This window comes from Echiichthys vipera (genome assembly GCF_963691815.1).
Source record: "Echiichthys vipera genome assembly, chromosome: 21".
Taxonomy (NCBI): domain Eukaryota; kingdom Metazoa; phylum Chordata; class Actinopteri; order Perciformes; family Trachinidae; genus Echiichthys; species Echiichthys vipera.
Window position 1 is genome coordinate 22,304,086 of NC_139846.1, and position 101,022 is coordinate 22,405,107.

General features: G+C 46.4%; 2 protein-coding genes across 7 annotated transcripts in view; both read right to left on the reverse strand.

Annotated features, from left to right (window-relative positions):
• Positions 1–21,775: 21,775 nt before the first annotated feature.
• LOC310963176 (rho GTPase-activating protein 12-like) lies at positions 21,776–82,430 on the reverse strand. Of its 5 annotated transcripts, none has more exons than XM_083935860.1 (19): positions 82,311–82,430; positions 77,906–78,676; positions 35,146–35,418; positions 33,218–33,358; positions 32,996–33,076; positions 32,402–32,524; positions 30,475–30,549; positions 30,016–30,077; positions 29,835–29,916; positions 29,533–29,655; positions 28,645–28,746; positions 28,461–28,559; positions 27,378–27,480; positions 26,786–26,905; positions 26,586–26,684; positions 25,980–26,057; positions 25,691–25,825; positions 25,446–25,551; positions 21,776–23,391 (listed from the first exon to the last, which is right to left on the reverse strand). In XM_083935860.1, exons 2-19 carry the CDS (start codon positions 78,581–78,583, stop codon positions 23,217–23,219), a joined length of 2,655 nt encoding a protein of 884 aa, XP_083791986.1. In that variant the 5' UTR covers positions 78,584–78,676; positions 82,311–82,430; the 3' UTR covers positions 21,776–23,216. The 5 variants fall into 5 exon arrangements, with proteins under 5 accessions (XP_083791986.1, XP_083791987.1, XP_083791988.1 ...); XM_083935861.1 differs by having other exon boundaries at positions 82,315–82,401; XM_083935862.1 differs by lacking the exon at positions 30,475–30,549.
• A 3,895-nt stretch (positions 82,431–86,325) lies between these two features.
• Positions 86,326–101,022, reverse strand: part of LOC310963438 (kinesin-1 heavy chain-like) — a 24,026-nt gene continuing 9,329 nt past the window's right edge. The window contains exons 9-26 of one of the 2 annotated variants that reach the window (XM_083936282.1): positions 100,997–101,022; positions 99,453–99,598; positions 98,359–98,507; positions 97,863–98,062; positions 95,892–95,960; positions 95,350–95,556; positions 95,124–95,267; positions 93,096–93,284; positions 92,742–92,859; positions 92,597–92,652; positions 92,402–92,511; positions 91,617–91,718; positions 91,474–91,534; positions 90,496–90,567; positions 89,766–89,870; positions 89,426–89,633; positions 88,875–88,950; positions 86,326–88,260 (exon numbers count right to left, since the gene is read on the reverse strand). The exon at positions 100,997–101,022 is cut by the window's right edge and continues 79 nt beyond it. In XM_083936282.1, the coding sequence (XP_083792408.1) occupies positions 88,254–88,260; positions 88,875–88,950; positions 89,426–89,633; positions 89,766–89,870; positions 90,496–90,567; positions 91,474–91,534; positions 91,617–91,718; positions 92,402–92,511; positions 92,597–92,652; positions 92,742–92,859; positions 93,096–93,284; positions 95,124–95,267; positions 95,350–95,556; positions 95,892–95,960; positions 97,863–98,062; positions 98,359–98,507; positions 99,453–99,598; positions 100,997–101,022 (2,045 nt within the window). In that variant the 3' untranslated portion in view covers positions 86,326–88,253. Of the gene's footprint in view, positions 88,261–88,874; positions 88,951–89,425; positions 89,634–89,765; positions 89,871–90,495; positions 90,568–91,473; positions 91,535–91,616; positions 91,719–92,401; positions 92,512–92,596; positions 92,668–92,741; positions 92,860–93,095; positions 93,285–95,123; positions 95,268–95,349; positions 95,557–95,891; positions 95,961–97,862; positions 98,063–98,358; positions 98,508–99,452; positions 99,599–100,996 lie in introns of both variants that reach the window. The other variant, XM_083936281.1, reaches the window with a different exon arrangement.

The window sequence follows — 101,022 nt, forward strand, 5'->3', positions numbered from 1 at the left end:
AATTGTATGTAGTAAAAGGTAAATAAAGGGATTCATCTCAACAGTAATTGGACGTCTCATTGATTTGCCTTTCACTAAACTCAGACAATTCATAAAGGACGTGCACCAGAGCCCATTATACGCAAACGTCCACACGACTTTACATAAGAAGGAAACAGAAGCGTAACATACGACTGAGGCAGCGAAACACATGACATCACATTACGGTGTGTGTCCAAGCATGCGTACACATCATGGCTGCATGGCTATATATATGTATATATATATATACATATATATATATACATATGAGGAGCTCTTTTCCAAAAACGCTATAAATCCATTTTCATAGTTTTCAGGAAAATCACATTTTTTACCCAGACCCACACATTTGGTTAATATTCAGTTTATCTTGGCTCAGTCTGAACATGTTGAACGGACGGACGACACAAAAAGCTCTCCCTCTTCAGAGCGCCGCCATGTTGGATCACATAGAACGCTCACTGAGTTCTGATTGGTCGAGAGGGCGTATCGCATTTAGGCTAAAAATAGGTTTGGTGCTGGTCGCGGTTTGGAAAGGAACTGCATCTTGAGACCATTTTAAACAAGGAAATATAGAGATTTGGCAGAAACACTGATGAAGCAGTGAAAAGGTTCTGTAAACAGCAAAGTGGCTCAAACTCATTTTTTTTAAATTTGGCTTTTATCTCGTTTTGGAAAAGAGCTCTTCATATATACTTAATTTTGCCTTATTTCTCTGTTTATTGTCTTGTAGCACTTTGTCACATGTGTTTTGAAAAGTGCTATTTGAGTAAACGTATTATTATTATTATTATTAACCATGTTAAATGATATTTGATGCGTTACGCTGTGCGCTGGCGTATTATGCAACAAAGCATTACATAACATAATGGGTTCGGTTTTATTTCTGTTTGATGTTATTTTGTGTTTTTATATTATGAAACAATATTGATTTATATGATAAAAAGCAAAACAAAGGCACGACTTAACCTAAAATATAACCACACCTGTTAGATTTAACATAATATAAGGGAAGAGAATTAAATACGGTTACTGGTCAGTCCAATAGAGACGTTTTTTTGATTTATCGTTATGAAAAGTGATTGTATATATTTATATATTATATATATTTAAAGGGATTGCATATATTTCCCATCTGGCCAATTCATACTCCACACAGAAATGATAATAATAATAATAATAATAATAATTATGATCAGCTTCTGCTGCTTTGGAACGACGACTCCTCACATGGTGTCACCCTGTTTCCTTTGATTTTAAGAAACACACACACACACACACACACACACACACACACACACACACACACACACACACACACACACACACACACACACACACACACACACACACACACACACACACACACACACACACACACACACACACACACACACACACACACACACAAAACTTAAGTGTGTGTCCAATTGTAGCGGTCAAAGGACTCCAGGGTCAACAGCTGAGGAGGTCAGTGGGAAAATCTTTATACGTGTGTTTGTGTGTGTGTGTGTGTGTGTGTGTGTGTGTGTGTGTGTGTGTGTGTGTGTGTGTGTGTGTGTGTGTGTGTGTGTGCGTGTGTGTGCCGAAGGGTTGATTGGATTGTCATTGTGCCGTATTTAGCTCGTACCATAAACATCTCCCTGGAGAATCACCCTTCAGCTACAGTAATATGAAACCAATCGTTAACCACGTTGAGATCCAGCGAGGTTTCAGGTGTCCTTGTTTAGCAGGGAGTCATTATCCAGAACGCTGGTCACCTTTTACCAATCACCTCAATCACAAATAAAGCTCCACTCTCTCTCTCTCTCTCTCACACACACACACACACACACACCCCCCTGTACACACATCTCCCTCCTCTTGCCTTGCAGCTGAATCCTATTACGGTGTTTCTCAGAGATAAGCCCTGGTGAAATCTATCTATAAATGAAATTTATGCATCGTCGTTTAGCCTTGTAATTGCTCAGAGGCTCTATTCATTTTGTCAGACAGCAAATCTTCTCTGTTGCTGAAGTGAAAGTGCGTTAACCGTGTTATTTTGTCCTCTTTTGTGCACTTTGGGTCGCTTTATAATAAGGACAATGAGTTGATAGCTTCGAATCAACTCGTTCTCAAATCACATGCTCTCACTTTCACTCACACACACACACACACACACACACACACACACACACATACAGTATGTAGGCCTTAATGTTCTGGCAGTTTCATGCTTTCTTTTCAGGGTGAGGTTCAGGGCTGACTTTCACCACTTCCCCTCCTCGTTACCACATCGGGACTCGAGTTGCGCTAGAAAAACACCAGTGCAACCACAATCACCTCACAACCCCTGCCTCCACACACACACACACACACAGACACTCAGACACACACACACACACACACACACAGGTACGGCCGGCCCTCCCACACTGCTGGGACAACATGGAGCAGCTCTCAGTCATGACTAGAATAATAAGGAGCTGTACAGAATTCAATTAAATGGTCTGCTCTTTGAAAAGCTACCACCCACCTGCCAGCACACACACACACACGCACACACACATACACATACACATACACATACACATACACATACACACACACACACACACACAGCTATGTTGTAAGTAACACACCTCCGCCCAACTACCCGCTCTTGTATGCTTTGGTCCTCCCACACATACAGGAAAGCATGCATGAACACACACACACACATAGCCATTTCTCCTATCCCCTGTGTCTCTGCTGTGTGTGTGTGTGTGTGTGTGTGTGTGTGTAATCCCATTGTCCCGTCCTCCTCAGAGAAGCTTGGACCTTCAAGTGTCGTCTCCAAAGCTGCCACCTGATTGGCTGCTGGAGGTCAGTGGATAAGCCCATAAAGAAAGCGTGACATCTCTTTACACCCCTTTAAATGTTCACCTTTCTGTCCTCACAGGCCCGTGTGCTACAGGGACCGCGTCTTACTGCCTTTGTGCCGTACACCTAGTGATGTCTGTGGGAGCACATGAGACAAACGTCCTCTGGGCTGTGACCAGACTGAAGTCTCCTCCGCCTGGTCTCTACAGAGGGGCTGATGAGGCTTCTCGCTGTAGCCGACTCAACTGTGACTTCCTTGTGAATTTCTGTTCTTCTTCACTCCTTTTTTGCACCATTCACACATTTCCTTCCTGCTCGTTATCAGCTGATAAAAAGTGGGCATTCCCTAAAAGCGTGTCAGCCCCAAACCATAATTCTGAGTATGTCTTAATGTGTTCTTGCGGGTTTGTCTGGAAATGAAGAAGTGAGCAACAGGAGCGAAACCCACCGTGACTGAACAGACATCATAGCAACAGCTGACCGGCATCACGAACGTCACCAAAATGAAAACTAATTAAAACTCTTCCATAAAGGGTCTCCTTCAAGTCAAAGATGTATGACTTGCACAGATTACACGGTTCGTGCACACGCCACAGATCCCCGGTCCCCGCTCGCTCATGTTACAGTATCACAGACACACGCCTCAAGCTAGGCACACGCTAAATGACGTTAGCAGTTGCTGTCTAGGAGTACGTTAGCCAGCCTACCTCCGCGTTGCATGTATCCCATGCTGTTTATCGATGAGAGAAGACACGGCGCGTTCAGAGGAATCTGGTGCACGTGCACTGACGAGCACTCGACTGGAGCGAGCGGAGGAGCTCGGTGGTAGAGGGGGAGGGGCGTGAAAGTTGTAAACATACTGAATTTGACTCAACTCAATCTGCCAGACTTGCCGCCTGCAGCTTTAAGTTTAGGCAACCAGAGGTGGTTTGGTTAAGTCACCAAAAATACTTGGTTAGGGTTAAAAAAACAAAAAACAAGTCCATGTATTAGCATGTTACTGACGTAGCTCTGTCCCGGCTGAGGGCAGGTTCACTTAAAAGTGACACGTTTTCACATGGGACACGTGAAAGTCCTGTGTTTGGGTGACCCGTCCACCACCCCAACCTCCCTGCCTCTAAAGAGTTTAGGGTTCTTATAACTCTGTCACCTTAGAGCTAATGTCGTTTGCTCCGGCGGTTATCACTACATCAACGAGACGACGCTACGGAACAACAAATATGAGTCGTTATGAGCCTGTAAGGTAATTTTATGTGTGAGAACGGTTTTTAAATGATTAAAAAACGACCAAAAAGTGAATTAAAGAGGTCCAGGGGTTAGGTTGCTCGGGCTCATGACCTCATCGTTTGGTAAATGGTGAGATGAGAAAAGTCACGGAGCAAACATCCAGATGTGTGTGTGTGTGTGTGTGTGTGTGTGGGGGGGGGGGGGGGGGGGGGGGAGTCACTCAGCACCCAACAGCTGAGCTCTCAGCGCTCTCATGTGCAGGTTTTCTTTCTGCCAGCCTCTTTTCTGCACTCTTTTTTTTGCTGCCCAACCCCCTCATCCACTGCTTCCATTAGGAATGTGTCCAGTGCGTCCACCCCGCTGTGCTCGACCTTTGGATCCTCCCCAGGTGTACACGACTCGGCAGAGACGACCTTCAACCCTGGCCTTTGTCTGACTCCGCTGGGAGACGTGTGTGCATGTTTCCCGTGAATAGAGGGCTGTTCCGTGCTTTTGCAACCTCGGTCATCGCTGCACGAGCCCTACGTTTCCACTTATACCTGAGCTCCTATCCTCCGTTTACCTCTCTGAACTTCCCCTCACTCACACGGATTCACTCTTCCTCCTCCTCCTCACACACATTTCACCCTCCAGATAATCAGGTCGAGAGTCTCGGGCAGCACCTGTTGTTTGGAGTCCAGCGATCGTGGACAGCGTCGGTCGTCCTCCCCTCTGCTAACAGCAGGGCCTCACGGCTCCGGCTGTTGTGTCTAAAGCAACAGCTCCAGAGCTTTTTTTACAGTGTATAAAGTGCAAATTATGAAAGGAGCGTCTGTTGGTTAATTAGAGACTCAGACTAAGCAAAGGGAGTTGTTTGTGATCATGTCATATCATCACTTCTGGGTCAATACCTGTCATCAAAATATGTCATAATGGAAGAGACACGGCGGGTCCTGGTTTGATGTTATTGATGTCCTTTTAAGTGGCTCTTGAAAGCGTTTTAGTGGTCGTGTTATAACACGGCAGGGTTTTCCCACACAATAGAGATAGGGCCACATAGAGAAAAGGTGTGTAGGAGTGTAGCCTGTTGGGGAGTTGAGCCAGACCTCATTCATGATTTTTGTGTTTGAGCAAAAACAGGAACAGAAGAGAGTTCGAGGACGTTGTTAGCATGAGTTCTGCACTGAATCGCTCGATGATGCTATTTAAAAATGTATAAGGCCCGGAGCGACGCACTCCTCTGATGCTGATGATTGTTTTTATGGTTATAGTTTATGGTAGTAGTAATCATAACTGCTGATTGAAATGAGCATTTTGCTTTTTTTTTTATCCCGCAACAGATCTCAGACAGATGCTAACTCACCGGCCCAATCCCATTAAGACGCTCTGCAGGCAAACACCCTGAGACTCCAGTCCTAACGTGTGACTTACGATGAAAATAAAAATAATGAGTCAACGTAATAATAAATGATGTGCTGCGAGACAACAGACGAACACGAAGGAATGGTTTTCCGTCCTAAATGCTGCATCGTGCGTCCAAATATCCAATATTCACCTGGAGTAGCAGAGTGCAATCTACTGCAGACTACAAAGGAGGAGGAGGAGGAGGGTATTGGATAAATATCAGTGTGACATTACGCAAAGTTCACATGAGGAGATGGCTTTAGACTGGTCTCTCCCAGAGTTAGGGTTGGGCTGACAATCAGCAGAGGAAAATGGATAACAATGCTTTCGTATATGAATTAATTTCTCGTTCATGTCTCTCTCTGTCCATCTGTCCGTCTTTTCTGTCTCTCTCTCTCTCCTTCTCTTCCTCTCTCCGGTGCAGACAGATGTGCGTCCTCCACAGAGCTGGGTCTGTCTGACGTTCCTGTCTGTTATAGTGAAGGTTTTCGTTGCCACCGTACTCTACGGGGGAATTGTTGGGTCTCTGTAAATCATAAATAAGTCATAGAGTGTGGTCTTTACCTACTCTGTAAAGTGTCCTGAGATAACTTTAGTTATGATTTGACACTATAAATAAAAATGAATTGAATTGAATTTCTCTAATTAAGATATTAGAAAAGTGATCTTCTTTTGCTACGGTGGTGCGTTCAGCTGTGATGCTGTGTGCTGGGCTGTGCAACTCCCGTTCTCTCTCTTCTCTCAAACCTCGACCTGAAAAACGTCTCCACGTTCTCGAGGTCGAGGGTGATTTCTGTGATTCTGTGATGTATTTTGTAAGATCCCCCAGTTAGAGCTGGTTAATGTGGCCCGGGAAAGGGAAGTTTGGGGTCCCCTGCTAAAGCTGCTGCCCCTGAGACCCGACCCCGGATAAGAGGCTGAAGATGAGATCAGATGAGATGGGTCCGGGGGAAACGACAAATTCCTCTTTTGGGTCCCGAGCTGAAAAAGTTTCAGACACAAAGCTGGTTAAATGGATTTAAAGCGTCGTCAGTGTGTAGTCACTGGGGCGCAGAGCTCTATAACAAGCTAAAATCAAGTTTGACATGTTATGTTAATATTTATAATGTGTGAGAGAGCCGAAGGTGGAGGTAGATGGACAGACCGTCCGTCTCATTGTAGTCAGGACACACTTGACAAGTTCAACAAACAAAAGAAAAAAGTTACCTCCTTCAGATTGAAAGGAGCTGTATTTGGAATAAGAAAGGTGGGCTGAGACTGCCTCCACATGGCTCTCACGGACCCTTCACACACGGAGGGAGAGTGACTTCAGCCTCTGCTCAGGACCCCATGACTCCACCATATCCTTACATAGCAGAGATGTGTTTGCTGTGATATTGATGCTCTGAATGTCGAGTAAGGCTGCTTTATTTTGGGCCTGTTCTCCTTTGTCCAGGTCATCGTCATGAACTGATGAAGCCTCTTGGATGAGAGGTGAAACGTCTTCCTAGACAAATAACCAAGTCCACTTGCTTTTGACTGAAATTGCTTTGAGGATACTTTAATTAGAAGAACTAGTAACTTAAGTTGTCAAATAACTGGTACAATAGTTTAACCTGACTCTGCCAGATGGATTGATTCTCATTTGCTCTGCAGATCTGGGAACTTTCATTTGGAGATTTTCTGGGAAGGGGCGAAAATACTGGTTGCTGATTGGAAAAACCATCTGTCCAACATACGTGTCAAATCAACCAATCAGATCACTGAAGCGTATCACATGCTAACAGCATTGAGGCAAAGCTCAGAAAGTAAACAACATGTTGGTAAGGGATATTATCCGTTTGTGTTTAACGTGAATTTACGGATCAAAGGCACAATTTCAGGAGTCCGGTCCATATTCAACAGAGAAAAGCGTTAGCGGGCGGCTCGCTCGATAGCTACGCTCATGTCATCCGCGGAAGCCGCCGTGTTGTTTAGACTGAACAGTCTCTTCTCGTTGCGTCACACTTCGACTCGCCTCAAAGCCAACGCTGATTGGTTCGGCCGCTTGGCAAACCTCTCTAAATTTTCTCCGCCGCACGTTACCGATCTGCGAGTAATACAATGAAGCTTGCGAGATCAGGATGGTCTCGGGAGGCTAGCAATATTTCCCTGTGAAAGTAGAGAGTGGTATGCAAAGAAAAGATTCAAACATGTACTTGAGTAAATGTAGTTAGTTACATTCCACCACTGTTCACTACGGCCGCGTCACATGACCCAGTGTCCACGAGAACATGTTAAATATCGACCGGTGCAGCTTTAAAGAACTGCCAGCTTCAGAAACGAGAGAGCGAAAGGATTTGGCAGAGTGGTGTATCAGGAGACATTACAAAATCCAATACTCAGTCTGTGTTTCCAGTGCACACGGAGCCGAGGTGTCACTTACATTCCAGCGCCTGTTCTGCAGCTGCACTTCAGTCGGCGTTTTCAAAGCAATACGTGCTTCGGCTGCACTTCCCCCCTCACCGTGGGCAACTTGAGCCAGTTGTGTTTTTTTAGGAATCATCTGAAGGTTTCCAGTGATGCGCGACATCCCGGAGTACACACTCAAATCTCACTTGGAGACATCATCACCTCGCCCCACGGATGCCAACGTGGCTCGTCTCACCCCGCGTTCTTTAAAATGAAGTGAAAAGTGGCAAAATATGAATTACGAGGTTCCCCCCACATCAGCAGGGATACGCTAAACGCGTTAAAATGACAGGAAGGACAGGTAATCCCTACCACGGCTCCGAGGATCGATCACACCGACACACTTCATTTGCTTTTTCTTATCACAACCTTTAAAACGACCCTAGAAAGGCAGCTCGCAGTCAGAGGAAGGGTGATGGAGGGAGATTAAGTGAAGTAGGGGGGGGCAGGGAATAAAGCGAGATGATGAGGAGGGATCCTAATCAGTGGGGGCAGCTTCCATTCTCTCCTTCTGTCTCTGTCTGTCCCCATTTCCTCGAGCTCTCTTCATTAAGACGCCGGAGGCTTGGTCCCTGCGCCGGCGTCCATCACCACCCCTGACCTTTTGATCCCCGCCAGGGCCCCTGTGTGAGGGTTAAGATGCGTTTCCTTTTTAGGTGGGGGCTCACCCCTCCTGCCTCTGTCATGCCTGCTGTCCCTGTCCTCTTTCACTGGGTGTGTACTGGGGAGGGGGTGGGTGGGGGGGCATTGCTGGCCACAGGGGATTGAACCAGTTCACTTGATAGGTGTAAATGATCCAGAAGCAGAAGCAGAGGAAGACACTTTGTCCTCAACCAAGGTGAGTGAAAAAATAAGAGAAAGAGATATCATAAAATCCCAAGGAGTGTGGTTGGTGTGTGTGTGTGTGTGTGCGTGTGTGTGTGTGCGTGCGTGTGTGTAATCTAACCCGTCTCTCCTGATGCCCCCTCCCTCCCACCTCGGGAAGGAGAACAGGTTGGAGCCCCATCTTTCTGTGCCAGATGGCTCCACATTGACAAATCAATTAGGCTCCACCTCATCACCGGGGGGACCGGGGCTGAAAACCTGCCCACCTCCACCCCCACCACCCTGGGGTCCTCGGTCAACCACTCCTCCATCTCTCCTCGCCTTAATCACCCCCTGGTCCCCAGAAAGCTTTGCCTGGGTAAAGAGGGCGAGGAGGCGAGGAAGAAGAAAAAAGATAAAACAAAGAGGTTGGCAGCACATGAATCACCTAGCATCAATATGGATGACTTCCATGCTAATGCAGAGGGGGCCGGAGAGCTTGATTGTGTGTGTGTGTGTGTGTGTGTGTGTGTGTGTGTGTGTGTGTGTGTGTGTGTGTGCGTGCGTGTGTTTACAAGCTCAGTCAGAGCAGATTTGCCATGTGCTGAAGAGCCAAGTGTCTGTAGTTGTTTTTCCTTCACTGTGTGTGTGGAGGTGGGAGAGGAGGAGGAAGACGAGGAGGAGGAGGAGGAGGGTGGACGTTTGGGGAAGTTAATCCGAGGAGAATAAACAGCGCAGCCTGGAGCAGGTACGCATCTGGGTCGCGGAGGAGAGGGGGAATCTGCGTTCTTCACTACACCCTAGTGGGAGAGGAGAGACACAGCAGGGAGGAAGAGGGACAGAGTCAGACCTCCGGACCACACAGCACCCCCTGTACGTTAGAGGCTCGTCCTCATGAAGCACATTCCTGTGGGAGGCTCTGATTGGAGGCCCAAACGTGTGATCCGGGTCTTAAATTACTCCACAAAGATTAAAGAGGATGAATCCAAATCATGTGGATTTATGTTTGCATGGCTGTGGTGGGGCAGGTGCATTATGTGCAGCGGTCAGAAGATTTAGTGTTGATGTTATACATTTCTTAAACACTGTGTAAATATTCCAGTATGCCCCAGGACGATACGCACACACTGGGGAGGGAGACGGCCCAGCTGCTACAGATTGGAGAACTGGCTTAAAGCTGAAGTCCAAGTTCATATTTGCTGAAATCATCAAAAAATAATAATGTATCTCTACCTCCATCTGTCTACTCCTAATGTCATCCGCTAGACCCATGACACCTGAACTACATCCAATCAGAGTGGAGCCGCCTCTGAAGCAGTGTCAATGACTTCTCTGATCACACTGTGAAACTGGACAGTACTGATCAAATATGATCAGTATTGTGTTGCTGTATTGCATATTTCTTGTATAAAGTGATTTCAGAAACATGTTTTAGTGTACTGTTTAGCTGTGAACTAAAGTCTGTCTGTCCGGCTGGTCGGCAGCGCTCGGTTTGGTCTCGACTTGGTCACAAACGTTTGTACTTTACAGCTACAAAGGTCAAACATTTTCCTGAAAACCGTTTATGCAAGTAATATACTGAAAAATACTGATTCATATTTGATCAGTGCTGCAGAGTTTCACAGTTCGAATGGAGTTCAGAGCAGCTGTTGACACTGCGTCAGAGACTGCTCACCTCTGAGTGGTTACTGTCAGTCAGTCAGTCACGGTGGAGTCTTGCAGATGCCATTAGGAGCACACAGAGAGGACCCTGGAACAGAAGGTGGAGGTACAGATACATGACTTTTACTGTGCTGTCAGGATATAGTGACAGTTTCAGCAAATATAGTGTGTGTGTATATATATATATATATATATATATATATATATATATATATAGTGTGTACTGTAGAATATAACAATTTCCATAGAAAGCTACCAACTTCAGCTTAAAGGTAGAATATGTAGAATGAGCATCTAGTGTCTCAAGATCGTAGTCGCTACAACAAATATAATTAAAAGCAGTCGGGTTGCCAGGTTGGTCAGACCCGGCCCAGTAGCCTACAGGAGACCGGAGCCTGTTTGAGTCTGTTTGAACCCGTCCCCTCCGGCAAATCGCACCATAAAAACTAGGATTAGAGGAGTTTGATTGACAGTTAGCGTTAGCCGTTACTGCTAAGTAAACATGAAAGTTAGCTTAGCAACCAAGGAGAAACGTAGCCATGTGGGTGTGCGTTTTAATGTCGTTGAACTCCTTTATCTCAGTCCATGGAGTGAATGCTTTGTCTATATTGACTCTGGTTTTTGCCCGTCCCCGCTCACTCAGCTGCAGGATTGGCAAACTCCATTTCACCCAGTGCCAGCCTACAGTAGCTGCACCCAACAACAGACAACCCTGGCAACCAGCAACGCCCAATGCCATTGGCCACTACAATGTAAACAGAACGTGACAGAAAGTCTTTGTCAAACCCATAAAAAAGTGTTTTAAATATGAATTCAGACTAAATATATTTGTTTTATGGAAAAGCAACACTTTCATTCTGTTCCCTTCAAAACGCCCCGTGGGTGTATTTTTTTTTTTTTTTTAAGAATAAAGCTTTTAATGAAGATTCTTCATATTCAACCTTTAAATCAATATCTGGTCTCAATGGAAGAAGCTGCCTCAACTCCTCCAAACCTGGACTTTACAGTCCTTGGACTTTAACGGGGTCATCTTTCATAGACTGCGTTATATTGGAGGTGCTGTTGATTCTTCATCAGGACAAACTTGATTCTTTCCTATAAAATGGAAAAAGCTCATCTCTTGGTTTTTATACCCAGATAAAAACAAGACGGAGGGGGTTGGGTTCTCTTCATCCAGGTCACTCTCTGAAACAGGTCAAAGGGATGACACAACATGGAAATATTGTTTGTGCTTATATTGATCAATTTCATTTCAACACACAATATTTAAGCGCTGACTGTCAGTGGTTATTGTGATGCACTCTCAGTCGGCCCTGGGGTATTTCCAGGGCTCCTGACCCCGTACGAGGGTCATTCCACTCTTTTTGTTTTGTTGTCTCCTCGCGGTCTTTATCTGTTACGTGTGTGCCGTTGTGCATCTACATGTATAATAAAAATAACTAATAAAAAGTCTCTTATTATGCAAACGCATAAGCAGTCACCCACATGCACCTGCACCTGTGCCGGACCTGTGGGCTGATGAAGAGAGTGAGATGCTGTTCAAAAGCCCCGGAGAAGTGACTCAATTAAGTCATAACAGCAAAAGTCAACTTAACATTCAACACAAAAAGTGTCAATTTACACTGAAAGGACATAAAACGGGATAATATCAAATCATTTCTCTTAAACAATAGCAATATTAAGTACAAGGCCCTCAAAAGTATAAATATACTTAAAGCAGATAGTGCTCATTTTCAGGTTCATACCTGTGTTGTTGGTTTCTACTAGAACATGTTTACATGCTTTAATGTTCAAACAACACACTGTCTGTCTGAATATCCCTGTATTCACCCTCTGTCTGAAACACTGTTTTAGCGCCTGTCTCTTTAAGACCCCCTCCTGAAAAAACACAGTCTGCTCTGATTGGTCAATTTTTCAGGTCTTTTGTATCTGTGTTTCCGCGTCTCTGCACCGTCATTGCAGCCGGGTAATGACTGTAACGTCACTGAATCTGCACTTTCCACCTTATATGTGGTATAGTTGTGACATCACAACCGTACAGAAGTCCTGACGGCTCGTTTAAAGAGACAGTTTCTTAATACAGGCTGTTGCATTTCTCTGTGGACTGGATTGATTTGATACTTTCACAGTATTTATGTATCAGCTCAACCTGCTTTATGATCAAACATGACATGGAAAACTAACTTTTTACAATATGGGACCTTTAATACAGAACGGTCACCATCAGCCTCTGCTGGTGCTCAGTACTTACTGCACAGGGAGGTAGTTTTGGTGAAAGCTGCCTGCAACAGGATTAATGAGAGCAGGGAGACGAACGCTGCAGATGCAACCAAAACAAGGAGCTGAAAGACGCTAAAAAGCTCTGAGTTGGGTGATACTGTGCGACGGTCTCGTCACTACGGGCAATACCACAACATTACATCAGTTAATCCATTGTTTCTAAAAGAAAATTTCATGTGAAGATCAGTGCAGCTTTAAAGTTTGTGAAATCCTCCCTCTGTGCTCAAATGCTCACAGAAGTAGTGGGGGGGGGGGGGGTTTATGTGTGGGGAGGGGCGGTGGGGTGATGGAGAGATGTGTGGGTGCCCTCCTGGCTCGCCTCAATCCCTGCATCCCTTTACTCATCCGATCTGGGGGCAGCACAGAGAGAGAGAGAGAGAGAGAGAGAGAGAGAGAGAGAGAGAGAGAGAGAGAGAGAGAGAGAGAGAGAGAGAGAGAGACGAGGCTGATGCCGGGACCCCTGGGGAGAGATTAGCGCTGACAGCACAACAAAGAAGAATTATGCCGGGGGCTCTCAGCTCTTCGACAAATTCAAATGTAATGTATGGCTTTAACTGCGCCAAGGAGGATCAACATAATATATGATCGACCCACTTTGCGGTGCGCTCCGTTGGCAGTGATGTAAAAGCGATTTATGCCCGTAAAAATGCGCAGGCTAATTAAGTAAGACGTTGGCACCGGAGCGAATCCAATGAGCTTATGGGAGAGCTGGCAGAGGAGCGGGGCCCTCCCTCGGAAAGGTCCACCTGCGGGGAGAGGAGGAAAACTTCAAGTCACAAACGCTCACCGTCGAGAGTTTTCTGATCAGACGTGGACGTCCACGTGTGAGGCTGTTGATCCTTTAATTAAATTCTTGTTTGTGATTTGTTTAGGCCCCCCCCCCCCCCCTCAGCTGTATCAGGGGCCCTCGGCCTCTGTAATTACGCGGGGCCGCTCCTCCAATCAGACAGCTGTGTTGAAAAGCATGTGAAAGAAACGTCCTAATTACAGCCTCAGTGGAGAAAGGCTGCACCGGGGGAATACATGTGCGGTTAGCTAACACATTCTGGAGCCAACAGTGTTAATGAGACGGAGAGAAACAGAAAAAAACAACAGACAGCCCCCCCCCCCCCTTTCACATTAATCAGAGCACCTAGTTCTTTCTGTGTCACTGTCAATTCTCATCATGGCCAAGCTCAACCTCACATCTCCATCCAGGTTGGAGGATCACTCTTACTTCTACCTCTCCCCTGCATCAGTCAGTGTAATCATCACTTAACGGTCCCAGAGCTCCATGCGCGCCACCAGCACTTAATCCCAGGGTTTGTGTTCGTGCAGAGGAAGGAGGGGCAGTCAGCCAGCTCAGCCCGGTTCTCTAAAGGGCTGCTAAGCAGGCCGTGTCACGGACCCACAGAGGCTAACTAGCACCTAAGGCCGGGGTACAGCACTCTGAGGAAAAGGCAGACATGTTGGACTTGCACTTATAAAGCGCCTTTCTAGTCTTCTGACTACTCAAGGCGCTTTCACAGTGTTTGTCACATTCACCCATTCACACTGATGGCAGTGGACATCTACAGACCATCTAATCTAACCATTCACACCACATTTACACACTCATGTGCAGCACGAGGAGCAACTCGGGGTTCAGTGTGTTGCCCAAGGACACTTCAACATGTGTCCACAGGTGGGGATCGAAGCACCGATCTCTCAAATGCAGGACGACCCACTCCGTCACTGAGCCACAGTCGCCCCATGTTAACAATCAAGCCCGGAGGAAGAAGTTACAACCACCGGTTGACTCAGCCAAAAGGTGTGGATTTTTTTAAGAGTGCTCAGTTGATCGAAGCCCCCCCCCCCACACACACACACACATACAACATGGCACTGTTGTCTGTGTCTCCTCCTTCTCTATCTACAGTTAATTTCCCCAGACCCCCATAGCAGCGGCTGCAGCTGCAGGTAGACCTGAGAGGGGTGAAACACGGAGCCTCATCTCAATTCTCCCACACGCCCTTCTTCACTAACAGCCGTCCCTTTTCAATACTCAATCACAGCGGGGAAGTGCATCACGCGGAGGCTGTCAAATCTTCTTTAGTACGTGAAGAAGAAGAAAAGGACGCTAACTCAGACTGTAGAGGTGCAGCGCGTGCGTCTGCTAGAACAGCCGCTGGAACTGTCTGAGGGTAGATAAATAGATATTCTGGAGAGGGGCCATTATCTGTCACGGGGCGCTCATACAGTCTTGCTTTGTATTTATTGCCTACTTAATGGACTTGATTGTATTACTGAAGGTAAAGAGGGGGAAAAAAATCCATCGCCAGCAACAAGGTACTTTCAGCATCCTGCAATTACCTTATGTAAATCCTGGCGTGGAATGTTGATCCACTGCTATTTAAAATGCATTGGATTTCCATGGAAAATGATCCAGTCCTGCCGCCCGAAGCTCGTTAATAACAACGATGAGCCGGGCTGACATTTGGAATACTTACACGCTTACTTAGCATCGCCATGCATGTGAGGACACAGCTCCGTCTGCCATGCGCCGCAGCTATGACAGCACATTTGGAGAAGGGATGGCACCGAATTAAAGCGCGCCGGGAAAATGACTTATTTCTGCAACTGGAACCGGTTCTTCTCCTCCTCGCGTGTGATGTCATGCTTGTAAGCGCTCACTCTATCTTTGATCGTGCAGAGAGAGCAGCAGAGGAAGTGTGCGGCCTTCTACCTGCCTGCAGACACAGCTTCATTACCCTGAACTTTACCATTATACAGCATTAAACTGACTAGGACACTGTACTAGATATGATATTGTTACGGCTAGTTTTAGAGGAGCAGTTCACACTAATGATGAAAAGAACATTTCCTCACCTCTAATGGATGCAGCCATGAAGATACAGGGTTCAACCTTTACCTTCAAAGGCTGGCGGCAGCAACCAGGCGTCAGCTTTTGATTTTAGAGTCAACTTTAGTCGCCTTATATTTAGAGTCATTACGATACTACTGGTGCAGTGCCTGGTCAGATCAGGCCGATGACTTGGCTACTGGTATTGCTGCTTACAGTGTTTTCATTCATTCATTCATCTTCAACCGCTTGTCCCTGTCGGGGTAACGGAGGGCTGGAGCCGATCCCTGCTGACATCGGGCGTGAGGCGGGGTACACCCAGGACAGGACGCCAGTCTATCACAGGACACAGAGACGAACAGAGACAGACAACCATTCACACCTACGGGTGATTTAGACCAACTTAATCAAAGTGCAGTACGACATTGCTGGAGTAGTTGTGTCCCCATATGTGTGGATAATCCACAGAACACAATGTCAACAGTGATCACAGGGACGATTCAAACCTAAACGACCCACACGGTGAGATGAAAATGACCATTTTGATTTGGATGAACTGACCCTTTAAGGCCCTTCTCAGGCTGCTGAACAGCATGCATGGATCATAACAAGACACACACGCGCGCAGACACACACACACACACACATGGACCAACAGTGAGTCACAACAGCTCAGCCGAGCCACGCGGGCCCTCTGTAAATACGCCCCGTGCATGTGTTGCCTAAAGGCGGATGGCACATCAGTCCTGCTAAGCGAATGAGGGGCAACGTCGGGCCAGCTGCCATCAGAGAGCAGCAGAAGGTCAGTCCTGCAGCGGCGGTGCAACAACGGGCCTCATGAGGGTGAGCCAGTGGAGCTTCGGTCAGAGCAATTTAGAGTAGTAGTTGTAGTTGGGCGGAAGCTGTAAAAGCAGTCAATGTGTCAAATTAAATAGCACAGTAGTGTGGGTGGTTAGCACTGTCGCCTCACAGCAAGAGGGTTCCTGGTTTGAATCCCGGCTGGGGCCCTTCTGTGTGGAGTTTGCATGTTGTCCCCGTGTCTGTGTGGGTTTTCTCCGGGTTCTCCGGTTTCCTCCCACAGTCCAAAGACGTGCAGGTGTTCGGTTCATTGAGGACTCTAAATCACCCGTAGGTGTGAATGGTTGTCTGTCTCTGTTCGTCTCTATGTGTCCTGTGATAGACTGGCGTCCTGTCCAGGGTGTACCCCGCCCCCTCACGCCCGATGTCAGCTGGCTTGGGCTCCATCCCCCCAAGACCCCGACAGGGACAAGCGGTTAAAGATGAGCGAGTGAGCCTCTCCCATGTACAAAGTATATTAAAACAAATGACATTAATAAGGAATAACCAGGTCATACTGCCTCTGCTTAAAAATGACGTATAATTTGAAAGGTATCATCAAGGGCACAGATTTCCTTATATGAAGTGGGAGTCAGGGGGTCCCTCCCCCAGAAGGTCCTGAGCATCAAACACTTCATTTCCTGCGTTTGGGTGGATTTTTATGCACCGAGTTCTGGTGGAAACGTCTTTACAGAAGGAAAAGACAGGGGACAATTTAAAATATACATTTCTTTTTCATAATATTATGACTTCATTCTCAAAATCTCAGATTGTCATGATTGATATTTCCTTAATACTCCTTGGAAGCTGACAGATTAGAATTTGACCTTTTAGTCATGAACCTCGCTCTAACGTGTGACTGTATTAGGGGAGCTTTGGCTGTGTTCATACGAGAGGCATTGTTGCGTCTTTGAGCCGCATTCTGGCGCTTCTTCAGAATAGAAGCTCTTTAAAGATGTTTCCATTAGGGGAACATGTCCCCCGCGTCCCCGTGGGGATCTGCACCCATGGGGACCACCTGGATGGCTGAACCCATGGAGAGTTATGCACTTCCCCTTAGCTGTGTGGAGTGTTGCAGCAGCTTTAGCTCATTATTTTGCTTTTACAGCGACTCAACTGTTTTGGTTCAGTTTAAAACTGTTTACAGCTGCGGACAGAAAACACAGACAGGAAGTTAGCCGCTAGCTGCTGAACACGCGTAGCATTAAGCAGCTAAAGAGTCAAATACATCTGAAAACATCTACTGTAGTATCTCGGTAGTGTAGTTAGCCATGATGGCGGCGCAGAAAGTGAAACCACAAGCCGACTCAACAAGGCCAGAAACACCCTACATAGACTCAACGATGTCTGGGAGTCTGCCCGGTACAGCGACAACACCGAGCTGAGACTGCACCAGAGCTGTGTCCTGTCAACCCTGCTATATGGTGCTGAGGGTTGGCGGACGACGGAAACTGATGTCCACAGACCGTCAACCTTTCACACCAGAAGCCTACGGTAAACACAGCAGATGTTCTGGCCCAATACCGTCTCTAATCAACACCTTCTTAGTATCTGCAAACAAGACAACATGGCAGACATCCTTACGAGAAGGCGGTGGAAGTGGATTGGGCGTGTAATCCGTAGAGAGCAGGACAACATCACCCAAACTGCTCTTCACTGGACACCAGAAGGCAAAGGTAAAAGAGGCCGACCCAAGAACAGGCGGAGGACTGTGGAGGGAGAACTGAAGACCCTGCATCGTACCTGGGGCTCCATTAAGACTCTGGACCAGAACGGACAGGAGTGGAGATCCTTTGTTGCTGCCCTACATGCCAGCCGGCATATAAGGCAGTAACTAACATCTACTGTATATACACATACTCAACGCAGGATTCATCAGGTGCACACAAACTCAACTCTAATGTTGCGGAAGACGTGTAAATTGGTCACCAAGACCTAAAGGGCCTTCTAAGATGCTGTTTCTGCACTATAACACTTTTTATAATCACAAACTAACAGCACCATCCCTCAGATAAGCAGCCATTTGCTCACTGAGCTGTGAGTAAACAGCAGTGGATGAAGTACGGGGGTCACAGCGGCACAATCTCCCGACCATTTTGCCCCTCATCCAGCCGCTCTGCAGACAGCCCACCTGCAAATGAGGCAGGGAGAGGCTCTGAAGACCCATGCATCTTTTATGCTCCATAATGGCTTGTTCGCATTACCTGCCCACACCTCAGCTGTAGGCTGCTGCCTACGTCTGACACGTCGGTCGAATCCAAGGTGGTCCGTCCTGTCAAAACAAGAGCCAGAGCCGAGGTACGAGTCAAACCTGTTGCTATAAATTAACACGTACGTGAGAGAGGAGAGGGGGGTTCAGTTTGACTCCTAAGAGGGACGGCTGTGATCTGGGCAGGGAGGAGGGCACATGCGGTGGTAAATACACATGGAACAAACCTGGGGAGTGGATTAAAACATATGGGTCCTCAAATAACCTACGGAAGCCTGTTACTGCCAAGAGAAGGGGAAACAATGGTGAAAAGTTGGGTATGATAAAAGGAAAATGCCAAATACTTACTCAGCATTTGAGTTACTAAGGCAAAATCTTGACTTTTAAGTGTAAAAGTGACAAAAGCAAACCAAAAGTCTCGTGTGTGTGATATCAATGGAAGTGAAGGTTCCTGCACATTTTCCATTTCAAAACTCCAGACATTCCCAACTCTCATTTACAGACTCAATATTCATTCATTCATCTTCAACCACTTGTCCCTATCGGGGTCGCGGGGGGCTGGAACAGATCGCAGCTGACATCGGGCGTGACTCTATCACAGGACACATAGAGACGAACAGAGACAGACAACCATTCACACCTACGGGCGATTTAGAGTCATCAATGAACCGAACACGTGCACGTCTTTGGACAGTGGGAGGAAACCGGAGAACCCGGAGAAAACCCACGCAGACACGGGGACAACATGCAAACTCCACACAGAAGGGCCCCAGCCGGGATTCAAACCAGGAACCCTCTCGCTATGAGGCGACAGTGCTGTTCCAGAGCCCAGGGGCCGCCGCCGCCGCCGCACCTCGGGTTTTCACTCCGCTCCCGGGGACGTCCAGCAGCATTTGATCTGCTGACCTCAGCGCTCTCTGGCTGGAGTGTGACGGTGTAAGACTTGAGATAAGTACGGCAGTGCCGGACCGTTAAACATTAGAGCTTTAAAACCAAATAACAAAAGTTTAAAATCAACCCTGTAGCGGACAGGGGGGCCAGTGTAGCGAGGCCTAAACTGGTGTCATGTGGTGGCGCTTTCTTTTAGCAGTCAGGAGACGAGCTGGTGTGTTTTGCACGAGCTGCAGGCGACGAAGCAACGACCGGTCGACATCGACATCTTTCATCAGCACAGTTTCCACCTGGGATCAAACGTTCATTAAAAATAACGGTGATGCAGCTGAAGGGAGCGGCGTACGGGAGCGCACAGCCTGGGCCTCGAACAAGGTATTAAAACAGTAAATAAAGCAGGAAATGTTGCACAAATCTGGTTTACACAAACAGACAGACCAAATAATAAAACCAGATCCAAAGTGAGGCCCTTTCTGTGCGTCGGTTCAATCACAGACGGAACAATATTAAAAGAATCAATGAGCTTTACAAAATCCTCGACCAGAGGCTTTCACTCACGGCACACGACCATTAAAATCACCAGAAATTAGGAAATGGTCATATTTCACCATAACCTTGGACAACAGGTCAGCAGAGTCGTGGATAAAGTCCTTATTGGATTTTGGAGGAGGATATACAGCCGTGAACAACGCGTGGGCAGATTTAATTCAAATAGCTGCAGCTCAGAGGTGGAGGAAGCGTCGGGTTGGATCCGTCGACGCTGGAAGATGGATTTGTAAACGGAGGCCAAACCTCCACCTTTACCGGAGAGGAGCCGAAGGAAGTAGAGTCAGAGGAGGAGGAGGTTCAGAGGACGGGGGGTACTCACCAGCATGAAGCCAGGTCTCCGTCACCAACAGGAACGGAAGAATCACACACACACACACACAGGTCAGTGTTTCAATCCTAAAATGAGGACGGATGCTATTGAAACCCAGGAGTCAGAAGTCAACGACGCTATTCGTCAGAATTTCTGTTGGTAAGAATCAAATGTTTCAAATGTTGACCGTAATTTTGACTCATCGTCTCATAATAATGAATAAGTCTCTTACATTCCACTGTCAAAGATTTAGCTTCTAACTTTGATCACAGACACACACATGCACGGATACAGACAGACACACAGACAGACAGACAGACACACGCACACACACACATATACACACGCACACAGACAGACACACAGAGAGAGACACACACACACACACACACACACAGACAGACACACACACAGACAGACACACAGAGAGAGAGAGACACACACACACAGAGACACAGACAGAGACACAGACACACACACACAACACACGGATACAACACACGCACGCACATAGACACAGACAGACAAACACATACACACGCAGAGACACAGACAGACAGACACATACACACACACGCAGACAGACAGACACACAGACAGACACACACACACAGACACATACAGAGACAGACACACACACACAGACAGACAGACACGCACACACACACAAACACACACACAGACAGACAGACAGACACGCACACACACACAAACAGACAGACAGACAGACAGAGAGACAGACACACACACGCACGCACAGACACACAGACACACAGACACACACACACACACACACACACACACACACACACACACACACACACACACACACACACACACACACACACACACACACACACACACACACACACACACACACACACACACACACACACACACACACACACACACACACACACACACACACACACACACACACACGGTAAACGGAGGCCTTTTGCTCAGCGCCGCCTGCAGCGAGCAGCTTTGCTCAGCACTTGCTCCGCCTCGTGCTTCTTAATCAAAACTGGCACCGCGGCAATTACCTAATTAGACATCAATTAATCCGCACCCTTCAGGTCCGCGGCCGCGTTCGACCTGAGGAGTAACGACAAAACGCCTTCAAAGAACGGAGGAATCAGATTAATGGAAGGCGAGAGGCAGGGCCTGTGCTGCGTTTGAGAAATCTCCAGAAATGCGGCGCAGTTCATTTCATAATTAACAGGTAGGGATATAATTGATTGAGACGTGAAAGCTTAATCACTCAATTCAATAAGCGGGATATCGGCGTTGAGTAGATTAATTCAATTCAGTAATTAAAGGCGAGGGAAAAGGTGAAGCTTTAGTTGATTGAAGGTTAAAACAGCGGGCTTACCTCTCTCTCTATCGTCTCCGTCCAACATGGCGCGTTGGGACAGAGGACACACACTTTGGACGCCATGTTTAGTTTGTCTTTTTTTTATTAGACATAGCAGTTTCACAAACAGCAGTTAGCCGGAAAAATTACATTCAAAATGCGCAGCGGACCATGCGCAAACACTCCAGATACACCTTCACACTAAAGGAACAGTCGATCGTTGCTGTTGTTGTTGGTTTTTTTTCACAATCCGTGTATTTATTCATGTTTTTAATTCAAATTTACAAAATCAAAATCCTCTTTCGCTAGTTCACCGTCCAAGCAGACACACCTCAGTCACTATAACACATTTCCACAACTACTTCCTGTCACTGTACATATGCTCTGAAAGGATTTTTAAAGGCTCTTCTTTGCATTTCGACGCCCACACGTCGACCTTTGAAATACTCCCGGTACCATTTTCCCTTCTCTGAATACTCTTTAATACCAGCGTGGGTGAAGAGAAGGGTCATAAGGGTCGTCGAGCCGACAGATCATGTAACATCGGTAACATCTCAGTCCCCGGGAATCCACTCCGTCGCTTCCCAGTGACGCCAGGACGTCGGTGGGCGTTTCCGGCCACTGGAGCGACCGACGCTGAGGCTGATGGACGATGATCTCCGGCAGCTTTAACGGAAACTTGACCAAAGCACGTAAGACGACACGACACGCAGTTTGTACAAAGTGGCGAGAAGAGGATGCTTCCGCTCACGTTTGATTCCATTTAGGGGTTAATTCACTCGCACGTGTGTGCGCACAACAAAAGCAGAGGGGGTTTCGTCCTCCGTCGTTCAAAGTCACAGGACGCTCACGTCACAGGGTTAATGGTTAACACTGGCTGAAAGGGGGGCGGGGGGCGGGGGGTAAGGGGAGGGGGGTCGTCGCTAAGGTAAGTTAGGGAACGTGATCCGTAACTCCAGTTCGTCCAAGTGCCAAAAGACAGTCCGTTAACATAACACTGATTATTTTTTTGTTTTTTTTGTTCCACCGGCTCCAAAAGCACACAGGGCTCACACGTCACAGACAAAACTCCACGACACAGAACACCCATCCGAGTTCAGATTCAGCTCACCCCTTCAGCGAGGTGATGAGGTTGCCACGTGCCCCCCCCCTCCCCCTCCCCCAAGATCCGCCAAACTCTGCTCAGCTTCCACCGGGAGGCGGAAGGTGCCGCTGTTACGAAATGACTGGCCGCGGGGATCCAGTGCATGTGAAAACACCTGAATACTCAAATCCACCAAATCACACGGGCGTCCACGCGTCACCACTCTGAAACGCCGTCCGTTGTCCGGCCCCGCAACTCGCGGCGCGGACGGCAACTGAAAAAAAAGCGGGTGAGATCTGTACACCTTTTTTTTTTTTTAAATTCATCTCCAAAACTTCCGTAAGTGCAACACTTTTGTAAACTGTCCCGTCGATGAAGGTCAGTTTATTTGTTTTCTCCCAACTGCTTGGTCCACAGCAATGTTCAGTTCAGTCAAAGAAAAGAGGGGGAACGAAGGAAAAGGAGTCCGTGTTTGAAAAAAACCCAGCATCCTGTCGTGAGCGGGCGCCTCTACCTGCCGAAGATGCTCTCGTACTCGAGCAGTATGAGCTCCACTATCTGATTCTGGTAGACCATGTGGACCGCGATGTTGCCCGTCTCCGTCTCGGGCCGGAGCAGCGTGGGTCCGAACACGATGGCCACGCTCTGGGTGGTCATGCGGTTGGCCTCCCCGTGGTCGATCACCCTGAGGAGTGGGGTGGGGGGGGGGGTGGGGGTGGGGTAGTGGTAGAACATGGGGAGATTTAAAGATGGAGTGTGTCATAAACGGCTTTAGGTGATTGTATATTTGTTTGACGAGTCAGAGCAGCTTCAGGGTTTCATCCAGAAAAACAACATTATGGTGTAAACACACATCTTTAGGGCCTGAGACGGAGCGCTGAGGCAACACACACACACACACACACACACCCTGTAACACTAGTGAACGCTCAAGGCTAGAGCATAATAGCCTTTTTAAATAGAATCTACATCCTTGCATGCAGATGCACAAAACAATAACATATTCATGGAAGGGGAAGGAAAAGAAGATTAAATCCGCCCGCTGATATACGCAGACCTCCATACACTGAATGTCACGCTATAAATTTCCTCAAGAAACACCACTTCATAGGTGTATACTGAATTACAGCGAACACGGTGCCATATAAATGCAAATTGGGAACCCAGGCAAATGTCATTGTGAACATATGATATTGCTGCTGGCTCCAGTGGGCTAAGAAAACACGTTAAACCTGGCTGTAGTGTGTGTGTTTGCCCACAGGCTGATCAGTGTGAGCAAAGGTAAACACGGAGAGTCGGGGGGAGAGAGTGGGTGAGACATCCTCAGTGCATCCTCATTTATGATCCCGGCGCAGGAAACGCTTCAGTTCCGGGGTTCATCTGAACACTCAGACGTGTTGTCGAGGTAGATGGACGAGGTTTTCACGGGTGCTCGGGCACCCATAGGCTCTACAGACTGTGGACCCCCCCCCCCTCCCACCACTACCCATTGGTTTACTTGATTCCTGGATGCCTATGGAGTTATGTTATTCGATCCCATAGACACTCAACAATTGAGCCCAGATCGCCTCAAATAGCTGCAGACTACATCAAAGACATAAAAAATGTCTGCGTTTATGGACTTTTTTAGTTTCTGACTCATTGAATGTGGAAAAACTGTCAAATTTGCCCAAACTACTGTGTCTCTTTGACCAAATCACACACTTGTCGGTTGTTCCACGTGATCTTCTTTTGAAAACGTATGAATGAATGTAGTGAATGTTGTATTCTTCCACCTCACCTCACACTTTAACAACCTCTGGTGCAGAAAAGTGTCCAAAGAGGATCAATAGAAACCTTTGACATGAGGTTGGGATGTGAAGGGTGTGTTCAACTGTGTAAGTTAAACTGTATCCATTTCCAGACGTACAGTAACTCTTGGTGTTGGGTGTCCGACAGTCTCCTTTAGACCACTCGGAGGTTTCATACAGTGATGTAACACGTGTCAACTACAACACGGGACTGGACATTTCAAGACAAGGCTGTGGCAGAGGCAGCTCACCAGCACATGTTCTCTGTGGACAGGTGGTTTATATATATATATATATTACCAACCATAATGTTAACCTCTTGTTATGGACGTCATTTCTTGGTAACTCCAATAGGAGCATTTAATTTGCTGCCTTTTGGTGTCACATGTAATTAGACGTAAGACGTACTGACTCCATTGGTGCCAACCATGACATGCCAGCTTGGGAAGGGTGCTAAATAATGGTCCAAAGTTAGGCTTCACTTGGCGGGGGACCTCATAATACTGGAGTAATAAATAACTGAATTATCCCTAATTGAATCCATAGTTCATTTATGATTTATGCGCATGTGTGTGTGTGTGAACGCCTGTGTTGTAAAGTGCTGTAAGTGGTTGCTGAGAGTAGGAAAGCACTTTATAAACGCAGTGCATTTACAAAACAAGCCTTAGAATCGAACTTTCGGCACCTTTCAAAATTCAATTCAACTCGGTTCAATGCACAGCAGTTTGTAAATGTCAAGTCTGACATATCAATGAACTATCAGTGTCAGTGAAGGGGCTCTCAGGCCTGAACCCCCTCCAGAGACAGTGTGTAATTAACATATGATATTATATGATGGTATAACGGCCTTTACACAGTTTATATGTTATCATTGATGAAAAAGAATATCTTAAAGGCATCAGAGTGTCAAAAGGAGATGGACAGAAGCGCGAGTGAACTGTTTCCATACCTCCGCAGGTGTTTGAAGAGGCCTTGCATTGTGTCGTGGTTGGGTTTTGGCAACTTCTTTATCAAGTCTTTGATTGAATTCACTCGCTGCTTGTAGTCGGAGCACTCTGAAGCACAGAAACACACAGCCGGTCAGTGAACGCACATGTGCGCGGCTCCATCTTGTGGCCACATCAGGGACAAAGCTGTTGCACTGTAAACGCCTCGTCATAGTGGTCCTGTGACACAACGAATCAAGTTACTCACTGATGGCCTCAACAAAGTCCTCAAACGATCCGTATGTGAAGAGCGGCTCGGGGAGCTCCCTGAAGAACATCTTGAGAGCCCCGGTGGTGACGTGGATGTCCTCCCACTTACTGTCATTCAGATCCACCTTCTCATCTGATGGAGAGAGAGAAGCCAAACCAGAGGAAAAAGAGGGTGTTACAAGTCTGTGATTGCTCATGAAATGTCCCACAAATGTCAACTGCATCAGCCTCTATAAAGGAGATAGGGTTTTAGGCATGTCTGCGGTCAGTCGGCACTGGAGTCCTACCGTGATTTACGGCAAAGCGCAGCTTCTGGATCACAGCCAGGTTCCCGCTCACTCTGTACAAGCCGTCAATGCTGAGACCTGCGGGAGAAGAGGGGCAGAGGGGCAGGGGGATAAAATCAGTGAGTGGAAATGAGAACACTGTGGGTGCTGACCCTGAACAACAGAAACAGCACCAACGAGGGGGCGAGTGATCACACAGTTTGCGGTTTTTTGCATCACCTTGTGTCCTCTGTTAAAGGGAAAGTTGTGGGGTTGCAGTTTCTGGTCTTCAGCTGCCTACGTTGGTTAGTTTGTTTGTGTTACTGTGTGACTTTGGTGAGTCTGAACGGACCCTTTTTAAACACCAAAGTCACACAAGGCAGCGGTAGACCAGCAACCCTCCCATGTTGTGTGAGATAAAATGTGTTTAAATGGTGATGTGTCAAATCAAATCCGCTCAGTAGTGTTTTTTTTAAAATTTCCACCTCTAAAAAAGACCTGGAGCTCCGGTCTATGAACCATAATCAAGGCAGGACACATCAAACGTGCTTCATACATCAAATCCACCTTTGTAAAAACATCTTTCTTTTGAATAAACACGTTCTTGGCCTGGGTGTTTGCTCATACCTGTGTTCTCCACGTGGTCGATACACGTTGTGACAAAATTGGGTACTGATGTGTTCTCCCGCTGGCACAGGCTGGTCAGACTGCAGCCAAACACTTGATCTGTGAACCACCACACACACACATCACATGTCTAACTTTCATCCGTGCGCATATCCACGTGTGGGAAATGATCAACGGTGCACTGTAATCTGCCCAGATACCTTTGATGTATCCCTTGTCTCGGACAGCCTGATAGGTGGGCCGACGGGTCAGGAACTTCTTGAGCTTCAACCTGGTTTTCTTCTGGTCTGAGGAGTCCATGCTCACAGAGGTCTTCATCACTGAGGAACACAGGCAGGACATGAGTGGACTTCTTTAAGACACTAAGGTCGCACTCACACTGTCCATCCGTACCCGCCCAAGCACGTGTCACGGCTAAAGTCAAGTTCGTTGGGCCAGTGTGAGTGAAACCGTACCAAGGCGCCTGTGCGCGGTAGGCTTGCCGGCCACGGCCCGTTTGGGAGAGGTGGGCTTTTGTAAAGCACAGTTGCACATGTGCGAGCATGACCGTGCGACGCATCGTGATGACGTCCATCAATGCGTGTGACGTGTTACGGCGTGATGACGTATAGGCAGCAAGAGGCATTCACCGAGGCCCAGGTAGTGTGAGTACAAACAGGCCTAGGCCGCTGGGTGAGAGGGAGGGAGGGGGGGACAAGTACCCTAAAGCACGGGGCACGGGACGGACGGACGTTGTGAGTGCGCCCTAACACATTTAGAGTATTTTGTACGGGCGTTCTCAGTCTGTCTCACCTCTGTTCTTCTTAGAGTCCCGGTGCTCCTTCTCCTTGTCCTGTTTCTCGGCTCCTGGAGACTCTGGCATGTCCTCCTCAATGGCCTCGTCTGACTCCCAGGCCTGAAAATGAGGACACACACACATGTTAACAATTAGTTGGTGGGCGTGAACATAGCGTCATATTGAATGTTAATATCTAATCTGGCATAATCAACATTCAAAAACCCTGGACCCCTGTATTTCTACGGAGAGCACACTTAATGGTCCTAACTGGAGTTACCGGGCATGTAGCCTGCTGCCTATATGTTAGCCTAGGCTAGCTAAGATTGGTTCATGTGATAGCATAATATAGGCACGACTGCATGACACGATGAAACCATGAAAGGAGTCAGAGAAACTGCAACAATGCATGACAGGGGACACGGGGCATTTCTTTGCGTCTCTGTCCCGCGGAGGCATGCCTGTCAAAGAGTAATAGAACTTTGGGTGAAATTATAGTGATTTAACTTCTTCTACTTCTTCTAATTATGCTCTACTCGTGTTTATGCAACCAACAACCAAGCACCCAACAGCAGAAATAAAACTTTGTGTCCCTGTACGTGACAAATGAGGACAGCACCTGTTGGTCCAGTATTAAGCTGGAGCCCTGCTGACAATCTAGTCCTTGTTAATCCTTTGGGGCAAATGTAAACAGTCAATGTACGTCCACTAAAAGTGCTTGTTTTTGCTGCTGACAGACTCAGATTGTTATGGGAAGTGTCATTCTGGAAAGGAGCCTACAGAGGAATAAAACATTATGGTCTTTACTTTTCACTTGATCAGGTCAGTTTGTTATGACCAAGTCACGCTCAAGAAGAAATGACAGTTGGAAATCTTGTGTTGCCTCTTCCACATAATCGAAATCAGCTAAATATTTAAGGTAACACTAAGTCCCAACACCCCTCTCTCCTGCTCTCTCACTCACATTTCCATCAACGTCTTAAGGAAACAAATCACCTCTTGAGAAATTTCAGGCTAATTTTACTTTTAAGGACAATTCACTGCAGCAAGGCAGCACGACACTTCTGTCAAGATCGTGCTAATGAGAGATGCCCACTCACATGTGTGTTGATGGTCTCTGTGAGGGCCCGGTACCAGTCGTTGATGACGCTGTCGATCTCCGACTGGATCAGCAGCTCTGTCCCTTGACGGGTCTTCAGCTGTAAGAGGAAGAGGAGTCCACTTAACTTCTGACCACATTCAACTGTAAAGAGTGCGGCTTGATCCGCGGAGAAACTCACTCACCTCAATGACGTGCTTCTTGCTCGACTTGTCCTTGGAGGCCCAATCCACCGACCCCCCTCGCAGATCGACGGTGAACTCGGGCTTGGACTGGTTGCTCCCGAACTTCTGGAATCAATGAAACGGTGTGAGGGTGCGTGTCTGACACAAAGACGACGCAGCAGGGACACGTTGTTCAGGGAGGAGTTCTGTGTTCGTGTTAGAGACTAATTGGGATGTGAATTACCGTCCAACATCATCACATTCTCAAAAACGGTTAATCTCATTTTAACCCTTCGTGAATACACACACAACTTTAGTATTGTGTTACAGGAAAAGCAAAAACACTGTTAGTGGTTGTTATTTATATCATGTGTTTATGAATGATTAGAGTTTTGGTTAGACTCTTAACAACACGTCCAATTCAAGCCATTTCAGTGACTTTCAAGGTATCACTTTCTGTCCCTAGTGTGTGATTTCTAACCTTCCTTACAGACTCTTGGTCATGATAAAGTCATGATCTGTCAGTTCTGCCTTGAACATGCTGTGTGAAAGAGGCTGAGCTTCACTGAAGACAGTCAATAAGCTAATAGATGCTAACACACTCCATGGAGGTAAAGGGGACTGCAAAGTCAGGTCATAATTCTCTGAGTTCATTATTATTGGGCTTTTCACATTATATATAGTCATTTGATCCATAGGTACACACACACACACAAACACACACATGCGCACACGCAAACACACACACATACACACGCACGCACGCACACACACACACACACACACAAACACACACATGCGCACACGCAAACACACACACATACACACGCACGCACGCACACACAGTAGTAGTGAATGAGAGAATGAAAGAGAGGCAGGAGCAGCGACACATGCAGAGAGGGCACATACAGCGGCAGCCTGCACAGGCCTACAGTTCACATAGGAGACAGCGGGACGCGGCTTCACTGAGCGCTTCCAGTTGCTAAGGAGAGTGAGGAGCAGCTCAGGGATGGAGCCACTGCGGTAGTACGACTTCAGGAAGGAGAGGAGAGGAACAAAAGCGAGAAACACAGGATGACACATTTCACAGCACAGGTGGCAATGGAGACAGGTGACTATGCAGTAATGTGGAAGAGAGAAATAACACGGATGAATGGAATACTAAAAACAGCTAAGACACAAGAGCCTCTTGGGGCTGGTGGGATACGTACCCAGCTGGTGCTGCCACCCTGACCCTTCGCAAAGAGCAGGGAGGAACCCTGCAGGACGGTCCACGAGGAGGTCCAGTTCTTTCTGTACGTAGCGATAAAGCAAAGACATTGAGGCTCTCGGGATTCTCTTTCGAAAGCGCATCAGGATTTAAAGTTTGATGAAGAGCTGTTCGATTCCTACCTGACTTTCTTTCCATTCTCTGTGATTTTGGTGACATTGAGGACTCCACACTTCTCTGAGGGCTGAGGAGACACAGACGCACTTAAGAACCTGCCAGAACACACGCATGGAAATACACAGCAATCCATACACACGCTTGGGAAAGCTAATGGGAGCATGTTGGAGACTGGACGTGGCTGTGCTGCTTGATGTTTTGCACAAATATCACCAGCAGAGGGCGCCCTCACTCTGCTGCTGATGTCAAAATTGCTGCGTATTAGCTGGTAGAAACTCTTTTGAGCATGGCGTCAGATGTGATGCAGTTAGATGTGGCATGCAGCAGATGAGAGGAACCAGATGCAATGCAGGCTTTAAGGGTTTAAAAAATGAGGGGAAAGGCATGTTTGTATTTGGATGCAGGCGAGAATAGGATGAGGATGATGATGATAAGTGTGGTGCGATGCGAGCTGGAATACTAACGGTTGAGGGGTGCTTAGGAGATGAGGGGCAGGAGTCAGAGTCTGGGGAGCTCTGCTTGGGCGCCGGAGCACACTCCTACCAACAAGAGGCACAACATGATGAGTCGCTAACAACTAGCAGCTAACTACGAGACACATGAAGACAGGCGGAGGTTAGTGAGGAGGAGGAGAAAATGGATCAGGAACCTGGAGAGGAGGCAGGAATGTTAATGTGTGTCGTCAAAAAGATCAGGAAGAGAAGGCGAGTTAGGATTTAGGTTAGCGAACAACATGCATTAGAGAGTCATTCCAAGATGCTGCTCCCTTCCTGTTTATCCAAGATGAGAACCATTTAGAATCATCTATGATTGAGTGGCTTTGATTGTCACATTACAGCAGCGATTTAACGAGGCACTCTACAGGACACACTGGCACTGAATCAATACGGATCGTGTGTTGATCAGAGAAGGCGCCGGGGAGGCGGGGCGCTGCGTGGTACCAACTTTATCACGGCAAAGAGAGCGACGGACTCTCCTCTTGTGCGAGTCGGAAGGGAACCGCCAGAGTTTGAAAGAGAACTGCAACGAAACCGCCACAGAGTTAGCCTCCATTACATTGTCCTCGCTCTTGGTGTTTACGGCGCAGAGTTTATTAACATTGACTCCAACCGGAATAAAATACGACACTAACGTTGGTTTGTTTTTAAGGGTTATTTCTTCATGGGAGTGGCAGGTAATCTACAGTGCACGATGTATAAAACACTTTAAATGTGGGTAAATTGAATAATAAAAACTGAATATGACACTATAAATTAAAAGGGGACACAGCGCCACTACTGGATCACTTTGACACCCCTGCTTTAGAGCATTCTTTTTATTATTTGTCACTTATGAGGCGCACAACTTTACGAGTGCAACATTACATCACTGTGACATTCCTTGAACACATCGTGTGTGCACGTCTTGTTCTGTGGAAGTTAGCTTGCAACCTGAACCTGCACAGAAACTAAGGGCGCACTCACACTGTCCTTCTGCACCGCGCCCCGGGCTTTAGGGTACTTGTCCCCCCTCCCTCTCCCCCCGCTGGCCAGCCCGTTTGTACTCACACTACCTGGGCCTCGCGTGAATGCTTCTTGCTGTCCATTCGTCATCACGCCGTAACACGTCACGCATTGATGACGTCATCGCGATGCATCGCTTTATTTACAAATCTTTCTGTAGACCTCGAGTTTTTGTGCGTCTTGTCGACTGTTTTTGAATATTTTCATCGACCAAATCTGCAGTAAACACTCCACCTCCGCATCACACCAACGTGAAACTTTCGCCGCCGTTGTTGTTGTTAAATGTCCGTGCATGGTCCGTCCTTCTATTTTCTATGTCCGAACATGCGCACATAAATGAAGTCAGAACCGCCGTAGGCCTCGTGCTCGTACACGTGCGCACGCTCGTGCTCGTACATGTGTAAACGCGCTCTACAAAAGCCCACCTCTCTCAGACGGGCCGTGGACGGCCAGCTGGCTGCAGTAATGCGCGGAGCGGTTGCACTCACACTGGTCAAACGCACTAGGCTTGACCTGAAAAACCTGTTTTGGCCCGGTGCGGAAGGACAGTGTGAGTGTGTCATTAAAGTGGGTTTTCACTGTCTGATAACAACCCATTTGTTTACAACATGCGTAAGTAAACCTGCTACTCACTCAGTAATAAACCATGTAAAGATTTGAAAATAAAGGAGACAGAATAATCTGTTTTAAACCGGGCCCTCTGCTGAGCTGAAAGTGTCATTAGTACCCTGGATTAAACTCCGCCATTAAGACAGCTGAAGGGAAGAGCAGACAGAAAGTCTGCCAAAAAACCTGCAGGACCCACAGTGTCTGTTTCCACTCCGATCAGACCCAACAGTCTGTGTAATCCCGTTAGATTTCCAGCCCTGCCATGTGCGTTGTGTCTTACCTTGTCATTGAGGTCTAGGACATAGGTGCTGTGTCTCCACTTGGTGAGGACGATGGGGTCCTGCTGCTTCCTCTCCAGACTGCGACTCTTGGGAACCTCGCCGGACTGAGGGGAGATGTTGTACTGTACAGACAGAGAGGAGAGATGCAGTTCAGACGTCACTAAGATCTCCAAACACACCCTTCAGAGTCTCCTCTCCCCTACCTCTCCTTTTACCGTCCACAGCACCATTGGACAAAGGGACTTCTCTTACAGCTTACACTGTCTTCAACGACCCACTGAATGCATCCACGCGCGTACTACTGTCTGCTCACAGTGAGAATGGACTGCTCGATTCTGATCCGCTCTGCAGCTTAGCAGGTAAACAGCCGGTAATAGTCTGTCTGTCGGAGTTCAGCTCAAACTTGGCTCCGGCGTGAGCTCGTCAGACGCTCATCCACTTACATTACACAGGACTGGTCTTAAAAACACCCACCGGGAGGCGTCACACACAAGTCTGTTACTACGTGACGTAAACTGAGAGGATTACTTTAAACGGGGTATGAAATAGGTAAGACAAAAGCTAATGGAAACCTAATGTGAGGATAATCTTACCTTGGGCAGCTCCCATTCTGATCTGGATCCATCGGCGCTGTAGTAGTAGGGCCGGCCTTGTTCATCCACATGCTTTATCCACTGCGAACACAAACACTAGTCAGCATTCAAGATAAAGGGAAAACAAGAACGTCTGATGCAGGGGTGGATGATACATCACATTAAATGGACTGGACAGCTGTGATCAGTCTATAAGCTCGCTGGTTAATCAACAGACTGTACCTTCTCCTGTGTGTATTCAGAGACGTAGAGAGTGTGTCCGTGTTCATCCAGCTCCTCGGACCAGCCTCGAGGGGGCGACCCGTACTGGCTGTCAGACTGACTGGAGTGGGTGCTGTGACAGTTTTCCTCAGAGGACAGCGGCTGCGGAGGACGAAGAAAGAGAGACAGACGCAGGTTTTACGTGGTTTATTAGAAGACAACAAATAGGCCCATGACGACGTTACAGCTCGTCCACTTTATTTGAGTATTGAGGGCCAGCAGTTGATTGGCTAGCTTAGCAGTAATATTAGACTTAGTTAGCTTAGCTTATTTTTTTGGAAGTTTGCCAAGCCTTTATTATAGAGGACAGACTGGAAATGGAGGGAGAGAGAGAGGGGAGACATGCAGCGAAGGGCCAGAGGTCGGAGTCGAACCCCGGCCGCTGCCTCAAGGACCTTCAGCCTCTTTACGTGGGGCGACTGCTCTAACCACTGTTCCACCGCCCCCCAGTCAAATTGCTTTTACACTTATGTGCTAATTAAACAGACAGCACACTGTATAATGTGTTGAAAAGTGAGTCATAGGCCCATTGTTTGCCAGTCTAGTGGTTTCCTGGTCCTGTTTCCAGTTTTGCTAAGCTAAGCTTCGGTAAAACCATAAAGACATGAGCGTGAGATCAATCTTCTCAACTCAAGCAAATAAGAACAATTTGTCAAAATGTCAAATTGTTACCTAATAAATAGCTCAACCTCGGCCAGCTACAGCATTAAAATGTTGCTTACTCAAATGAAACATCTGTAATTTACGGGATCCCAAGAAGCAAGCTTTCTAAATTAATTTCCCTCCTGTGTTTATGACTTAAGAACATTTCAAATGTTTTGACTGCAGTTTTTTCCCCATCAGTGGAAAATAGTCTGGCTTACCAGATGCACAGCGTGGATATAAAGCCTGACACCGACTGGACGTGACTCACGTGTCGAATGTATTTAGGATGTCCCCCTATCTGCTTTGCAAAGGCACCATCACTGCATCCAGGGACTAAGTGTCACCCAAGACGATTGTGATTGGTTTAAAAAAATACAAACAGCCTCAAGCGTTTATTTCCTACTATACCAGAAGAATAGTTTAAGTATTGTGCAGCCAGACCATTCTGCAGCGCTGGAGTGTGGTCTGGCATTGCAAGACTAAGTGTTTGTTGTTGTAATACACACTCCGGCCACATGAGCACATTTTTTTTACCCCATCTGTTCATGAGTCACAGGAGAGAGATGAGACTAAGACAAATTCTCATTCGCCTCTCAGAAGCTTCCATAGTAATAATTAGCATCAATTACTGATTAACTTGCATAATTGATACATTTATGAATCAGTTGGTCTAAAATAATGTCAAAAAATATATATTAATTTGAAGATATTCAGTTGGTTGTGGTAAAAACAGCAACTCGTCCCATTTAAGAGGCTGGAACCAGCTTAAAAGATTAATTTCATGTTGATTAACTCATCATTATTCATCATTATTATTTATTCCATTGGTTATTATTGTTACCACCACACGGGGGCAGTGTGGTATAGAAACCCTGACTTCCCCATGTCAAAGGCACTCTTGTTTCCCTGCCTTCAGTAACCGCAGCAGCATTTTAAAAGCCCTTTGAGGTCCACCACACCTTCACCACAGCCTGTTTATTGGGTTGCCCGCCAGAGAATCCATTTGCAGTCTCTTTATGACCTCCTGGCTGTGGAGGTTAGACGTTTCCGCGCACACACTTAATATCTGAATCCTGGGTTTCATGTGATCACACCTACTGTTGTGTTCCCTGCGGGTCTATAAGGAGTGATTTTGAAGTGACGTTTTTAAAAAGGAAGTCACGTAGTCTTACATTTAAATTGCTTTTTCACGGTGTATAAACCGAGACGGAGAAATTGTATCCACTAGTTTAAGCATCCCTCACCTCACTCTCCGCCGTGCCCTGGCTGTCTCCCCGGATACTGCTGGTGCTCCCGCTGGCGTCCCTGGTGCGCGGTGGCTTCCAGGTGCGCTCTCCGGTGGCGCGGTTGTAGTAGAAGTGCCTGCCGCTCAGGTCTTTGTGGGTCTCCCAGTCGCCCAGGATGTGGAGAGGGGAGCTGGAGGGGACGGGCGGCAGGCTGGACTGGGAGATCTTCAGCTCCTGGAGGTTGGTGTAGACCGGCGAGTCGGACCGGCCCTGACCTGTAGGTGATGTAGTCTGGTGGAGGACAGGAGAATAAGAGAGGAGGTGAGATCGTGTGCAGTTCTTAACTCCTCAGGATTTTATTGAAGATCAAAGCATTCTACTTTTTTTCATATCTTCTCCAGATACTTTTTGAGTGTCCTTTGAAAAAGATATTGTAGGGATTCCCTAACTAGAAGAAGCCCTGAAGCCGCTCCAGAGTCTGCTCGGATCTAAGTATCTGCAGGAATGTTGGTCCTGTCCAGCACAGACAACCAACAGCTCTCATATCCTGTACCGGGACTGTGGAATGTAACACGCTGAGCTGTTGCAGTTAAAATCACAAACATGCACATTTCGCTGCAAAAACAACAGAGCTGCTGCTGCAAAAATAAACCTGACTTCTCTTTCTGGGAGCATGGAGGTGAGGCGGTGAGTTATGAGTCCTCTGACAGTCTGCACGGCAGGATGCAGCTGCTGATCGAATCACACAGCACACGTGGTCCGCAGATACTTGAAAACCACATCGGTCCCATTCAGTTACATAATCATTGAGACAAACGCTATGAACATAAAGGACTGCTGGAAGCTGCGTGATAGCTTTAATTACAGTATATAGAACTTTTAAAGTGGACGTTACAAAGTGATTTGCGGGATGAAGAAAGACTAGAAGACAATATAGGAAAAGAGTCAAACACATACAAAAAAAGTTAGAAAATCCAGAAACAGCCATGTAAAGCAAATTCATTATAAGATGCTTTTAAATACAGCTGCTAATTTGGCTTTGCAGGGGTTTGTTTGTGATAACCCTTCCTTCAGGGTTCAGAAATATAACTTAAAAGGTAGGATATAGAACAGCTTGACTATGTATGCCTTGTACCGGAAGAGTAAAACTTCTTTAGATGACAAGGAACCAATGAAGAGAAGCTAAAACTGGAGCTGTGTGAGGTTTACACCTAGCTCTCTTATAAAAAGTTTTTCTGCAGAGCTCTGGAGCAGCTTAAGTTGAGCCAGAAGATACAGAAGCAGGTGATCGAGGTGTTAGATTGAAAACAGTCCATACGATGCAGGAAGTCAGAGTGACCGGTGTTCATCAGGCTTATCAGACATCAAAACATGGCACAATTCTCACAGACAGGATTTGGCAACTATATTTTATCTTGTGTCATGGTGACCGCAAAGTTAATGAGGTAATCTACCAGAAATGTGCGCTTGCATGTTTCTGATGGGCCAACACGGTGCCTTATTTCAATGTCTGCTTTGATTATAAAGCAGGTGGAGGTGCTATATGAATACCGTAAAAGTATCAAAATGCTCAATCCACAGAGAAATACACAGCCTGTATTCAGGAACTTTCTTTAAAGTCGTCAGGACCTCTGTACATTTGTTATGTCACAAATAACCTATATGTATAGGTAGAAAGTGAGGTGGTTCGGGCATCTAGTAAGGATGAACCCTGGGCGCCTCCCTAGGGAGGTGTTCCAGGCACGTCCAGCTGGGAGGAGGCCTCGGGGAAGACCCAGGACCAGGTGGAGAGATTAGATCTCCACACTGGCCTGGGAACGCCTCAGGATCCCCCAGTTAGAGCTGGTTAATGTGACCCGGGAAAGGGAAGTTTGGGGTCCCCTGCTAAAGCTGCTGCCCTCGAGACCCGACCCCAGATAAGAGGCTGAAGATGAGATGAGATGATGAGATATAGGTAGAAAATGCTGCTACAGTCATTCCCCGGCTGCAATGATGTTGCAGAGATGTGGAAAGCACAGATACACAAGAGCCGGAAACACTGACCAATCAGAAGAGACAGGGATTTTTCAGACATCTTTAAAGAGACAGACGCAAAAACTGAGCGTTTCAGACAGATGGTGAATACAGGTCTATACAGAGACACCGTGTGAGAAAACTAATGTTCTGATAGAAACCTAGCATACCAGTGTGAACCTGAAAATGAGCATAGTATGGGACCTTTAAAATCACATTAAAAAGGTTGTTTAAAGATGATAAAAGTGGAGAAACAAGCAGAATACGCAAAATGCAGAGCACAAACAAGCTAAGAGGAAGTGGAAGGGGAGGTAATATGCAGATAGCTTCTTATCAAAGGGCTGGTGTCATGTGTTGATAAGGATATATCACATTATAACTTCTATTCACTCACTGCAGTTCTCTGTCTAAGTGAAAACAACGCACCACAGTCAACAAAATGGACTTAATCACAATTGGGCCCCGGAGTGTCAGTTTACACACACTTCAAAGACACTTTTGAAAACTTGGCAGCATCCGAAGGTCACTCCGCAAAAGCCAGAAAGCTGTGTTACCATGGCTACAGCTCAGAGCATTTAGCGTTGTTCTAAGTATTTTGGGGTTTTGGAGCAGCGCTGGATCGAGACTGAGGCCAGATCTGTGTCTCTCTTGACGAGGTCCAGCTATAAAACAGAGCAGATAAATGGACCCAGAGAAAAGAGGAGGCTGTGCCAGCGCCACTCCTCTGCCCTCTGTTTGTAACAGGTGAGGAATGTGGGGGGGGAAACGCACTTCAGTCGGACGATTTGAGCGGTTCTCAGGACACAGATGGGACTTCCTGCCGCTCCTGGAATAACAGGAATATTTTTCACAGAATTTATTATTTAATATCCTGCACACACGCAGGAGAGGAGGAAAGGATTCAGTGGTGTCCTGCTGTTCTCGGTTAGATTCGCCCCGCTGTTTCCCAGTTCCAGTCCAACACACAGCAAGTGCTCGAGCGCGGAGGCCGACCACTGAGAGATGACGGTTTGGCTGAACACAGGCTCGGACTCATCAGTCACAACTAGAATGGTGCAGCTTTAATTAGGTTTTTAGGGAATAAGAAGGTAAAGATAAAGTCTATGCAGATGATTGAGTGTGGCCTGAATGTGAGGGGGGTCGAATCCATTTAGAGTTCACTCAGGCCAGAGTAACCAATCTGCGTCTGGTGGAGAAGTAATTAACAAGCTACCACTTTGACACGCGTTAAACCAAACGGGTCGGGCCTCAGTTCAAAGTTAGGGCCTTTAAAATAACACATGACATAAGTTAAAGAGATTTAAAAGGATCTCTCAAACGTGGATATTAAAAGATGCTGTAATAGAAATACTGGAGAAAAAAAACACTTGAATAAGCCAAACAGTCAAGTTGCAACTTCTACCCATGTCCGTCCAGACTTACCTAATATATGTAGTGAAGACTTTGGAGGCGAATACACTCATCAAATAAGTATCCAGACAATCTTTTCGTGTAACCGGTATTAACAGAGATATCCCAGACAATCGCTAACAGTATTTAAGGTAGCGTAATGCGGCTAACACTGAATAGCTCGGGGCAGCCCTTTTTTTTAAGCACTAATGCTGCTCATGATAACACCAAACCTCTGCAGTAGCATGAGAAGAGTCCTTACACATCAACTGAAGCACCAACAACGTAGTTAGTGAACCGGAGTTTATTAAAAGACCAACCGGCCCCCGGTAGCAGATCATTCAAGTCGATTACCAAAGTCAATCCAAAAGGAAGGAGCCCATTGGTGCTTCCATTAATGTGTACGGACTCTTCTCATGCTACTGCAGAGGTTTGGTGTTATCATGAGCAGTGGTAGTGGTTAAAAAGGCTGTTTTAATGCGTCCACCGTGCTGCCCCAAACTCAATGTTAGCCACATTCAGCTGTTAGCGACTGTCCGGGAAATCTCCCTTAATAGTTGTTACATGAAAAAAATGGTCTCAATGTTTTATTTGATGAGGGCATTCGCCGAAAAAGACCCTGGGATGATTTTACGCCGTAATTTCCCTCCAAGTTCATATTTTGGTGAACTGTTGATGCTTCAAACACATTTTCATCCCCTCAGCAGAGGAGATCTCTACCATCAGCACAGTTTTACCCGTTCAGTCTCTGACCAAACGTCTCTCCTCTTCCTGAGTTATGTTGTTAAATTACAGACAGAATCATTGTGATGTCACAGTGAAGTTGACCTTTAGGATAGAAAATGGCGTCACTTTATCATTTTATCTTATTAGACATTTGTGCGACATGATGTCATTATTGAACTCTTGAGTTATGGCCAAAAATGTGATCTGTGAGGTCATGGCGACCTTTGACCTCTGAAAACGAATGGGTTCATCCTTGAGTCCAAGTTAACATTTGTGCCAAATTTGAAGAAAATCCCTTCACGGGTTCCTATGATATCCCTTTGAGAAAGAGCGGGACGGACGGACGGACGCCCAGGAAACAGCATCACTTGTGCTGTAGCCACAATAAGGGAACGCCCCACATATTCCTCTTTTAAAGGTCGACTCAAAAAGTGGCTTAAATCAAATCAAAAGTGCGACCACTGACTCGTCTGTATCATATTGCACAAGACGTTTTATGTCATTGTCTTATCCTGTGTGGGTCTGGTGTCCTCCTGAGTATGTCATGTATTGTGCGGTGTGTCTTGTCTCTTCTATTTGTATTTTATTTATTTATTTAGTAGTATTTGTATTTTTTTAGCAGGGACTACGGCTGCAAATGAGCATCTTTGCTATAATCCGGCACTTTTACAGTGATGTGTTGTTATCGTTGATCATTAATGTGCACTGTCCCTAACAAATAAAGGATTGACTGATTGATTGATGTACCTTTAATACCTTATCATGCTTTTTATGAAGAAAAATCGACGACTAACTGCTCCCTTGAAACCAAGACCCAAACTGAAAACAGAAGTGATTCAAGAGAAATGGGCGCCCTCTGCAAAAATGGACCGTGGTGCATCAGATAGAAACACATGCAATGAGCACCATATGCTGACAGAGAAGTCCAACATGCCTGGAATAGCAAAGATAGCTCAGGCACTTTCCTACAGTACATTTAATTGAACCCAACATCAAGTGTTTCACTGGCAGACTGCAGTCACTTCATATCTGCTGCTTTCAGTCGGGCAAACTTTTGTCCGGACCTAATTAAATGCTACCTGGAATTCAATTTAACAGTTTGAACAGAACAGAGCTGGCGGTGCCTGCCAGCGTCTGATGGAAACTTCTATAAATGGACACTTTGAGGAAAAGGACACGGGGAAATTAATTGTTACGGGACATGAAATCCATCTGTTGGCAAAGCAAACACCCCCCTGTTCTATATTCATCTAAGAGTGGACACAGTGCAAAGCTACCCACATGGTAAAACACAACCTTCTGACAAACCATCCCACATATTTTCACAGCCATAGTGTCTTGTTTCAGGTCGCTCATCTGTCGTGTCACCTTGTCTCCGGGGCTGCACACAAACACATCGTCATCATCCTCCTCGGCTCTCCTGTAGCCTCTGAACGTATTGAATGCGCGACGCATGGCGATGTACGGCGACCATACAAGTGCGACGGGACACGCGCTGACCTCTGTGGCTTCACCTCCCTCCAACACGCACACGCTTCATTTTTCTCTGTCCGTCCTTCTGGCTGAGTAAAGGTCCGGTTGAAGGCAGGAGGGGAATTTGAGACGCACTGTGACGGAGGGGGAACCGGATCCGTCTACCTCACAAACACACCGCACAGCACACAGAGTCATCTGACACGACAGGAAACGGCACTGAAAACACTCAGAGCTTCCTCTATCAGAGTGTGTTTCTGTGCGTTTGAGTCAAAGTGGGCACTGACAGACGTGTTGACAGGTGAAGTGAGGGTAAAGAGGGGCCGGGCTCTATATTTAACCTGGCTACTGTACTTATGAACACACCGCAGCAGAGAGACTCGGTGTGTTGAGGAAACATAAAACCACTGATCACTACTGTGCGATCGCTTCGTTCAGCTCTCATCTTTCACCTAAACAAATGAATGCAGTGTATTTGCAAAGTTGTCGTGTAGCTTATGGGGCAATACGACTCAAACATTAAAATCTTTGCTGCAGCAAGAGACCGCAAGAGGAAGGAAGACAGAAAAGGATGTAGCACAAAAAAGATCCCCCCCCTGCTGTGATGAGGAGATTAGTATAGAGAAGCAGGCTAGGGTCTATTATCAGCTCCAATATTCCCCTTTACATTTTGCAATATGTGTTGTAATGTAACTAAGATCTTTCTTCTCTTTGGACACGTTTCACAGACATCATATGTGATGTGTTTAGCTTTAACTAAACCTAAAATCCATGAGTGATAGACATTACTGTATGTACTAACTCTCTTAAGGGCGCACTCACACTGTCCCTTCCGCAACGCTCCCGGGCTTTAGGGTACTTGTCCCCCCCCCCCCCGGGCTTTAGGGTACTTGTCCCCCCCCCCCCCCCCCCCCTCCAGGCCCGTTTGTACTCACACTACCTGGGCCTCGCGCAAATGCTTCTTGCTGTCCATACTTCATCACGCCGTAACACGTCACACGCATTGATGACGTCATGGCGATGCGTCTCTTTGTTTACAAATCTTTCCGTAGACCTCAGAGTTTTTGTGCGTCTTGTCGACTGTTTTTGAATCTTTTCATCGACCAAATCTGCAGTAAACACTCCACCTCCGCATCACACCAACGTGAACCTTTCACCGCCATTGTTGTTGTTGTTAAATGTCTCTGCATGGTCCGTCTTTTTTTTTTCAATGTCCGAACATGCGCACAGAAATGACGTGAGAGGCTGCACATTGTCAATGCTAATGGCATTTCTGCATTAGTGCCTGGTTGATATCAAATTTTTGAGGCTGACATGGATATCAATATTTAAGAGAGTTGTTGTTTTTTTTTTAAATCTGACGATCGGCCGACATTCATATAACATAAGTGCATTTTTATCCTACAGAAGGAAAGCTGTGTCAAACATTTGAAATGGAAAAACAATGGAAATCCCTTAAACTAAAACTATGAACCTGTCAGACACATCAGAAATATTCTGATTTACACAGCAAACTCAACAAAAATATATTTTTAAAAATCAATACAACCCGTAGAACTGTGACCTCGACTTCCCCCCAGCTCTAAAGTTTCAGCGTCTTTCAGCTCCGTGTTTTGGTTTTTACGGCCTGTAAAATATTTGGACACGACATCATATTAATAGAAAAGTGAATATTAAACTTACATTCGTGAGCCGGCCAGAAGCAAAACTCCAGATGAACGCTTATGTGGCTCCTTTCTGGTGAAAGAGGCTTGTGATGAGCTAAAAACTGCCCGATAGTAGATATTATGAGCTCACGCCCTCTCACAACATCCAGCAACACTGAAAGAACTCACTCTACTTTTACACATCTGTGGTCAGTGGAGATGAATCCTTCCCACAATGCACTGGCAGCCCTCTGTCTGATCGTGAGTCTACCCCTACCTTTATTCTCATAGGCGGATTGAAGTGGATGAGATGTGGCAGAGAGCGAGGGGGCAGGGGATTGAGACCCGGGGTCTCTGACAGGTAATTGAAAAAAGAAAAGGACCTGAGGGGGTGGGTGGTATACGGGGGGCGGGAAGGTGGATATGAGGGAAGGATGGAGTGAGAGATAGAGGGCAGGAAAGAGGGAGAGATGTGCTGTCGAATGCAGAACAGTCTCCACAGCGGCAGCGGCAGCCTGTCTGCACGGCCGTGATAAATGGGTTTCAGACTACAGGCCAGTACAGTATAGGATCACCACAAAGTGCATTAGGATGCATGATGCAGCCTGGGGAGAGTGTAGGCACAGCCAGCGTGAAAACGTGTGATTAATTCAACTCAGGGGTCTAATGGAGTATGGAGGGAGAGGGGAAGAGACGCAAAAGCAACTGATGAGAGCTGGCTTACTAATGGAGCCCTCTAAGATTCTGCTCTGCTGCTTGGGTGAAACTCAGCTTACTGTTGTGTTTATAACCATGTCGGGAACACTACTCTTTGTCTTCCCTTTCCTCCCCTGCCTCCACTCCATCCAGCCGCCTGTCCCGCTGCGCTTGTACAATCACTAGAAAATGCCGGTGTTTCCCCATAAATTATTCTGTGTGTAAGGAAGCGCAGGTCAGGGTGAAGGCAGCAGAGACGTGAGGCTGCAGCTGCACCCCGAGTCCTCTAGGTGTCTCTCTCGGGTTAGGCGGGAGGACGGGGAGCAGGGGCGCTGGTGAGTGGGTGGGAGTCTCCATCGAATGCATCTGGCCATGAGGAGAGCAGCGTGAGGGGGAGGGCTTCCTCTCGGTGCACACATGGCAACCCACTCTGCAGCATCTCCGCGCTGCACTTTGAGACATTGGTAGTGTCTGTGCAACTATGTACTTCGTAGACTCTGCACAGAAGCAGCTCAAATGCGTTTCACACACACACACTGAGTCATCATTCAGAGGATGCCATTTATTCACGCTGCTCCCAGGATCCTGACGGCAGAACACGTTACCTCGGTTCCACAGACGTCACACAGGCTTCTAGTTTGTCACAGAACAGAACATCTTAATGCTTGTGCTGTGTATAAATCACTAATTGGCTCAGCTCCGAGACATATCACTGACCTGCAGGTACAATATGAAACTGCCACGCCTCTGGAGCCTTCAGTAAGTATGCATGAAATGAACTAAGTCGTACAACGCAGAGGTTGCATTAACCAAATATTTGACGTCATTGACAGGACATATTTTTTTGAATGACTGATCTGAAGGCCATCAATTTTTGGATAGATTAGAAGATGGAGGGCGATCTAGAGTAACTTTGGCTCCACCTCCGCATCACACCAACGTGAACCTTTCGCCGCCATTGTTGTAGTTGTTAAATGTCCGTGCATGGTCCGTCCTTCTATTTTCTATGTCCGAACAGGCGCACATAAAGGACGTCAGAACCGCCGTAGGCCTCGTGCTCGTGCTCGTGCATGTGCAAAAGCGCTCTACAAAAGCCCACCTCTCTCAGACGGACCGTGGACGGCCAGCTGGCCGCAGTTATGCGCGGAGCGGTTGCACTCACACTGCTCAAACGCACTAGGCTTTAGCTGAAAAAACGGTTTTGGCCCGGTGCGGAAAGACAGTGTGAGTGCGCCCTTAAATCCACACCCCGACCAGCTCAACTGAAAGCGCTTTTAGTCTGCCCGTGCTCTGTACAGATTAGCAGGTGTAGGGAGAGTTTACCGACAAGACGAGGGCGGAGGATTTGGTATCAAAGCGACAAAGAATAGTCTCTGTTTGGCATTATTTCAGATTTACTACCTTACTGGATGCACACTTTGCTTTAACCGAACTGTGACCTTTTGAAAACCTCAACAACTGGCTTGTTTTCTATTCCAACAGGACGGTGCCAGTGAAATCAAGAGATAGGAGAATGTATATCTGACTCAATATTGGTCTTGTCCTATGATCCAGTATGAAGTCCAGCTATAGTTGACCAGTGATTAGAAGATGTGCCCCAGCGCGGCTTTTTAACTAACTTTAGAAGCACTTATATGAGGCTTTCCTGTCCAGTTTATTAGGTACACCCCACCTCCGTTCATGCAAGGATCAGTTTACGCTGAAACTGTCTAATGGTTGTTTCTGGTATGGTCACCGGAGGCTGCAGTGTGTGGTGCTATAGAGGTTTCTAATATTTTGCCCACTCCGTTTACAATACAGCGATGTGGGTGGATTATTAGGCGTAACTAACAAACCTGCAGCTACAGCGCATTTTCCTTTGCATTCACTTTAATATCCCGTCTCTTACATAACTTGGTATCACACATTTCTTTGACAGCCTTTCTGGTTTTAATTTGACTTGATTATTCTGTTTTTAATTCCTTAGAAAATGCCCGAGTGTGTGTTTTGCTAAATAATTAGCATGTCAGTGGAAGCATGAGTCAGACCTGGACACACTAATCTAAAAAGGTGATTGTATTTGATGTTAGTCACTATTAAGAAGCATGACTCAGTGGTGACATTGCAGTAATGCTAAAATAATGATTCTGTGTTTTAGTTTGAAATAGAGCTGCAAATAACGATTATTTTCATTTTCAAATACAAATTATTCATTTTAATAGAGTTGTTTGGTCTAAAAAATGTGTTAAAACGGTGAGAAATGGTGAGAAACCGTGAAAAGCCCAAAATGATGCCTTCAAATGTCCTGTTTTGGCTGCACCTCAAATATATTCAGTTCACTTTCACAGAGGAGGAAAGAAACCAGAAGATAATCACATTTAAGAAGTTGGAATCCTATTATTAAAATAGGTAATTTAATAGTTGATAACTAATCGATTAATCATCACAAAAACGTCTTTGTATCCTCCGTCACAGATGGAGAGTGACTGCATCGATGTCACACCTCAGCGCGTGTGCGTTCCCCCCTAACTGAGTTACATAATGTGATTGTGTAATTGAATTAGATGAAAGCAGGGTGAAGGAAGTGCGGTGTGGTGGCAGGGATGGGTGGCGTGGCGACTGACGGAGCTGCTTCCGTGACTATGGCGACGCTAGGCCAATCGGGCGGTCACGCAGAGTGGTGTTTGAAGATGGACCGCGGGGTTAGAGGGGAGGGTGGGGAAGCGGAGAACACCACCTCCGAGCCGATTCATCAATCCACTCTGCTCCCTCCGTTCTTTTGTCCTCGGTCCTCTCATCTCCCTCCGCTGACCTCCTCCCACCTCCTTCATCTCTCATCTCTGTTACACACACACACACACACACACACACATACACACGCACAGCAAACACTCCCTGCCCTTTTCCTCTGCTGCATCCTCTGACAATCATGCAGCAAACCTCTTTGGCCATTCTTTCTCTCTACCACCCCCTGGGCTCAGCCAACGCCCCACTGCCCCCCACCAGCCCTCCCTCTGCTCCAGGAAGTGTGATGCTGATCATGTTGGTTGCGTCCGTATGACCAGATTAACCTACATTTCCACCTCGCTGGGTGTCTGACCATATCCGCCGACTCCCCCATCATCACATTTGTGGCATTTCACAAGCCAAACCCCCCCAAACGCTCTTCACAAGCAGAGACTGACACAGAAATGTATCGTTATGAACACAAACACAGATGCTCACGATCACACACACTGCTCCGTACTTCCCTTAGCAACCAGTTCCACGCTTGTACTGTAGGTCAGAGAGGCATGGTGTATAAAAAGAGCTGATATTCAGCTTGGGAGAACAGACTGAATGGTGACTCTGGGTAGAAAAAAATGTTAATTAAATCCGAATATTGACTCACAAATGCAACTCACGCACACACACGGGTCAGCAAAACATGGCTGGGGTTTGTGAGCGAATGCTTAAATCAGAGAACCCCTGAGATGCAAGTGAGTCAGCATATTTCCCCTCGTCAGGATGACGACAGTTACTTTCATTTCACGCATCAGAGGGTTCGGCGAGGCTCGCAACCTGACAGAGGCGCGGGCAATTAACCTTTCGGTCTTGAGCTGATAGCGCTTGGCTAAAATGTCAGTTTGCGTCTGTGTAAATACACCCTGCTCCTGATAAACCTCTAGTAGCTTGGCAGAGAATAACTGGTCTATAAGACAATGCTGCTGCTTGGATACTGCAGACAAAGAAGCGTCAAGGCTGCAGAAAGGGCACTTTACTACATTAGAGCACAGAATGGTTCAATCACATTGGAAACAAGCTGCAGTTGACGGCCGATCTGTGTCAAAACCATCTGTTTTACATCATTTCAGATACATTTTCAAACTTAGAGGATTGTTCAAACATCTCGGCTGCTTTCATGTCGCGTGGGCGAGTAACAGAAGGGGTTTACGGCGCTTGTACTACTGCCTCTCCAATCGCATTTTCCTCTTGAAATGTTAATGAGCACTGGAGAGGGCGGATTTCGAGGACGGGGGAAGCCTGCAGTCTCGTGTGCATATGGGGAGACGCCGTCATTGGCCAAAAACCAGTCTGTGGTACTGGGCCGCAGATTCTGCCGTACGAGTGTGCCAGTAAGTGAGCTTAACTAGAGCGAGGGAATCAAAGAATTCATATCTGGGACAACACGTCCATGGTTATTTTATAGGCACCCAATAGATCACAGGGTTTGGCTTCTATTTGGGGCTAAACTCGAGTCGGAGCGTGAAAGCAAACACAGACGAGCCAGAATCCGCCAGACATCTCCTTTTTAGTCCAGTTCCTCTCTTTAAAGCGTATGGAGACATTCCTGGAGTATTTAAAAATGTCTGTGTGTCTCGGGAGTGAATCTCAAATATCACCAGGTCTGCAGAGCACAGGAGCATACAGCTGCTGGAGTGTGTGTGTGTGTGTGTGTTGATGCACACTTGCAAGGCATAGAATCAGAGACCATGCTTTTGCCTATGCAGCTTACTGTCAGCTTGCTTGATATCATTTGTTTAACAAGCAGCTTGAGGCGGCAGTGGTGCCACCTGTGTCCCTGTAGCACCTGGGTATTCTTTGTCCCGGTGTCACCTGGTGTGTTTCTTTCCTTCTTAAGTACAGTCATCGGATCAGTTCAGCCTGTGCACACAGCTTCTCGTGGCCTGGTCACACCACAAAGTGGGACAGAGAAACTAATCCCTGCGTCTGCCAAATGATTTGGTTCTTGAAGCTTGGCGATGTTGTGACTACACTCGCTATCACCAGGTGGCTAGGCAAGCAAAAGTCAGTGAAAATAGCTCTTTGGGCTCTTCTCTCTATTCTTCTGTGTGCTTCCTCCTGGCATCTCCACCATTGTAGACCATTTGGTTGAATAAAAAGTTGCTGAAGATGCTAACAAGCATACTAATGGTCAGTTAGTGGGGCTGTCCCCTGTCTTTCCCCGCAGTGATTTAGTGATTTGGCTCAAAAGTGCAGGATGTGGTATTATTGCTTATCTACTGTATATGTTGGGTAGATTGATGCATCTGATGCAGAACCAAATTTCATGTGAGTTAGCAACAGATGCTAAAGTTAGCACAACAAGCAGATTGGCGAGTCAGTCACACTTTGACTGGCACTAATGATGCGGTGAACCTGGAAGACCCACGTGAGGGTTCCCAGTCAACTTCAACAGCAAGAGAGAGAGTTGTGTATAAGGCAAGGCGGGCGTGTCACCATTGGTCCACCATTGTAGGAGATGTGAACCATTCCTCGTTAGTGCAGCAGTTTATAGTATATCCCAAAAGAAGAGGTAAAATAAAAGTACATGGTGTCTAATAAACAATAGCTTCCTCCCTGTGGACCTTCCAGCTCTTCATCCCTTCAAAAGTCTGCACTGTGAAACTGCTTGCTTTTGGTCAATGGTGCGAATTCACAAGTCAAACCTCACCAAGTTGATTTTGATGGAGAGCGTTTGTGTGGACAGTGTCCCTGTGAGCGAATGCACTATCCCTGCGGTTCCATTGGAATGAACTGAATTGAAACGCTGGTGTGACCAGACCTTTCTTGGTGTGAGTGTGTGGGTGAAAGGGTGAACTGAGACAAAGAGATTACGTGACCACATGCGCCTGCCACGCTGAGACTCCTACATTTCTCTCCTCAGGGGGGTCAAAAGTCAGAGATCCACACAGTAGGAGTGACTCCCAGGCCCCTAAATGTCTATCCAGTCTGGGTGCAGCACTCCCACCCTTCCACCTCTTGACCAACTCTTTCATCATTGTATGTACAAACCGGGACCCAGATACGGCGCTTCTCCAGACGGACGGCCAGACTTGTAGGACGGGATGACAGAGCAGGACTGCAATCTGTTACCACACAACCATCCAATAAAAGGGGAGAACAGGACGTGATGGATTCTGCGTCCACTCCTCAGAGAGAAGACAGAAGGGGAAGGGGCCCGATAAATGAATTCTGGCTGCAGAAGTCAAACGATGTGCCAGTGCCCTGACAGCATCGATTTGTTCTGTTTAGCCGCGGACAGGTTTGTGGGGGAAAAAATATTGACGATGCGCCGAAGGAAAATTCAATTTCTTTAATGGAACCTGCGATGCCAAATCTCTTTTATTACTCATTTTGAGTGGTCTTTACTGAACAAAGACTCTCTGTGCTCGAACTCTCGGCCATCACGTTTTCTCCTGCTGCGGGGCCAAACACACAGTGCTGACACCACTGAACAACACACATTAGATTCGGACATTAGGGACTATGAAATAAGGGTAGTTTCTGCCAAATGCCAACTCCTCTGACTGTTTTCAGGTCAGTTTTTCTGCAATAACTTCAGCAATATCATGTTCAGGGCATGAAAAGAGCAACACCCAGAGATATTTACAGCTGGTGTCTGATCTATCCACCCATGGCTCTGGCTATTAACAGAACAGCAGACAGTGACACCGTACTGAACTATTTTGCTCCCAGAATTATTATTTCTCTCCATTTCTTGGTGACAGGGAGCGCAGGGCTGAAGCAGAGACTTAGCAGCATTCCTGTGTGGCTGACAGCTGACAGCTAAGCCCCTCGGTTAATGACTAATCCTGCCCTCATGCCTCAAGCGTGATTGGCTCGAGCAAATTACACTCGCTCCCTTCCCTGGGCGCTGAATGGCTGGTCAGAGGGATGGGGCGGAGGTACAGTGGTGGCCCTCAAGGTGCTGCTAAAATGCTAATGACTGATCATCAGAAAATTAATTAGCATTTATATTAATTATAGATATGATTGAAACAGAAAGCCCAAATATTGGATGGTTCCAGTTTCTTAAATGTGAGGATTTGCTGCTTTCCCTTATTTTACATGATAGTAAAGTATGTGTTTTGGGGGTTTGGACTGATTTGAGAAGGGTTTAAACCGGTCTGTTATGGCTTTAAGGCCTTTTGGCTTCATAAATGGAAAACTCTAGGATGGTGAGGTTATTTTTTGGCCTTTTTTAAAACACAACTTCCTCCATTTCCATGACAACAGCTCTAAAGAAACCTGTTAGCTTGTCACCTATTTGAGGCATCGGAGCTGAAGCAGTACAAATGAACAGAGCCACGTCAAGTCGCCGACATGTTTCACGGTGAGGCTATAAAGGCCACTTTTGAATAAACCATGCAAGAACAGGAAGCAACAAAGAGAGAAATGCAACAAAGGCACCAAACCAGACCTGAATCGGGTATGATGCACACACACACACACACACACACACACACACACACACACACACTTGATTTTTGGTGACAGCCATAGTAAGTCAGGTCGGGTCCAAAAGTTGGCTGCTTTAGATAAAGCCGTTCAAAGCAGACATGTTTCATCTTGTTGTAGCATAATCCATTACATCTGATCTGATACGGAAAAGCACAAACGCAACTATTCAGCTTTCACATCGTGCAGGACATGATGGCTTGTTCTTAACTCAGTGGGGAAGTCTCTGTAATCCCCATACCAGTCTCCACTCTCCACGCACACAGAACTAGTCTCAGTCTCGCCAACTGACGCTTGAAATCCATTTGGTTTGTAGCTCAAGACCCTTTAGTATAACAACTTGACACTGGATACATTACTGCGTTTGTGCCTTACTGAATACAATACCAGGCGGGCAACACAAACTACATCATGAAAGAAAAGAATCACGTCGTGACGGCTCATTATACTTGGGAACCAGCTCATAATTGACAAACCTGCAGGAGCTCTCCCTCTCTGTCTTGAGCCGTGGTCTGGGAGGCAGCTGGCTGTGGTTTATAGTAGGTTATTAATATTCCCTCAAATCTCCCTGCTAATCTGCTCTGTTTATGTGAAAACAGATAGAGATACTCAGAGGAGAAAATGAAAGGGGAGCCCTGATTTCCCTCTGCTCCACAACAGAGTCTCCTTTTAAATGGGATGATAACATCTTAAGTAATCATAAAAGTTACATATTCAAAGGAAGGGGGTTTACAGAACATTAAAACCATCTTTGAATACAGCAAACATTGTTCCACCTTTGAAGTTAAATGGTCCAGTTCCTTATCTTTGACTTTGGACATTTGTCACAATATTCTGAACAAAACGATTAATCAAGAAAATAACTGGTGGATTAATTAGTCATGTTAAGACCATTGGCAAAAAGCAACATTGCATGATGTAGCTGGAAGATTTGCCTTCAAGGTGTCCACATACATTTGGCCACATGGTGTGTGTATTTAATATACATTGACTAATAATTTCTGGTTAACCGGTGAATCATATTTAGAGCCATGTGCCTCCGATACTGTCTAAAAATGCTGGTACCAGTACTGCAGAGCACGCAACTCTATGCATCACTCTGATCATTTAGGCCCCAAAGAATCTACCGTATTTTCCACATTATAAGGCGCACCGCATTATAAGGCGCATTGTTACGCTACAGTCGAGGCTGGGGTTACGTTAAGGGCCGCCTCTAAATTCATTGATTGCAGTCGTATATCTCAACATGCACCGCGCGTTACTTCTTCTACGGGGGAAAATAGAGTCGGCGGCTGCTCACTGTAGTTGCGAGACCTGTTGTGGCTCAATATTGGTCCATATATAAGGCGCACCGTCGGCTTTTGAGAAACTTGAAGGTTTTAGGTGCGCCTTTAGAGTTGAAAATACGGTACTTTAAAAATAGTTCATGATCTCTTTCTGGCTGTCAACCTAGACAATGAAAGAAAGCCATATGTGATCATTCTTTGTCTGCGTTTGTTCATGTTTAGAGAGGGTTATTCTGGGCCAGGTCATACACAATGATAACAATCATATCACATACATACAGGTTTAAGCTGATACACATATGCAGGTTCAGGAATTGGTATCAGGAATGAAGAAATGGTCTGGGAACATCCCTAGTTACATCCCACGTAACAGACTTCCATATTGGTCCAACCAGTGCAACTCTTCCTAAATAACTTACTGCTGTCATTACTTCCCATAATCCTTTGAATTGTGGTGATATGAGTGTATCTACATTTTCTTAACTAGCCAACCAGCATGAACAAGAGGCTACTTCCACTCAGCGGCACAACAAACCATTCCCACTCGTGCACGTATTCTCCTCGTGCTGCCCGGAGAACCGAGTCTCTGTCATCTCGAGACATCAATGAGACTTCCGTGAGAAGAAGGGAACTTACGCACGTCCACATGTTCAACACACACACACATTCTCCATGTGTCCAATAAAATCACTAAAAGCATATAAGCCTTACCATGTAAAGGGAAAATATCATTTACACAGGGAACAAAGAGCCCTCAGTGCTTCCTGTTTTAGTGGATGAGGTTTCAGAAGAAGCAGATTAGATGCAGTAGTTCAGTTTCGGTGTTGGACCGACGAAGTTATGACTGCTGTAAGCATGTTGCTAATATCGTTACATCTCTTGAAGCACTGTGTGTGTGTGTGTGTGTGTGTGTGTGTGTGTGTGTGTGTGTGTGTGTGTGTGTGTGTGTGTGTGTGTGCCTCTATCATCTCCAGCATCATATCAGAGACATTTCTGTGAATGCTGTGTAACTGAGAAGAAAATAACAGGATGTGTCACATACACATCCACTGCCAGCATGATTACACAGCCTTCTGCACTAAAACTAATGTTACATTTGGAGCTGGTATCATGCTCGTACATGTTAGGATGGAAAGGTTGATAAACGAATAACGATGAAACCGAAACAAAGGTTGTCCGTCCGCTTGATGCCATGACAGTGTGTGCGTGCTTCCTTCCTCCATCCTCATCCCAGAAACATTCCCCGCTGCAGACACATCATCACATCAAGCTGGGACTGTGACAAAAACAGATCAGGTTACTGTCTTCACAGTGCACACGCCAAATATATCAAGAGTGGACCGCAGCGGAGCCGAGATATCAACATGTTAGATAACGGTGACGTCCCAGTACCCGGTGACATTTCTCCACTGCTGGTAATTATTTCACAGATTGCTGAAGTCGACATAACCGCTGATAAACCACAGATTACACGTGTTCCTGTTACAGAAGCACGCAGACTATTCCAATCAGTTTGGAGACAGTGAGGGATAAATACACTCTTATTGATCCACACTGGAGAAATGTCTTACTACCCACGGCAGAGAGGTCAAGGGTCGGATCCAATCAGAGACACCAGACAGTAACGTCTCCATTGCGTGGCTGCCGGGAAAGAGTACACTATACTGAGTCTTCAGCAGCTGTTGTGAACTACATACCTCCTAATAAATTAACGATCAGGAGTACCACGTTACCCGCACACTGTCCACACGTAAAAAAACTCGACCGATGTGTCTTCTCATGAATGTACCAATCGAAACGTTAGCGCTCTGAGCTACAGCCTAATGAAAATTGTTCATCACAACTGTAAATCAACATGCCTGTATTATTTAAGGCAAATTCAATTTATGAAATAGTTTAGTGGTCGAATATTTTTGCAGTACATTATATATGTGAGCTCCTGCGCTTTAACTCTTCAATACTTTGTCATTGCATGTTGAATACAACGTAATCTGGTTTGGCACTAATACACTCCACTTACATCATATATAAACATTACCGTATTTTACGCACTATATTTCACATTTCTCAAAAGCCGACAGTGCGCCTTATAATCCGGTGCTCCTTATATATGGACCAATATTGAGCCACAACAGGTATCAACTACGGTGAGCAGCCGCCGACTCTATTTTCCCCCGTAGAAAAAGTAACGCGCGGTGCATGTTGAGATATACGACTGCGTGAAGCGTGCCGTTTCATTTCCATGTGTGTGTTTGTGTAAAGAGCCCAAAATGGCTCCTGTTAAGAGACACGCTTACGACGCAGAGTTTACACTCAAGGCCATTAGTCACGCAGTAGAACACGGGAATAGAGCAGCAGCCAGAGAGTTGAACATGAACCAATCAATGGTGCCGAAGTGGAGGAAGCAACAAGACGACCTCCCCTGACTGTTTTGTTGACGTTCCCTTTAGCGCAGCTCCATCTAATGGATGCAGAACGTAACCCCAGCCTCGACTGTAGCTTCTGTTCTATGCGCCTTATATATGAAAAAAAATTCAAAATAAGACATTCATTGAAGGTTGGAATGTGGTGCGGAAAATACGGTAAATTAAACCTCTTAACTGTAATGTCACTCACCATCATATTCAATTATTTTATCCAGCAGTTAAAGTCCCACTCCCGACACGTTTTAGAGTATGTAAAAACTACTCTGCTGTAATTAATATTTTGTTTAATGTGGTTTTCCCTCACAAAAAAATTCAGAGAATCTGCTGGACGCACATCTACTCATTCTCCCTCATTGAGAAAGTCTGCATCTGGCCTCACCCCGCCCACAGCCGCTCTAGCTTTTACGCGAGGTTTAAAAAGAAGCGTGCAAACCGCCCATCAAGATGACTAAACACATCGAAAAGAATCAGCCACATGCCTATATGTGTGAGCCAGCTTGAGACGGGTGGCGTAAGGCAGGTGCGACTCGCTGAGCCCGCAGATGAATGGACGGGCACAAAGTCCAGGCTGCCCGTCAATGTAGCTAACCGTAGCGATCTGGAGCTAATTTATAGTTTGGGCCTCCTGAACCGGGCGCCAGTCAAACCTAGACTCAGATACGGAATATGTTGTCTCTAAAATTGCAGATGTATCAGAATGATAAGTGTAGTTAGCATCTTTTATTAGTTTCTGTTGTTTGTTAGCTAATAAGGAATAATCGGTAGAATACGCAATTACAAATAGATTTAATAGCTGCAGCCCTGATGCGTAAGTAAACACTTTCAGTAACTGGGGCTGCAACTTCCTCAGGTCTAATGAATTCACCCTAATTGCCAGGATTCATTCCAGGTGCTGACTTTGGTCCCTGATGGTCATTATTCACAGGACGTACGGGCCAAAGTAAAACAAACAGAAGGAGGCTCTTGGCACAGCTTTTGTGTGTTAAACAGTACGGTATTGTACAGTACAATGCAGTCATGGTTCGTTGTAGGGGTGGGAATCACTGGGAACCTCATATGACAGCATTATCACCATAGACTCCACACACACACACACACACACTCATTGGGGTGTCGTACACCTGCTGACTTGTCAAACACAAGTGTTTTTGTGACATTCATCATGGGCCGCTGCCAGTTACAGGGTACTGGTGTAGGTCTTCTACAGGCAGAAGACATTTTGACATGTCATGGTAGGTGTGTCCAATAATATAAATGGCTGTACTCTGCTTCTACAGGCTTTCTGCATGTTGGATTACTTAAATAACTTTCTGGGCCACTGAGAAGAACTGAACCGTCCTTAATGTTATTAATTTAACTTGTGATTTTACTCCACTTCACCGTCGATCTTTTCTTTGTCATGTGACATGTTATATATATATATATGTTGAGTTTTGTACTATTATTTAGATAAACAATGAGTAAAGATGACAAATTATACTGGGCCTTTATCATTATTGTAGAACAATTCTATAGAGAAAAACATGAACTAATGAATTAAGAAACTTTTATTTACATTAATGGAGATTGAAAACTAGGCTGGGGTGCAAAAATATATCGCTCTGGATCAACATATGGATCCAATAACATCAATGTAGATTTTAATATATGAATACAGAATTAAGATGTACCTTTACATTGAAATCCCCACTTTAAATTTTATTTTTTTCATTAATATAAGAGTTTGATTTTCATTTAAATGTCTGGAAGAGCTTAGTTGCTGTTTGTGACTTGATTAAACCTGTGATTTACATCCCTAGACGCACGCAGCCCCCCTATGAGTCAGGTAATGTTGCCATATTGAGTAGAAAACATGTGGCAACCATGGCAACAACTGTGGTTTCACATCAACCTCCCTGTTGTCACCTTTGTATGGCTCTCATACATCCATCCATCCACGTGAAGACACACGATTGGCAGGTGAATTCCATAGAAAATAGTTTGCGCGTGATAATTACATAGCAATCCAAATGCGAGGACATGTTTAATTGTACTTTGGATGCAGTGACCCTTTAAATTAGGCCCTGATTTATCAGAATCCTGACAGCCTTACAGATGGGGGAGTTGACGGGCATGGCAGAGCAGTCACAGGGGGCCTGGTGGCAGCAGCCTGGGGTCTATTGATGCTGTGCCACATGAAGTGCAGAGACGGCGCGGGACACAGGGGCTCTTGGTACAGAGGACAACAATGGGCAGTCAGCTCAGTCACTACAGCTGACAATGACAAGACAGAAATGAAGGGGGCGGGGGTGTAAGAGAGGTGTGAGAGTCACACGGGTTATGTGGCTTCTCCGGGAGGAAGGGAGCAGGCAGATACAAGAGAGACACTAAACAGACTAAAGCAATAGAGTAGGTGTACTAGACAGCCGTGGATACAATGCAGAGGGGGAGGTAGAGAGGGTTAAGCCATGTTGGCTTACGTCTGTGTGTGGAGGCTGAGGAGAAAAGAGCCTTTAACCCAGTCTATGTTGAAGACGAGCTTTAATCATGAATACAATCACCTGTGTGCTCACTCAGACGTGAACGCACACACACACACACACACACACACACACACACAACCTCGAGGCACCGTCACATCTCACAACATCAGCTCTGTTCACTGACAGACTCTATCCTCGTCAGCGGGCCATTCGAGTTGAACTGCATTTGCCCTGCAGTTAAGTGAAGGTCAGGTCCTCTTTATACTCTCTCTGTGAGTCAGTTATGGACTCCTTTTGATGCTGAAGAGGACCCTGAATACAACCATCAGCCTCTTCTCTCTTATGTAACCCAAAAACATGAACAATAGACAGCTGAGGTTTGCTAGTACTCCTGAGGGCAATCACCAAAAATACACTACACACACACACACAACAAGCATCAGTTTACACTACTACTATATACTCTACTACTTAATACTTCCTGGAACGTCTGTGTCCCCAGAAGGAAGTGAAACAGCGTTATTTAAATCTGAATAAGCATTTAGATGCTTCCTTTAAGTCAAAGTAGGAAAACCACAATGTCAAATGCATCAGTAAGTAACAGTAGATGTGTGTTGGTGGCAAAATGTACCTGTGGATCAAATCAGAGTAGTGAGTGGAAGACCAGAGAGCTGATGGGAGGATCAACATAAGGAGCTGTTTTGTGCTTTAAACTGCAAAAGAAATGTGCAGAAAATAGGAGGAAAGCTCTCTTTGAGCTCGATTCCTTAGCAGTTTGTATTTACCGTTAATCTATTGGTTGATACCCGTCACAATACAGTTTACGATAATGTAAAAGAAAGAAATGCAGCACATCGAAATAGCTGCAGATCAATTTTCTGTCAATCAACGGATCGTTTCAGCTCTAAAATGCACAGTGTGAGATAACACGCCGTTATTACTTCTGAATGGTGCAAGTGTCACATTCTGCGATGAATCTTTTGGTCTTATTGCCTCTAAAAATCGGATTTCACTTCTTTCCGGAAGGTTGTTTTCTTTCTAAATAACTGAAAATGTCCCTAAATAAAGATAGCATGACTTTGTGACAATGAGCTTAATATTTGAATCTGAAATTCAACTAGTTAGTAAAGAAAATGTGTATTTTTCTGTGAAATGTAGTGAAGTGGAAGTACAAATTAGATTAAAATGGACTTAATACTTCAACATTGCAATTGAAGAACTGTACTTGAATGAATTTCCACCACTGACGATAATAAAATAATGCTATGGAACATTTAAATCAGAACCACAGCTCATCTGTGAAGATCCGCAGTCACCAGAGACCATGACGAGAACCAGGACCCACTAACACCTGCTCTACATTTCCCTCGGCCAAGTAGCCCAAGCCTTGACACCGCCGGTCCCATTCACTAAGCCTGTTGTTGGACCCTGCAGAACGACAGCTACTCACGATGTAGTGTGGGGTCCTCAGGTATGAAAACATGGTCCAAAAACGGAGAGAGGGGTCCAGTCGGGGCTGGGGCGTCCCGCGCAGGTATGTGGATGTGGACGGTGGCGGCTACTGTAACGGTCACTCACTGTATCCAGACTGTCGTCACACAGAAGAGCAGAGGCCTCAGCGGCCGATTAAAGGATCTTAAGATCTATTTAGGGCCCTGGTGCTCGCCTTAAATAGGAGCACTCATTAGCTGAATGACCTGAGCCTCTCAGAGACACAGAGAGAGAGAAGGAGAGAGAGAGAGAGGAAGAGAGGAAGAGTGATAAAGAAAATACAGAGCAGATTAAGGAGAGGAACATCAGAAAGAGACAGAGTGGGTTGCCTGACGGGTGGCCATGCTCAAAGTTCATCCAACGGGCCATAAAAGGTCAGAGTTCAGGATCCCGGGGTCATAAAGTCTGTGGTTCACACGCTCCAGTCCCACCGACAGACGCTGCACTGAAGACTGCTCTGAACGTAACCGAGAAATAAGCCAAAAACAACTCTCGGTGACGTCTGAGCGACACAAAAACAGCTCAACAAAAGCCATTTGAGACCCAGCTTTACAGGGCGAAGAGCCCCCAACACAAGCTGCGATCTTTAAATTGCCCTAAAATCCAGTGTTGTGTTTTCGCTCCTTTCTGATGGAAGGAGATTATCGAGATTAGATTTTTGGAGTTGCGGTTAAGTTCCCACCAGCTGTGTGTGAAAACAAAGCGATCACAGCTGATCCTGACATCCCTTTCGCTGCTTCCTCCCAGTCTGTCGACAGTGAGGTCGGCCCAAATATGTGAGGATGGTGACAGATTAGAGCCATTATCTGCCTTGTTAGTCGCGTGGCAGATTGGTGGGAGGAGTTGTCCCTCGTGAGAACGTCGCCATATTGTTGTCACGAGCCAGGTGAGAGGAAAAAAGTGATTGTGCCGGACACCCAGACGCTATTACAGAAACAGAAACAAACTAGGTAAAGACCACGTTCTATGACTTATTTATGATTTACATAGACCAACAATTCCCCCATAGAGTACGGTGGCGTTGAAAACCTTCCCCCTTCACTATAACAGACAGGAACATCGGACAGACCCAGCTCTGTGGAGTACGCACATCTGTCTGCACCGGAGAGAGGAAGAGAAGGAGAGAGAGAAAAGACACACAGACGGACAGAGAGAGACAAAGACGGACAGATGGACAGAGACAGACACAAAGACAGGGACAGACACACTTCCAGTAACTATAATAATATCTATAGTAATGTGAATATGACTCAGTTAATACAGCAGAACAGTAGAAACAAGCACAGCTAAGGTGATAGATTATAATAGTAGCAGGAAGCGTCATGCAGGACCACGGCAGCAGGCACCACCACGATCGGACATTTTCACACACTTTGCAGGATGAAAGGTAGTGTATAGACCAGCGCTGTGTTGAACGTCAATACTTTGTGTGTACCACTGTAATTATTTATTTTAAAATTGATCAAATACTGGCAACGTGCATCAAATTCCATAAATGCTTTACATACAGTTTATTCTCCCACATATTGATTTAAGTCCTATCCACTGATTAACCTACAAATGTAAATAATTCCTTAGTGTTTTGAGTTAATTTAATGGTTTAAAACTGAGGTTTGACTTCTTACCTTTCTAACAGAATATCGTTTTAACCGCTTACTTTAGATTTTGTCTTTACAAGAGTAATCGCACCAGTGAATCAGGCGTGCGCTACTCGGACACCCTGTTCTCTGGGCACTGCTAAATCAATAATCATGATCATAATTAATGCCGTCAACAAGTATGTATGTCTTTCAGCCGTTCACAACAAAATGACTTGCTTTAAGTCCAAAACATACTGTAGAGGAGAGGAGAGGAGAGGAGAGGAGAGGAGAGGAGAGGAGAGGAGAGGAGAGGAGAGGAGAGGAGAGGAGAGGAGAGGACACTTGTGACCACCATCAAAAAGCAGAGTGAATTGTAATAGTTCAAATCCAACACGATGCTAAACCCTGCTGTAGCTGCTTGGTGCTCCACTTTTGAGCCACTTTGAACTGCTTTTAGAAAAGGGAAACAAAATGCTTTTGTTCAAAGACGACAGCAGCACCAGGCTTCTTTAGTCAAGGGTTGATGTGTTGTCAGAGCAACGGGCTGATTGCTGTCACTGAGTGGAAGAAGTCATCGTCGTGCAGCGCCGATTCTGTTAGTTCTAACGTGTACTAGAACACGGTTACATGCATTCATATGTTGAGGTACCCAGGGGTCCCCGGACACACTGCTCATATGCAAGTAACATATTCCAAATGACATCCGTGGTGGATCCAATATAGGCAGAACAAATCAACGACTGACGCAGGCTCACACGAGTATGCTGATGCATCAGTGCTCCTCAACTTTAAATCAATAATGAATCCCTAATTATAGCATCGGGCAAATAATGAAGAGATACAGTGCGTCAACTATGGATGAGTCACCCTGTAAACTCCTGAGCCCCAAATATATCATTTCTACTGTTAAATTGTGCTGCGCCCACATGACGACACGCTGTAACGTAATCATCATCTCGCCTGGCCGTAGACGATATCATTCAGTACACCAAAACACCAAACCTGAGTGATTATGTTCATTTCTGCGTGTTTGTTTCGGCTCACTTTGGATGCAGAGACAAAGACGAGTGTGTCTGTATGTGCTCAAACAGATGATGAATCATTACTGGTAAGAACAGAGTGGGAGCGCCTTGGAGGCGGCGGTTGTGGCGCAGCAGGGTATTAACCCCGGTGAATCAGGTTAATTGAAAAATCAAACACACTCCGAGGAGTGCTTTTATCTCACGGTGCCATTTCAGTTGTAGGTACAGCGGCAAAAATAAAGAAAAGGATGGCAAGCTCAGTCAGTGTGTCGCTACACTTGTCACTGTGTGTGTGTGTGTGTGTGTGTTTGAAGCATGCATATGCATTAGCGGGTGTTTGCTTCCTTGTAGCTTCTTCAGATTTCTAATGCTCCAAATTTAACGACTCTTCTCTCCAGAATGTGACCCAGATAAGTGCCACACTGCCACCCTGGAGGTTCAAGTGGCATTATTCCACACCTCTCTCCCTCTTTCCTCCTCTGCCGCCACACTCCGACATAAACCTTTAACCCCCTGGAGTGCTATAGAGATATAAGAGCATGCGTGTGCAGGCGTGCACGTTAGCATGTACTGTAAACAGGCTGAAATATTCAGGCCAGTCGTCGGTATCACACTCTCTGCAACAAATCTGTGGTGGAGCTGAAGGGCAGCGCGTACCACTTCAACAGGCGATAGCCACCCACAAGGGAAATGAAAGCTTCCTGCCAGACGAAACCCTCAAACAGCAGGCTGTGGTAAAAACACACACACAGCCGGCAGACGAACACAGACAGACACAGGAAGTGGTGCGCTACAGCTTGAGGTGAGAGACGGGAGTCTTTGAACATGAGCCGGAAGGTGTTGAATTTTTAACAATGATCTGAGCGAGCTTTGCGCTGAAGGTTCAAAACATCAGCAGTATGAGAAGGAGTGGTTGCTATGTGCTTTTTACGGTTTCCAAGTATAGCTGCGCCTTAGACGGGATCTGTCGGATATACCCAGGTCACCATACTACATGAAAAGAAACACCGCAATGGTGGCAAAGTAGAGCAGTAGCAGCGCTAGAAGGGGAGAGATGTAAGGAAAGAGGAAGGCTGAGGAAGGAGGGAATGAAGACAAGACTAGAGAGAGGTTATGGAGGGAGTGGGTCATTTTGATGGCCGCCAGACTGAATGGGGGGTGGGGGACGGGGGTGGGCAGCCACATCCACAACACATCAAAGATAAGGAAATGGAATTACCTGAGCAAAGAGAGAGAGAGAGAGACAAAAGCACAGCGGGTGGTTGGGACAACTGATTCTAGTCCTCCGCCCCAGGCGCAGCAGAGGAGGTGACTTCAAGGAACGACAAAACAATAACAAACTTCTCAATGTGCAATGGAAATATATTCTCCCCTGTGCCTTGGTGCAAACATTTTAAAATATTGTATATATTAGGTTCCTGTTGTGCTTATTTTCTATATTTCCCTGTGTTTATATTGTTCATATTTTTCTATATTATCTTCAATGTATTGTTTCTTAGTGATGCTTCTTCTATGCTTTCTATCCACTTGCTGCTCTATGAAGGAAATTTCCCCTTTGTGGGACTAATAAAGGAATATCTTATCTTATCTTATAGATTTCCTCAGGGGGCCTGCCTGCCGGGCGACTAGAGGGCTCTGCACCTCGGTGCGGAGGCTCCTGTCTGCCCGGGTTGGGGTGGTCTCAGTGGCGGTGCTCCCTGTGACCTTGGACTGGGATCTCTCCCGGTGTGGTTGGCCCCCCAAAGGTAGCTTCCTCTAGACTCCTCTGTACCGCAGGTCTCGCTGCCCAGCCATGTCTCTGTAGTGACAGCTAGTGTTTGTGTAGGTGTGAGTGTGTGTGTCTGTGTGTCAGCGTGGCTGTGTGTGTGTGTGTGAATATGAAACATATGGAGAATTTGCTAATTATTGCTGAATGATGGCAGAACAAATGGTGGACGGATAGAAACGGTTAGAAATACAGTGGTATCAGTCAACGGGGTCAGGGCTGGGGTTTATTGAAGGATCAATGTGTCTGCCTATATTCCAATATAGAAATCGGACGGATTTATTCAGCCCCAGCAACTGCAGATCAATCAGTGTGTTTACAGGCACAACAGAACTAAATACTAGACAAGTGAAAAGTACTATTTTATCAGTTAATTAAGAACTTAAGTACAAAATGAGCAAAACCTGCGACGATCAGAACGCAAAGTCCAAGTTCAGCCACTGGTTTTCGACATTGCGACAGAAATTATAGATACTTTTATAAAATTTGACGATATATATCTGGGCAGTCTACTGGGAGATATAATGATTCGGATTCTGTGACCAAAACCTCAATTTTCAAACGATAGGAGTAAATCTGGTTATGTTGATTTTGACAAAGTAATTGTGTATCACAATATCGTGATGCATGATTTAACCACGATACAATTCCACTGAAATACAATCAGTTATCATATTGAATCATTACCCAGCTCGTGGTCACTTGTGATGGGCATTTGTGATTGTAGATGAATGAATAATAATGACTACAGTGTGTGTTAACAGGGCCAAGAAACACAGGAATGTGGGCTACACGCAATTAAAAGGCCACATCTAAATCTCTAGCCCATCTACCCATTGGCCCACATACCATGAGTCAGGGTGTTTGAGAATGAGTGTGTGTGTGTGTGTGTGTGTGTGTGTGTGTGTGTGTGTGTGTGTGTGTGTGTGTGTGTGTGTGTGTTGGGGGTGGACACGCAGTGACAGAAAGGTACATTGTGTCCCATTAGTACGGGTCATGGGTCACTCAGCCCACTACCCAGAGACTGCCAAGCCGGCCGGCCCTCCCCTCTCCGTGCCTCCGTCCCTCTCTGCATCCATCCAGAGAAAAGTTCCAGTAGCAGACCGGCCACTGTAAAGCCATTGTTGTGCACTGTCCCTGTTAGAGAGAGGGCTGCCTTGTCATCTATACTGCCCAGTCACATGCTTGGGGGTCTTTAGAAAAATGAACTGCATCATCAGCTGGCCACTGGTCTGCGTGTCACACAGAAAACATGACCACATACTGAACTCTCTGTCTGCCGCCTCGATCTACACGTCAACATCTTGGCGATCCCCCACCCACCTGCTGCTGTGTGGATCCTCCTCCTACTTGATCTCGGATCTAACAGAATTATGCTGCCTACACTGGGTCAAGAAATTAGATAAAAATACAATTGCATGCTTTAATTTTTGTGGAAAAACACACAAGACCCAGGTTAATAATGACCAATATGTCCAAGCAAACGGCTTTGTTCCCTTCCGTCCTCTGAGTGACCCGTAAAAGGGTCTTGGTTGGGTAATTGATCGTCACAGAGCTGCTTCTGTGGAAAGCAATTCAATTTCCACTGGGCATGTCTTGCCACATTAGTGAGAATGGTTCTATTGTTTTGTCGAGCCGGTCGTGGCACGCCAAGGCAACTCAGTCCGCCAAATTGTCCGCGGCCCATTGGCAGAATGTGCGCCGGGCAGGACAGGAACTGGGGCACTTGGTAACCTTGAGCCACGAGGTTGTCCTCTCCTGCTGGGTGCTGCTGACGGGGATCTGGAATGATGGTGCTGCGGGGTTGGGTGGGAGCGGCAAACAGGGTCAGCGGGTTTGCTTCAGAGTAACAAGGGGGGTACTGGACCGGGGCCCAAATGGGCACAGAGAGGGTTTAGAGACCTGTTCCCATTTTCTGGTCAGGACAGGAAGATGGAAGAGCAGTCACTTTGAGCTCAGGATGTTAAAATGTAAGTTTGGCAATTGCCAAAACAAGTATAAATCACATCTATGTTCTGCTTAAACAATGTTAATCAATCAAGGTTGTCATAGTATTTACACAGCCGTGTCAAAGTGATGCAAACATTTCTGTAAAACGTTTTTGTCTCAGTACAGAACCTGGTGGACCTCGTAGTGTGCACAGTTAGCATGCAAACATATTCTAACGCAGATATTCCCTGAGTGCTCCTACGTTAATAAGGAATAACTGGTTCCCCTTTTATTCCCTTTTAATTATTCTCACTTATTAAAAGATCTTTGTGTGACGTAGCTGTTTTCCTCTTTCACATCATCTCAAACTGAGCACACTAAACATATCCGATGCACCTGCGACCCAATGGGCACTGGAGTGGCTGCCGTCTGATTTAAATGTGTCACCATGGTTGCAAACACCCACTCGTTCCAGATCAATAGGGAACTCAAGAGCCTGGGGATTGGCTGGCAGAGCAACAACAAACCTCTCTACTGGCCACGGGGAGGGGGTCCTGGCCCCGGCCACAGAGGAGCCACATAACCCCATACACTCTAAGAAAGGCGGATTACTCGCCTTTCAATTAACACCAAGGGCTTCGAGCGAGAGACACAAGGTGAGGTGAATGAATTTGCAAATTAAGCAACAACGAAAGGCATAGAAGTAAACAGCCAATACCCTCTTGATCCCCCCTAACATTCTTAGGGAATCGACCGTATGGCACACTTGGTGCTGGTCAGTGTGGGTTCACGGCGCAAATAAGCACATTGTTCAACGAGATGAGGAACGCTGGAACATGTTGGTGTGGGATGAACAGGAGTTTTGGGGGGGACGGAGGGTGTTTAGCCCAGGAATGTACTGTACACAACCTCTTAATCCAGATATGTAAGAAGATTGCATTCTAGTGTGTGTGTGTGTGTGTGTGTGTGTGTGTGTGTGTGTGTGTGTGTGTGTGTGTAGAGGCGGGGGCTCGGGCTGACCTGTAAGCCCCTCGGTTGCTGGTGCATGAAGCTTACCCAGTGAAGCCTAAAACACTTTTTTAGATGATTATGGCACTGGCCTGCTCTGTAGTTTAATCCGTGAAAAACATGCTAGTAGCAGTCGTTTCACTGGAACATAAACAGCCACACACTAAAGACTACCTTACGTATGCACGGGCTGGTTTGCTGATGCACCCAAACAACAGGTTCTCATACAGAAAGTACAACAGGGAAGTAAGATCTACTGAACTCAGACAGCTGACCTTTGTCTGCACTAGAGTCACAGTCAAGGATAATTTTGGTCAGCGGTTCAATTTGTTCTAGAGAATAAATCTGTGTACGCGCCACATTTCAAGTTCATGTTCCCCTGGACTTTATTAAGCATTTTACCTCAATTATTTATTCTTTTTCTCAGTGTTCATTTCTAAAATTGGTTGACAATGGCACCATGCCTGATTTCTGATTTTTAAATTCATATTTCTAAATTCAATACATTGTATATATTTCCTACTGGACAACTTTTACCGCTCACATATAATTTCTTGCTTTAACCCCTGAACATTGTATGTATACTAATAATAATTTGCATGTTGTCCCCGTGTCTGCGTGGGTTTTCTCCGGGTTCTCCGGTTTCCTCCCACAGTCCAAAGACGTGCAGGTGTTCGGTTCATTGATGACTCTAAATCACCCGTAGGTGTGAATGGTTGTCTGTCTCTGTTCGTCTCTATGTTCCCTGTGATAGACTGGCGTCCTGTCCAGGGTGGACCCCGCCTCACGCCCGATGTCAGCTGGGATCGGCTCCAGTGCCCCGCGACCCCGACAGGGACAAGCGGTTGAAGATGAATGAATGAATAATAATAATAATAATAATAATAATAATAATAGATATTCTTCATTTCACTTATTGGTAATCAGTGACTTTTCCCCTCTGAAATAGATATCAGCCTCAAAAATCCCATATCAGTTGGGCCCTGTTATTTATGCACTTACAATAACAATGAGATGAAGAGCAAAGAAGTAAACAAGCAGTAATGAGGTATGCTTGTCTGAGCAGATGGTTACCAGCACTGGGGTCAAATCAGCTCAACTAGCCGGGGTCCCTTCCCTGTAGAAACATGAGCAGCGTGGATTGAGTCTATGGAGCCTCCACCAGGGGTAAACCCTCACTATCTGCTCCCTGACAGAGACCAAACAGAGAGAAACTGAAACAGGCTTAGGCGATTATATTAGTATCATGGTTTTAATTAATTGCATTTCAATTTTTTCTTTTGTGTTGTTACCATGTGTGTATCTCTGTAAAATTGGCATATCCAAGATTAGGTGCGTTAATCTGAGACCAGCCACGTGCTTAAAAGACACAATTTCAAGGATTTTCTCATTAATGCACCTGTGAAATTGACACAATTCAATTCATGTCGAACCATGAGGCAAGCCTTTGAACTCTATATGATTTGCATGTTTCATAAATTGGTCCCATTTCGGTGGGTTACCACTTCGAAAGTAGTGGAAAAGGAAACTAGTGCATTATGTCAACAACGTCAGCACTAGCACACACACACATACTCCCAAACACATGTTTGTTTTGCTTCTATTCAGGCAAGATAATGCTGACCTGACCAAGGTCCATCACAAATAAGATACCATGCTTTAAAAGGCAATGGTGGAGACAGAAATATGAAACCAAATGGACTCCTGAAGAACAGTTCCCGGAGTCACGGCACATGTTTCAATACTGTAAGGTTTTAGAAGTCCCTCCTTCCTCCTCCACATTAGACACTGGCTGTTTCATACATTCATGACTCAAACTTTGTATTCCCTCCCTGACAGCATAATCAACAAGCTGTCAATCGACCGTACAAAGAGGTGATCAAACCAGCCAATGGTGTTGCGGAGCTAGCAGAGCATGACGGGAACACTGAGACATCCGTTACCGCTGGCACCCATTTCATTAATGGACACTGGGAGTGCCTCTGTGGCAATCAAATACAAGGCCACTGAAAGCCTGCTGGCCTTGGAAGTCTCTCCCGGGCAGTAGAGAGAACGCTCATCATCCACCCGGTGTCTCCGTTTTATCTGTGAGCTATTTCTGGACAGCTTTGAGGAAATGTACAGAGACGTGTACAGTATCCCCGAAAGACAGAGCTTGGTTAGCCGACTCCCTACTGAGCTGAAAGCAGATCTGAGTGCAATTATAGAAAGTGTGTTGATGCTGTGTTAAAATTGGATCGGCTGTTTTGAAATGACTCTTTGGGTACAGAGCTGTAAAGTTGGCAGAAGGATCCAGACTGGTCCACAGTGGTGTAGAGTGCACACTGTGTATCCCCTTTGTTTTCCACTGTAGCATGTCTGTTCAGTGACGGCTGCTCGTGGAAAGTTCTGAGGACAAAACTAGAGAGTTTCTGGAAAATCAATTCAGCGGTAAATATCAGAGGGCTGTTACGGGGGCTGTAGGAGCAGCACATCCTCGACTACGAGCGCACAGACGACCTACAGAACCTGAACGGATGATAAAAGGCAGCGGTAAAACAAACTCCACTGATAGAAAATCAATAAACTGAGCAGCGCAATGTCATCCACAGAATGCAGAGGTTAAACACACACATCACACCGCACCTCGGTAACTCCTCTACACCTTTCCACAAAACCTACAGATGCTAGATGACGGTGATAGACCAATTCCATTCTCACAGAAAATTACCTATGGCAAGACAGCCGCTAGGAGAACTATGTGGCGCCGATCGATTCACAGCTCATCCTTTTGTCTCTTTGGCAAGCAATTAACGATAGCAGTGGCATATGACAAGAGACAATTGTTGCCCCTCGACGCTCAAAGACGCCCTAACCATGCTTCCTCACACACACTTTCAACCCATCAGCAGCTGCATCTCTCCCGAGGACAGCGGCGAGAGCAGAGAAACACCGGATGGCTCACAAACAGTCTCTGATCTGCAGTAATGTGCCGTGTTATTACACTAAATCACTGAGACACAGGCTGATATACAAAACGACCGCAACAAGTCAAAGAGCAGCCAAAACACATGAATGAGGGCCAGAGTGTGACGAGAAGGTGAAAGGATGCGTTAAGAATAGACTTGTTTCATCAACAACAAGCTGCGCGGGATCCCCTCTCACATTACCTCAGATCAGTTCTGTGTTTTGGATGGAAAAGATGTGAAACAAAAGGCAGCAGGCAACGGGCATTTTCATCTTTAAACGTGGGATTTGCTGCAACTTTTTTAGTTTGTCAGGTAGTCCTGACGCAGGGAAAAACACCAGTGTGGGCGAAAACGAGGAGAGGGAACATAAACACAAAGCCAAGCCCTGTGGGGAGGGACGGGACTCCACTTCAGTGCTCTGCTGACTCCGATACCCAAGGTGGTTTCGGAGGTAAGAGGAGGGATGAGGAGCAGGGCACACCACGCACAAAAAAACCCACAAACAACACTTTTTACCTAGAAAGCGATATCTAAATGATTCCACCGGCATCATGCCAATAACAACATACATCTAACGCAGACAGCTTTGTAAGAGACACTAAAGGGAAACAGCTCCCCAGACCGTGATCACTGTCCTCAGAGGGTTGAGTGTTAGCATAGCTTGACCTGTCCGCTCATCCAAAAGCAGGAGACCACTGGGGGGGAAATGACTAGCAGCTGTTTAAAAATCTCTGGGCACAGCCAGCATCAGTTATGTAACCAGGCACTGAGAGCCCTGTGCGTGGAGCATCATCACTTTATGCAAACACAGACCTCCATGGATAACACAGTGGAGGGGCGGTCAAGTTACTTGCTAAAAAAATCCTGCACAAGGACGCCCACACGTGCCCCGACGCCGTATCAAACATAGTAGTGCACACAACAGTTGGTGCTGCCAGTCTGAACGTTTCGAGTCGAAATGTCACATGAGGAAAGGGACCTGGTGGTTAGAGAGGAATCACACTGGAACCAGACATTGGCCCGAACAGCCGGGGCAAGGAAGGATGCAGGGAGGGCGCTGGCCGGGAGATAGAGAGGGAAATAAATCGCTGTGCTATCAAAAGCAGGTCTTACCTTCTCTGGGTACATGCTGTCCCAGTACAGCGAGCTACAGCAGTGAGGCAGGCCCAGAGAGAGGGACAGTGAACGACAGGGGAGGGACTGAATAAACCACGGTGAGCAATGGAGTGAGGAGAAGAAGAGAAGAGCGGTGGGGGGGGGGGGCGAGCAAATTAAATAGGTGATGTATCCCCGTCATCCGCTCTGTGAGTAAGCGTGACGCTGCATCACAGGCTGACAGGCGGAGCGGCTTTATGGACGCTGGAGCGGAGAGAACTACAGAGAGAGAGAGAGGGGAGGGGGGGGAGCCTTGAATCACAAAGTCTCTCTGCTGTCAGCTGAGTTCTTTAGTTACATGAACGCTTCTGCCGTTTGCTTTAATGTAGATCAGTTGGCAAACAATCGTTCTTATAGTTGACACATATCGCACCTTTATGGAGCTGCAGAGAAGCAAAAGAAGTGATGTGTTTGAGACAGTGATTGTGATTGGGGAGTCTAATAGAGTTCATGCACAGACACGCCAGAAAGTGATGCCAGTGCTGGAAGCTTGGTGACGTAGTGACTGCAGGTATCTGGCCTGATACTGGGGCTGCCCCCGACCAAGGATTTGTCATTTAGAGCAATTAGTCAATGCATATATATATATATATATATATACACACACACACACACACACACATACATACATACATATACAATCGACTAATTGCTCTAAATGACAAATCCTTGGTCCACATATATATATATATATATATATATATATATATATATATATATATATATATATATACACAAACATACACAGTATATATACCCTCACTAGCTACTTTATTAGGTACACCTATAACTCCATATAGACATACATCCCAGGAGACTGTCGGAACATGGGCAGGTAGCTAGGCTAGGCTAACGTGACTTACATGTTTAAGGTGGTAGGTCATGTTCGTCGTGGACGAGTGATGGGTGAAGTTCTTCTTGCGAAGTTTGCATGTGACCTTCTTGGGGTCAACCTTGTTCTTTTCAAAGTGATCCCATATTTAAGTCGTCCCGACATGATTGGATATTGTTACCTGACAGTGAGTGAGTGTCACAACTTCCTGTATCTGGCCCTTCAAATTAAAAGCCCTCCAGCCTTCAGTCACATATATGTTCACTTAATTTTGACAAGAGACAGCTCCTTGCTGATTACAGACCTGAACTGCACTTTAGTTTCACTTTCTTCATTGAGCCTGATGTCATGTTCATGTTTAACAAACTGATGGTGTTTTGCCCTGTTAAAGATGTTAAAGACAGTTAGTTGTGGGTTATTATTGTTATTGTTGGGAATCGAGATCCAACTCAGAATCATTAACAAATTGGAATAAGAATCGTGTGCCTCTGAGCTTTTTTTAAGTCCTTTTTTCGATGCCAGCGTGTTTTCCTGACATTTGTGAATTGCAAAATAGTGACATCAATGACATCACTCATGGGTCTATGATGCTGGAAACTTGCATTAAGAAGGAGTCATGGTCGAGAGGAAAAAGCGGTCCAACAGTGCAGCTTGTAATGTCTGTAAATTCAACATTTCACACAAGGGTGGAAACACCAACAATATGCTGAAACATCCTTCTACACAACATAGGCTTGGAGTCCAAAAATGGCATGTATTTGCTCTATTCAGGCGTGGCAGATTGTTTTGTTGACTAAGATAACCTAAAGGAAAACGAATATTCTCTTGTTTCTCCAATAATAAAAGGCCGATGTGGTGACGCTGAGAACCTGCACATCTGATCCAGAATCAATAAAGAATCAGCGCGTTAACCAGAATCGATAATGGCATTGGTTTCAAATTGTTGTGTTATGTTTAAACTGTTATTGAGAGGGTGAGCAGCTTGTCTCAACTGTAGGTCTCTTTGGGGCAAACAATATATATTTTGCTGCCTATTGAAGCAACAGTGATTATTTCAGCTAAGCACCGGTGTGGTGGTATATTAAAGATTAACATACAGGAAATGAAAACGGGTACTGTTCATCAAATATACCACCCAGCAATACTATCAATGGAGTAACACTACGCTGCTGACCAAGAGGTGGCAATGACAGAATAGACTGCAATGCACCAGCAAAATGCAGTGAAGAAGAAGATGGATGTAAACAATGCTGTGATGGAAATGAACTCATGTAGGTCCAGTATTGTCCGTATAAATGCTGGTGTCACTGAGCCCATCCATCGATCTATCTGGCAGATATTAGCCTCATCTCAAGTTAAGACACCCATATGCTTTACATCAGTTTCAACAGTGACTGTGGTGGTGTGCTGGTTCGAATCCCGGCTGGGGCCCTTCTGTGTGGAGTTTGCATGTTCTCCCCGTGTCTGCGTGGGTTTTCTCCGGGTTCTCCGGTTTCCTCCCACAGTCCAAAGACGTGCAGGTGTTCGGTTCATTGATGACTCTAAAATTGCCCGTAGGTGTGAATGGTTGTCTGTCTCTGAACGTCTCTATGTGCCCTGTGATAGACTGACGTCCTATCCAGGGTGGACCCCGCCATACGCCCAATGTCAGCTGAGATCGGCTCCAGCCCCCCGAGACCCCGATAGGGACAAGCGGTTGAAGATGAATGAATGAATGAGTATCTGATGTGACCTGTCCGATGCAGCATTAAGTCGCTGCTACTCTCACAGTTTCATTGCCATGGGAGTATCAAATTATGTGTTCAAAGGGGTTTCCACTGTGTGCCAAGACTAAAATACAGAGCACTGTACCGAATAGTTTATTACATTCTGTTGACATCGCTGTCTGCTCTAATCCACAAGTCTGAGAAATCTACACTTTACACCTGTAGACCAAGTAGAATGAAGTAAGCCATTTTATCCGGCACACCTTCAGCCGGCACTTAACAGAAAGAATTAAGAGGTTAAGTCCTGCACCTTACACAACAGACATGATTCTCAGAAACCCAGATCCTGATTCGTCGACCGCAGCTCTGGTTGTCTTGGAGGTTCAGCCCCTGGGGGCTTGTGGGTTTAATCCGCTTGTTGTGTCACAGAGGCACGGATCAGAATAGATGTGGGGTTGACAACCAAAAAAAAAAAAATCAGTGGTTAGAGGTTGGACCAGGAACTCAGGGTTTCCTCGCTGTTGTCTTACCCTTCATTGAAACCGCATGTGACAACATGATTCAGTGGGAAGGCTGATGGGAGAGACAGGTGACTCCAGGAATGCGAGGACGACAGCAGAAGAGGAAGCGACAGAGACGGAGCGAGTGGTGAAAGTAGAAGAGAAACGAAGAGACCCGCACAGAGGAAAAGAGAAGAGAAGTAGAAAGTTTGCCAACAGGCAGATAAGCAGAGAGGAGCAGACTCTCACAGGAACACGGCGGATGCACAATTTGCTCGAGTTTAATATTAAATTAGCGAGAGGTTCAGTGCTTCGCTTTTCAGGGGAAAGCAGACATCCATTGACTTAGCTTGCCTGTTGCCTCACTGTATGAGAGTGTGTGTGTAGGCACTGAAGCAGGAATGTCAAGTATGCACTGGAAAACAAGCAGGGGCCTCCTTTTCAGCCGGTCCGGGAGTAAGACTCTCGGCACAGCTCCAGATTACGGGGCACAGGCAGGAGATGGTTGCACTTTATAGCACTGCTTGCACTCATATTTGGTGGTATTTACTAGGTAATTGTGAAATAGGAGCAAATACTTATTGTGCTTACTTCTTAAGTTTTCAGCTTATTTGGAAATTGGCTGTAAAGAGTGCCCTGCAGCAAATTTGAGACTCCGCAGGCAAAGAATCCACTTAGCACAACATGTAATTAGCACGTTATTGTGGCGTTGGGATGTTTAGGAACAGGTCGTTTCTGTACAGTAAACTGAAGAGCTTCCCAGGACCCTGAAGTGCGGGAGAAAGGCTCTCTCAACAGCCACCATGCTGTCCTTTATATGAACAATACACACATTCTGCTTCACGTGGGAGAAAACACACGTCACTGGAGAAAAATGATCCATGTCACTGCACCAAAAGGAGCAGCAGTAAATTGATCAAACCTCTCTTGGAGTGAATACATTTTCAAAGTGCCCTTAGGAGTCCCAACCACCCCCGCATAGCAGGCTATTTCAATGCACTGCTAAGCCCCTGGTACACATTCTCAGCCTTTGCTCTGTTGCACAAGTCAGTAAACATACAAGTCGGCAGAAGCCAAAGAGCGCATGTTGAAAGAAACAATGAACAATCCATCTACAATGAAGAACATCTTAACAGGCACTCAAACGTCGATGACATCCAGTTGTAATGCTCTCCTCCATCTTTAATGGTGGCCTTGTAATGTTGTGCTTTCAAGTCATTCATCTCTCCATGGCAGCCGTCCGGAGGTTCACGGCTCACAGGCCACAGCTAAGCTCCGGATTCACCCAAACATGAAAGCGTATCTGTCTGGCCTCGGATCCCCGGGTCTCTGCCATCCCACGGGGGCTAGAGCAGCTCAGTCCCAGGCCCCTGGCACTTTGTCCCTGTCTTGCTACGCCCACAACCCCCTCCCTCCTCCTCCTTTAAGCACCGCCAGCTAGCAAGAAGGCCACACAGTAGGCCGAAGACAGACTCTGGCCTCCCCTCAGCTGTTTCCTATTGTTTTTAAACCCTTTGAGGAGCCCGCCGGGTACATTTACAAGTCAGTTATGTCATTGTGACTGTAGGCATCCTGAAAGTGGACCATCGAGGACATTTCTGTCGAACGAGACGTGTCATACAGGAAGGAAGGCGGCTTATTTTTGGGGAGCGACTGATCCAGCTTGTAATCTCGGGGAATTACTGTTGTATTATTACACGGAGCGTAACTTAACAGATGAATGTGTCAGAACTGTGAAAGAAAAGGGAGGTCCCCTCAGCGGCTGATAACTTTCGGTGCAGGATTGTGTGAAACCGTATAAATGCAGGGGTGCGGGGGCCTCTCCAAGGTCTTTCTAATCAGACAGCTAGTGAGCACAGGGCAGCCCGCTGGCTCCACGGTGCAAAGCCACAGACACAAACACATCCAGGGCCGCCACGTCTCCCCCCACGGTGACACATCTTCAAGAAAGAAAACAACAATCTGGTCTCTCACACAATCCCACAGAGCAGCCTTCATCCACTCATTAAGTCGCAGCGCTCTGGAAAGAAAGGGAGCCGTTTCCCATCAAAGGGACGGGTTTCGACTTTCCCTCTTTCTTAAGAAGATACGAGGAAAAGTGTTCCAAAATAACTTCACTCAAAATAACTTCCTTTGTGGCGATTCTGTGTGGCCATGTCTTTCTGTTGAATTTGAAAATAGGCGTCACGACAGCGTCTTAAAAACAGAATAGCCCCAGACACGATAAAAACAATACGTTTAAGTGGAAAACAGGCTTTTGAATCATATGGTTTGCCGCATTATTTTAAGAAAATAAACACTCTATCCCGTTGCCAAGCTCTTGAGAAGTGAGGAAAAGAGGTTTATTTTGCCAATCCCTTAAGAGCATAGGAGCTGTGCTTTTAGAGGAGAGGGGGAGGGTTTGGTAACTAAAGCCCCCTTTTATGAACTCCGGACAATGTGCGTGGAATCAGGTGCGGACACTGCTCTAAGTTGCCCTTTTTCACATGTAGCACACAACAGGGGATCATCATGTCAGACGCGTTCTCACTAACTGAAAATACCGTTTGGTTTAGGCGCGAGGTGGCGACTGGATAAAGCGTGCAGGAGGCAGGACACCGATGCAGATTACTTTGGACTACTTTTGGTTCAGTACTTACTGACAGAAGCTCCTGAATCTCCTCGTTTCTGTAGCAAGACATTTTGTGGTGTTTTCTTGTTAATCACCCTTTATCACACCAGCTCCGCGATAGAAATGTCATCAACACGCCCCCACGCTCACTGTGTATTCTCCATTCACACATAAGCTCAATTGGAGATTACACAGACTTAGGGTGCTGGCAGGGTAAAGTTTATTTACCGTTCGGTCCAACTGATTCAGATATTTGCCTTGTTACAAACAGGTCCTCTGGGTAATGTCTAGATCATTTCAGGGTTGCAGTGTACGTGAGAAAAGGGGCTTACGGATTCGGGAGGAAGGCTGTGCGACCACAAGCCCGAGCAACCTCTCAAGGTGCCGAGGAGGTTGGGGGAGTGGACCGTGGCGCTCTGCTCCTGCCAGAGCCCCAGAGATAAGCAAATTACATACAGAACGCATAGAGAGACACAGAGGCGTTAATCGTCACCCGGAGATCAAATCTAATCAATTAGAGGTGGCCAGCTGGCACTCGAGCGGAGCCATGTCAGCAACAAATCCTCCGAACACATCCACCCATCTAGCCATGTGCCCATTCATCCAGGAACTCAGTCTCTTCATCACAGAGTGAATTTGTAAGGGAGAGAAGGACATGTGTTTATGAAGGAGAACTATTTTGATGAATGAATAACAGGAAAATGGCAAGTGTGCACCAACGCATCTTTGCTTTATTGCTTAGCCTGTGGTTTCTAATTGCGTTGCAGCCACCCACTCCTCAGTTTGCCTGAGTTACAGTAAGTCTTAGTTTAAAGAAATAAAAAGTGTTTTAATCCTAGTTCAGTAATTGAATCCCTACACGCTGCGGAGCGCCTCTTCTGCATAGTTCCTGCGCTGTGTTAATCAAACTCGGGGAAGTGAGGCAAAGGTCTCGCCTGGGTGGGAATGGCCTGTCAGTGATAACTCTCCAAAATCAAATCATACAACACAGCATTGCCACAAAATGAGCCTCTCTCATCGCTCTCCCTCTTGTGCAGGCCCAGATGTCTACACTCGAGCAATGACAGGAAGCAGTGGAAGTAGGGGAGTTAAAAGAATTGGGGTTTTTTTTCGCAGGTTCATTCACTTGCTTGGCAATACGCCAAACAGGACAAACTAACACAACATCACAAAAGGCACAAAGAGCGAGGGAGTGGGTTCCACCTGCCCCGGAGACCACAGACAGCGCTGAGCTTCACAGGGAGTTTTGGCTGAATCCTGTCTGCTTCTTATCCGCCCCTCCAGCACTTCTGTAGACAAACTGACAAAAAAAAAACACTCCAAAGAGCCGCCCATGCAAATGGAAATGGTCGAGAGTGAATAGCATGTTTATTTTGGCCTGTGTGATTTGACAGGCGTGAAATGAATTCAAAAAAGGTTGGTGAAGTCAGGCGGCAACACAGAAAACAACCCTTTTTATCACCTTGATAGGGGGTTTTTGATGCATGTCAATCCCGACCTACAAACCATTTAGCTGTCCTGCATGTGGGGCTCTGAAGTTGTAAACAGTGTTAGTGGGCTTCCATTCTCACTCTCCTTTCCTTCACATGGCGCATCACACATGGCATTCCCACTTACACAGTAGTCCCCATGGTGGGGCGACTGGGGGCTACAGACTGATCCTCCGCTCATATGACCTAGTTTCTATTCAAGCCTGTCTCTCTTTGTTCACTCCATGGTGGAGGAGGCTGCTGCAGCCTGTGGAACAAAGAACACAAGAAGCACTTGGAGCCTTTAAATAAGCTGACCCTGCCTGGATACAGCCACCCCAAAAAATGGCCCGTGAAGAGCAGTGTCGCTTTGACTCCCACTGTCTGGAAATCTCCTCCTTTTTCTACTTTGATCTACCTCCGCTGTAGACGAGGGAGGATAAGCCCCAGGTCCTGCAGCTTGTCTCCCATTCACCTGGCTCACAGTGATGAGATGTATATATGTCAGTGGAGATGGGATGAGGCCTGAGTTATCAATCTAGGGACTGCAGGAACAGGGGGTGAGAGAAAATGTATTTTATGTTTTCATCAGGGGGCGTCAGGAAGTTTGAATCCCTGCATCAGGAATGGATCCTACATAGGGCTTAGCCACTTGACTGGAATACTGGCTGAGATAATCTTTCTCCAAACATTAGTTTTGGGTGTAATAATACCTATGCACACATTCCTGTAGTACAAGAACATCAGGGAGTTTAAAAAGCAACTGCACTACAACACTACAAAACTTCACGTCCAAGCAGATGATTTGGAGACTCAATTAGAAAAATCCATTTAACAGTGAAGCTGTGAACAGGCTGTTCAGTCTTTAATGACCCACCTGTGACCCCCACCCCACCCAAACAGGCACATCTGTACAAGCCAAACAAATTATGCTTCAAGGGCAACATTAGGATTTTAATAAGGACCTGCAACTGCTAGCGCTTTCATCAAATCTGGCAAATGAGGCACAAAAATGTTTGAGGCAGGGCGTTGTAGGGGCCGATGAATGAATGCAGCCCTGCAAGAGAAGTACAATCTCTGCACACACAATATGACAGAATCTGATGGGGACAAGGGGCGGTTATCTGCAGCCAGCTCAGGGGGAAAAAATAGCACATTGTGGGAAATAAACCAGGGAGAACGGAAGAAAAAGAAAGAAACGGAAGGCACAATTTAGGGTACAAAGAGGGACCAAACCAATGGTACTCAAGAGAGTCACTACTCCAAATGTCCTGCCTGGAAAGCAGGTGTTCAGTGCCCCTATAAACATTGACACAGTGAATGATTTTTGCTTTGCTTTTTGTTCAAACTACCAAAGAAGGCACAAAAGCAAAATTCACAAACGTATCAAATCAAGCAGATGCTGGAAGGACACCATGACTGTAAAGAGTTTAGGAGCATCTTACCTGCATGTGTTCAGTCGAGCTGCTGCTCAGCTCATCCCCAGACTCCGAGTCGTTGTGGAGCTTATTCAGCCGATCTCCCGGCAGGTCGCCTGGTGAGGACGTCTTGTCACTGTCTGGACTTTTGTTGTGGTTGTTCTCCTCTTTGAGCGGAGGCGAGTCTGCCCGTGTCCTTGGCAATGTGGAATTGTTGGCGTGGTGGTGGTTGTTGTTGTTGTGAAGAAGTACCAGTTCGGCTACCACCTTGCAGTGATGGGGACTCCCCAAGTTCTGGTTAGCATCCTTGGACAGAACCGGCGGCGTGACCCGATCAGAGGATGGTGACGGGGTGGAGGACGGCGACGGACGCCCAAAGCTGGACATTTCCGGCTGGGGTCTGTTGAGGTTTTCATTGGACGCCCGGCAGATATCCAAAACCGTGGGCTTGGCTCTCAACGTGGGCTTCTGAGGGGGCATGAGCGCCCGGCGCACCTCCCTGACGTACTGTGCCGGCACATAAAAGGCTTTTGTGCCCTCCTCCTTCTTCACCTGCCACCAGTCCTCATTGGTCTTCTTCACCAGCATGTAGCACTCTCCCTGGCGAATGGTCACCATCTTGTCTTTGGCCTTGTACTCATAGTCGTACTCCACCTCGATGTAGACCTGGCCCGGGGCGATGGGCAGCCCCTCCCTGTCAGCCATGACTGCCGGAACAAGCACTTGAACTCTGACCTCAGCTGCTCAGCGACCCAGGCCTGGAGGGCTCCTCATGTCTGACCAGGGGAAACTGCTGGACTGCGGGAGATAAGATTGAAAAGGGATGTTTGTTTTTTTCTAGTTAAATGTCACAAGCTATATTTTTATGGTATGAGACCTTTAGCAAGCTCAGAGACATGAACATACACCCACCAAAGCACACAAACATGCTCCCATTCCATCGTACAAACTTCCCAGCCTGTCACACCCACACCTTATTACTCACCTGATTACCACAACCACAAAGTGCTACTGCTGTAACACACTCACATCCTGACATGATCTACTACCAGACAGACATACTCTATTGGTGAGCACACCACATGGAAACTCCTCCCTCTGATCATCTAAACCACCAACAGACAGTCAACACTGATTGCTCTGGTAACCGATACCACAGCTAAGGATATCCATCCCGGTAACCTGATCGCCCTCTGCGGCGCTAAAAGGTGATGACAACATGACCCCACACACTGATCCCGCATGCGATCCAATGTCTACAATGACTCCCTGGAGCTTACATTCCCTCAGAGTCTGCATCCAAAAATAAAGTGTGTGTCGTTTTATAGAGTTCGCCTCTGCAGTTTGACATAATTACTTATTAATGCAGCTACAAGACACAGTAAGAGACCTTTAAAAAGCTTTGGGTGATTTCCTCGATATAGATTATACACGGTGTGTGGTTCAGGGGGCAGCTGGGCCCTCGCCATTCCTGCAGGGTTTGTTTTGGGATGAGTCCTGGCACTGATTCGTCTCTCCGTTAGTCGGTAAGCTAAATAAATACCGGGGCGCTCCCATAGCAGAGGTGCTGCTACCAAGCCACGGCTCCCCTCATATCAAATTCTCCCTCTTCTTCCCTGAAATAGCCGCCGCCATGGACTGACATCCTGGAAGTGCAGGCGGTAAAAGCAGGTGCTTTTAGTGAGGCGTGAGAACACGGCGCTGACTCTATAAGGGGCCCAAAGAATATGTACACACACTCTGAAGCTCAGACTGACAGCTACACACCCAGAATAGATTTACGGTGGTGAGAGCCGCCTGGGCCAGAGCGGGAGCCCATGGGAGATGTGTTCATAATGGGCTTAAATAGTTTCTGTTTTATCTGTTTCAACACCACAAAGCACAAACACACACGCAGTGTTGCATCACGTCAAGGCTTTTAGCGTGTGTGCATGACAGCAAAGCCAGTCCGGGCCTGTCCCAATACGAGCTTCAGCCATGATGTCTACACACGCACACACACATGTCCGAGCCTTTTATGAATGACTGTCTCTCAAGGAACAGTCACTGTCTGTTTTATTGTGAGTGCATGTTAGAATGAGGGCTCTGAATCAGTCACAAATCCTCACGCTGCCCCACCTCTAACACCACACACACAATCTATAGTTCACACCATTACCGGAGGTGCCAGAGACGTAGTCAGGAGTCTGCCCGAGCTTCCTGCACATGATAACAGCACTATCACTGTTGCTGCATGACAGCAACATTGAATGTCATGCTGTTCTTTTGTCTAAAGATAACTTTATCTGTCAGATTACCAGAAACTGTCCTCTTCATACCATTAGCATCTGAAGTTGAAGACATTTATCCAAGAGATTAAGGCTCCCAAATATACACCAGTGTGACCAAACCACTTCCCACGCAGTGTCAAAGAGCTGATTGCTGAACGAGAACGGCCAGAAGAAGCAAAGCATACGGAATTAGATGTGAAGTAACTGTGAGCGGAGTCTTGTGAAAAACCCTGAGAAAACTTTGAAAAGCAGGCCGAACAGAAGCTGGCTGGAGATCAAGCATGACATCACTCACCTTTGCAGAGGCCCACAACTGAGTCACTACGACAAAAACCTACTGTTAGCCATGAATTCAAACTGGCTGCTCGGGCACAATACAGCAGCAATTTACGACTCCACTCCCCCCCCCTCTCTCTCTCTCTCTCTCTCACCATCAACTGCTGTGGTGTGTGAGAGTTCGGGCAGAGGACCAGAGAGAGTAAGTTTTACTGCAATGGAAACCCTGTCACCGCATGGTGTCGGGGTAAAGTGAAGTCAAAGAGGGTGGTGTCAGGATAAAGTGAAGTCTCAGAGGGTGGTGTCAGGGTGAAGCCAAGTCTCAGGGGAGTGTGCTAGCTAACCTGTTGCTCTTTGGAGACTCAAGGGATGCCGCTCGTGTTTGGAAGCAGGTCGGCACCGTTCGGCACAGCAGTGACTGAACAACTACCCTCGATCTGTCCCCCGCTGTTTTCTTTTTCACTATTTCAGGATTGATCAGTAGTGTCCAAAGTCACAGTGACACCTTATTTAACTATCACTGAGCAGGTTTCACTGTGTGAACTCACATCATTTGTTCATGCTGCTGTAGCATTAGTTCACCCCCGGACTTAACTATTAAATCACCTTCACAACGTGTTAAAACGTCAATTCTTCACCTGATCTTTCATGACTTTATGTAGATTGTTCCTGCTAATGTTGTTTCCTTATGTGATTCTATTTGATCTGCAGACAAATATGTAACTCTGCAGAAAACCTCAACCAACAACTAAAATCTGATGACAGGTGTTTCCCTGGAATAATCCCAACGGTAGAGAACATTAACACATCATGTCTGCGCCTCTCGCTTACATGGCTATGCACTGGAATGCCCCTGCTGTATGACAGGGACATGTAAATATCAGTGTCATTTTTGGGAATAACACACTTTGCATGAATTGTGCCAAAGCAAATGTAACATAGCACTCAAAACTAGCACTCAATCGGGGGTGTAGCTGGCAGAAAGGGAGGGTATGCATCAGCCCAGAGATCACGACCTGTGCTTTTGTCTGCACACATCTGCAGAGCCGCCACTGTGGCAGCACAACACCCCGACCCTCGGACTGTCTTTGTCCCCGTGCTTCATTCAAAACAGATGTGGCCGAGCGGCATCCACTCCAACGTGTGCTGCTGCTGCTGCTGCTGCTGCTGCAGCTGCATTACCCTCCATCTGTGCGGGTTATTCGCTGCATATGTGCATGAAAACACTGTTGTTTTGTAATGATGCGACGTTTAAGCTCTGAAAACGAGCAGTTCGGTAAACCGTGAGGGCTTGAGCGGCCACAGCGTGCCCGGGGCGGGTGGCGGTGGTGGGGGGGGTGAGGGGGGGGGCATAGGTGGGGGGCAGGGTCCCTTCCAGCCCCGCAGACCGCAGGAAAACAACACAAAGGAGTTTAATCCATTTGCATTCATAACAAAGGACTCTGACGCGACATCACCGAGGATTCCCAGGAGCTAAGGGGAAAGACAGGGACGTGCCTGCCGGAGAAAGACCCCCCCCCCCTCTACCTCCTCTCCTGAACGAGGACAAATAGCCAAACACACCGCGAGGAAATAAGCCCAGCAAACGTGTTGGCGCGTGCCACACTCACTGATGCTATCACGTGGGATTCATAATTGGTACATTTAAATATCTAAAAACAGCCCCGAACTAAAAACAGTGTGTGTGTTAAGGTTGGTTCACCGGTGGGGGACATTTGTGTGACAATTCCCCGGCTCCGTGTCCGGACAAAAGCCCCGCAGGTTCACTCGGAAACGAGCCCCTCCGGTCTGCAACAGCGTGCATAGCAACAAAGTAACTCCGGCACAAGCCAATAGCCTCGCGCTGACCGGCCGACGGAGAAGCCCCGCACAAAACGGAAACATACCGACCTTTGAAGCTCCGGTGGCGGCTCCGTGTGCTCTGCGTGGACCGTGGAGGTAGTCGGGAGCAACTTTTCCCACCTATTTCTGCGTCGGCTGCTCCAACTAGTCCGCCGCAGACCTCCGCTCAGTCGGTGTGTTCGCAATCCCCCGCCTCTCTGCGCGCTGTCACGCTCGTGGAGAAAACACACGGCATATCCGGTCACGACCTCCAAAGTAAAAGGCTCTAGTTCACGGACCTGGCGTGCACGTTTTGTGATTTGGGGCGTGGAACCAAAGTGGAAATTACAAGTGAAATACAAAGGGATATGAATACTAATTCACCTACATGAGTTTAAGTGTGACTAAGGGGAACCTTTTGTTAATACGTGTGGTGGGCAGTGGCGTGCACAGACTTTCTGAAGTGCAGGGGTGAAAGGGGGGGGGGGGGGGGGGGCACAAATAGCAAGTCCTCGCCACTGAAGATGGCACTTAAGCACACCTTTTGGGCTCCTAGAGGACACTTTAGCACACGTTTTGGCTCCTAGATGGCACTTTAGCACGTGTTTTGGCCCCCATGAGAGCACTCTAGCACACGTTTTGGCTTCCTAGGAGGCATTTTAGCACACGTTTTGACTCCTAGAAAGCACTTTAGCACGCATTTTGCCCCCCATGAGGACACTTTAGCACGTGTTTTGGCCCCCATGAGAGCACTTTAGCACACGTTTTGCTTCCTAAAGGCATGTTGACACACATTTTGGCTCCTAGCAAGCACTTTAGCATGCATTTTGCCCCCCATGAGGACACTTTAGCACGTGTTTTGGCCCCCATGAGAGCAATTTAGCACACGTTTTGGCTTCCTAGAGGGCACTTTAGCACACGTTTTGGCTTCCTAGAGGGCACTTTAGCACACATTTTGGCTCCAATGAGGGCACTTTAGCACTCTTTTTTCAACAACAACAAAAAAGAACGTTTATTTCACACATTTAATGGAAAGAAAGACAGAAAATGATTATAAAATTATTTCTAAATGGTATACAGCTTAGGTGAAGGGCTTAGGGGTTACGGGGGAAATGATCAAGGCTCTAACTATTAAAAAATATATATATTATAATATTTGCGTTATACAGAAACGCACTCCTCTAGTATGTGTCATAGAAAGTGTGTGTGTACTGTTGCTATATTGAATGCATATCCACTCACAACCAAGTACATATTAGGCCCTATGTATTTACTATTAGTGTATTGTTATTTCATACACTGAAACCTCCCCAAATGATCCATGTGTGCATGCTTGGTAACTTGCTGAAATGATCAAATTCACCACAATAACTTGTTTATATTTATCATATACATATAAACGGAGTCAAAACAAGTAAATTCACACATGCATTGGGATTTAAAAAGTCTACAACTTTGCTCATAATACAAAGTTGTTATAATACATACACATCAAGCTAAATCAGTGCAGGGACATGTGTTACCTCACTAGTGAGTTCACCCCTAAAGCCTCCTCCATCCAGTATTATGAATTGTGCTATAATATGCCTACATTTTAAAGTTATTGTCTACATGTGTGACTAAATATCGCCACTGTTAATGCACATTATTTAGATCTTATTTTGACAATAGTTTGTTTTATTTTGAAGGCAACTTCTACTAATATCCGGTTCTAGTCGGTGCGTTTCCGTGCGGCTTGACGCAGTTGTGGAGACGCTGGTCCGTCGCTCCCGCCCCGCCCGCCTGTCAGCGCTGATAGACGGCACCCAGAGCCCCGCAGCGGACCTGCCCCCTCCAGGTTCAACACCTCACTGTCCGGTGCTTTCCAACCGAGGGTCCGGGGACACTCGGGGTACTTCCAGGGGACCCCCTGCTAAATCTGCACCAGCTTCGCTTCCCTTAAAAAAAGTCCTTGCATGCAGCCTTTATGAATACATATTTCAAAGAAGATTGCAGAGTTAAAAGTGATTAGTTCCCATAACACAGTTCAAATGTGGAGGATGGACACGTATGGAGTCCTCAGCAGACCTCTGTCTGACAATCACAGCAGGGAGCTCCACCATCCTGCAGGCTCATGAATGATTCAGTGCTCGGATGATCCAGGAACACAGCGAGTCTTTAGACTATATAGGGACTGGGATCAGCCTCGGGCAATGAGACTCCAAGCTTACATCAATTCAGAATAATGTATGAACGCGTGCACTGTATTTTAATCGCATCACTTCTCACTGCAGAGGCTGTTTGTATAAAAGCACACCCTGTTGGTGTGAGGGGGGAAGTGACAGACATGTTGATCTCAGTGGCCTCCAGCACTGTGTTAGGATCTAAGGACTGTTGATGGGAATGTTTTGGGATATGAAAATTGGAAAATCAAACACTACGCACAGCTTATTTATGTTTTATCAAGGTATCTTAGGGGATCAGTTCATTACCATTCAATATCCCCAAAGCAATTTCAGTCAAACGCAACTGGACTTGGTTATTTGTCTAGGACAGGGGTGGGCACGTCCGTTCCTAGAGAGCCACTGTCCTGCATGTTTTAGGTTTGTCCCTACCCTAACACACCTGAGTCTAACAATAATCAAACTGTGACGAGCATCAGCTGCTTGATAACGAGCACATCATTAGAATCAGGTGTGTTGGAGCAGAGAGAAACCTAAAACATGCAGGACAGTGGCTCCAGGACCTGGATTAGGAAGACGTTTCACCTCTCATCCAAGAGGCTTCATCAGTTCATGTACGCATCTGACCAGGCTGGGACGCTTTGTTCGGACCAGTCCCAGTCTGGTCCTGGTCCTGGTCCAGTCCCAGTCTGGTCCTGGTCCTGGTCCTGGTCCAGTAGAAAGCCTGGTCAGATGCGTACATGAACTGATGAAGCCTCTTGGATGAGAGGTGAAACGTCTTCCTGACAAATAACCAAGTCCAGTTGCTTTTGACTGAAATTGCTTTGGGGAGAACGACGACCTGGACGAATGAGAACATTCACAGGCTTATCATTCATTCATTCATTCATTCATCTTCAACCGCTTATCCCGGGGTCGCGGGGGGGCTGGAGCCGATCCCAGCTGACATCGGGCGTGAGGCGGGGTCCACCCTGGACAGGACGCCAGTCTATCACAGGACACAGAGATGAACAGAGACAGACAACCATTCACACCTACGGGTGATTTAGAGTCATCAATGAACCTAACACCTGCACGTCTTTGGACTGTGGGAGGAAACCGGAGAACCCGGAGAAAACCCACGCAGACACGGGGAGAACATGCAAACTCCACACAGAAGGGCCCCAGCCGGGATTCAAACCAGGTGCTAACCACCACACCAGGCTACTAGAAGTCTGATTTTTATTTTTATTCGGCCTCCCGTTTCTCTTTAAAAGCAAATGCGACCCTTCCCTCACCCACGTGTGCTTTCAGAGGACTTCAGATGAAGCAAGGGGGCGAAGGGAAGGTTTAAAAAGGTGTAATGAAGATAGTCCAACCGTCTCATACAGAGCACAGCGGTGTGTTCGCAAACCAGAAGCAGAGAGGAATGGTAAAGTAGCGTGGTCACAGAATCCAGCCTTTTTTAAAGATGACGTATTTGCGTGCATGTGCAAAATATCAGCGTAGTCAATAACAGATAAAAGAAAAATGGCCTGGATGATTTTTCTTCTAGCACTAAAAGAAAAACAACATTTATTTTGATACAAAAAACCCAACTTAGTAAGGCACTCAATATGGTATTTAAGAGACAAAGGAAAAAGCCCAGATATTTAAAGGTTCAGACTTCTCAATCACCTCATTATTGAGAGTAACAATCTGTAAGTTCTTTACATTTGTCTGACAAACAACTGTCTTAAGTCTTGAGAAGCAGTTTGATCAACATTTAATACAAAACTCAATCCACAAAGAGTTTTCTGAACTGCATTAAAGGCAGATTAAAGGTCCTTAACTGCCCTTTCTAAAGATGAGGCAGAGCTATAAGTAATGGTGTCATCTGCATAAAAATGAAATTTTGTATTTGTGACATTTCTACACAAATTATTAATATAAGTAGTAAATCAAATAGGTCCCAAAATGAAAACTATAGGGCGATAATGTCTAATAAATATGTTTTAATGGAAGGGCACCTCTAAAGGAAAGCACGGCTCTCTCTTCAAACAAGTTGGTGACATTGCATCTCAAACCTACATCGCTGGGATAATGTTCTGTGAAAACTTACAACAGAATATAATAATAAGCTTCAGAAACCCCTTACACGTTGTCTACGGCAATAACCAACTTAAAACATTACATCATCGGTACAGTGAAGCATGGGGAAGGGATCGCCACAATGGCATCTGCTGCTAAACTGAAGTTGGGAGATGTAACATGAAAGTGCCCCTAACCACAGTGTAAGTAAGTAAGTAAGTAAGTAAGTAAAGTTTATTTCTGGAGCACATTTAAACACAGCTCACACTGACCAAAGTGCTGTACATAGCATATTAGGTGACAGATAATAAAATAAATAAATACACTTATAAATGAGTGTTTTAAGCTAAGACGCCGTCATGAGACAAACACTTAATCACAGACATGACAGACAGTAAACACACAGAGAAAGCCGGTGTAAACAGGTGTTTGGAGCCTAGTTTTGAATACTGTATTTCTGACGTCACGTGGCCACCAACAGAAAACGCTCTGTCGCCTTTCCGCTTAAGCCGGGACCGTGGGACCCAAAGGAGACCTTGGCTCAGGGACCTGGGGGCTATGTGGGGATGCATGATACCACCTACAGTGTGTAGCTGGGGGCCAAGGCGCGAAGACCTTTAAAGACCATCAGCAATATTTTAAATTATATCCTGGATTCCTGGACAGGTATGATGCGCTGATGCTTTTTGCCGCTGCATTTTGGACCACCTGAAGCCGTGCCACCATTGTCAGAGGGAGACCAAAATAAAGGGAATTACAACAGTGAAACATGAAGAACTCCAAAACGACAGATGTGCGTCCTCCACAGAGCTGGGTCTGTCTGACGTTCCTGTCTGTTATAGTGAAGGTTTTCGTTGCCACCGTACTCTACGGGGGAATTGTTGGGTCTCTGTAAATCATGAATAAGTCATAGAGTGTGGTCTTTACCTGCTCTGTAAAGTGTCCTGAGATAACTTTTGTTATGATTCGACACTATAAATAAAATTGAATTCAATATGTCATTGGAAAAGTAATAATTCACAATGGTTAAGGTCAATCCTGTCCTCACGTGACCTGAAGACAGCCACTCATGAAAGACAATCCTGAAATATCTCTATGATTCAAGCGTTTTGTTCGGGGAGGAAGGTCTGAAATCCCTCCTGTCCAATGAGGAGCTGTGTTTAACATATGCAGGAAACATCTGGTCGAGGGCCCCGCTGTCAAATAATGTTTCATTGAACCAATGGTTCACTTTCCTTTTCCAGTGCTTTCTCCATTTTTGAATTTTCACACGAATAATTCAATAAATCCACCCAAAAAACCCCAATGCAATCATTTTTATGTTATAGTATTTCAGACCTGTCAATCATTGGGATTGTTTGAGAAGGATCAGATGAAACATTATGATCGAACTACGCTGCAGGGATTCACCCACTTTTCTTGGCACTGTACGTATACGGAGCTGTTACAACCTGGACCAACTGCACAGGCACTTCCACATCGTTTCAGTGACTTCTACATACTAAGTCATCGTTAATACGCCCAGTGTGATGGGACATTTGTCTTTGGAAGCTTTAACTTTATATTCTGAACAATAGTAGGAAGACAAACACACTGTTGGGGACACATACTGATGTACAGCCAGAAGAGCGTCTGGTGATTATACAGGCTAGTATCAGGTCCAAAGAGGCAGAGGCCCGACAGGCTGTGCGGTGCTTATATACAGTATGTACACACTTTGATGTCGGATGGGTTGGCGCTGTGGTTCCAGGGAAAAGGGGTCTGGAGTTTAGTCGTCTAGGTGACGATGCTCCGTCCTCAGGAGCTGTAGGGGAAAGCAGAAGAGAAAATGAGAGGAATTTACACGTTATCTCTTTGGATGTTTTACGTGGATGTGGAATGTATAAGGGCTAATGTGGAGTTTGCATGTTGTCCCCGTGTCTGCGTGGGTTTTCTCCGGGTTCTCCGGTTTCCTCCCACAGTCTAAAGACGTGCAGGTGTTCGGTTCATTGATGACTCTAAATCACCCGTAGGTGTGAATGGTTGTCTGTCTCTGTTCGTCTCTATGTGTCCTGTGATAGACTGGCGTCCTGTCCAGGGTGTACCCCGCCTTACGCCCGATGTCAGCTGGGATCGGCTCCAGCCCCCCCGCGACCCCGACCCCGGGATAAGCGGTTGAAGATGAATGAATGATAATGCAGAGCGAGTGGGTCAATATTGCAAATGAAACCCCCTCCAGCATCACCCTGAGAGGGATTAATTTGCAATAATGACCAGCTCAAAGCTGCGTAATAAATAAGAATAAAAACACGTCTCACGTCTCAGAACGTCTTCTTTAGCCAGTCTTTAATCAATAACTAAGTATATTTGTTTTAGTTACTATCAAGCAGCCACTGAACACAACACAGACGCTGAGAACGGCGTGTATTCTCCCCTCACCTGTTGTTGCCTCCTCCCTTGATGCCAGCCTGGCTGTTCTGGATGAGGTGCAGCTGGCCTGGCCTGATGGGCTTGGCTGGGTCGGACACAGAGAGAGAGCAGGTTGAGACATCACATGTTATTCAGAGTACACACGCAGTTCTTATTGTGGTTTGAGTTGAAAAGGAAACATAGAGGTAAGTGAGCTTTAAAGGTGTCGGTGGGTGTCTATTTGACATTTAGACGGAGCCGTGGTCGCTGCTCCTCCCTGCTGGTCTTTATGCTAAGCTAACTGCCTCCTGACTCACCACACAGGCATGAGAGTGGCTCTGATGTTCTCATCTAACTCTCAGCAGGAATTCAAATATAAGCACATTTCCCCTTAATGTCCGACTGTTCCTTCAACTTAGGACGTGATGTTTGTCCTTTGGTCTGTTGGAAAACCTCATAGACTGAATTTATTTGCAGTTTTTCAGGACATTGACTGACACTTTACCGCATTATTAGTCTAGACGTTTTCAGGATTTTTACTCCTATGCAAAATATAGTTCTGTATATGTGTGTGCACCCACCTATCGAGGCTCTCCTGCCCATGTTTTTGGGCTTGGCAGAGTCCTTAATGCGCTCCATCTCCTGCTGGTAACGCTTTCGGTCGTGGGCGGCGTTCTCTTTGGCCTCCCTCAGAGCCGCCTCTAGAGCTTTGACCCGCTCGGCTGTGGCCCGCAGGCGCTTCTCCAGTTTGGGCAGCTCACCGCGGAGGTCAGCGTTGTCCCGTAGCAGCTACAGAGGGGGAACAGACAACACAGAGAGTGAGAGGAGAGGGAGAAGACAGAGAATCTGATATAAGCTACTGCTATGATTAGTTAAGGCAGGGAGCACCGTGGTAGTTGTGTGTTTGTACGTATTTTTCACCTGCTTGTGAGCTTTGGAGAGCTGCTCCAGGTTGTTCTCCAGGAAGCAGATCTTCTGTTTCTGGGCAGTGCTGCCTTCGGAGTCATCGGAGTTCATCTTAGCATTCTAATGAAGCACAACACGCCGCTTTATCGGCACACGGATTTCAATCCACGTTTTACATCTGCGTTCATTTATCCATGTGTCTGTGCACCACTTATTTGTTGCATTCAGTTCTTCCATCCTAGTATGTAAAAAGAATTGTGTAAGCGAAACCCCTGAATCCAAAACATCCCATTTGTGGCTAAATGAGCTGATAGGCAGCAGATTCGTGTCGGGTACAACACCATGACACATTCGCTGTCCTCCTGCTTTGCCTTTGTGTGTCTCATTATGCCTGCGCCCGAGGGCTGGAGATGAGCGCCACGCCGAGAGCCTGCGCCCCTAATTTACAGCTGCTACCTTTGAAGAATCAGATGGCCTACTTATCGCAGACTCTTTCTGTTGTGTTCCCCGGATTCATTAAAATTTCATCACGGCGCAAATGAAATGCAGTGCAGCCGGTGCGTGAGCGAAGTAGGGCTCCGTTCGTTTCGTTCCAGGTGAATGTCGTGGCCGGGGCGACAGGGGCTCATGTGATGTTACACCAGACAGTAGATGAAATCAGAAAAAGCAGATGATTACTGTGATAATGTAGCGTGAGCAGCTGCAAGAGAGCAGGAGGATGTGTGCGTGCTGCCAGGGCTTTTACCTTTCTGATGCGAGTGGACAAGTCTTGGACAAAAAGTCTCCTGAGGTTGTGGAGTGTCTGCAGCTCTCGGGCCTGCGTGATGGCAAGGGAAACCCAGTTCAGAGAAACAAACATGTCTGGAGACATTAAAGGCCTAGTTCACCCAAATTACATCCCTGCAGTGTCTGCATATAAACATATAATCCATATAAATACGTTAAAACAGCATGGTTTCATCATGTCCCAATCCTACACCAAAAGCACACGAATTGCATACGTTTTCTGGTGCAACAGTCCATATTAATGTCCTAAATATCCCACAATGCAATGCAGTAGTAGCAACAGCTTTCATAACAGACAGGCGGACAGCAACCAAGGCAGCTCTGTAACGTCAATGAAGCTTCAATTTACTTTTCTACCTTTAAAGAATCTGTGATTTTGTCATCTGCGTTGAATGTTGGACTGTTTTCTTACCTTTTACAGTCATTTAACGGACAGAGAGAGTGAGATACTCGCTACAGCTGCATTTATAGTTTCAGTCTCGATTACGGCGCTCACTCTCCTTATTCATTGTATTGCTCGATCGACCGATCTCTCTCTCTCCATCTTTTTCTCTCTCTCACACACACACACGCTCGTTGAGCCTCCATCCAAAACGGCCTGTTCAACCAGCTGACAGTTTTTAAGTGTCTTGACCCATAAATGGGTTACTGAAGCTGTTTTACCACCATCCGCAATTCATTACAACTGTACCTTTGTGTATTGCATTGTGGGAAAACAGTTTACATCAACAGCGCTGTTGTTAGTGTACTGAATCATGTCAGTTATCCAGAGTAAACGGGACACTGTGTCCGGATCAAGGTGCTGCTGATGACATTCTTAAACGTCACTTTGTCAAAAGTTGAAAAACAAAAATGAAATTCCATTTAACTCCATTGCATTTTTTAAATCCAATCAAACTCTCTTTTGTCTAAACCAATTGAATAGAGATTTACTAACCACAGTCTCCTCCAGTCCCTTCATGTCCTGTTTGGCCTGCTCCCTCCGGTCCTGTAACACCCTGCACAATGGAGAACGGCTGTCACCTAACGCACATAGTATAATGATAATCAATGCCTGTGAACGATACGTAGAGGCATTACGTGAGCTCTTGCAGCTGGCGGCTCTTCTCCTGGTCTGCAACCTTTAGCTTCTCATGCTCCACCCTCAGCCTCTCCTGCTCCAGCATGATCTTCTGGTTCAGACTACACACACACCCGTCACAGTATCAGTATCAGTATCAGTACAGAACTCTTTTATGTCGCACCTACACTGTCCATCTGTACCGTGCCCAAGCACGTTTCACGGCTAAAGTCTAGTTCGTTTGACCAGTGTGAGTGCAACCATACCGCGTCTAGGCACGGCACGCATGCCGTCCACTACCCGTTTGGGAGAGGTGGGCTTTTGTAAAGCACGTTTGCATATGTACAAGCACGAGCGTGCGCACGTGTACGAGCATGAGGCCTACGTCGGTTCTGACGTCATTTTATGTGCGCCTGTTGGGACATAGAAAAAAGAAGAAGGACCATGCGCGGACATATAAAAAGGTTCACGTTCACGTTGGTGTGATGCGGAGGTGGAGTGTTTACTGCAGATTTGGTCGATGAAAAGATTCAAAAACAGTCGACAAGACGCACAAAAACTCTGAGGTCTACGGAAAGATCTGGAAACAAAGCCACGCATCGCTATGACGTCAATCAATGCGCGTGACGTGTTACAGCGTGATGACGTATAGGCAGCAAGAAGCATTCTCCGAGGCCCAGGTAGAGTGAGTACAAACGGGCCTGGAGGGGGGACAAGTACCCTAAAGCACGGGGCACGGTACGGAGGGACAGTGTGAGTGCGCCCTTATTTAGAGACGGCACTGTTTGGTGATGGTGTGTCTTACTCCTGCAGCTCTGTCATGAGTTTGTCCTTGGTGTCCAGCTCGTCTCTCAGGCTGCTGATCTGCTTCTGATGGGTCTCCCTGTGCGACTGGATCTGCATCTCCACAGCTTCCTGAAGACACACAGGCACAAACAGCTACAGGCAGCATTTCCAGTCACAGACCACAGCTGTGAGGGACGGCTCGGTGATACAGTACCTTGACTTCATTGGCAGACTGGATCTCATTTTCCTTCTCCATGGTGTTGACTTTCTCTGGAAGGAGACAAACTGATAAGGTATCACTATCAATCACGGGCCTGAGTTTGACAAACCTGCTTTAGAGAGTCTTTAGTTATGCTCACCTTGGGCTTTGATCCTGACGATTTCCTCATTGAGGGAGTCCACGGTTTCCTCCAGCTGTCTTTTCTTCTGCTCCGAGTTCTGGAGATTGTCGGTCAGGGACTTGATCTTAGCTTCATGCTGGACGCCAACAGGAAGATGAAAACCATTATAAACCCTCACAAACTCCACAGCAGCTCTTTTTAAAACACCCAACAAAGACGTGCAGAATTATGCTAAAGCCCATCAACTTGTGAAGCCGTTGTCTGATTGCTAACAACACGATCTGCCATTTAAATGGACCACCACCAGTGTCGCTATGGGGACTGTATCCATGATGGCAGAGGCAGCCGGGGTAAGTACAGCGGTGCGGTTACCTGGGAGACGCGGAGCTGACAGTCAATCAGCTCCGTTTCCGTGGCGTCCATCTTCTGGGTGCTCTCGGCCTGGGAGCTCTCCAGCAGTTTGCTGCGCTTCACCAGCGTCTTCACCTCCGACTTCATCTTGCTGATGAAGAGACGGGCCATCGTGAACTCTTCATCGATGAGACCACTGCTCTCTTGTTGCTGAGAGGTCAGAAAACAGTCATTAGGAAGGTGTGCGCCATGTTCTGTCTTTGTTATGTTGTCTGGTTCGGTTTGGTTTGGTTTCATTTATTGTCGACAGTCTGCAACAAGCAGGACATTTAAAACAATGGCGGTGAAAGGTTCACGTTGGTGTGATGCGGAGTGTTTACTGCAGATTTGGTCGATGAAAAGATTCAAAAACAGTCGACAAGACGCACAAAAACTCAGAGGTCTACGGAAAGATTTGTAAACAAAGTGACGCATCGCGATGACGTCATCAATGCGTGTGACGTGTTACGGCGTGATGACGTATAAACGGGCCTAGGCCTGGGGTGAGAGGGAGGGGGGGACAAGTACCCTAAAGCATGGGGCACGGTACGGAGGGACACATGAGTGCGCCCTTATTTAGAAACAGCACTGTTTGGTGAGGATGTGTCTTACGGAGACTTGTGGACTGTGGAATTTTTAAAAATATTACGATTAGCCCTTGGTACCTTGTATCGTCTACCAGAGGGGAGAAGTTCAAACTCCCTATTGAGTGGATGAGAGGGAGCGTTTGCTACTTTGAGAGCTTTTTTCCTCAGCACTTCCTCGTACGTACAACTTAATGGTTACCGTCTCATCCCTGTGATTTTTGAGGCTAGGTTGACTATTCTCTGGGAGAGGGGGGGACAAGTACCCTAAAGCACAGGGCACGGTACGGACGGACAGTGTGAGTGCGCCCAGATAACAAAAACAGGGATTTATACCTCTAATATACAGCCTAACTTTAGTGGGTCATAACATATCGTATATAGAATCAAACTGCAGATGCTCCGGTTGTAAACATCACCAAACTTTTCTATAGATTTTTGACTCACGACAAAGTCCAAAATTTGGCCCGCACAAGACGCCGTAAGGCTTGTTTTGTTTTTTTTAAACTGCCTTTTTCTACGTGATTGGTTGTTGCAGCCCTTCCTGGCGTGTGAAGAGGAGCGGGGAGTCAGCAGCCATCGATGCTATGAAGCAGCCAATAAAACAGCTCTTTAAAAAATGTGAATCACCGCAAACATGAGAGATTAGCTGCAGACAGAGACACACATGCACATGACCAAATGCATGATCCTCTCCAGGCCTACCCATAGCTGAGATAATGAACTTGTGATATAAGAAATCAGATATAGAAATAAGTGCTTGCTGCACAAATCCATCCCTAATTTGAGCAAGTATTGCCTGGGTACTGATTTAAAATGAGCAGACCAAAGGGCACAAGGTTTTACATTGGAGGAACTTGATGCAGACAAAGGCAATGAAGTGGAAAGGTGTCGCCTAAAGCACACATGTGATGCAGGCAGCTACTTATGTCACTAAAATAGTTTTTCTTTCACACAGCCTGCTGTTGTTGTTGCTCTGTCAACATGTCAAATCATTCATAGTTTCGAGAATATTTCTGAATTTCAATTCAATTCAATCGTATTCAATTGGTTTCACAGTGCCAAATCATAACCAAGGTTATCTCAGGACACTTTACAGAGTAGGTAAAAACTACACTCTATGACTTATTTATGATTTACATAGACCCAACAATTCCCCCGTAGAGTACGGTGGCAACGAAAACCTTCACTATAACAGACAGGAACGTCAGACAGACCCAGCTTTGAGGAGGACGGACATCTGTCTGCACCGGAGAGAGGAAGAGAAGGAGAGAGAAAGAGAGAAAAGACGGACAGAAGGACAGAGAAAGACAAGGACAGACACCAGAGATGCAAGCAACCAAAGAATAACAGTAACTATAATAATATCTATAGTAAAACAGTGCAAAAACAGTTGAAACAGTGCGTCACCACCACGACTGCTAACCTTAATGTCGTTGCTTCCCACCGCGATGCCGATCTCAGCCAGGTCTTTGAGCAGCGACGACATCATCTCGGTGACCCTCTTCTTCTGGTGGTTGGTCATCTCCTTCAGCTTCTGGAGTTCAGAGTCAATTGAGGCCAAGGAGCTCTGGTGGTGGATGACGACATGAGTAAATACCCGATCACGTGTAATAATCAGCGTTAGATCTTTCAGCGGACTCAAGAAGTACCGATTTCTCGTTGAGCTCCTCGCTGAGAGCCTCAAACTCTTGCGCTTTGGTCTCAACTTCCTGAGTCTTCTGGTCGTAGTTGAGAGCCAGCTCCTCCAGGGCCTGCAGCACCTCCTTCACCTCCTCCTTGGAGGCTTCGTTCTCCGCCAGCAGCCGGTTGAGTTCTGTCTGCAGGGTGTCGTGATCGCGGCGGGAGGAGGCTAAGAGCTACGGGTGAGGATAGGGAGTGAAGATAAGACAGTGATGCACAGTCTAGGGAGGGAATGGGGTGAAAAGGGAGGACAGTTCATTTTTTCTAGGATCGACAAAATGCATTTCTGTGCAGCTAAGAAAAACCTCATGTGTTCAGTCTGGGAGGCTCCACTGTTACTTTCTGCGGGGTGAGTTACAGTCTGACCTCTCCTACGGGGGCCACTAATGGTCTGCTATCAGCTGTCAGACGGGGTCTGTGCTAACAGGAATGGCTGCAGGGCTGAGACGCAGTTAGGAGGAGAAACAAGAGGAGGGGAGAGGAAGGGGGGGGGGGGGGGGGGTTGTGTCACCTCCTCCTGGTCCAGCATCTGTTGGTTCAGCGACTCCACCAACTGAGACTGCTGGTTGATCTCGTCGTCCTGGAGGAGGGTGAGTCAAATTTAAGACATCAGTCATTTACTCCCTAAATGCAAACAGAGGCGATACTGAACAGCAGCCAATCACGCCATCTGCTGACCGACAGAAGTACTACATGTAACAAGGACCAAAGTCAGTTCATGCTAGTATTATTAGCAGCGTTTCAGTATCTATCTGTTTGATATTACAACTCTACATTAAGTCAGTTATATCCCCAAAAGCAATTTCAGTCAAGAGCAACTGGACTTGGTTATTTGTCGAAGATTAACCAGGCTGGGACGTTTTGTTCCGACCAGTCCCAGCCTGTTCCTGGTCCTGTTCCTGGTCCTGGTCCTGGTCCTGGTCCTGGTCCTGGTCCTGGTCCTGGTCCTGGTCCTGGTCCTGGTCCTGGTCCAGTCCAAGCCTGGTCAGATGCGTACATGAACTGATGATGCCTCTTGGATGAGAGGTGAAACGTCTTCCTGACAAATAACCAGTCCAGTTGCTTTTGACTGAAATTGCTTTGAGGAGAACGACGACCTGGACGAATGAGAACATTCACAGGCTTAAGTCATTTATATTTTCTATATAGTGATACATTTATTGCATTATTAATACATGAAACATAAAAGTGAGATGATTTTGGAACAGACTTTGTGACATTTTGCCTGGACCTCCCAGGACGAAGGGAAATCTTAATTTTCTGTATTTTCAACACAGGTTACAGTGTAATATTCATGATTCTCACCACAAAGAGTTCAAACAGATATAAAATTTCACTATAAATAGGAATGCATTTATGCGAAGCACAGATAAAATATCTGCCTACACTTAGATTCAGGTGCACAACCATCAGCTGTGGAAACAGGCAGAGAGTGAAGGAGGTCTACGGAAAGATTTGTAAACAAAGCGACGCATCGCGATGATGTCATCAATGCGTGTGACGTGTTACGGCGTGATGACGTATAGGCAGCGAGAAGCATTCGCTCCGAGGCCCAGGTAGTGTGAGTACAAACGGGCCTGGAGGGGGGGACAAGGACCCTAAAGCACGGGGCACGGGACAGACGGACAGTGTGAGTGCGCCCTTAAAGACTGAACTTATTTACAGAATGTAGACCATAGTTTTAAGTCTTCACGATAACACAAGAATCCATCTTGTCCGGCTCCAAGTAATCAGTTTGTGTTACGAGCAAAGGTCGGCCAATCAAAGGAGCTGCTGGCAGCTACGCAGACACAAAGCAGTTGTCTCTTAGCGGTGAGGAGTGAGGGTGAGGGAACGCAGACACATCTTCTTCCAAAGTGGATGGCTGTATGTCACGGGCTGCATAATAACGCATTACTACCACATTATATTAATGTTCACACTCTGTTTTATTATATTATGCTTTTGAGGAATTCATTAACGGCACAAATTGGATTTGTTCGCTCACATCGAATATGTCAGGAGCTCTGTTATGTTAATGTTTGCATCGCTGCACTCGACACTGACGTATTATCCGATTCAGAAAAAACTCACTCACTTTTTCAGCTGGTCTCACTATGGTCTACATTCTGTAAATCAGTTCAGTCTCTAAGGGCGCACTCACACTGTGCCTCCGTCCCGTGCCCCGTGCTTTAGGGTCCTTGTCCCCCCCTCCAGGCCCGTTTGTACTCACACTACCTGGGCCTCTGCGAATGCTTCTTGCTGCCTATACGTCATCATGCCGTAACACGTCACACGCATTGATGACGTCATGGCGATACGTCGCTTTGTTTACAAATCAGTGTGATTAACTGTTACCACCCGAGTTCAATAACACTTGGTTAATGAACGCTACACTCCCGTGTGTCAGTACACCGCTCCAACTTAGGCATTGGCGTGCGCACCACCAGCGTTTCTTTTCTGGAGGCTGCAGAAACACTTCCCCCAACACTGTCCTCCTCACCTTGTCATCCAGCTCTTTGTAAAGCTTGGTCACTTCCGCCCCATACTTCTCTTTCTCTGCGTCTGTGAGTATGACTCCGGGGAGGGTGCTGAGGGCGGGCGTGGGAGCTGTCTTGTCGTTGTTGAGCGCACTATCCAGGGCCTGGACCTCAGCTTTGGCCTTTTCTTTATCAAACTGATCCTCCACTGGCACACTCTCTCCTGCAGGGGGCAGAAGAAAAGGGCCATCAGCTCTGGTCTCTGTGGGTGTCTGGGATGTGTCCACTCTCACCTCTGCTGTTCCCTTAAAGTGTGATTCCAGCGCAAAATCATCCCATGGTCTTTTTACCGAGAGAATAATAATAATAAATCCATGTCTGGGTTCAGTGAGTCTATATCAGGATGAAGACTGTTGGTGCAATGGTTCAAACACATAAAACCGATTTTTTCCCCTCCCATTTCCAGATAGGTATGTTTGCCCTTGTTGGGTGTCGTACAGTGTGCAGTGCAGTTCTCACCACTCCTCCAGCGGTTGAGCTCGTTCTCCAGCCAGGTGACGGTGTTCTTCAGCGTCTTGTTCTTCTCCTTCTCTTTCTCCCACTTCTTCTTCCACTGCTCTGCAGTCAGCTCCACATTCAGAGTGACTGTGTTTTTGATGGTCTTCGCCCTGGTGAGACGGGACGGTAACATCACCAGCTCAGACACTCACCGACTGGTTTCACTGATGGTGCTTTCATGTCACAGATCTACAGATGCTACAGATCTGTGGCTCTGTCTGATGGAATTCACTTTTTATTTAAAAGCAGTATTAGTGCCGACAACTATGTGTTTTCTCTCATTACAGTGGAGCTGCTGGCAAGCTTGTCAAGCAGGGTGTTAAAATAACTGTTTAGTTTTTTAAACAACTGTATTCATATGTTTTCCATCACAAGAATACAGAAATTTGAATGTTTGACGTGAGTGTCTGATCCACCTTACTTTCTCCAAATGCAAGCGTAGCATCGGCTCCCAGATCCACTGACTATTGGTAATTAAAAACTATAAGACAGTAAGCAAGCAGACATGCAAATGTAACTGCATCACAGCCGGGAAAAACAGCCCTATCCCATTCTTCACTACACCAACACTTGCATTTAAAGGGTTAGGAGTTACTGTTTCATCACCTTTTGTGTCTAAAACCTGGATAGAGAGTGACATGATTTTGGCTACATTCACACTACGAGCTTTATTGCTCCACTGACACCGGTTGGTTGAGAGATAGCTCTAGCTCGCAGCTGCACATTAATGGTAAGGTGGCTACTAGTGCAGCAACAAGAACATGACCCCTCACCGGCTTCCCACGTGAGCAGGCCAACTATGGAAACCTCTGCAGGGGTGGGCGAGGTTTTGTGTTTTTGTCTGTGTGTCTGATCATTTTTGGGAAAGAGCTACAGTTTGATTTTACCAAAATTTCCCTCCTCAACTCTGGAAGTGTACTGTCTGACATGCATTTTAAATAGCATTTGTTATTTCACAGTGTGTGGAATCCTTTTTATAGGCGATACCAGGCTGTGTGTGCGTGTGTGTGTGTGTGTGCGTGTGTGCGTGTGTGTGTGTGCATGTGTGTGTGTACCTTTGTCCAAACATCAGTGTGGACCTGGTCTCGGCGTCGTTGAAAGCGGAGGGTGAGCAGCAGATGACCATGGTGGTGCGACAGTTGCCTCCCAGGGAGTCCTGCAGGATCCTGGTCATCTTACTGTCTCTGTACGGGACATAGCTCTGATGGAGGACACACGTGGAGTTCCTTATGAGATCGCTTATCGACAGCCTTGGATCAACAAACTCATTGTTCAATAATAATAATGTTAGACAGTGTTTACATCATTCTTCTTTGTAGGAATCTTAAAGGCTCAGTGGACAGGAACCCTAGAAAACAGGGTGATTGTTGAGTCTACAAGGGTCTCATCTCCTCAGCTCTGACCCGAGCTCTTCCCACCAGAGAAGCACGGGCATCTTTTGTTGTGTCTTGTCAGGAAGTCTTATTTTGAAAGGGTGTAAAGTCGGACGTGAGAGGAAGGGCAGAAGAAGAGAGGAAGGACAACAAAGGGTCAACGATCCTCTTTGTTTCTACACCGTTACGCAGACGATGCCTCGCTATTCATGAGCGATCCGTCATCACACACACACACACACACACACAAAAAACCACACACACACTTTAACGTCTTCTTCTTCTTCTTTTTAACGTCTTCTTCTCTTCTTTTTAACGTCTTCTTCTTCTTTTTAACGTCTTCTCTTCTTCTCTTCTTTTTAATGTCTTCTCTTCTTTTTAACATCTTCTTCTTCTCTTCTTTTTAACGTCTTCTTCTTCTTCTTCTCAGATGCTTCATACACGCACCCGACAGTCCCGGCCTGAAGCAATCGCCAACTGGCCAAAGCTTCTTTTTTTTATGTTATCCTCCATAAAGTCCGAGTCACAGGTAAGACACATGAGCGATAGTAAATAGTATTTATATTCAGACAATACTGAACAGTGCTGAATAAGTAGTTGATTAGACGGCCGCGGTGACTGCAATGAATAACTAACTTTACTCAGATGTTCCCCTGTATCAGTATGCTTTGCTTTATTTAATTCAATTCAATTCAATTTTATTTATAGTGCCAAATCATAACAAAGGTTATCTCAGGACACTTTACAGAGTAGGTAAAGACCACACTCTATGACTGATTTATGATTTACATAGACCCAACAATTCCCCCGTAGAGTACGGTGGCGTTGAAAACCTTCCCTATAACAGACAGGAACGTCAGACAGACCCAGCTCTGTGGAGGACGCACATCTGTCTGCACCGGCTGGGGAGGAAGCTACAGTTAGCAGGAGGCTAACGTATTAGCAACTTCCGACCTGGCTGTTTACATAGTAAATCAGCGCGTCGTGGGGTAGATTCTTCGCAGGCTGAAAACAGAGCCTAGGAGAGACGCAGAGGTGTGATCTTCTCTCACATCACTTCATTTACATCATCCCCAAGGTTATTATGGACGTTCTTGCCTAATACTGCTAAAAATAAGCTGCCTACTGAGCCTTTAATGCTAAACCAGAATCACATTGATGTGCTAATTAATGGCGGTTATGATGGGAGCACAGGACCAATCCCTCTGTAAACCAACGTTCCTCACCGAGCCCTCAGCCAGAGCTGAAATGA

Excerpts from the sequence above, each read along its gene's own strand:
- LOC310963176 (XM_083935860.1), bottom strand. The coding sequence starts at position 78,583 with ATGGCTGACAGGGAGGGGCTGCCCATCGCCCCGGGCCAGGTCTACATC. Across the intron at positions 30,078-30,474 it reads CTCCTAAGCACCCCTCAACC|CCCTCAGAGAAGTGTGGAGT; the intron begins GTTAGTATTCCA and ends GTGTCTCCTCAG. Across the intron at positions 23,392-25,445 it reads CTCTTCAAACACCTGCGGAG|GGTGATCGACCACGGGGAGG; the intron begins GTATGGAAACAG and ends CCCACTCCTCAG.